Source organism: Microtus pennsylvanicus, chromosome 18 (genome assembly GCF_037038515.1).
Source record: "Microtus pennsylvanicus isolate mMicPen1 chromosome 18, mMicPen1.hap1, whole genome shotgun sequence".
Taxonomy (NCBI): domain Eukaryota; kingdom Metazoa; phylum Chordata; class Mammalia; order Rodentia; family Cricetidae; genus Microtus; species Microtus pennsylvanicus.
This window is the reverse complement of record NC_134596.1, coordinates 3478906-3615617: the sequence shown is the minus strand read 5'-3', so window position 1 is coordinate 3615617 and position 136712 is coordinate 3478906. Positions and strand designations below refer to the sequence as shown.

Sequence of the window (136712 nt, the reverse complement as noted above, 5' to 3'; positions counted from 1 at the left end):
ATGCTCCACTCTGGAGCTACATCCTCAGTCTCTGATTGGTGGATTCTAGATGCGCACTCACTCTGGAGCTGCATCCTAACACTCTGACTGGTGGGTTCTAGATGCGCGCTCACTCTGGAGCTGCATCCTAACACTCTGACTGGTGGATTCTAGACACATGCTCATTCTGGAGCTGCATCCTCAGGCCTCTTTACTCTTACTTTGAGATAAGAACTCACTCGTTACCCAGGCCTTTAACTAGCACCCTCTGGCTTCAGCCGTCCCAGTAGCTGGGATGCCAGGCTGCACCACTCTGCCAAGCTGGAATCAACATCTCTATGGAACAGCGGAGGCTCCTGGGATAGAGCAGAGGATTCTCCTGGAGAGTCTCAGGTGATGTCGGGAAAGGAATGAGGGCCTACCTACAGTCATATGCATTCAGGCTTAAGCCCGGTGCACTGTTCCCTAGCCTAAAGTATCTACAGGAGAGAAACATTCACTAATTACGGGCAACATTCTCAGAACATGCTAATTGTGCTGAAATTCTGAGACTGTGAAGCTTTGGACTCTGAAATGAGTGGACCCTTCCCCTTCCCATGTCCCTATAATATCCCTGATTTTGCTGGTATTTTTCTTTTTTTCATCTTGCCTCATTTGAACAGTTGACACACACTCTCCCTCCAAAGAGGACTTTATACTGGCTCACTCTGTATCCCAGCGGTGGAGCAGGGCCACACACACAGTTCTTGGCTAGCCTGAGCTATAGCACGAAATCGTGTCTCTAATAAACCAAAAAGAAAACCAGGATGCACACTGAGGCACAATCAAGGAGATAAACTGAATGAATGCCAAGTATTTATGCCCACAAGCACATCCTCCAGCTGCTCCCCAGCTAACCTGCCTGCTTTCCTTCCTGGCAGCCATGGTCAGCTCCCAGGTTCCTTTCTACTTTCCTCTGGCCCACTTCCTCATCTTTGTCTTCGTGACTTCCACCATCGTCCACCTCCAGCACAGAATTATGAAGATTCAGTCCCCACCAGAGAAGCCCGCAGGAGAGCCAGCAGCCACAACAGTGCCAGGGAGCAGCCAGCCGCAGGGCATGTTCACCATCAATGCCATAGGCCGCCTGGGGAACCAGATGGGCGAGTACGCCACCCTGTTCGCACTGGCCAGGATGAACGGAAAGCCCGCATTCATCCCTGCATCCATGCACAGCAGCCTGGCGCCCATCTTCAGGATCAGCCTCCCGGTGCTGCACAGCGACACCGACAAGAAGATCCCATGGCACAACTACCACCTCAACGACTGGATGGAGGAGCGGTACCGCCACATCCCAGGACGCTATGTGCGCCTCACAGGGTACCCGTGCTCCTGGACCTTCTACCACCACCTGCGCTCAGAGATCCTGCAGGAGTTCACCCTGCACGACCATGTGCGTGAGGAGGCCCAGGCCTTCCTGCGTGGCCTGCGGGTGAATGGGGTCCAGCCGAGTACGTTTGTGGGTGTCCATGTGCGCCGGGGGGACTATGTGCATGTCATGCCCAACGTTTGGAAGGGCGTGGTGGCTGACCGGGGTTACTTGGAACAGGCCCTGGACAGGTTCCGGGCACGCCATCGGTCTCCCATTTTTGTGGTCACCAGCAATGGCATGGCCTGGTGCAAGCAGAACATCGATGCCTCCCGAGGGGATGTGGTATTTGCTGGCAATGGTATTGAGGGTTCGCCAGCCAAGGACTTCGCACTCCTCACCCAGTGTAACCACACCATCATGACTATTGGGACCTTCGGGATTTGGGCTGCCTACCTGGCAGGTGGTGACACCATCTACCTAGCCAACTATACCCTTCCAGATTCTCCCTTCCTCAAAATTTTTAAGCCAGAGGCCGCCTTCCTACCTGAGTGGGTCGGCATCCCGGCAGACCTGTCCCCACTCCTTAAGCACTAACACAAGCCTGTCCTTGCTCCCGCTTCCATCTCTAGGCAGGAGGATCTACGTGTTATGCTCACAGGGGAAGAGCCTTCTCTCTGGAAGAAGCGTGTCTTGGGCTGCAAACAGAACTAATGTGTTCAGCAAACATGTTTTTATGTTGGGCACCACCAGTTCCAGCATCCATTGACTAAACAGCTCAGACCCATCGGCAGGGACTACAGTGCCCGCTAACCGCCAGCGGTGCCCACTAACCGCTAGCAGTGCCATTACTGTGTTTTAGCGCAGCTGTCTCAGGATGCAGGAAGGGTTGGCGCATGCAGACGACCACTTCTGGAGGCAGCAAGAGAAGGCCACTCCCTCACCTTGGGTTCCTTCTGACGTGAGACCAATCCACACTTGTCCACTTTTTGTTACTAATAATGAAGTACCCGAAGCTGGATTATTTATAAAGGTCCAGTGAGTAGCTCATGGCAGTGGCAGCTCCGTGGTGGGACAGCCCGCCACTGTCAACAGTCACGTGGGAAGCGTGAGCAAGGAGGAGGAGGGGGCTTGCTCTTCTTATAGCAACCCAAGAACTAACTGGAGTCTACTGCTCACCCCTTGAAGGGAGCCTTCAATGTCCTAAGGCCTTCCGGAGATCTGTTCAAATTGTATTTTTATTTCAGTTATGGGTATATGTGTGGGTGTGTGCGTGTGGGTGTGTGTGCGTGGGTGTGTGCGTGTGTGTGCACGTGGGTGTGTGCGCGTGGGTGTGTGCGCGTGAGTGCGGTGCCTTCAGAAGCTAGAACTGGGTGTCGGATCCCCTGGGGCTGGAGCTACAGGCAGCTGGACCAGATGCTGAGAACTTCTCTCTGAACCTCTCTCCACAGCCCTTAACTCTACCTCACAAAGGTCCCAGCATCACCACTGTGAGGACCAAAGTCAAGTCCAATGGAAACCACCTCTGTAAGCACTCCAGCAGCTAACTGCCTTGTCCCCTTGACAAGAATGGTGTCACTGTGCCCATGTGTCAAGGAGAAAGAGAATATGGGACTGGTTTAGCCTGGGATCCAAAGTCATGATCAGAAAGGAGAGGCTACCATAAGCCCACAGCATCCACCACGTTGCTTGTCCATTTGAGAACTCTGTGGGTGGGACTCAGCTGAGGCACACGCCCACTCTGTGGCCCTAGCTTCTGGGAGACCTGTGTGTGCTACCATCTTGTCACACTTCAGGTGTGCGCACACACCATGATGTCCGTCTGACAATTAAAGAACACAACCTATGTAGCTGCCATTGTGAAAACAGCCAGAGTGGTCTGGGGGAAGAGCGCTTGAAGCTTTTGGGGACAGCAGGAACCCCAAGGTGTCTCTCCAGACCCCTGCTAAACTGGTGCCGACATTGCGCATGGGAAGTGGCCTGGAGGATCTGAGGTTTGGAGGCCAGCCTGGTCTATTTTCTGAGGCCCTGTCTTCAAAAAGAAAATCCTCTATCTGAGCGTGGCGGTGCACACCTGTGACCCCAGTGTTAAGGAAGGTTACAGGAAGGTCAGGAGTTCAGAGCGTCAGCTGCATGGGGGCCCAGGCCAGAGACAATGAGAACCCGGCTGGGCAGAGGTGGCACACACTTTTAGTCACAGCGCTCAGGCAGAGGTAGGTGGATCTCTGAGTCTGAGGTCAGCCTGGGCTACACAGAGAAACCCTATCTCAAAAAAACAAAACAGAAAAAACTACAAAATCCAAAAGAAACAGAAATGTGCCTCCCCACAATCACATGGGGTTGTTGGTTGGCTGGTTTTGTTTTTGTTTTTGTTTTTTTGGTTTTTCGAGACAGGGTTTCTTTGTAGCTTTGGTGCCCGTCCCGGAACTAGCTCTTGTACAACCAGGCTGGCCTCGAACTCCCAGAGATCCGCCTGCCTCTGCCTCCCGAGTGCTGGGATTAAAGGCGTGCGCCACCACCGCCCGGCTTTTGTTTCTGTTTTTTGAGACAGGATCTCTATATAGCCCTGGCTGTCTTGGAACTCACAATGTAGATCAGGCAGGACTTGAGCTCCACTGTGACAGGCAGAGGCAGGCTATCATGCCCAGCTCATTTCACATTCCTGAAAGGGATGAAATGGGCTTGAGCCATCTCTCCAGCCAGATGGGTGGGACACAGGTAGAGCAACCTTTCATCCCAGGAAGCAGAAGCAAGCACGTGGACTTCTGTGAGTCCAGGCCAGCCGGGGCTAGGTAGAGACCCTGTCTCAAAATCAAAAGACAAACAGTGAAACAGAATGAACTACCACAGAGGTAGCGGAACTGTGCATGTGGAACGCAATCGGCTTGGTCCTATCCATGGGTGGACGGATCATTGGGGTGTGGATTCTACCTCCAAACAAGCAGCTCTCTGTCCAGTGGTTGACAGTCACATGGTTGTGTGACCAGAACCACATTTAAGATAAAAGGCTATGTGTGGTACATCTAATTTGAGCGCTCTGGAAGCTGAAGCCTCACAAGGTTCAGTTTGAGCACAGCCTGGGCTACACTGGGAGATGCTGTCTCCTGGGAAGGAGGGGGTGGAGGAGGAGGAGGAGGAGGAGGAGGAGAAGGAGGAGGAGGAGGAGGAGGAGGAGGAGGAGGAGGAAATGGAAGGAAACAAGATACCCTGTCCTCTAGGAAGATCAGGGACAGGGAGGCCCGGGGAGGGACTGAAGTAGGTGACACTGGGTCACAGTGATAAGGAGGGTTGATCTCAGCCAGGACCCACACTAATCCTGCCCTAGCCTTCCAAATCTCCACCTTCCAGAGAATTCTGTAGCCATCCAACCCCACCTTGCTTGGGGCTCTGCAGGGCTGCGCCATGCTCTCCACCCAAGGCTGACTGACTGAGGAGAGACGGTGACGGCGGGCAGGAGACAGGAGGGAGACTTGGTTGGAAATTGATGTCCTGGAGCCCAAGGCACCAGGGACAAGGGAATGGGTTACCCAGCAGACACAGGGTAGCTGTGGCTGGGGAAGGAAAGGTGGGCAGAAGGGGATGTTTCCTTTGCCACAGGGTGACTCGGAGTCAGAGAGGAAGACAGGTGGAGACTAAATGGGGGCGGAGGGCATGGTACAGAGAAGCACCTGAGTAGCCAGAGTCAGCGACAGGCTGGCATGGAAATGAGTGCTTCAGATGCTGTCTCACAAAGCAAGAGCAAGGAAGGGGTCTGGAGAGACCTGGAGAGATGGCTTGGCCCTTGCAGCTGCTGTTACAGTTCCTGGTACCCATAGCAGGTGGCCCACAACTCCAGCTTCAGGGGAGTGACAGGTTCCGCGGGCTTCCAAGAACCTGAGCGTGTTATAGTGTACATATACACAATAAAAATGTAAAAATACAGCCGGGCGGTGGTGGCGCACGCCTTTAATCCCAGCACTCGGGAGGCAGAGGCAGGTGGATCTCTGTGAGTTCGAGACCAGCCTGGTCTACAAGAGCTAGTTCCAGGACAGGCTCCAAAGCCACAGAGAAACCCTGTCTCGAAAAACCAAAAAAAAAAAAAAAAAAAAAAAAAAAAAATGTAAAAATACAAGGAACAAGAAGGAAAGCGTCTAGGGCCAGAAGAGGAAGCTCGTTACACCACCGTCTTGACCCTCCAGGGCTGGGAACTCAGCTGTCGGCTTTCAGCTTATCACAGGGCGCTCGAAGGCCAGCTCTGGCCATCTCCAGCCGGGGCCGGCCACAGACTTTCTCTTTACTCCCAGCACTCAACCTCACAGCAGCTTCTCCACACCTGGGCCCTTCACATCCCTCTTCCAGATGCTGTCTTCCAGGAAGTCCTCTTACTAGCGTTCCCTAACCCTTGGAGGTTCAGCTATTTTTCTGACCCCTATTCCACCACCCAGGAAACTGTGGTCAGTCACAACTCCATGATCCCACATGCCATAGCCACCAAAATGCCAGTCTGCTCTGGGAGTGCAATCACTGAGCTTTATGAAGTATAAAAAAAGCGCAGGCTCTCACTGCCAGGCCCAAAAGACAGGCAGTCATCCACGTCTGGTGTCTGGTGGTCTCAAGTGTTCAGCTCCCGTCTCTCTCTCTCTCTCTCTCTCTCTCTCTCTCTCTCTCTCTCTCTCTCTCTCTCTCTCTCTCTCTCTCCCCCTCCCTCCCTCCCTCCCTCTCTCTCTCTCTGACACAGGGTCTCATGTAGCCCAGCTGGTCTTGAACTCTCTCTAGTTGAACTTCTGATCTTGGACTTCTGCTTCTCCTGCCTCAGCTCTTCATGTCCCTGAGTGCTAACTCCTGAACTCCAAGCTGAACATTTGTTCTTGGAAGTTCTGGGCTGCCACACAGGAAGTCTAGAGGCCCAGTTGAGAGAGCATGTGGGGAAGAGCGCTGAGGCCTCGTGGAGAACAAGAAGGGTTCAGACATCTAGCTGGGCTCAGCCCTCTCCCCATCTCCACCACTGTGCCAACATGTCTGAATGAGCCATATTGAATGTCTTCACCCATCTGGGCATCAGGATGGCAACATTCCTCTCTAACCCCTTGTGGAGCTGAGTGACTGCCCCACAGAGCCCAGTGCACCATAGCCACCTGTTGTTAGGTTAGGGGTTGTTAATAAGCCCAAACACAGAAGCAAAGGCTCAGTCTCACCAGCCTCAACTCAAGGAGACCCGCAGTTTAATTCACCAGGCAGACGTCCTCAGGGCTGAGGTGAACCCGAGGTCACATTCTAGCTCCTCTTTGGCCATTCCTCTCCCCACCTGGCTCCTGGAAGCCCTTCAACAAACCACGAGAGCTGGGTATGGTGGCTCACATCTCTAATCTCAGGGGTCAGAAGGTTGAAGCAGGAGGATTGTCACAAGTTAGAGGCCAGTCTGTACTACCATAGCAAGACTTTCTCTCAAAAAACAAAAAAAAAAACAAGAAAGCTAGGTATAGTCACAACACTCATAGGTTCAAGGTCATAGGGAGTTCACAGTCACCTCCCACTAGGAGATTCTGATTCCCTCACCTCTATCTAGAACTCAGGGGTCTGTCTTCTTCTACTCCCCTGCCCCATGCTTTCCTGAACCCAAACAGCACAAACTTTCAGTTCCCCAGATGACAGGCAGCCACCAGCATCTGGAGGAAGTGGCACACACACCCTGCAGGGCTCTGAAGGAGGCAGGAAGCTTGTTTGCACTGGGCAGTAGCAAAGGAATTCCCACCCTTAACTGCACAGACAGGGGTGGGAGGGTGGGGTGTCACACAGAGGCCAGGTAGGCAGGTCCAGGCATTTGACAAATCAGCAGCAGTGGGCCAGGAGGGGATAAGGGCATTTTAAGTCTTGAGTGCTCTGTAGTTGGAGGGTCTTTGTGGGGGCAGATGACCTCTCCTGGGAAACCCCAAGGTCCTTCTCATGCATCTGGAAGCAGTTCCCAAAGACGGTTGCCACTGGGGTCATATAAGTCCGCAGAGAAGATGCTGGGCCCTGGAGGCCCAGAGTCCAGCGGTGGACCGCCACTCAAGGCCTCCAGCCAGTCCAAGGAATCTGTAAGTGCCTTTGGAGAAGGGGACAGGGAGCTTGTGGGGGATGGGAGTGAAGAAGAAAAAATGGAAGAGAAGCCATCCGAGTCCGGGGAGGGAGACAGCACGTCAAACGAGCCCGGGAAGTCCAAGGGGATGGGAGGCAGCAGGTCTGCAAGAGGAGGGTGAGTTTAGGCGGGCACTGTTCCCAGCCCTCCTCCCTTGGGCCCAGGAGTTCCCAAGTTCAGCTCCTCCCCTAAATTCGGGAACTCTGCTCCTACCATCTGGCTCCACTTGGTCTTCCAGGATGTCATCGATGTCCCGATTCGGAAGCAGCTGTGGATGAGCACACGCTCTGTGACCCTGGGTCCTGCTTAGGTACACAGCCCAGTCCCTGAGCACGCCCCAGCCTCGCATCCCCTTCCACCTGAGCCCTATGGATCGCTTCCTGCAGCTCCTCCTCCAGAGTCAGGCTGGCTGGAGAAGATGTTGGAAAGGGAGTTGGAAGAGCCGGAGCCGAAGCTGGAGCGGGAGCCTGAACCGGCGCGGGAGCCGGAGCTGGAGCAGCGCCCAGGGGATCCGCAACTTCAGAAAACGGCAGCCTACGAGTCGTTGCACTTGTCTTTACCTAGAACCAGGAAAGGTGGGAGTTACCTAAATCCGGTACATCGGGCGTGGCTCTGCCCCCCCCCCGCCCTAACACAATCAATCCTTCCTTAGTTTCACCCCAATACTTTGTATTTTTTTAACATTTTTATGTGTGTGTGCATGTATGTGTACAATCAGCGGGGACTTTCAGAGCTGATTCATAGCTCCCACCTTATGGGTCTCGGGGTTAGAATTCAAGAAGTCAAGCTTGGCAGCAAACACTCTTACTCCCTAAAGCGGCTTTCAGGCTCCGCTCCTACCCTTTCAGTGGCCTCTCTCCCTTAAACCACGCCCACCAGGTTATAACTACATCCTCCGAGCAACCAGTGGTTGGCCACGCTCCCAAACGTAGCAACTCGCTTGTTACGTTCCGTCCCCAGCCGCGAGGTGGTGGCACACACTCTCGGGGGCAGAGGCAGGTGGATCTCTGTGAGTTCGAGTGAGTTCCAGGACAGCCGGGGCTACATACATACATAGAGAAACCCTGTCTAGAAAAGCAAAAAACAAAAACAAAAACAAACAAAAAAAGACCCGCCCCCAAGTGTAAGTCACGCCTCCTTGCCAACACATCATTGGCTGCTCTTTTGCAAGGTCTCGCCCTATTCCTCTTTCTCTTCTCTTGATTGGTGCGCACACAGCCCCGCCCTCACCGTGCCGGGCCGCCGGGTACGTCCCAGAGCTTTAGGCCTAAGGCGCGGCCAGGGAGCCGCAGCCTCTTTGTCCTCACGCCGGGGCTTCTGCCGTTCTCTGGGCGGGGCGCCACCGCGCATGCGCTCCAGGAGCATCGACTTGGTCCCGGAGACTGGGAGTCCCCGTAGGCGCAGCTGCTGCCGAAGCTCTGAGACCTAAGGGGCGGGGACAGGGAGAGGAGGTGCTGGGCGGGCTCTGGGGTACAATTACTAGGAAACTAAGAGGAGCCAGAATCCTGACCGACTGCCCTACGGCACGGGCCATGGGTCTGTGAGGTCTGGGTCCAGCCCTGAGGAAGAGATGACACTGGGACCCTGGGACACTGCATACTAAACCCACCGTCAGCTCTTCCAATTTAAGGGTCTGAAGTTCCAGCTTGTGTGAAGGGGGTGAGGGCCTGGAGTTTCCTGGTGAGGAGGGCTTCATCCTAGCGACCGGCGTGAGAGGGTGAGGAAAGGTTAGGGCAGATGGAAAAATGTATTTAGGGACCTTAAAACCTGGGGCTTCGGAGGCTGCAGGAAAATGAGGAATTCTGGGTCTCCTGTGGAGCAAACACAGGGCTGGGTTTGTGGGTGTGGGAGCTGTGCACCGGGATGTCTCCAGAGCAGGGCTGGGAGCTTGCACAGCTGGGGGCTCAGGGGGAGAGGGTTTCAGGGCAGGCTCCTCTCCCTTGCACTCTGGGTTTGAGGGAGGAGGATGGGGTCTGAGTTTCTGAAAGTCCTACCGAGGGTGTGGCCTCTGTGAGTTTTTCTCCTCCCACAGTGATGGCCCTGGGGGTCCCAGGGTTGAGCCCTCTGCTTGGAGATCTTCCCTAGGCCCTTGTCTCCGTTCTGGAGGCATGTACAGGTGATATGTCAAATTCCCCCTGACCTTGGGCTCCTTCCAGTGTTGGGAGTTCTTGGAAGATTCCTGAAAGAGCAAGTCAGGCCAGGTTTGGTGGTTTGGTGGCCCACCATCCCTGTCATCCCAGCATCAGGAAGGCCGGGGAAGGATGAAGAGTTCAAAGCCAGTCATGGCATATAGTGAGCTTGTCCCAAAAACAAAGAGAAAAGCAGGGATGATGCTTCAGCTTGGTCCACCTTCCGGGCCCCTGAAATGTGTAGTGTCAGCTTGGCCACGCCCCAAAGACAGTGGCGTGCCTAGGAGAATCACGGCTAGACTGTCGTGGGCACTCGCCCTAGGAGAATCACAGCTACACTGTCGTGGGCACTCGCCCTAGGAGAATCACGGCTACACTGTCGTGGGCACTCACCCTCGGAGAATCACGGCTACACTGTCGTGGGCATTCACCCTAGGAGAATCATGGCTACACTGTCGTGTGCATTCACCCTCGGAGAATCACGGCTACACTGTCGTGTGCATTCACCCTAGGAGAATCACGGCTACACTGTCGTGTGCATTCACCCTAGGAGAATCACGGCTACACTGTCGTGTGCATTCACCCTAGGAGAATCACGGCTACACTGTCGTGTGCATTCACCCTCGGAGAATCACGGCTACACTGTCGTGTGCATTCACCCTAGGAGAATCACGGCTACACTGTCGTGGGCAGTCACCCTAGGAGAATCACGGCTACACTGTCGTGTGCACTCGCCTTAGGAGAATCACGGCTACACTGTCGTGTGCATTCACCCTAGGAGAATCACGGCTACGCTGTCTTGGGCACTCGCCCTAGGAGAATCACGGCTACACTGTCGTGGGCATTCACCCTAGGAGAATCACGGCTACACTGTCGTGTGCATTCACCCTAGGAGAATCACGGCTACACTGTCGTGGGCACTCGCCCTAGGAGAATCACGGCTACACTATCGTGTGCATTCACCCTAGGAGAATCATGGCTACACTGTCGTGTGCACTCGCCTTAGGAGAATCACGGCTACACTGTCGTGTGCATTCACCCTCGGAGAATCACGGCTACACTGTCGTGGGCATTCACCCTAGGAGAATCACGGCTACACTGTCGTGGGCATTCACCCTAGGAGAATCACGGCTACACTGTCGTGGGCATTCACCCTAGGAGAATCACGGCTACACTGTCATGGGCAGTCACCCTAGGAGAATCACGGCTACGCTGTCGTGGGCACTCGCCCTAGGAGAATCACGGCTACACTGTCGTGGGCATTCACCCTGGCTAGACTATCATGGGCACTCGCCCTCCACTGCCCAAACTCACCTTCTTTGGAGACCTCCAAGGACAATATGCTGGTTCAGGGGACAAGACGCCAGGGCTGACAAGGAAAGAAGCAGGAGCAGGGGGCAAAGCCGGAGCCAGAGCTGGGCCTGAGGCTGAGATCCATGGATCTGAATCAGAGGCTGAAAAGATAGTGGAGGACCCTGACTGGACCAGCAGACTGCAGGCCAGTTAGGATGGAGAGGGGCTACGGGAAAGGAGGGCCAGCCTAGAGCAAGAAGCCTAGCCCAAGTTGTCCAGCTGGGTTCCTGGACGCCTGAGGACCCAGATCTCCACATTTTCGAGAAGGGAAGAGAGTTTTGTCCTCAGCAGGAGGTCTGTTTGCTTTGGATCACAGCGATCTAGAAGTGTGTTCCTGGGACAGAACCAGGTGATGCCTGTACCCCGTGATTCCAGGGAAATAAACAAGCCAAAAAACTATGTTCAGATGATTGAGTGTGGGAGAGGCTGGGATACCTAACACCACCAAGAAAGATTAGGGCATCTGGGGTGGGAAAATTGGGGAGAACTCAAGGGGTGGGGTGGCCCAGCTGACTCCAGAGTTCTCAGAAAGTGACAGACTGGGATTTCAATGTTTGGGGGCAGGCATGGTCCTTGGGTACTGAGGCCACCATCCCTTCCCTTTGGGGGCCCCCACTTACTACAGTCTTGATTCCGTCTGTGGATCCGAAGCTGCAGGACTGTGTGGAAGGAAGCGAGAGGTGGGACAAGGAAGGCAGGAAGGGAGTGTCCAGAGCCTGGCTTGGCTGATGGGTGGGAGCTACAGTTGTTGGCGGACACACGTGCCCAGCCCCTTCACACTCTCAGGGCGGGTGGGCGGGCAGCCTGTTCCCTCTCCCTTCCCAGGGCCTCTTGCTTGCTCCTGCCAGCAAAGCATCTTGGGTCAGAGCCACTCCTGAGGCTGTAAGCCAGCCAGCCTGCAACCAGGAGGTAGCCATGCTCCTGGCTCCACCTGCCACTTCAGGAGTCTGTACCCACCCTGGTACAGTCGCCATCTTGCCAGGCTGACCCACCAACACCTCACTTCCTTTCATCCATGCACCCCTTTCTGTGTTGCCCTGGCATTCCACACGGCCAGCACCCCGCAAACCTACCCCCGAAACTCAAATCTCCCTGGACTCTAGCTTTGCACAGATGCTGCTTTCATGATTTTCCACCCTGGCTTCCTCTTCGCTGGCATGCATCCACATGAATGCTACTCACTCAAGCCTTGACCCTCTGTTTTGGAGCAAAGATTACCCAGTGCACATGTCTGCCCCTCTCTGAGTGTTCAGAGCTGTTTGGTTTGGCCACAGATCATGACTAATAACACTTTCAAGGCTTGATACTCTTGGTCCCCAGCCACGCATCCACGCCACTCGGGTCGGTTTAAGTCCTTTGCAGCACATGCAGCCTTGAGTGTCCCCACCTGCGGCTTAGCGGGCCATGTGCTCGCCCACTTTACTCCATAACATGCATAACCTTGTGAGCTTCATGGGTCCCTCCAGCCACCCAAGGGGAGTGTCGCCGGGACCCTGGGCCCTGGATTCAGGACCCCTCCCCACATGCTCTTAGACAAGCAACCTCTCACCAGAGCGGAACTTGGAACGGATGATTTGGGAGCGCTGGGAGGAGGCTGCCAGGGTCATTGCCAAAGCTGGGGTGGAAACCTGGACAAAGAGGAAGGCAGGGCCGCCGGACAGCAGGGTCAGAGTGGATGGCAGAAGGTTGCCGTTCGGGGGAAATTTGGGAGACAATAACTGATTCAAGACAGAAGTGAGTACTGAGCAAACTTCTGGGCAGGGTAGGGTCTTCCATACCCAGGTCTAGGAAAGGACAACTAGGCCCTGAGCCTCTGGAAGGAGGGCTGGGACCCAGACCCATGGTGTGAGAGACCAGGGCTAGGGTTTGGACCCCTAGGACAGAAGGTGGAGTACTAAGGCCCGGAGTTCTGGGCTTGAGGGAGTTCTTGCTCATGGACTACTGTGTCTGAAGAGGGGGCCTGGAGCCCTGAGTCTGAAGCAAGAGGGCTGGGGTCTCAGCTCCTGGACCTTGGTGGTAGAAGAAGGATGAGTCACGGACTCCTGCATCCTAAGGAGAGCATTGGAATCTGGACCTCTGGGTCTTTGAGAGTGCAGGAAGCAGTCGTCTGGACTCTGAATCCTGAAGGAAAAGGAGGTTAAGGACTAGAACTCCATGCTCTTAGGGACAAAATCCAAGATTCTGGGTCAACAGGGAATCAGAGAGGCTAACGGGTGTCTGGGCAATGCAGGGGTTCCTGCAACAGACACCTAAAACAGAATGGGTTCCATGTCATGCACCAGGCTCCGTGGAAAAGGTATTCGGAGCAGAAAGGGGAACCAAAACGGTGAATGAAGGGTAATAAGGAGGGTCCCTATCTCCACCCCAGGGGCTTCTCACCAGGTGGGCTCCGCTCAGCTACTCAGCTGTGCCTTGAAGCGGGTGGAGTCTCCCGGACGGGCCTGGAGACCTCAGGCTCCGCCCACCAGCCTAGGGCCGCCCTCGACTCCCCTTCTGGGGCAAGTGAGAGGGTGGGGAGCAGGCCTTGGATCAGAAACCCTGTCAGGACCCGGAGAAGGGGCGGACGCACACGCGGGGAGGACCAGGGCGGGCTCACATTCGAGGGTCCCCCTACTGTCTCCTCCCCCGTATCCCGGGCTGTTGGGTTGGGTGGGGCGGCCACAGGCGACAGACAGGAGCAGGTGCAGGGAGAGGGACCCGGCTGAGCAACAGCAGCAGGTGGTCGCGTTCAGACCCCGCAGGCAGGTGCCACCTGTTGGTTTTTTTTTTTCCTGACGCAGCAATAGGAATCAAATTCAGAGGAGGGGAAAGTTCAAACATGAGGCCCAGACCCCTGGTTCTAAGGAAGGAAAGGACAGGAGTCAGAGAGAAGGGCTGGGCCTTAGGTCCCTGGGTAAGGAGGAGGGCTGAGGTCTGCATTCTTGCATCTGATGGAAGAGGACCAGGACCCAAGGGTCTCTGAGGGTAAAGAGGTGCTGAGTGTGGGAATTCAGCGGTATGCACGGTAGGTAGACAGTTTGGGAAGGACTAGGGGAGAAGGCTAGAGTTGGATTGTGGGTAGGAGGGAGATGGCCTGTTCCGCCGGCAGTACACAGGGTCTGGTACTCGGCAGAGCACGGTCTGGGCTGCGTTCCGAGTTGTGTGGCAGGGTTCAGTGCTCTAGGGTCACATTTCGTGCTAGAGGGCAAGCTGAGGCCATTGCTAGAAATATCTCCCCAAACTCGGCTAACACCCAACGTTCCAAGCGCAGGCCCTGGCATCTTAAAAAAACATCTTCTCTAAAGCCCCCAAGTCTTGACAAGCAAGGTCAATACCACAGATACTTTTATTACTTCTTGGCATTCACATCCCAAACCCATCTTCCCACAGTCCCTTCGTCTACCAACCAGACAACTCAACCTCCCAGCGGTCTACGCGGGGAAAACTACAACTCCCAGAATGGTCTGCGCCCAGGCGGGCTCCCAAAAGAACCTATGCAGTTTCAAGCTTCGCGCGTTCCTTTGTCATTGGCTTTCAAGGCGACGCAGCCACCGGAGGTCCGTGGCGGTGATTGGCTGGCAGCTCCTGCTGCTCAAGATCCCAGAGGAGGCGACGGAGCCTGCGTAGTTCTCGGTGCAATGAGTCATCTGTTACCAGGCCCGTGAGACGCAGGCGCGAGCTGCCCAGGGGCAGGATGAGAGGAGGGTGCGAGGAAAAACTTTCAAAGATATCCCCTGTGAGGGCGAGGAAGACCGAGTTAGAGATTCAGCATGGATGTGAGGTGGCCTAGCTCCTGAAGGAAAAAAACAAACAAAACAAAACTCTGCAAATTCCAGCATCAAATGTGGTTCTCTGGGTCCCAAAGCATGATGGGAGTTGTAGTTAAGACTAGGAAAATAAAACAGGACCATTACCAGGCTGTGTAGTTGGGGCCCTGGAACCTTGAGGATGGGCGGGGAAATCTTGGAAGATTTCTTAGGTCAGAGGAGCCCAGTTGCTATGTAAGCTGGGTGGGGTTAGGTCTGTGGAGGGAAGGGGCTAGGGACTTAAGTCTTAAGTAAAAAATAATTAAATGCTTGAACTCTTAATGTACTGGGAATGGATCCTAGGGTAGTAAAGCCCCGCTGCTGTGTTATAAGCCCAGACCCTAGTCTTTAAATCTTGAGAAGGTTTCTGGATAGAACAATTCTGGGTTCTGGGAAATGAAAGGGGCTGGATTCTCATCCAGAATCCTGGGTGAGAAAGAGGCTGGGGGCATGGACTCTAGGCCCCAAGAGAAGAAGACATCTCCAAATTCGTTAGCCTATTTCTGCACACCTGTGTCCACAGCATCTCGCTCAGCAGGTGGTGGGTCCCAGGCTGGAGGTGCTCCACGGCCAGGACCTAACTGGTAGTGGCTAAGGAGATGGTGGAGTTGAGCAGGCGTCAGGGTGGGGTAGTCAGTCCGTAGGCTGCTCCAGGACGCCTAGGGGAAGACAGGTTAGAAGTGTATGGTCCCAGCTGGCCCGGAAGATCAGGCCTGACACCCCAGCTTCTTAGACCAAGGCAAGAGGAGTCAAAGTACAAGGCCAGTTTGGGCAACATAGTGAATCTATCTCTTAATTTTTTTAAAAATTTACTATGTATACAATATTCTATGTGTATGCCTGTAGGCCAGAAGAGGACACCAGACCTCATTACAGATGGTTGTGAGCCACCATGTGGTTGCCGGGAATTGAACTCAGGACCTTTGGAAGAGCAGGCAATGCCCTTAACCGCTGAGCCATCTCTCCAGCCCCTCTATCTCTAATTTTAAAAGAAAAAGAGGTCTGGAGATGTAGGTTATGGTAGAGTGTTTGTGTAGCACGTGCAATGTCCTGGGTTCAACCCCCATATTGTAATAAGATATAAAGAAGTGAAATTAAGGGACTGGGATGAAGGCTCAGCAGCTAAGAACACTGACTGCTCTTGCAGAGGACCCAGGTTCAATTCCCAGCACCCATGTGGTCTGTAACTCCAGTTCCAGAGGATCTATCTTCCTCTTCTGACATTCCAGGACATAGTACACATATATACATATAGGCAAACATTCATACACCTAAAGATAACTCTTTTAAAAAAAAAGTGAAGGCCCAGTGTGGCTGTGAACACCTTTAATCCCAGCACTCAGAGGACAGAGGCAGGGGAATCGCTGTAGGTCAGCCTGGTCTACAGAGTAAATTCCAGGTCAACCAGAGCCACATAATAAGATCTTTAAAAAAAAACAACAACAACAAAAACCCCCGAAGATTTTGTGATCTACCTGGTTAGCTTTCTCATCTACGAAAGTTGATCTAAAACCGTCATTTGATAGATGGATGTATGCCCTTACTTCGAATGGGGTGTTTGTTACTGCTGTTACCAGAGATTCTGCTATGCAGTTCATACTCAGTGAACACTTAACCATCATCTTCCTCGGGCTCAAACCAGATTTGACTCACCACATCCAAGAGAAGGACCATGGGGAACTCTTCCTAGCAAGCTCCACTAGCACTCAGACATTTTTGTCATTCTCGATTCTGACTTCTGTAGCCACCAGTGGTCCATCACAATGTCTAATCTAGGGCTGGCTAAGACTTGGGGTCCCTAAGAGACTGAACAGAGAGGATGGCTGAGCGGCGCTGAAGAATCAAAAGTCACTTAGATAGAGCCATTAAGAGTCACCTTGAGCAGGGAGGTGCGGGGCACACACAGCAGGTTCACAGCAATGGAGAGTTTCCGGAAGAACTCGGTGGCAATGTCACCCAGCCCAGCCCCCTGAAGCCAATCCAAAACGAGATCCAAGTTGGTTCTAATTTGGACGGCTCGAGACCATTGATAGAAAGGTCGGCCTTGACCTGTGTAGGAAGGAATGAGAGGCCATGAATGGACCTACTTCACAGGCAAAGTCTGACTGGAAACCAAGCTGCCGAGAGCTGAAGCTACACAAAGCTGTGCCTGGCTGCTCCCAGCCCAACCCTCACCTCGTTCCATCAGTGAGTTGAGAAGGGATGCATTGGAGAAAAAGAACAAGTAGCCAAAAGTCTGGGACACGAGGTCAGGGTGCAGCTCACACTGGCTGGTCAGTTCTAGAGCAGCCTGGAACACACCCAGGGTAGGCCTGAGTCCAGGCGGCATGGCCTCCAGCTCCGCACCAGGCCCTGGTAGCTCTGCCCCAGCGGTGAAAGGGTTACTGTCCAGGAGAGCTGGCAGTGTTGAATAAAGAGTCTGGGGAGACACAAAGGCAAAGAACTTCAGGGTGACAGTCAATGAAGACAATGGGAATGCCACCAAGGGCTTCTGGGAGTTGTAGTCCATTCTCCTTTCACCAGTCCCATGGGACTCCATGAACAAATCCCTACTTTGTAGATGGGTTTCTAGCAGGCGTAGGTCTCCTGGAACAATCTGTCCTGAGAAATGTTTTCAGGAAGTAGCTTAGATATTTTATGCGTATCTCTCATGCATTATGGGGTTTGTAGTTCTCACAGAGATAGCTCAGGCAGGATAGAACACTAAACAAAAAATGACCTTTTTTAGTCAAAGAAACATTTGATCAGAATTTCCACAAGAGATTAAAAGAATGGAGAACCCAGAAGTAGGAGCTGGGTGGCAGCTGGCCAGTGGAAAGTATGATCACACCAAGGACAGGAAATGAGGTCCGTGACAAAGAAGACCTAAGAGCAGACTTGGCAGAACATACAGGAAGTAAGCCTCAGAAGTAAGGGGTTCACAATCAAGACCACTGCAGCCTATGGATTGGACATTTTGGGAGATTCTTTCTTATTTTACAATAGGAACCAGGTATATCATGGTCAAAACTCTGATTAGTCCGATTAGCAATATTAAGGTCAAACGTTAGGGGAAATCAAGCCCCACAAGAATACTTCCATGGACAAAAAAAAAGGCCTATGCTCAGAAAAGGGACGTGAAGCCAGAGATGTAGGAAGTGATGTCAGCAAACACGCACACACGCACGCACGCCTGAAGAGTAAACTTCAAAAGCGAAGCTTGACAAAGTAGTGATTGATAGAGGAGACAAACTACTCAGCTGGACAAGCACAGGAAACGAACCAGAAAGGAAGTGATGTCAGCCCAAACAGGAAGTAGTATGTGACCAGAGCAAAGTGCTCCGGTAAGATGGAGTGACCCCCCAAGGAGAGAGGGGAGCAGTGTCAGAGCGGCACAATGTGAGTTCAACTGAGAGAACGCCCACCTTGGTGAGGTAGTAGACGGACTGCTGGAAGGTACACATGATGACCTCGTCCAGGAGGGCCAAGGCCTCGTCACACAGTTCCAAGTCATTGCAGAGCTGAGGGTCTGAGGACAGGCCTGGGGGCAAGAGCGGAACAGATGCTGGCTGCTGCAGCCTAGGGCTCCAGGCTCAGGGTACGACAGGCGGACAAAGTGGGGTGCCTGCGCTCACCCTCCTGGTCAGCCTCTTTCTCCATCTCCAGAACCTTCTCCTGAACGAAGCTCAGCAGCTCTGTCGTGTTGGCCATCCACAGTATGAGCGGCCGCAGCTCCACAGACACAGCCTCGGGAGTCAGGGGCTCCTCGGGAACGCCCTCTGGGTGGCTGCGGAAAGAGCAGGGATCCTGTGACTTGCTCAACCTTTAACATAAAGACCAAACTGCACAGCTTGGGTTTCCCGACTCGCAGGTGGCACAGAACTTGTACTAAGGCAGCCTGGAGAGCCGAGCGCTAGTCCCAACCCCGTGAGCCTCCAGGCCTGTGTACCCCAGCTTTCTCTTACTTCTCTGGCTGCCGGTCTCCAATTTCTTTAATTTTTTCCTGTAGAACGGTAAGATAAGAAGCAATGTAAGGGGCTGGACTGAGGAGATCGGGACTGTACAACTGGCTTGCCTAAAAGCACCTTTGTTGAGCTGTGCGTGCCGCGTAGCTTTGCTGGTGTTTGCATATGTGTGGGTGCCTGCGTCTGTGTGGAGGCCTGAACTCGTTCACGCTGCCTGTCTTCCTCTCTCACTCAGCACTGCGCTGAAGCAGGGGCTCTCCCTGAATCTGGACCCTGCTAATTCCAGCTAGTCTAGCTAGCCAGCTTGCTCTGGGGATGCCATCTCTGCCTTCTGGCTATTGGGATTAAAGGGGTCAACATGTCTGCCCAGTTTTTACATGGGGTCTGGGATCTGAACTCTGGACCTGAGCCATCTTCCCAGTTTCACACACATAAAGCTTTTTTTTTTTTTTAAGACAGGGTCTCTTCACGTAGCACTGACTGACCTCCAACACAGCGCAATCCTCCTGCCTCTGCCTACCCCAAGGGCTGGAATTACAAGGATGCACCACCACATGCAGCTTCAGGCCTTTTTACTTTTATTTCAAGACAGTGACTCACTAGGTTGCCCAGACACTGGTCTTAAAGGCTCTCTGTAACTCAGGCAGGCCTTGAACTTGCAATCCTCCTGCCTCAGCCTCTTCTGCAGAAGGAATGGACAGGTCTGTGTCACCGGGCATGGTTCTCTCATTCCAAGTCTAGAGTCACAGGTAACCTGTTCACTTCATTTCCCTTCTGTTCAAACGGGGCTTCTTCTAACCTCTGAGAAATTCCCTGACCCTCTAGACCCTCATGCAACGAGGCCTTCCCTACACCCTGGATTATTCCTTCCGGTCACTTCTGTGGTGCTGGTCCCGCTAAGGGATCTACCTAGTTTGTTGTTACTGTTGTTACTCCAGGCCCAAAGGGTTGGTCAAAGCAGTTCCCATACTTCTCATCCAATGGCACCTCCCCCACATCCCAGAATGCTGTTCTCCATGATTCCACAGCTCCACAGTGGAGACTGAGGCCGAAAGATCTCAAGTTCAAGGTCAGCCTGGGCAACTTAGTGAAACCTTTTCTCAAAATAAAAACTAAAATGAGGGCTAGGGATGTGGCTCAGCACTAGGGAGATGTCCCAGCCACAGACCACCTGCCTGGCAGGCTATAGCATTGGGGCTTCGATCCCAGCACTACTAGATGAATCTGAAATCAAAGGTAGTTACTTCTCGAACCACAGTGGATGAGCCCACGGTTTCCACTATCAGTGCCATTAGCTCAATCCATCTCAAAGCATCATGAGGAAAATAGTTTCTTCTTGCTCAAGGCCTGCACGGTGCTAGCTGGTTGAAGTAGGAGGAATACTATGGAAAACTTACGGAGGAAAGCAGGAATATGGCTGAAATGACCTGTGGAGCAGGTGGGTGGCTGCTGATGGACACAAAGGAGCAACAGAAAGACCTGTGGGACAAGAGGTCTGCTCACCCAAACGGCCTCTTTGATGAGCCGGGCCAGGCGGCCCAGCAGGCGAGGCAGATGGCCCAGCTCCAGCTCCCTCGCCGAATGCTGTACACACAGCGCCAGCAGAGTGGCAGGCCCGAGTGGGGGCAGGTCCCCTGCGCCCGAAGCTGCAGCGCGCACGATCTCGCCCAGCAGCGCCTCTTCCTCTCTTGGTCTGAACCGAAGCACCGGCTCACGGCCATCCAGGTAGGCGGCCAGCGCCTCTCCGCGCTCCTGCAGGCCACGGCCACACAGGCGACAGGAAAAAGCCCAGCCCGGTCCGGGTGGCGCGGCCCCGGGGCGCGCGGGCAGCCAAGGTGGCCGAGCGGGCCCTGAGCCCCCGGAGCGGGGGTCCTTGTACATAAACAGGAAATGCTCTCCCAGGCCCAATAGGTCTCCGGGATGCAGCTCGGCCTCGCGCAGCAGAAGGCAGCCGTTGTGCGTTACCGGGGCGCCCCGGGATGGGCGCACCATGGCCGGGGGCTCCGGGCCTGAGCGCACCGTGCAGTGTCGTGGCAGGATGTCTGGGGCATTGAGGAAGGTGTCCACATATGGAGCTGGGGACCCGCCGCGGGACGATGAGGGCCCACCTCGGCCAAACACGTGCTGCTCTCGGGTCATCACATACACCACGAAGTCCTAGAGGAAAGCAGTAAGTCCTGCTGTGAAGATGGGTGTGTCCAAACAGCATCCTTACCCACACTAGCTAGGCTCTCTCACTCCGCTGCACCTCCTCTAAGTGATGAAAACCTCAAGGGAGGGGCTGGAGAGATGGCTCAGTGGTTAAGAGCATTGCCTGCTCTTCCAAAGGTCCTGAGTTCAATTCCCGGCAACCACATGGTGGCTCACAACCATCTGTAATGGGGTCTGGTGCCCTCTTCTGGCCTGCAGGGATACGCACAGACAGAATATTGTATACATAATAAATAAATAAAAAAAAAAAAGAAAACCTCAAGGGAGATTTCCTGGATTTTCAAAGGATTCTTTTGAGCATCCCTTGCCCATGAATAACCTCTTCCGAAGATACTTTGTGGCTTCATCTTTTTTTGGGGGGGGGGAGATTTGGGGGGGGGCAGAGGCAGCGCCACAACATTCTTGTAGAGGTTAAAGGGTAACTTGTGAATCAATGTCCTTCCACCGTGTGGGTTCCAGGGGTTCCAGGGAGATAACCCAGGTCTTTAGGCTCGCCAGTGGGTGCTTTTACCTTTAGAGCTTTCTCTATCCTTAGCTCCACTCTTTAAAAACTACCCTTCAGGGCGGCGGTGGCGCAGGCTTTTAATCCCAGCACTCGGGAGACAGAGGCAGGTGGATCTCTGTGAGTTCGAGGCCAGCCTGGTCTACAAGAGCTAGTTCCAGGTCAGCTTCCAAAACTACAGAGAAACGCTGTCTCGAAAAACAAAACAAAACAAACAAAACAAAATTACCCTTCAACGGGCTGGGGTTGCACGTGCCTTTAATCCCAGCACTTGGGAGGCAGAGGCAGGCGGATGTCTGTGAGTTCGAGAACAGCCTGGTCTACAAGAGCTAGTTCCAGGACAGGCTCCAAAACCACAGAGAAACCCTGTCTGGAAAAACCAAAAAGAAAAAGAAGAAGAAGAAGAAGAAAAAAAGAACTAGTTCCAGGACAGCTAGGGTTGTTACACAGAGAAACAAACAAAAAAAACATAGATATCTAGATGGATGGATAGACAGCTAGATAAAAATGACAGGCTGGAGAGACAGCTCACCTGTTAAGAGCACTGGCTGCTCTTCCAGATTTCCAGATGACCTAGGTTCAACTCCCTGCCCCCACATGGCAGCTCACACCTGTCTGTAACCCGAGTTCAGAGGATCTGACCCTCACAGCAACACACATGAAATAATTCTACTGGCTCAAAGAGGCTTACAAAGAGACCCTTCTCCAGTAAATTGTCTTCTCAGCTCTTCTGAATGGACTGTGTTGTTCCCACAGTGGAGTCTTAGTACCGTCCAGCCGCATGAACTCAGGGGCTTCTAGAGCCATCCCACCCCGTTCCTAAAGTGGTCCCATCACCCTCGAAGAGCTGGCTTTCCAGGAGCTCGGCATCTCTCCTCCCAGAGTCCCACTTCTGCTTCCCTTTCTAACAGCTTCTCTCGAACTTGTCCCTAGCAAGCGGTAGATGTCTCTGTAGAAACACCCCATGACCAAGAGGACGCCACTACCTCTAGCCAAGGAAGGTGCACTTCCGAGAAGATCTCTCTTCACTGGGCTTTCATTTACTCCCATCCAGTGACGGACTCATTCCCAAGCAAACACATGTCTACCATGGACTCATCCGCGGCCCCTTTCTCAGGATGGAGTTCAAAGGTTCTCCCTGTCCACTAACAGAAGCTCTCAATAGTCCCCTCCCAATGTAGGTATCTCCAGAGGCCTCCACAGAGATGGTGGGAGAGGCTCCAAAGAGGGCTCCCTTCTTACAGTGTGTCTTATTTCATCCACCGAATGGAAAGATAAGTTGCAGAAGACCCTGCTCTTAAAGTGGACTCCCATCTCCATCTTTAGAAATGGATGTACCATTTGTCCTCCTTCTTAAAATAAACCTACCGCTCATGTTCTAGTGGCTGGCACTCAAATATGTAAGTCATAGAAACATGGTCTGATCTGGGCGGTAGGCACACGCCTTTAATCCCAGCACTCGGGAGACAGAGGCAGGCGGATCTCTGTGAGTTTGAGGCCAGCCTGGTCTATACAGCGAGTTCCAGGACAGTTAGGGCTGTTACACAGAGAAATCCTGTCTCGAAAACAAAACAAAAAAATAATAAAAGAAAGAAAGAACGTAACAACCATAGCCTGGATGGTGTGGGTGTCATGCCAACTACTCAGGGGGCTGAAACAGGGAGGGTCGTGAATTCCAGCTCCTGTCTCTAAGTTAAAGGCTGCAAGAATGGTTCAGCAGTATGCCACCTGCCTAGCACCAACCAGGGAAGGCTTGGGGACTTTGTTCAGAGATAGAACAAAGGCTCTATCTCTAGCAGGTGCAAGGTTCAATCCTCAATACTCCAAAAATAAAACTACACACAGGTTTCGGTGTCTATCAACAAGGGGCCGGACGGGGTCCATGTGAACCTTTATGAATAAATTAGCCTATTTCCCCCATCACAACCAAGACCAACCAAGACGCTAGGTAGCAAAGATTTCCCTGACGTAGGACACACTTTCCTTCAAGAAGCGGATGTTTGTGAGGGATGTCCTTTTGACAATAGACTGGCCTTTGACCAAGACCGTGTTTTCTTTCACTTCTGAATGAAGGGAAACATTCGCTCTACCCTTTGAACAGGATCTTTGTATCTGACCTCCACCTCAGCTCCTACCACGCTATTTCCTACCTGGAAACCTTGTGGGGTCTGTCATTATACCAGAGAGGGCCTCAACCCAATGCATTCTTAGTAGTGTGGTTTTGTTGGCCTGCCATGTCTGGTGTGGCTCCTGAGTGGGGGAGCCAGTGCTGACCTGAGCATCCTGGTAGCCCTGGAGCAGAAGGAAGTAGGGACGGTTGCTGGGTGCCTGAATGAGGCACTGAGTCAACTGATCCAAGTCTCCAGGGTCTGTTGGTACCATCTGGGTGTCAGCTGCCCCTGGAGCCATGCTAAGTGCCTGCTGTCTGCGTTCCTGCTGCCGTCGCCGCCGCCCCTGCAGACTCAGCTCAGACACACTGCGACGCAGGGACAGATTTTCAGATCGCTCTTTGCCTCCGGACCCAGTAGGGGTCCCGGATCCTGATCCTGGACCAGGACTGGCCAGAGCTGCCCCACCAGATGCAGCCCGAGAGCGATTCTTCTGTGTTCTCCAAGACGGGGCATTTGTGCCTACGGGGAAATGAAAAACAGGTTGGAGTGGTCAGCTTAGAAATTCATCCTTTTAACAAGCATTTAGGGAGCAACTACTGTGTGTCAGAGACTGGTCTAGGCACCAGCAGTGAACGCGGTCCTCAGGAAGCTGGGAACAACCACCTTCGTCTCCTAGGAGTTCCCTGTGGAAGGAGCTTAATGAACAGACATGTTTCCCGCTAAGCTGGTAAGAGCTGAGAAGTTGGAAACTTTGCTTGGGCATGGACACCAAAGACCAAAAACGTGTAGCTCACAATGCGTGCTCACTAAAGGTTTTCGGTTTTTTTTTTGTTTGGTTTGGTTTGGTTGCTGGAGAAGGGATGACAATAATTTCCATTCTTTTGAGTGGTTGCTGTTCTTTTTACTTCTCTAATCGTTATTAAGCATGTGCCAAGCCATTTATCTCATTATTACATTGAACCTTCACCTAGAACTTGAGATTAGAAATTAAAGAATGGATGGGCTAGGTCTGGTGGTGTATCTGTATAATTACATCACTTGGGGCTGGAAGACCAAGCGTTCAAAGACATCCTGGGCTACATGGCAAAACGCTACCTTGGTAAAAATAAAATAAACTGTGCTTCTCTATTTCCAAAAGGGAGAAAGAGAAAAGAGATCTCCTATAGTGAATGCCCTTGACCACGCCACTGCCCTCACAGACTCTGCCTGTAAGTCCGGCCCCAGAATAGCACCACCCTTCCTCCCAGTACTTCTTATTCCAGCCAGGCTAGTCCAGTCTCTCCCCCCTCCCACACCGCCTCCCGCACCTCCCAGAGGGACCCCTCCCCTGCCGTTTATTCTACAGGCCCCGCCTCCTTACCCTCAAGCCCCGCCCCCACACCCGCCCAGGGCCAAGTCTGTCTTTCTACTGGTCCTGCCTCCCCACTCGTGCCCCGCCCCGATCCCTCCCCCACCCCACGCGCCCGTCCTTGTCCCCGCTCACCGTCTGCGTCCGCCGCCCCGAAGGCCTCCTGCTCCAGCCGCCGCGCCTCCTCGCGGCCGCGCAACTCGAAGCGCCGCGCCCAGCCCGGCCGCGCGCGCCACAGGTCCTGCACCAGCAGGGGTCGCTCGGCATCGGCCAGCACGCGCAGGTGCTCCGCACGCCACTCGCCGCCGCCCACGCCCGCCGCGGGCCGGCCCAGCGCGTCGCAGAGCGCGTAGGCGTCCACGCAGCCGCCGTCGCCCGCTCCGCGGCCGCCCGCCAGCCCGTAGCGCTCCAGCGCCTCGGCCACCAGCTCGCGCGCTGTGGAACGCTCCGTGGCCAGCACACTCTTGTAGTTGGCACCCGACGCCAGCCCCGCAGCGAAGATCTTGAGCACGCCCGGGGGCACCGCGGCGCGCGTGGGCAACGGCGGCTCCGGGGCTACACCCGCCGCCAGTTCAGGCAGCTTCTTCTCGCTGGCCCAGCGCTGTGCACCACCGGGCGTTCCAGGGCCCCCGGCACCGCCTGCCCCCGAGCCCCGGAACAGCTGCGAGATGCGCTTGGCGCGGCTGCCGGAGGCGCCCCCCGCCGCCTTCACCGCGCCCACGCGCCGCAGCTCCACGTGCGGCGGCGGCGGCGGCAGGGGCTCGCTGCTGCGGCTCCCCGTGTCGGAGGACGAGGACCTGAGGAGGAAGAAGTGGGCAGGGAGGACACAGAAGAACGAGACAGAGGACAGCCAGAGTCCAGCCCAGAGCAAGTGACCCCGAGAGAGGGGCCGAAGACATAGAGAAACCGAGAAAGGGGGAGAGACAGAAACTCAGAGACAAAGACCCAAAGAGAAAGGGACACAAACAGGAGTGGGGGCCAAAATCCAAGATGGTGGGGTGGGAAGAATGGAGGTAGGAGAGATAAGTAATTAGTTAAAAAAGATATAATCCATGGTAGGAAATTCCAAGGCAAACAGAAGGAAGGGAAATGAATCAAATCCCTGTGCCCATCCGGCCTGGCCCCATGTCTTGGCCCAGCTCTGCCCTCCCTGCTCCTAGATATCACTGTGTTCCACTACCACCCCCCACTTGGCTTGTCTATTTAGGACAGGAACCATTTGCCCACCTTTGTAGGGTCCCTGGCATAGCTCAGTGCTTAACAGGGACAGAGGGCAAGCATGCCACAGAGGTTGGCCACTTACTTGACAGAGGCAGCGCTGGGCCAGCGCCGCCCCAGTTTGGCCAGCTGCTTCCTTGGGGAATTGATCCACAGGCCCACTGGGAGATGGAGTTTCCCAAAGCGGGGGCTTCCGCCCTCCTTTCGTTCACCAGATAGCATGGCCCTAAGGGAAGAGGGTAAGGCCCCAAGTCCTGAAGCCACAGCCATGGGAGGATGGGGAGGACCGGAAGAGAGAATGAGTTCTGGCCCCTGGATCCCAAGGAGGTTGAGGGGTAGAACAATAAACTCCTAGGTCCCTGGATGGGTCATTGCTGGGCTCTTACCCTGCTTCGGGTCCTGTAGCACCCGGAGGCCCTGGTGCCGTTGGCCTCCGTTAAGTTCCAATCCCTCTGAAAAGGGTTTCCTCTGCCCCAGCTCCCAGCACTGGGTGGGGGACAGGAAAAGGCAAGAGGAAACCCGGCAGGAAGAGCGGGGAGGGGGCGTCCTGTGAGGAGACCAGGCCTGGGGGAGGAGATGGGGCAGGGCTGGCCCTGGCCTATGCCTTGATTCTGGGCCCACCATTCTTGAGCTCCCTACAGAGAGAAGACCCATGTTCCAACTAATCCCCGCTCAGACAGGGGTGCATCCAGGCCAGAAGTCAGAACCAATCCCCAAGAGTAAGTCAGATACTGAGACAACAGGTCAAATCTTTATTGGCTTTCTGATTCCCCCTTTTCCTCTGTTTCCCCAGCGAAACTCTCAGCAAACTGTGATTCTACCGGTAGGGCCGACTCCAGCTGGAAAGAGGTCGGCTCCAACTCGGATGACTTGTAATCCGTTGGTAAGGACCTGATGTCCAAACTTGAGGCCTTCGATTTCGTTCTAGCTTTCCTAAAGTACAGTGTCCTGGGACAGGACATGGGTGCATAGAACCGCGTTAGCACATGGGTCGAGTGGAGTCACTATTCCCTAAGACCCCCACAAACCTAACCTAGCGCTTTATACAAGCCTTGTCGTCCTAAGTGAACCCCAAAGGAAGGTGCCCAGTAGCTTCCTGTCCTCGACCACCTCTGATTGTAGAAAGTCCCGCCCTCCACCCAAGCCCTGCCCCCTCCAGATCGCTCTACTCCATAAGGCCCTGTCCTTTCACTTAAGTCCCATCCATCCAAGCCCTTGTCCACACCCTGCTATTCAATCTCCTCTTCTTAGCCAAGACTACACACCTCTGCCCGAATCCTGTGTCTCCCTTCAAGTCCCACTAGTACCCCAACTCCTCTAAGCTATGCCCCCCTCCCAAAGCTCCTCTTGTCCCACCCTCCCACCCTCTCCCAGTTTCCCAATGGACAGCTCACGAGGCAATGACGCTGGCCACCAGAACCACGAAGCCAAGGACCAACAGTATTAAAAGTCTGTGTTTCAGATTTCTCTCTGGTTTCAGGTAATGCGTAATTATGGGCTCCGGGTTCTCTGCAGTCACCTGGCCAGGGGCCTCCACCTCCTGGGTTATGATGTTTGTTGCCGGTTTTTCCTCAAATGTCCTTTGAGGCAATACTGACAGAGGAGAGCCAAAGGGCAGTCCTGGCAGCAGCTGGTAAAGGCAAGCCCGCCCCATAACCCTAGCCCTCTTTAGAGGCTGGGTGCACCCCAGTAAATCCAATTAAGGTAAGGAAACCCCTCAGGTAGGAAGGAAGCCACATCTCCATCACCAGAAAACACACCCCCTAAGGGAAGCCTCACCCCTTAGGGCAGCCCCTGGATATAAGCAAAGCCTCCCAGGAGGCCAGGCCCATAAGAAATGAGGTCCTCGTGGTGAGGTGACACCTCCAGAGATTCTCCCATCTTGACTGTGACTTTTCCAACACCCCACACTGACCTATGACACGAAAATGGATAATAGTAGCAGGACCCGCATTGATGGTTCCCAGCTCACAGCGGTAGTAGCCGGCGTCCTCTGGGCCCACCATCGACTTGGTCAGGTAGGGATCTTTCCCCTTGGACAGCAAGGTCTCAGAATTGTTCCCCCAAACCTAGACCCAAGTTCAAGGGGTCACAGAGGCCTGGGGAACTGGGGGACGGGGGCAGTAGAGGGGTGAGAAGGTCCCGGGGCCTTGGTGCAGGGGAGGCAAGAATCGGGACTATTGATTTCCCTAATCCTGACAGGAGGCATCATAGACGCCCACACGTCCCTGGTGGCATGGGACAGGAAAGTCCCTGGTTAGGGCATGGGATCTCTCTGGGATCAGTAGAGGGACACCTCAAAGAGGCCATGAGGGTCAGGTTCAGGGCAGGGGACTGGCTCACACAAATCTAAAGACGTAGGGACAAGGGTCACAGGAGCTGGATGTCCCCACCTTGTAAAAACTGTAATCCGTAATTCCCTCAGAAGCATGATGCCAACTGAGCTGGCAGTCCAGGACCATGTCTTCCAAGCGATGCACCTCTATCCGGCGCTCTATGCAAAAAGAGAGGGCTGCAGCTACTTCTGGGGGAGTACTTCCGCGGCTTCCTCTCTGCTAGTCCCCATCCCTCTCACATGCTGGAGCTGGGTGATGAGCTCACCCCCACAATCCATGGATTTCCGACAAGTGTGGACCTGCTTCTCGCACCTATTACACCAGATCAGAGTCTGCAACATCGTGCCTGAAGGGCGAAGGTTAAAGTTGTAGTCTCCCACTAAGAGGTGGGGCTAAAAGGAGAATTTGGCAAGGTCAAGGGCTGGGGCGGTTGCAGGCAACAAGGGTCTAGGTTGTAAAGGCCACCTAACTCAGTCCCCACTGAGAAGCTCAGGAAAGAAAGCAACTAGAACTCCACCCACTACCTAAGAAATCCAAGCTGGAGAGCAAATCCTGGAGGTCCAGGGGTAGCTCAAAAGGAGGAGAGTCACAATCCCCCATCCTGGGGGCGGGGAGGGAGGGGCTCATTGGGCAAGAGAAACTGAGGGCGCAGATTGGACTCACCGCATTGGTTGGGACAATAAACTGCCTCCGAAGGGGGAAGGGAGGGAGGGAAAGAGAAAAACAAGCAGGTTTGTTGTGGTTTTCAGAACTGAGTCTCACATACCCCAAGGTGGTCTCAAACGTCATTTTATCTTTTTCCTCCACTCTTCAAATCCCGTGAGTACAGGCTCTTTCAATCTCAACACAGAGCCCAAGGCTGCCTCAAATATGGCTATCCACCTGCCTCAGCCTCCCCAGTGCTGGGATTTCAGGCTTTGCTACCAAGCCCCGGAGGATCATATTTCTTTCTAAATTAATGGGAGCGGATGCTGAAGAGAGGTCTGAGTTTTAGGAGCAGGTTTTCTCTGTAGTTTTGGAGCCTGTCCTGGAACTAGCTCTTATAGACCAGGCTGGCCTGGAACTCACAGAGATCCGCCTGCCTCTGCCTCCCGAGTGCTGGGATCAAAGGCATGCGCCACCACTGCCAGACTGGGGGGACGGCTCTTGAGGGCATGGATGGAGGAGAGGGTTGAGGAAGCTGATGGCTGGGGTCCTGGACTTTCATCTTCCTCACCTTCCTTTTGGAAACGCGTGGCAAGAGTGGCGAAGATGTCCTTTTGCAGACGGAGCATCCAAAATAATTCCTTTATAAAGAGCTCTCCTAGGAGGAAGCAGAGCCAGGAAAGGTGCTCCCCAAACTCAGGTGTGAGGTGCAGTAACGCATTCCACAGGGTACAGGTACTACAAGTGGCCTGACTCACTGCGTAGACAAGGGGTGACCTCGAGCACCTGATCTTCTGTCTCACCTTCAAGCTCGCACCAGCGCACCAGCGTACCCAACTTTCCACCTCTCATTGATCTCCCCTCTCTGAGTCGTAGTCCTGGCTGGCCTGGAACTTGCTGTGCAGACCAGGCTGGCCTCAAACTCAGAGATCTGACTGGCTCTGCCTCCCCAGCACTAGGATTAAAGGTGTGCACCACCACCGCCAGAGCCACCTCTCTTTCTTTTGCTTGACAGAATTTCACTATGTTGCCCAAGCTATTCTGGAACTCTGGGCTTAAACAATCCTCCTGCTTCAAGCTCCTGAGTTGCTTTGAGTCCGGGGATGCCCACCTGTCTTGGCATTCCACACTCTACCCTTCAGGGAAGGGCTGTAAGATCAAGCACCAAGCACAAGGCTGGGCCACTGGGTTAATCCTCACAGCCACTGAGAAAGGGGGAGACGACTATGATCTCCACATTAGGGCTAAGAAAGCTGTTCAGTCCTAGGCTCAAGGCCACGTGGCTAAGAAATGGCAGAGCCAGAATGGCACTCAAGAAGAGGTTTAATCCGAGGTTCTGCCCTCATCCTCTAGTGCATTTACCTTTTACATCACTGTCCGTGATACGTTTCAGATCCTTCAGAAAACTCCAGGATGCCTGTTCCAGTGTGTCCTCATCTGTGTGTGGAGGGCAGATATAGAACCCAGAGACCAGCTTTTCTGTCACATTGGCTTGTCACCACATAGAAACTACAATACCCATGAGGCCATTGGGCAAAGAGAGGTCTGGTTAAAGAGGTAACAGCTCGTTGCCTTCAGGGAGTTGTAGTTTTATCACACAAACTTGCCAGACCCAATATTTTGAGCTATGGAAAGGGACTCCATGATTCTGTATCCCAAGACTTTAACATTTCTTTCTTTCTTTCTTTCTTTCTTTCTTTCTTTCTTTCTTTCTCTCTGTCTCTCTCTCTCTCTCTTCCTTTTTGAGACAGGGTCTCACTATGTAGCTCTGGTTGTCCTGGAACTCACAACTCACAGAAGTAGACCAGGCTGGCCTTGAACTCATAGAGATCCACCTGCCTCTGCCTCCCAAGTGCTGGGATGAAGGCGTGAACCATTATGCCTAGTGATTTTCCATTCTTAAACTCAGGGGAGCAACTATGTCAGGACTTCTGGCCCAGCCCTTGCTCTCCCAGGACCCCGAGGTCTGCATCCTGGCCTGCCCGCCTTACCCACGGCCCCCACATAGGTAGCCTGATTCAAAGGCAGGTCCTTGAAGTCGTTCACTGCCTGCTCTACCCTCCTCATTACGTTTTCGTGATGCTCGGGTGCCAGGTGAGTAGGCAGGTAACTCTGCTCCAAAGTCTTTAGCGCAGCCACTACAAACGGGTCACACATGATGCAGGGCCTTGCCGGACACAGGCAGTCCGCCAGAGCCGCCAGCAAAAGTGTAAAACGCGGCCCCATGGAGGCCAGGGCACACAGCTCGCCAGTACCGCCAGAGGATCTTCTCACCCCAAAACGAGGGTGGGGGACGCTAAACAGAAGCCAAAATACAGTCTTAGAGGATTACAACGCTCAATGCGATGTTCTGTGGGAAATTCCCAAGTAAAACTGAGATATCATTCAAAAAGACCCAAAGTGTGTGTACTCGGACCCCCGCCCCAACCCAGGAGACCTCAGAATTTAGGGTCCTCGTTGCATTCTTGCAAACTATTAAACCAGATCCCAAATTCAGGACCATGCCCAAGCTCACCCCATTCAAACCTCAAACCCATGGACTCACTCGCCAACTCCCCCAAACACATATAATTCATAATTCTGAACTTGAGAATGGATCAACATCCAGGCCCTCAAGCACTGAAAATCCCGTGACACCGCAAACTAGAGACATTCAATAGTCAAAACCAGACAGACATCAGAAGCCGGGCTTTCGGCACTTGGAAGGCTGAGGCTGGTCAAGACCACCATGGCCTATTTGAGACTGTCTCTAAATTAATTATATATATATATATATATATATATATATAAAATCTGTCTAATAAATAACTAACTTGGAAACTACCAAACTAGGTCTTTAGAATAAAAAAATATTCTAAATCCTTGAACCTAAAGGTCCTTCAGAAACATCAGCATTCCTCCAAAGCCATCCTCCAGTTTCTGGGGGACCTGCTGAATCTCCCTCAAGACTGAGACCCCTTACTTTCAGGACTCACCCTTCTCAGACGCCCCAGTACCTTAAAAAACACTCTTTAACAGCGGTTTCCAACTTCGTGCCCTCAAGCGCTAAAGCTTCGCCCAGATACTTTCTCACGACTAAGATTGTTTTTCTTGGAAGACCGGGGAAAAGAATTTAAGGTTTCTCTACTGGCTCCGAGAGTTACCGGTCGCCATCCGTTCACAAAACACTCGGGCCACATCCCACGAGAGGGACCCTAATTCCCTTAGAAATATTTCTTAGGAATCTTTGGCCCCGCCCAGAAGCCTAAGTCTTAAGTTTGATTGGGCTGCAACAAAGCAGGCCCCGCCCGTCCCTCCATGACGTCACAGGGTGGCGGCCCTTTCGTAGAACTTTCTCGGCACCTACGGAATGGAAGTCGCTAACTGATTCTGGCCTCTTTGCTGGTCTTCCTGGCCCCTAAGTTTCCGGCAGGGCGCCCATTGGCTGACTAGAAATCTTGGCATCAAGAGAAGATGCGGGAAATGGCAAGTCTTCTAAACTGGGACTACAACTCCCAGAAGGCCCCGGAGAGGCTCTCTTTCCGTATAACTAGTCCCACAGCGTGGGAAACGTAGTTCAATAGTGATACTCTTCTCGCCTCACTGATAAGGAGAGGTCTGGATCCAAACATAGTGACCCACACGTGTGGTCGTAGCAATTGGAAGACTGAAGCAGGAAGTTTGCCACGAATTCCCGGCCAGCCTGGACCACCATAGTGCATTCTAGACCAGCCTGGGCTACAGAGAGCGTCTCAAAATAAGTCAAAACACAAGAAAGGTCTGGTGGACAATATCAATGTTTCCAGAGAAAGGTATTGAGGGAAACCGGACCAGCAAGGGTTGTCAGAGTTGAGTAGGTACAGTCCATGAGTCATGAATGTCCCCGGCAGACAGAAACACACTCACACATTGGGTTGCACACTCATCCATGCAGTGCAGTCAGTTACAAAAACTTCAGATACATGATTGCTGATGCGGCCCTTTAATTCCCAGCTCCCTCTTTCCAGCCTGTCCAGGCTGAGTTGGGAAAAGGTACCCAGAAAAATCCCTGAGAATATGCTTGGATTTAAATGTTATCTGAGGAAACTTCACTGAAAAAAGTATCAAGGACACCTGATGTCTCAGGGAAACGTCCATGCTCCGAGCCCGCACTCCTGCAGGGCCTTAAGCTGGTGCAGGGGTCTGGAATACCTCAGACCCTCCTCCCTGGACCTTCTCAAAGGCAGATTTAGTGGCTCTGTGAGCCCAAGGGCACACCCTTGTTTTCTGAGGGCCTGGTCACTTCCAGAAAACAGACTCTCGGTCCCCTGTAGCATCAGAGAAGGAACCTTCTTGATCCTAAATTCAGGGCTAATCTATTTCTTTAAAAGTTTTCAACTCTTCTTTAAAAAGTCCCTGGGACTTTTTTAGGAGACTCTGCTTCTGCAAGCCCAGCCTCTCAGGAGCACGGCCCCGCAGCGGTGGCCCCTTCTCCCCTCGCTCCCACATTTTAGCCCATTTCCTCTCTCCACCCTAAATAAAAGTCTGGAAGGTTTTTCTGTGGCCCAGGAGTTGGACAGAACTCAGATCTGCTGAAGTTGTTCTCATCTTTCTAAGCCGACACTAGCTCCTGGCAGGGCCTCCTGCATCACTCCATGTCTGTAGCAGCAGCAGCGGCGAGATACGGAGTTCTCACCTTCACTCAATTCTTCACTACCTAGAGCGCTGGCAGGGCCCTTGGAAGCAGCCACCATGCCCCCCGAGAATGGCTCCAAGAGCCCTGAAAGCCAGCTGTGTGTCAGGTGCTCCTTCACTCCCATAATCCAGAAGTTCTAAGAAGGTAAGCTGGGTGGTCAAGAAGAGGACTGTAGCTCACAGGGCCAACTCGGACTCCCCAGCCATCAGACAGTGAGGTTCTGTCGGAATATTTCTAAAACATTCCCACATTTCCAGAAAGTCCCACCAGCTCGTGGACTACCACAGACAAATTCCGAAGACACAGGCCTCTAGAGACATGATGGCTGACGCTAGGTGGTTCAGACCAATCTTAAAAGACCGTCTGACTTCCAAGGATCAATCTGAGCCTGCAGGGCTGACAGGTCTGCATTAATGCCCACCCACTCAGGCAGGAAGGCAGCCTTCGGCCTGAAGATCTTCAGAAACTCTGAGTCTGGCAGGGTGAAGTTCGCCAGGTAGACAGTGTCTCCACCAGCTAAGTAGGCCGCCCAGAAGCCGAAGGTCCCGATGGTCATGATCGTGTGGTTGCACTGTGTGAGCAGCGCGAAGTCTTTCCCCGGCGTGCTCTCCTGCCCATTGCCCGCGAAGACCACGTCACCACGGGATGTGTCAATATTCTCCAGACACCATTTCATGCCATTGCTCGTGACCACAAAGATGGGGTCTTTGTGTCGGGCGCGGAACCAGTCCATGGCTTGCTGGAGGTAAGCTCGGTCCCCCACCACACCCTTCCAGCGATCGGGCATCACCTGCAGATAGTCTCCACGACGCACATGTACACCCACAAAGGTGTGAGGGCGGATGCCCCGGGGGCCTAGGCGGAGCCCACTCAGCAGGTGCTGGGCACCTTCCCGAAGGTGGTCATGCAGGGTGAACTCCCTGCGGATCTGTTCCCGGAGATGGTGGAAGAAGGTCCAAGAGCAAGGGAATCCGGACAGCTTGAGAAAGGGGTCCTCCAGACGGGAGTACTCCTCTGACATCCAGTCATGTAGGACTAAATGCTGCCAAGGCGTCAGGCTGTCCACCTCAGGGTCCAGCACGGGCAGGGAGATGCGGAACACTGGGGCCAGGGTGGCATGCATCTCAGGCTGAATGAAAGCTTGGCGGCCATTGAGCTGGGCCAGGGCCAGCAATGTGGCATACTGCCCCATTTGGTTACCAAACCTGCCTCCTGGGGAAATGGTCCAAGTCCCAGGGAGTGAGGAGACTTGTCCGGGACAGGAAGGGGAGGCGTTGACTGTCTGCAATGGGTGCGGCAGGCATACCATGGCCACTGGGGACTTCAGCAGGTGGTAGTCCGGACACAGGAGAGAGAGAGTTAGCTCATTTCGAAAGAAGTTTCCTCCACGCAGGTGGAAAAAGAGGGAACCGGCAGAGAGCACACAGACCAGCAAGAAGGCCAGGCAGAGCTGCCTGCGGCTGGGGGTCCACATGGCTGTGGGGGGAAAAGTGGCTTAGAAGGCACACAGTGTGAACCCGAGGCTGGGACTCCTCTGCCTCCAGGAGCTACACGAGCAGCTCCTGGGTCAGAAGAGAAGCCAAATCCAGGCTTGTGAAACTTCGAATCTCCAGGGATGAGGTCGGGAGACATGCAAATGCGTGGGTGCAAGACACTGAGGTTCAGGGCCTGCTGGAACCTCACATCTCAGCTACTTTCCCGGGTGCACCTATATGTAAGGGCACATCTACCTCCACAGGCAGTAAGTGTTGGGGACCAGGGGAGCCCAGGGGAGGAGGAGGCGTTTAGAAGCGCAAAGGCAAGCCCCTGGATGCTGTATAACTTTCCCTGTGAGTAAGGAACAAACATCTGTGGATCCCACGTGAGGATCAGTTAACATACCAAACAAAGGGTTCAACCCAAGTCTGCCCTGCTGGGTGACTCCAAGGCAGCTACATAGCCAAAAAGCAAGCATCCCGGAGAAGCCTGTGAACCTTGGAACGTTCTGTGAACGGGTTTAGCTTCCTGGGTCAAGAGCCTTGCTGTGGCAGAAGGGAAGGGATTCTTGCGAGAAGAGGTTGGGATTGGATCCCAGGTTTTGAGGAAGACCGGGATGGGGTTAGAGTGGCCTACATACCCTCATCATCCCTGGGGTCTGACATGCCCAGTGCTGACTAACCTGAGCTCCTTGCTGGTGGTACAAACGGATTCTTTTAGTCTGAGCTTCCAGTCCCAAAATAGAGCCTTCATCGGCGACGCTTGATGGTCAGCAGCCCCGACTCCGTAGCCCTCCCCTCTAGGCTTCCTTCCTGCAACAGACTAAGGAGGCTGAGGGCTTGCAGACCCGGACAGAGAGAGGGAGAGATAGAGAGAGAAAGAGAGGCACGGTTCCAAGAAGCCTCCGCCCTTCAGGCCGCGCAGGTAGCAGGAGGCGGAGCCCCATCCTACCTGGTGCCTCACCCTGTCCTCCGCCCGTCTACATGGGCGCCGCGCCCCTTGTCCCTTCCTCTCGGATCACTGCCGCAACTGTAGGCAGCCCAGTTGGTCCCCAGAAAGTGCCGCATTCTCTGCACGGATCCGGGGACTAGCTCCCGACTGCAAGGCTGAACCCGGGAGCTCCGGTCTCACGCACGCACGCACGCACGTTTCCTTCTCCGGGCCCGTGATTTAGCGTCCTTACCTGGATGGGAGTAGCCACGCCCCAGTGGAGCGAGGTCTGGGCACCCGCTCCTTCCCACAACCCCGCCAGCTGCACCCTCCCAGGAGGATGGAGAACCTGTTTGCCAGCTGCCACAGCCCAGGCATGAGCCTCTGCCTGTAGCCGAGTACACATCGCACGGTCCTCGCCCCAAATCTCTCTTTGAAGCGATCCTAAAGTCGGGGGTCCAGCTGTTACTTTCTAGACTGGCAAATAGAGCAGATAACTTTTTCTGACCAGGAAGAGTTGTCTAGCGTTTTTTCTGGGAAGGCAGCTGGTGTGCCCGGGGACAAGGGCTTAGCTCTCCTTTTAATGTAGAACCCTTACCTGAGCGTCAACACCTTACAAAGACTCAGGAATTCCACTCGGCTGGCCAAAGATTAGATCATTTCTCCAGGCTATCAAGGCCCAGGCCCGCCTCAGAGCTAAAAGTCCATTACCCAGCCTCCTCCCTTAGACACTCCCTCAGTCCCAAGGGACCTTGCTCAGGCTTCAAACCCAGGAATTTGCCCCAGCATGCTTTTGACTGCAAGAAATCATCCAGCTCCCCCCCCCCCCACACACACACAGAGCCTGGCTTGGTGGGAAAGAGACTGCTCCTGCCCATCCCCCAGGGCATCTGGGGAGCACCAGTACAGGACAGTCTCTGGTGAAAGAAGCCCGAGGATTGCATCAGGGAGGACGGCAGATGAGCGCAGCATCTGAATCCTGACAGGGGTTGGTGAGGGTGACTGGCCTGTGGACAGCTGGGAGACTTCCACCTGCGGCCTCTTTCACACAGTGGATGCAGCTTTCCCGGTGGTTAAAGAGTCTCAAACCTTGAAGTTCAAATAGGGTGGACTATATGGAAAGTCTGAGGCCCAGGGCTCCTTCTTAAAACCCTGACCCAGAGTCTAGCTTCCTCCCTCAGACCCAGGAGTGCCGACCCCAATCCCCTCCTTCAGACCCAGGAGTGCAGACCCCAATCCCCTCCCTCAGACCCAGGAGTGCAGACCACAATCCCCTCCCTCAGATCCAGGAGTGCAGACCCCAATCCCCTCCCTCAGATCCAGGAGTGCAGACCCCAATCCCCTCCCTCAGACCCAGGAGTGCAGACCCCAATCCCCTCCCTCAGACCCAGGAGTGCAGACCCCAATCCCCTCCCTCAGACCCAGGAGTGCAGACCACAATCCCCTCCCTCAGACCCAGGAGTGCAGACCCCAATCCCCTCCCTCAGACCCAGGAGTGCAGACCCCAATCCCCTCCCTCAGACCCAGGAGTGCAGACCCCAATCCCCTCCCTCAGACCCAGGAGTGCAGACCCCAATCCCCTCCCTCAGACCCAGGAGTGCAGACCCCAATCCCCTCCCTCAGACCCAGGAGTGCAGACCCCAATCCCCTCCCTCAGACCCAGGAGTGCAGACCCCAATCCCCTCCCTCAGACCCAGGAGTGCAGACCCCAATCCCCTCCCTCAGACCCAGGAGTGCAGACCCCAATCCCCTCCTTCAGACCCAAGCGTGCAGACCCCAATCCCCTCCCTCAGATCCAGGAGTGCAGACCCCAATCCCCTCCCTCAGACCCAGGAGTGCAGACCCCAATCCCCTCCTTCAGACCCAGGAGTGCAGACCCCAATCTCCTCCCTCAGACCCAGGAGTGCAGACCCCAATCTCCTCCCTCAGACCCAGGAGTGCAGACCCCAATCCCCTCCTTCAGACCCAGGAGTGCAGACCCCAATCCCCTCCCTCAGATCCAGGAGTGCAGACCCCAATCCCCTCCCTCAGACCCAGGAGTGCAGACCCCAATCCCCTCCCTCAGACCCAGGAGTGCAGACCCCAATCCCCTCCCTCAGACCCAGGAGTGCAGACCCCAATCTCCTCCCTCAGACCCAGGAGTGCAGACCCCAATCCCCTCCCTCAGACCCAGGAGAGCAGACCCCAATCTCCTCCCTCAGACCCAGGAGTGCAGACCCCAATCCCCTCCCTCAGACCCCAGCTTCCTCCCTCAGACTCAGGAGTGCAGACCCCAGCCCTCTTCCCTCAGACCCCAGCCCTCCTGCCTCAGACCCCAGTCTCCTCCCTCAGACCCAGCGCCCATGCCCAGTCCTCCTCCCTCAGACCCTAGCCTCCTCCCTCAGATCCAGGAGTGCAGACCACAATCCCCTCCTTCAGACCCAGGAGTGAAGACCCCAGTCTCCTCCCTCAGACCCATGTTGGAAAGACCCCCCCCATTGCATCATCCGTCCAGGCAGCCCTGGCCACGGTGGAATTCAGGTTTCTGCCAAGTGTGTCAAATATCACGCGTCAGGAGTGAGGAGGGCACATGGGCGGGCCTGTCTGGGTATAAATTCTGGTACTTCTGCGTCCAGCAGACAGCCTTAGTGTCTTGTCAGCTGGAGAGTCAACAGGAGACACAGGCATTTGCTCTGCCTGAGCCCCGGTTTGAACTGGAATCTGCTGGGGCACCCAGTTCAGAAGCCAATTCCAGACAACCGTTCCTCGGCCGCCTGCTTGCCAGGGGCTCTCTCTAGAGGAGTGTGTTATTGATGGACTGGATGAAACCCGGAGTTGGGGTCCCGGGACCGTGGGTCCCTCTGCTGGCTGTCTTCCTGCTGGGGGTCTGCCAGGCACATCCCATCCCTGACTCCAGCCCCCTCCTCCAGTTTGGGGGTCAAGTCCGGCAGAGGCATCTCTACACAGATGACGACCAGGGCACTGAAGCCCACCTGGAGGTCAGGGAGGATGGCACAGTGGTAGGCGCCACACTCCGCAGCCCAGAAAGTGAGTATGGGGAGCAGACCAGGGTCTTGGGGTCTCCTAGGTCTAGACAGAGCCTGAGTGCCTTTGTTTTGCCCCACAGGTCTCCTGGAGCTCAAAGCCTTGAAGCCAGGGGTCATTCAAATACGGGGTGTCAAGGCCTCTAGGTTTCTTTGCCAACAGCCAGATGGAGCACTGTACGGATCGGTGAGTTCCTTCTGTGGTCCTCTCTTAGGGCCCATGCTTAAAGCCAGTGCATGGTCAGTGTGCTCTACCTTGGCCCCACCTGTTGTCTGTGCTGGCAAGAGGAGAAAACTGAGGCCCAGGCAGATCACCACTGGCTTCGAGTCCTGGTCTTGGAGAGGCCAGGTGTCAGAACTGTAACCCTGGACGCTCCCATAGGCTCTGCTGACAGTGGGACATTCTCGTGCCCATGACCAATAAGTGACATGACTGGAGGTGGTGGGCAGACCGCCAGCTAGACACAGAAAAGTTGAGGGAGGATGCTGGGCCTGAACCTGCTAGCCTGTGAATAGGGAGGGCTGGGTCTGGGGCCTCAGTGTGAGGGGGAGTTGGTCCAGGTCTGGACCCTGAGTCTGAGAGAGGAGACTGGGGCTGGACCCTGAGTCTGAAGGGGGAGTCAGGGGCTGGACCCTGAGTATGACAGAGGAGTCTGGGGCTGGACCCTGAGTCTGAAGGGGGAGTCAGGGGCTGGACCCTGAGTCTGAAGGGGGAGTCAGGGGCTGGACACCTTAGTCTGAAGGAGGAGTCTGGGGCTGGACCCTGAGTATAACAGAGGAGTCTGAGGCTGGACCCTGAGTATAACAGAGGAGTCTGGGGCTGGACCCTGAGTCTGAAGGGGGAGTCAGGGGCTGGACCTTGAGTCTGAAGGGGAAGTCTGGGGCTAGACCTTGAGTCTGAAGGAGTCTAGGGCTGGACCCTTGAGTCAGGGCTTGGCAAATGGAAATGTACCGTGGGTCTCTGACTTTTTCCTTTGTCCCCAGGTTCACTTCGATCCTGAGGCCTGCAGCTTCAGGGAGCTACTTCTGGAGGATGGATACAACGTCTACCAGTCTGAAGCCCATGGCCTGCCCCTGCGCCTGCCTAAGAGTGACTCCCCAAGCCAGGGCCTAGCAGCCTGGGGACCTGTGCGTTTTCTGCCTTTGCCAGGCCAGCTCCACCAACCACAGGAGCCCCCAGGGTTCCTGGCCCCAGAGCCCCCCGATGTGGGCTCTTCTGACCCCCTGAGCATGATGGGGCCTTTGCAGGGCCGAAGCCCCAGCTATGTTTCCTGAGACTTCCTGATTCTGGGGATGGATCTGTTTGGGGTTCTTCTATTTATTAGGGGTATTTATCTTATTTATTTATTTTAAATTTTTTTCTTACTTGGGGTAATAAATAGTTTGAGAGAAAACTATGTGTTTGGGAAGAACCGAAACATGTTTTCTGTGTTTCTTTGACTGTGAGACCCTTAAGGTGCCACCCCACACTGGGCACAACATTCTTGGCAGCGCAGCCTGTCTCAGAACTGTTCATCAAAACTGCCTAAGCATGAAGACTTTTGTTTTTGTTTTGTGGGCCACTGCCACCACACAATCTCATGAGAGAGGTAGCTTTTTTGATAATGCTCGACATTATACACTATTTTCACTTGTGTGTATGGGGGGCGGCGTGTGTGTTGTAGGGTAAAGGACAACTTTCAAGGTCAGTTCTCACCAGCTGCCAGGGATATGCACCACCACATCCAACTCCTGCTTCTAGGTAAAGCCACATCCATACTAGCTGAGGTTAGGAAATTAATGCATTTTTTGAAGGGACATGGCCCTTTTTTGTTTCCAGTACTGAAGATGGAATCATGAGCCTTGTTCCTGCTAGGCAAGTAATCAGTCACAGTATTACTTCCTCAGCCCCTCACTGGGGACTCTAGGCAGGGCTCTACCACTGAGCCACACCCCAGCCCCTCACTGGGGAACTCTAGGCAGGGCTCTACCACTGAGCCACACCCCAGCCCCTCACTGGGGAACTCTAGGCAGGGCTCTACCACTGAGCCACACCCCAGCCCCTCACTGGGGGATTCTAGGCAGGGCTCTACCACTGAGCCACACCCCAGCCCCTCACTGGGGGATTCTAGGCAGGGCTCTACCACTGAGCCACACCCCAGCCCCTCACTGGGGAACTCTAGGCAGGGCTCTACCACTGAGCCACACCCCAGCCCCTCACTGGGGAACTCTAGGCAGGGGATCTACTATTCTGTCACATTCAACTTTCCATTTTGTTTTTTATTCTCACTAAACTGCTCATTTGACCTTGAGTGTCTGATCCTCCTGCCTCGGGCTCTTGAGTAAGTGAACTAACAAACTGGTGCCGTGAGTCTTAGCTCTATAGCAGCAACAACCGAGCTCACACGACATCATAAAACAGTAGTGGTCAGCCAGCCATGTGGCACATAATGGCTGGTGCACCAAGGAGCAAAATTACACCTCACCCTCACCCAGTCTGCCCTGTTCTTTAGATCGTAGAACTATTAAACTCTATCCTGGCAAATGTTCTTGAAGTTGTGATTAAAAACACTTCACAAACCTGAGCACAGTGACACACACTTTAATCCCAGCACTCGAGAGGCAGGCGGATCTCTGTGAGTTTGAGACCAACCTGGTCTACAGAGTGAAAGATAGCCAGGGTTACACAGTGAGATAAGAAGGAAAGAAGGGAGGGAGGAAGAAAGAGGGAAAGAGGAAGAGAGAGAGAAAGGAAGGAAGACAGAAAGAAGAAAAAAAGAAAGGCCAAAATAGCAAAAACAAAAACAAAATAACACCACACAAAGCCCTGAGGTGCCAAGCCGGGCGGTGGTGGCGCATGCCTTTAATCCCAGGAGGCAGAGGCAGGTGGATCTCTGTGAGTTGAGACCAGCCTGGTCTACAAGAGCTAGTTCCAGGACAGGCTCCAAAATCACAGAGAAACCCTGTCTCGAAAAAACCAAAAAAAAAAAAAAAAACAACAACAACAACAACAACAAAAACCCCTGCGGTGCCCATAAGTGCACAGGTGAGTACGCGGGGAGTGAAAACACTCAGGAAGTGAGTAGATTCATTTGTTGTGTAATCTGACTCTGTTTGTTTTTAGAGAGGTTCCTAGTGTGTGGTTCAGACAGCCAGGAACTCACAATCCTCCTGTCTCAGCATCCTGAGAGCTGAGGCTACAGCCGTGAGCCCCCAAACACAGCCTGTATTCCATCTTCAGAACTTCTTCGCCTTTTTTTTTTATTTGCTTTTGTTGTTAGAGACAAAGTCTTATCAACTAGAGGAAGCTGGCCTTGAACTCACAGCAATCCTCCTGCCCCAGCCTCTAGCACTTTAGATTACAGACTCTGCTACCCTGAAGGCAGCAGGCTCCTCAGCCCCTTCCTGTAAATGCTGGGCCTGTTTGCCCAGCATCATTTGTTAGGAAGATTGTGCTGAAACTTTTTCACGTTGACCAGCACGTTGTGTGTAGACAGGAGAAGCCATGACTATTTGGGGTTTAGTTAATGATCAATTCATTTTTAAAGAATTAACTTTCCTGTCAACATTCCACCGCCGTGCTTCCACAACTAAAAATAGGAAGCCAAGAATTTCACAATTTTTATTTTCATCAAATATTTGAACATTGTAAGTATAAGCAAGGGACTTCTGGGCTGGAGATGCGGCTCATCTAGCCTGCCCTGAGTACCCTCACTTCTTAAACGTAGGCGTGGTGGCTTCTGGGAGGTGAGGGCAAGGCAAAAGGACCGGGAGTTCAAGGCCACCCTCAGCTGTGTAAACTCAGGGCCTGCCTGGGGAAGGGAGGGGTGTGTTGTTCCACAGTGACCAGGGAAAGGTCAGAGGACAACTTCCGGGGTCAGGTCTCTCCTTCTACCCTGCGTCCTGATGATCAAATTCAGGTTGTCAGGCTTGGTAGCAAGCACCTCTTTCCTCTGAGCCCTATCGCTAGCCCTGTGTGTCAGAGAAGGGCGTCAGGTCCGCTGACGACGGAGTGACTGCCCTCCCGTTCATGAACCACGTTTGTGCTGGCAGCTAGACTGGCACTCCCTGGCCAGAGCAGCACGCGCTGTTCACCACTCCGTTCCTCTGGTGCCACCTTTTTGTTGTTGTTGTTTTGTTTGTTTTTGCTAGAGTTGAACTTGCTAGATAGCTGAGGATGGCCTTAAATTCTGAGCCTCCCGTGCCCAGCTTGCAAATGCTGGGATTAATACAGTGTGCACCATGCCTTTCTGCAGAAAGAATTTAGTGCTTCAAGCGCCATAGCTGTAGCAACTGAGGCCTTTGGTCTTCAGGCCAAAGGAAGCTGCGCCTGACCTCCCACCGTGTGAGGACAGGATTTACCCCGCGCTAAGCCACCCTCACCACACTGATCCCTCAAAACTGGGAGGTCTGTGTGGCCTGGTGTCAGGGCCCCTGCTGGTCTGGGAGACCCCGGGTAATTAGGGGGTCCACACAGATTTGCCTTTCAGATATGCTGAGGTTGTTCACACAAGCATGCCTTCCGATAAAATGTTTCGCTCATAGAACTGCCTTGTGGCTAGTTTCTTAAGCGATCAGAGTAAGTTGTCTGGAGTCTGAGGCAGAAGGATCAGAAGTTGGAGGTCAGCCTGGCCAACCTACCAAGATCAAACCAGCAGGGAGAGAAGGAACCAGCCAGCTAGGGCAAGCCATGCACCATCTTGGTAAGCCAGAAGAAATCCTTTCTTTCTTGGGTTATTTTTGGTAAAGGTGCTTTATCACGGAAACAGAAAACGAATACAGATGTGTATCATACATATTCATATAGCGTATGTGTGCTGTAACAGGCTTGCTTTTTGGGCCACCGGCTAGCTCCTGAATCATGACACTGAGACTTATTTTTAGTTATGAATGTTCAGCCTTATCTTATGCATGCCCTGTTGTTCTTTTTTTAAAAATGCTGCAAGATCCCAGGTGGCAGCAGAAATGCTGTAGGTCCCAAATGGTGGTAGTGGGCCATGTGGTGGCAGGCAGTGGGCTCTGGGAGCAGCCAGTCCCAGGCAGAAATGGCTGCCAGTCCCAGAGTGGTGGCCTGGGCAGTGGTGGAGGGCCATGTGGCGACAGACAGCGGGCCCTGGGAGCAGCCAGTCCCAAGCAGAGATGGCTGCTGGTCTCAGAGCAGTGGTGGCGGGCCATGTGGCAGCAGGCAGTGGGCCCCAGGCAGAGACAGCTGCTGGTCCCCGAGCAATGGCTGGTTCCAGGCAGGGAGACACATGGCGGGCGGGCAGAAGACAGAAACATGGATAGACACGACATGCAGGGTGAGGTTGAATGTTTATTCAGGGAGTTATGGAGGAGGAAGGGTGAAGGGAGGACAGAGAGAGAGGGAGAGAGAGAGAGAGAGAGAGAGAGAAGAGGAGAAAGAAACAGAGAAGGTGGAAGCAGAGAAGTGGGGAGACAGGCAGAAGCGAAGCTGCCTCTCCAAGAGGAAGATGGAAAAGAGAACGAGCTCAGGCTAGAAGCTGAAGATCAGCCTGCCTCAGCGAATGGGGAGGGGAATGGGTGTGGTTTGTCTCTTAAAGGGACCAAAACCATAACATTCCCAGTCTCTGATAGGGCCCATCAGAGTCGTCCACATCACCCAGTTCCTGTTTACTCTTTCTATACATAATAATACATATATTTTAAACTGGTGAGAGGTTTTGCAAGGTGACCTCACCAAACAAATTTCAAACCAAATTTATCTCTTATGCTACAGTCATTATATGTCTAAAACTTCTGTTTTCACAAACCCAAGGAGTTCTTGTGAGTTCCAGGGAGCTGAATTAAAGAATCCACCTTAAACAGGTCAAATACATCTCCCTCAATTCCCTGGTCCTAATTTTTTTTCCCCTTAATTTAACTTTGTTCTTTGTTCTGCCAATACCTTAAACAGGATAAGAGATACGAGACATTTCCATGCCACAGACATCGGTCAGAAACAAAGAGACCAGCTATGCCAGGATGTGACCAGCACCCAGCCTTCTCTCGCGCCCCCCCCCCAAAGACAACGCCCACAATCAGCCGGAAGCAGTCTTGAGAGTTCACCGCCCCAGTTCCTTTGGGCTGTGGTGCCTGGTCTCGTGCTTTTTATTATAAGGAAGACCTGGGAATGTTATGGTTTTGGTCCCTTTAAGAGACAAACCACACCCATTCCCCTCCCCATCCGCTGAGGCAGGCTGATCTTGAGCTTCCAGCCTGAGCTCGTTCTCTTTTTCATCTTCCTCTTGGAGAGGCAGCTTCGCTTCTGCCTCTCTCCCCACTTCTCTGCTTCCACCTTCTCTGTTTCTTTCTCCTCTTCTCTCTCTCTCTCTCTCTCTCTCTCTCTCTCTCTCTCCCTCTCTGTCCCCCCCTTCACCCTTCCTCCTCCATAACTCCCTGAATAAACATTCAACCTCACCCTGCATGTCGTGTCTATCCATGTTTCTGTCTTCTGCCCGCCCGCCATGTGTCTCCCTGCCCGGAACCAGCCATTGCTCGGGGACCAGCAGCCGTCTCTGCCTGGGACCCACTGCCTGCTGCCACATGGCCCGCGACCACCATTTGGGACCTACAGCATTTCTGCTGCCTACTGCCACCAGGGATCTTGCAGCATTTTTTAAGAATAACATGCCCCACTATCTCTTATAATTTAAATTAACCTTTTTCCTTGAGTCTTTTTATCTTTCACTATGTTTTCTTGTTTGTTTGATTGGTTGGCTGGTTTTTTGTTTTGTTTTGTTTTGTTTTGTTTTGAGACAGGGTTTCTCTGTAGCTTTGAGCCTATCCTGGAATTCACTCTGTAGACCAGGCTGGCCTCAAACTCACAGAGATTCGCCTGACTCTGCCTCCTGAGTGCTGGGATTAAAGTTGTGCACCACCACCACAGTAGGGCCATATGTCTACATTGTATGGCGGCCAGACTGTCAGGCCATAATTTGCACCTGCCACACAGAAGGTGGTCACCTAGCCTCCCACACTGTTGCCATGCCTAACAAAGGGTCAGGATATGCTAATATTGTTCTGCTCCTTCTTTGTAATTCTGGAGATGGCCTGGGAAGAGACGTTAATCCAGGCTTAGTGACAGGGCAGCCATGGTTGCCCACCTGACTTCAGTCCCACTACCCTGGAAGCAGAATTAAAGAAGGGGCCAGGCAGTGTCTGTCTGTCTGGTGACTGCCTGGCTGACTGTCCTGGTATCTCCTTCTCTTTCTCCCTCATACCCCCAAGCCTAGATTCTCCCTCCAATTAATTCTTTCCTCCTGACAGCCCCGCATATCCTCCTACTGTCCAGCCACTGACTGGTCAGCTTTTTATTTTATTTTATTTTATTTTATTTTATTTTATTTTATTTTATTTTGGTTTTTCGAGACAGGGTTTCTCTGTGGTTTTGGAGCCTGTCCTGGAACTAGCTCTTGTAGACCAGGCTGGGCTCGAACTCACAGAGATCCGCCTGCCTCTACCTCCCAAGTGCTGGGATTAAAGGCGTGCGCCACCACCGCCCGGCCAGCTTTTTATTAGACCAATCAGGTGCCTTAGACAGGCAACATATCTTTACATTGTTAAACAAACGCAGCATAAACCAATGCGTCAGACCTCCACATAGCTAAAGTAATACTCCACATGTGTAGATTCCTTTCCCTAGTGCCTTGGCGTGTCCATGTAACGTCCAGACACACAGCCTCTGGAACTCTGGAACCCCTCACTCTGGTGTGAAGTGACGCAGGTCAGTAGACAGAAATCCAAATAAACCAAGATTTCACATGCTTTGTGTTGTACAGTTTCAAGGTATCTGGTGCTCAAGTCTCTTTTTTTCTTTTTGATTTTTTTTTTTTTTTTGGTTTTTCGAGACAGGGTTTCTCTGTGGCTTTGGAGCCTGTCCTGGAACTAGCTCTGTAGACCAGGCTGGTCTCGAACTCACAGAGATCCGCCTGCCTCTGCCTCCCGAGTGCTGGGATTAAAGGTGTGTGCCACCATTGCCCGGCCTTCTTTTTGATTTTTTGAGACAAAGGTTTCTCTGTGTAGCCCTGGCTGCCTTGGAACTCACTATGTAGATCAGGCTGGCCTTGAACTCACAGAGATTGCCTGCCTCTGCCTCCTGAGTACCGGGATTAAAGGTATGCACCACCATCCCGGTTCAAATTTCTATTATTTACAGAGGGAAAGAGTAACTTGGCAGCTGCCACCAAACCTTGTGACAAAATCAAATTTGGCTGAAAGGAATGAACACAGGAGTTTGCTGAGTCATAAGATAAGCAAACTGTCATGTTGGTGACTTTGTTGCCAAAGACTCTGGCTATGAGGGAACATCAAGATCACTCATACCTGGGGACAATACCAGGCTTTGATCTTCCTGGGTCAAGGTCCAGAGAGAAAAAAACAATGGTTGACATGCAAGGACAGAGTTGTCCTCCTTTGTCCTGACCTCACTCCCTAGCCCAGGCCAGAAGAGGCTGCTAATGAAATGTTTATGCTATGTTTTTATCTTTTCAAAACTGCAAAACAAGTGTGCTGGCACAGTGAGATGGTACAGCAGAGGGGAAATGTTTGCTGCAAATGTCTCACAGTTGGACTCCTGGTAGCCACGTAGTGGACAAAAGCTAACTGCTGTAGGGCCTCTGACTTCCTTATGTGCACTGTGACTGCATGCGGCCAACACACACACACACACACACACACACACGTAAGTTTTTTTTAAAAAAAGCTGGAGAAATTGTTCAATATTTAAAAATTCCATCTACAGGGTATCTGATGCCCTCTTCTGGCTTAAATAGACACTATACTTACATATATGCCTAACACACACACACACACACACACACACACACACACACTCTAAAAAAGAACTGGGCATGGTGGGATAGACCATTCCTAATCCTGCCACTTAAGCAGGCAACACATCTTTACGCTGAAAAATGGCCGTGAACCCGGCATGAGAAAAAGCACTTGTGAAGATCTGGGAGCCCTATTCCACTCCTTGGAACTCAGGTGGAAGACAAGAACTAACTTGGTAAATGCCTTCTGACCTCCACATTCCTGTCCACGTTTCTGTTTTTTGAGACAGAGTCTCACTTTGCTACAATCGCTGGTCTGGAATTTACTAGACAGACAGGCTGGCCTCTGACTGAGATCTGCTGGCTTCTCCCGCTTTGAGCGGAACTACAGGCATCCACCACCAAGCCCAGTCCTTGGATGGGCATTTTTACTGCACTCTGGAGGGCTGGCGACACCGCCCACAGTGTACATGCTATGCAGAGTTCCTCAACTCTTGCTTAGGGAAACAGTCTATATACTGAGTGCACATACAATTTAATTCCAACTTCTTTTAGAATTCAAAGGAAAGTTCTATGTAGAGCACTGTAAAGAGACCAGGGACCAGGGCAGTAACAAATATATACAATGTTTACATACCCCTATCCAAATATCTAGTGTTGTGAATAGCACTTTAACATGTAAAAATCTGTTACATTTGTTTATGTTGCAGAATATTACTTTAATGTTGTGAAGATGTGTTACATTTGTTTCTGCTGCATTTGTTTAACAATGCAAAGCTGTGTTGCTTTGCCTGCCTAAGGCACCTGATTGGTCTAATACAAAGCTTAGGCAGTAGAAGGATAGCGAGAGCTGGCAGGCAGAGAGAAGAAGTAGGAGAAGGAATCAAGGCTTGGAAGAAGAGAGAATGGAAGGAGAGAGAAGAGAATGAGGCAGAAAATGAGGGAGGTACCCACAACCAGACAGACAGACAGACATGGAGGGAGCAGGAAAGTAAGACGTACATACAGGATCAAAGAGGTAAAAAGCCCCAAGGCAGGCGCGGATGAAGAGAAACTGATGAAGTTAGAAGACCTAGAGCGACAAGCGTAATAAAAGGTCAAGCATTCATAACTAATAATGAGTCTCTGTGTTATGATCTGGTTGTCGCCAAAAAGAAAGCCTGCTGCATCTGCAATACAAGGGCCTGGGAAGTGGCTCACTGCCTAGGGGAGGGGCTGGGGAAGCAATCATTACTGCTTATACAAGTCTGAGGAAGCAATGAGCAGTGACTCTGGTCAGTTTCAAGTACTTCCTGAGACTTTTGAGGGTTTTTTTCTGAATGGAGGGAAGCCTCCCTCAAGTTCCTGAGTCTTACTATTTTTACTTTCAAGATGGATTTTTTTGTTGTTTTTCTTTTTCCTTCCTTCCTTTCTTCTTTCTTTCTTTCTTCTTCCTTTTTTGAGGCAGGGTTTCTCTGTGCAGCCCTGACTGTCCTGGAACTCACTCCACAGACCAGGTTGGGCTAAAACTCTGAAATCTGCCTGCCTCTGCCTCCCAAGTGCTGGGATTAAAGGCGTCTGCCACCACCACCTGGCTTCAAGATGGAATCTTTTAACTCAGTGGAAATTGCTACATAACTTTTAGGAGGATAATTTAGCATCCATCTATGGGGATGACATGTCCATCAGGTTAACTGAAGTGGGAACTAACACTGAAAGTGAGAAGCACCACTCCATGCCCAGGTCCTGACCCGGGTAAGAAGGAGAAGCTAGCTGAGGACGAGCGTCCACTGCTCTCTGGGCCTGACTGGATGTGACGTCATCAGCTGCTGCGTGACCTCTCTGCAACAGTGGATGGTACCCTTGAACCCGGGCGGAAGGAAATCCTTTCAGTTGCTTTTGTCACTGCAGCAGAAAAAGTACCCGATGCGCACAGCCTTCCGGGGCTCACTGCGCAGCTGAGAATGACTTAAACTTTTCACCTCGTCCACTCGCCAGTGCTGGGATTGCAGGCATATTTGATCACATCAGAATTAGTGGTGCTGGAGATGGAACCCAGGACTCCATGGCTGCTGGACAAGCTCTGTATAAACTGAGCCGCATTCCCAGACCCAAAGCATTGCTGTAGTCCAGGACCAGCTGGGCGAGAAGGCTCTGGAAGGATATCTTCAGGTAGTGTCCCATCGACTTCCGGAAGCTTACAGCACCACCAATTGTGAGACGCGTTCTTGAGGGCTTTTTGTAGGGGTAAAGCATTGTAAACACTTCCCAGCCTCTGGCTCCCACCCCCACCCCCAGCAGTGTCCCCACAGCTGTGAAACAGCAGGCTTGTCCTTTATGATGTGCGCAGTAGCAGAGGCTCAGTTCAACCTTTTCTTTTCCTTTTTTTTCTTTTTTTTTAAATTGATATTTATTGAGCTCTACATTTTTCTCTGCTCCCCTCCCTGCCTCTCCCCTCCCCCCTTCAATCCTCCCCCAAGGTCCCCATGCTCCCAATTTACTCAGGAGATCTTGTCTTTTTCTACTTTCTACTTCCCATATAGATTAGATCTATGTAAGTCTCTCATAGTGTCCGCATTGTTGTCTAAGTTCTCTAGGATTGTGGTTTGTAGTCTGGCTTTCTTTGCTTTATGTTTAAAAACCACCTATGAGTGAGTACATGTGATAATTGCCTTTCTTGGTCTGGGTTACCTCACTCAAAATAATGTTTTCTAGCTCTGTCCATTTTCCTGTAAAATTCAAGCTGTTGTTATTTTTTTTTCTGCTGTGTAGTACTCCATTGTGTAAATGTACCACATTTTCCTTATCCATTCTTCAATCGAGGGGCATTTAGGTTGTTTCCAGGTTCTGGCTATGACAAACAAAGCTTCTATAAACATAGTTGAGCACATGTCCTTGTGGCATGATTGAGCATCCTTTGGATATATGTCAGGAGCCATTTTCCCCAAAAAGATTGCAGGGACCACTGTCCTGGGTATGTTTGCAGAGAGCCCCACACCCCAACTGTATTGAGAACTATTTGTTAGCAGAGCCCACCCCACACCCAACTATCTTGAGAGTTACATGTTAGTAGAACCGCCCCACATTCCAACTATCTAGAGAATTGTGGTTGGAATCACAAAAGGAACGATTCCGCTTGCACAGAGAACACTAGGTGTGTCGACCCGTGACCAACTCGTGACTGAGTGACCATTGCTGCAAGATCCCTTCCTGCCCTTGCCATGCCCCTGCCCCCATCCCAAGCCAAATTCCTCATCCAAGGAATATATAAGCTGCTGCCATTACGCTAAATAAACGGAGGCCTTGACAACAGATCTTGCTTGGCCTCGTTCCTCTTTCCCGCCCGTGTCTTTTCAGATAGCGCCTCTTCGGGACCCTGGAATAACTGATCCGCCAGGCAGGTTACAATTCTGGAATAACTGACCAGCCAGGCGGGTTACAGATATGTACCCAAAAATGGTATTACTGGGTCTTGAGGAAGGTTGTTTCCTACTTTTCTGAGAAATCACCACACTACATCCAAAGGGGTTGTACCAGTTTGCATTCCTGAGGCTCAACCTTTAATGTCAACTTCAGTCCTGATGAAAAGAGGTAGGAGGAATCTTTGGATCATGGAAGTGTCTGTGTTTCTGTCACATTAAAAAATTTATTTGAGCCGGGCGATGGTGGTGCACGCCTTTAATCCCAGCACTCGGGAGGCAGAGGCATGCGGATCTCTGTGAGTTCGAGACCAGCCTGGTCTACAGAGCTAGTTCCAGGAGAGGCTCCAAAGCCACAGAGAAACCCTGTCTCGAAAAAGCAAAAAAAAAAAAAATTTATTTGACTGTGAGGAGGCTTCAGAGATGGCTCAGCTCTTCCAGAGGACCTGGGTTCAGTTCCCAGCATCCACACAGCAGCTCAAGACTGTCTGTAACTCTAGTTCCAGGGCCTCTGGCACCCTGGACATACATTACCAGCAAAACACCAGTGTACATAAAATAATAAATCTTTAAATGTGTTCATTTTTAAATAGCTGTGCGCATGGGGGTGGGGAAATTTGCACATACATCAGGTGCTGCAAGAGGCTGAGATGTCAGTGTGGAACTGCCTGGCATGGTGCTGAGAACTGATCTCAGTCCTCTACAAGGCAGTCTGCGCTCTTAGTTGCTAAGCTGTCTCTCCAGCGCCTTTTACTCTTTAAATGAGGACAGTGGTCAGAGGTCAGCTACTGAGAAGCAGACCTGAGCTGCGTCCCTGTGGGTGGCTCCTCAGTGATCTATCAGACCTGAGCTGCACCCCTTTGTGGGTAGCTCTTCTTCTTCTTCTTTTTTTTTTTTTTTTTTTGTTTTTTTTCGAGACAGGGTTTCTCTGTGGCTTTGGAGCCTGTCCTGGAACTAGCTCTGGAGACCAGTCTGGTCTCGAACTCCCAGAGATCCGCCTGTCTCTGCCTCCCGAGTGCTGGGATTAAAGGCGTGCGCCACCACTGCCTGGCTGTGGGTAACTCTTCAGCGGTCTGTTATCTCCTTCTTTAAATTTTCTTTTGTCAGCCAGGCAGTGGTGGTGCATACCTTAACCCCAGCACTCAGAAGGCAGAGGCAGGCGGACCTCTGTGAGTTTGAGGCCAGCCTGGTCTATAGAGTGAGTTCCAGGACAGAAAGGGCTACACTGAGAAAACCCATATCGAAAAACCAGGAAAAAAGAGGGGGGCAATCCCATAAAGTTAGCATGTTTCCCTCAGGTCCGATGGGGCGAGCATACATCCTGACATTTCCTATCCATGTGTTTCCCACCCACGTGTGTTCAAGCTCATCCGGTGGTGTTGGGTCAACAAATGTGTTGAAGGGAGGAAGAACACATGGCTTGTTTTCTCCCATAAACACCAACCTCCAGCGTTTCAGAACATGTCTGTCCTTGGGCAAGGGGCTCACAGGTTAGAGGGTTTTTTATTTCATGGATCTCTTAGGCACCATAATCAAAACTTGAGTTGAATCTGGGGTACCTATTTCTATGGGGATCTAATAACCATCATCTTAATGGTACCCAGAAAGGAATTATCATTTAATAACGATGCAATAGCTAATAGTAATCGGCAGAAACAGAGGGGTCAAACGCCCTGCAAGGGCTGACCTCAGAGTTACTATATAGGAGGAGCCTGGAAATGAGAATGGGATTTGTTGTTTATTTCATCCAAGGCCCCCCTTTTTTGTAATGCTTTTTTTTTTAGTGCGGCCAGATCATCTCTAATTAATTCAGAATGGTTTGCCATAGAAACAATAATAATAATCTTAAAGCTGTACGCAAACCTCCTTGTTCTACACAGAGCAGGTCGGGTGCCCTATCATACTGTAGAGTGACTTCAGCTAATGAATCCACCTGTGGATAGATCTGGTCTGTTTGGTTTTAACAGGTACCTTTCCTGGCATGCCAATTTAGCTATTTTGTCCCCAGGCCAGGAAGTTTCCTTTGAACTAACTCTCCAGCCTTTTGAGGAGGATACGGGGTGATGTGCTTTCTTCTGTAACTACTTCCTCTTGAAGTCAGGGCTGGGCAATAGGGCATTCATCAGGAACATCTAGTTCGCTGCCCCAGATGAGTTAGCGAGCAATCCCACCAGCTGGACTGGCCCACATTGCTTTCAGCCCATCTAGGCTCGCGGTAGGGCTCACAGTCGCTCGTAGCAGATTGTCGTCTACAGCTGCTCCCTGGATGGCGTTTGTAAGCTGCGTGGAAATCTGTTGAGAGAGATGTAGACAGAAGTTAAAGTTTAGGAACTTAAAGGAACATCTTAGATTTGGAACTTTCAGGTCCCTAGTCCTGGCAGTTGGGGGAGGGAGGAATTCAAAGACTTAGGGACCGGCATGTGGGGAAACATAGGCTGTACTTATCTCAAGTCCTTTTGACTGGTGAGAGATGGATCCAAGTCTTATGAATCCCCCAACTCCCTGAAGCTTACATGAATTTTCTTTTTTAGTTTACAAAAAGAGATAGAATTTTAGCTATATTAGCGTTACCATTGTTTGTAGTCTGTGCTGAGACCCACGCTGTAGACAAAGCAGCTAGCCTGAGTCTGTAAAACAGATGGTGTGGACAGTGCTTCTTCCAAGTCATAGCAAAAACTATGGTTTTGGATTAAAAAACAGAAACATTTTTTCCCTCTATCCAGAGTGCCTGAGATGTTGTAGCCTGATTGATAAGCACACTTAGAAGACAAAAAAAAAAGGAAATTTGAAATCCTGAGCTTGTGACTGATAATAGCAGTCAGCGGCTACCAGCTTATCAGAACCCCATTGATCAAAAACGCTGAAGTTTGAAATCTTAGTATAACCGCAGCATAGCAGGGGAGGAAGGGTTGGTGTTATGGAGAGATGGCTCATAGGCGTTAAAAGCTAGGCTTGCAGCCAAAATAGAAGAGGGGGGAAGAGTCTAAATGATCTTAATCAATAAAAACCCGGAACATCAAAGTACCAGGAGACCTGCCAGTTGCTCCTTCCTCTCCAGCTCCTCCATCTGAAAAGGCCAAGTGCCCGGCTCCACCCCACATTATCACTCCCTATTTTCTCCCCAGTGCTGGGATTAAAGGTGTGAACTGCCACTGCCCAGCTTCTAGGGTTAACCTGTGGCTAGTTCCATCCTTTGATCTCCAGGCAAGCTTTATTTGTCAGAACACAAACAGAACAGCATAAACACTCATACTTACAAGTCTTAAATCATTTTCTTTCTTAATTTCTTTCTTCTCTTCTTCTTTTTCTCCTCCTCTTCTTCTCCTCCTCTTCTTCTCCTCCTCCTCCTCCTCCTCCTCCTCCTCCTCCTCTTCTTCTTCTTCTTCTTCTTCTTCTTCTTCCTCTTCCCCTTCCCCCTCTCCTCCCCCTCCCCCCTCCCCCTCCCCCTCCCTCTCCTTCTCCTTCTTCTTCTTCTTGTGGTTTTTCAAGACAGGGTTTCTCTGTAGCTTTGGAACCAGTCCTGGAACTAGCTCCTGTAGACCAGACTGTCTTCAAACTCACAAGAGATCCACCTGCCTCTGCCTCCCAAGTGCTGGGGTTGAAGGCATGCGCCACCACCGCCCCTCTCTAAAATCACGTGATTAGACCCTCAGAACTTACTCAAGCCTTCCTATCCTTAGACCTGAAGGAGCCTAAGAACATTTCCTCTGCTCCTCAGAACCTATACAGACTTTAACCTGTTTTCTTTCCATCTAATCATGAGCCAGAGACAGTACTTATTACTGAGAACAGTCATTGCAAAGCTCATTCCTTTAATGAAAAGTTACATCTGAAACCGCTTATCCTTTAATATGAAGCCCGTTAGCCAGGCAAACCTGTCTGCCTTTCTCAGCCCATTTAGGAGCTCTAGAAAAAGCAAGGCCTGACTTTTCCATATGAAATGAGCTATAAATGGCTGGTTGCCTGCTGCCACTGACAGAGCTGCAGTTAGTCAGCGGTCTGAGGAGGATAAACGGAGCAGGAGGCAGATCCAAACGGCCTTTGTGTCAATTCAAATGGCCCAGGCTCCTGTGGTCTCCGTGGCTTCCCTTGGGGATGGAGGTACCATGGTATCATTAGTGTCTGGCCACCAGCCACAGGCGACCTGAGAAACCTTTCCTGTGGAGGAGGAAGTTGGGGGACTGACCCAACTGGGTCTAGGTGAAGTGGAGCAGTCAGCTCTCCAGGGTCCCGCTTATCCTCAGTTTGAGCAGGGTCCTGGCAGTTATGCCCTGTGGTTAGCGTTACCACGATCCAGGTGGAGTAGACGTCATGTCCCATCATCCTCTTGGAAACCACGGGGTCACTGTTAGGAGACCATGGGGTCACTGTTAGGAGACGGGTCTCATCATAGTAAGCCTTCTCCGTTCACATTTTAATGCCACATTCAGCAGGCCTCTGAAGAGTGTGAGGACCATAATCTTCTAAACTAAACAAACATTGCTTTTTAAAAATTTGATAGGAGGCTAAATAAGGCTTATCATTATAATTAATTACATGAGTAATTAGCAGGACTATACTTGCCCATCTGAATTACCTTTAAGAGTTTACAGTAAGTTAGTAGCTTTTCTAAGATTGGTACTTGCGGCTGTCTCTCTGTTAAGTTTGAGCCTTAAAAAAAACAACAATTTCTGAACTGAAGCCCTTTCAATATCAAAATCAAGCTTTGCCTTATAAATGTGGTTAAGAAGACGGACAGCTGTATTGTTGTAATATGAGTGGCGGGGCTGCATCCCCAGTACCCCGGCCGCTTGGCTAGCTTATACCCCGAAATAATTACACGGACACTGTATTCTTTTAAACACTGCTTGGCCCATTAGCTCTAGCCCTTACTGGCTAATTCTGATATCCTGATCAACCCATCTCTAATAAACTGTGTAGCACCGGTCTTACCCGGAAAGATTCAGCATGTCTGACCTGGAGGCTTGCTTCATCGCGTGTGTCTGCCCTGGAGAGGGGAGCATGGCGTCTCTGCTCCAGAGAGCAGAGCTGTCGAATCTGAGCTCACTTCCTTCCTCCCAGCATTCTGTTCTGTTTACTCCTCCCACCTATGTTTTAACCTATGAGGCCAAGCAGTTTCTTTATTACTTAACCAATGACCTTCCTCCATCATATTGCCTGCTCCCTTCATTGTTTTATATGACTCAGTTTATCAAAAGAGCTCAAGCTTAACAAAGTAGCAAGGACAAGGAGGCTAGATGTGCATTCTTCATCACAGACCTTCGGTAAGGAGAGACATTCTCAGAGGCGGTGTTTCCAGTTCCCCATGTTGTGGAGACGCCCTAATCGTAAAATCATTTCCATTGCTATTTCAGAAGTGCAAGGTTGTCACTGTTATGAATCACAATTTGAATCCAACGTGAGAATGGTCCTAAACTCCCTGTGAAAAGGACCTTTGACCCCCAAAGGGTGATGACCCGTAGGCTGAGAGTTGCTGCTCCAAGCTCTTTGCCAGACCGCTGAGGTCGTTCTGGCTGCATCACAAGATAGGAATAGCTCAGCTGCTGGTGTTTAGTGTTTGGTGCTTGTAGCTGTGGCCTTAACTCTTTCATTTATTTGTTTGTTTTAGATCACATATTAATAAAATACAAAACATTTTTTTAAATACAAAACATTTTTAATAAAACATTTTATAAACTTTAAATGCCTCCTATCCTTGCCGGGCAGTGGTGGTGCATGCCTTTAATTCCAGCGCTTGGAGGCAGACACAGGAGGATCTCTGAGTTCAAAGCCAGCCTGGTCAACAAAGCAAGTTCCAGGGTAGGCTCCATTGCTACTGAGAAACCCTGTCTCAAACAAAACAAAACAACAAAAAAAAAAAAAAAGAAAGAAAGAAAGAAAGAAAGAAAGAGAAAGAAAGAAAAAGGCCTCATATCCTTACAAATTGAAAAAATTTTAAAAGCTGTCCCTTTAAAAATATCTACTTTCTGGCTGGCAAGATGGCTCAGTGGTTAAGAGCACTGTCTGCTCTTCCAGAGATCCTGAGTTCAATTCCCAGCAACCACGTGGTGGCTCACAGCCACCTATAATGAGATCTGGTGCCCTCTTCTGGCCTGCAGGCAGGATATGGCATAAATAAATAAATACATCTTTTTTTAAAAAAAAATCTACTTTCTTAATTTAAATTTTTTATGAAATTCCAAAATTTCTTCTTAAAGAAGTTCAAAATCAATCAAGTATGTTCCTGTAGACTCAAAAAGTAAAGTACCTTTATATGGGGAAAACACAGGGCATAACCAAAGTCTGTACAAGACCAAGCTCCAACTGTGTGAACAGTTCAATGCTCTGTACCCGGGATTCATGCACAGTCTTCAGGACAATTCAGCACTCAATACAAGAGATTCATCCACAATCTTCTGGACTTTCCCCAGGAGCCTGGGTCCGTCCCTGTCCCCACCACAATGGCATCCCCAGCCTGTCTTCTAGGTCCCAGCCTGCTCCATTTCATTGCTGCCAGTGTTTCTTGTGACTATCACATGGCACCAGCATCTCTGAAACTACTAGGGTCCCCATTGCAACTGGACTCTTTAGTGTAAGTTTGTCCTGTCTCTTTAAGAGATAAGCCACGCCCACTCCCTCCCCTGTCACTGAGGCAGGCAGATCTTCCTTCCTGCTTGCAGCCTGAGTCTCTTCCATCTCTCTCGGAGAGGCAGCTTCCATCTCTCCTCTCTCTCTCTCTCTCCATCTCTCTCTCTCTCTCTTTCTCTCCTCTTTTTCCTCTGTCTGTCTGTCTCTCTCTTTGCTCTTCCCTCTTCTCCCTTCCCCCTCTGTAACCCACTAAATAAATGTCCATCCTCACTCTGCATGGTGTGCCTATCTGTCTGTCTTGCCTGCCACTGCCATATGGCTCACTGCCTGAGACCAGCCACCTACAGAAACCTGTGGCATGGTCTCGTGCACCATTCCTGCCTGGGGCTGGCTGCTCTCGGGATCCACTGTCCCCTGCCTGCCACCACATGGCCTGCTGCCTGCCATCGCTCGGGGATCCCACAGCATTTTTTATAAATTCATTTCATTTAGGAACTCCTGACTTAAACACATTCGCAAGTTCTCCCCACAACCCCTTCGTGTGTTTAAACCAATACCATCTGGGTGACTCTTTCCTTGTTTGTTTTTCAAGACAGGGTTTCTCTGTGTAGCTTTGGAGCCTGTGCTGGAACTCGCTTTGTAGACTGTTACGCCCAGATCAGAGGGGTTCCCCCCAAAACGAGCACAGAGTTCACACTTGTGTGTAAAAGCCAAGAGCCTTTATTCAGGCTTCAGCTTGGACTCCGTCTGTCCTACACAGCTGTTGAGAGCAGAGAGTGCCCAGCCCAGTTGGGGTAGGGATTTTATCATAGTAGAGGTTGGGGGAGGGGATTTCTGGTGTTCAGAACTCTGATTGGCTGGCATTTTTCTAGGGGTTTTGGCAAAAGGGGAATAGGTGAGTCCTGGCTCAGGGACGTCTAGTGATCTTATGTAATCGTGTCGTGGTTGGAACATCAGGTACTTCCCTTTAGGCTCTCCCTGGGTGGTATCTGTTTACAGCTTTTCCTGGGACCCAGTGCTGCCTGCCATGGTGGCTGTGTAGCCTGGGCCCCATTGTGTGACCAGGCTGTCTTGGATCCCACGTGATCAGGCTGGTCTCAAACTCACAGAGATCCACCTGCCTCTGCCTCCCGAGGGCTGGGACTAAAGGTGTGTGCCACCACCGCCCGGCAGTTATACAGATTTTTAACCACACCCAATAAACTTATAAATCTTGAGGTATAGAATGTTTACAAACCCCAATAGCTTTGCTCTCTTCTCTCTCATGGCATCAGGTGCACCCTTGACCGGGGACTCAGGGAGTGTAAAAGCATGCCTGAGTCTGAAAACGCTGTAACACAATTGCAGAGCCAGCTTTTCAATAAATCAGAGCAGCATAGAGCAATTTTAGTATTATTCATGCCCAAAAGATATTTGAATCTTTACTGAACTGAATCTATTTACCAAAGGATGCAGAAATTAATTCTAAGCCCAGTTCATAAAAACAGTCCTGGGCCGGGCAGTGGTGGCGCACGCCTTTAATCCCAGCACTTGGGAGGCAGAGGCAGGAGGATCTCTGTGAGTTCGAGACCAGCCTGGTCTACAATAGCTAGTTCCAGGACAGAAACCAAAACCACAGAGAAACCCTGTCTCGAAAAACCAAAAAAAAAAAAAAAAAAAAAAAAAAAAACAGTCCTGGTAGCTGTTATGGTTTATGTAAAATGCTGCAGCTCCCCAAGGGGTAACAAGGACCTCAAGGGGCAGCAAGTCCCAGGCAGGGAGCCACTCAACGGATGAGAGACAGAGAGGTGCCACGCAGAGAAAGTGGGTATTTATAGTGGGTTCTGGAGGGGAAAGGGGGGAAGGGAAGAAGGGAGGATGACGACGGAAGTCACAAAATAATCCCACACCCGTTTAGGATTATGAATAATAAAGGGTTATTTATTTAAGGGAAAACTTACAGATCGCTGTCCTAGATAACAGTCCTCTGCACAAAGAGGAACAGAGTCTTAGTGGCCGGAAGCCAGAGCTGAAAGGAAGAGAGAAAGAGCAGGGCTTCTGCTGCTTTTACAGTATCAGAGACCATGCCCAGGTGGGCTGGTATCTCAGAGGCTATTGGTTGAAGGAGTGCTCCTACAGCAGGAGAACAGAGAGAGAGAGAGAGAGAGAGAGAGAGAGAGAGAGAGAGAGAGAGAAAGGGGGGAGAAGGGAAAGAGACAGAAGCTGCCTCTTTGGGAGAGAGCCAGAAAGGAAGAAACTCAGGCTAGAAGCAGAAGGAAGATCAGCTTGCCTCGGTGGATAGGGAAGGAGTAGGCAGGGCTTGTCTCTTAAAGGTACAGGACCGACCATTACATTCCCATCTCTTTTATAATAAAAAGGTGGGAGGTTAGACACAACATTAAGTTACATGTACACACACACAGTGAACAGGAGTTGGGTGAAGTGGATGCTCTTGGTGGTCCCTAACAATGGCATGCCACTGCACAAAACACACGTAAGAGTCAGCAAGAAGAATTTAGAGACAAAAACATAAGTAAACCAGGAGACCAGGCAGGATATACTTCAGTAACGTTGGCAGGACTTGGTCACCGGACCTATCTATCGGTTAAGATGGCAGTGAAGTTACCTGACCTCAGTCAAAATGGTGGTGGTCACACGATGGAGGAAGGTCATTGGTTAATTAATAAAGAAACTGCTTGGCCCTGATAGGTTAGAACATAGGTGGGTGGAGTAAACAGAACAGAATGCTGGGAGGAAAAGGAAGTGAGTTCAGACCCGATAGCTCTCCTCTCTGGGGCAGACACGATGAAGCTCCGATCCAGGATGGACGTAGGCTAGAATCTTCCCGGTAAGCGCACCTTGGGGTGCTACACACATTATTAGAAATGGGCTAGTCCAGGTGCGAGAGTTAGCCGAGAAGAGGCTAGATATAATGGGCCAAACAGTGTTTAAAAGAATACAATTTGTGTGTTGTTATTTTGGGGCATAAGCTAGCCAGGCGGCCAGGAGCTGGGCTGTGGGAAGAGGCCTGCAGCTCCTACTACAGTCACATGTATTGAGTAGCCAAGTTTTTTGAGCCACAGGAGTTTTATATGCCTCCCTGTTGCCGAGCGGCCACACCACAAGCCATGGTGGGTAGCAAAGGCTGATATTGAAAACAGCTGGCTCGCAGATCTGACTAACCTTGTTGGTTTCCGCGGATCAGCAGTAGCAGTGGCAGGGATAGTTTGAGGAAAAGCGGAGCTGGCAGGACACTGGCAGAGCATTCAAAGGTGGGCAGCTGATAGTTTGAGGGTTTTTTATACCATAGGTGAAAACATAAAAACCCACAAAAATAGCGACAACACAGGGCCTGTAGGAGAACGTCTTCTCTATACAGGCGGGGTGTGGATGAAGCCTGACTGGCTCCGGGTCTGGGAGACTCAGAAGACAGAGGCTAGAGACCACTCAGAGTAGTCTCTCACGGTGGGGACAGCTTACAAGTGGCCCAAAAGAAAAGAAAAGAAAAAGGAGAAAGAAAAATCTGAGGAACCCGGGCCCCAAATCAAATACACCACACAGCGTGTGCAGTGCTAGCGTGGGAGGACAAACCTGCTTAGTCTGCTCACATTTTTAGCTATGGGAAGCAATCAGAAATGAAATGAATGTCATAGCCATGAAGGCTGTGGTTGGGGGCTGGAAGGAGAAAACCCACTACCGAAGCTGATGGTGTATATAGGGGTCAGCGTTCAGGCAGAGAGAATGCAGAGCTGTTGTAAGAAACCTGGTTCCGGAGCCCAGGGTTTTATGCATCCTCAGCTGGCCCACTTGCCAGCAGGAGGGACCATGGAGAGAGCCTAGCCGAGTCAGGGCACCAAATGTTATGGCTTAGACAAAATGTTGTGGTTCCCCAAGGAGTGCAGTGAGCAGCAGGCAGCAGGCCACCACAAGGGGCAGCGAGTCCCAGACAGGGAGCAGCTAGGCGGATAAGAGACAGAGATCGATAGGCCTGCCATGCAGAGAAAGTGGGTATTTATTTAGTGGGTTATAGAGAGAAAAGGGGAGAAGGGAGAAGAGGAGAGAGAGAGAAAGAGAGAGAGAGGAGAGGAGAGGAGAAGGCAGACGGGAGAAAGGCCAGCTGGAAGGGAAAGAACTCAGGCTGGAAGTGGAAGGAAGTCCCACCTGCCTCGGCAGATGGGGGAGGGTGTGGGCGGGGCTTGTCTGTCAAAGGGAGGGGACAGACAGTTACAGTAGCACTGGCAGTTGGCAGCCACAGACACAGCAAAACTATAACCAAGAACACAGAACACAGGAAAATCACAGAATCAAAGAAGAGCAGCCAGAAACTAAACATAGTGGGAATGGAGAGATGGCTCAGTGGTTAACGGCTCTTCTCGAGGACCTGGGTTCAAGTCCTGAAGCCACATGCAGCTCAGAACCATCTATAACTTCAAGATCTAACTCTCTCACATACCTGTGGGCAAAACATCAATGCAAGTAAATAAAGGTAAATAAATTAAAAAGAAAAAAAAAGTAGCCAGCCAGTGGTAGTGGACAACTTCAATCCCAGCACTCGGAAGGGAGAGGCAGGTGAATCTCTGTGAGCTGGAGGCCATCCTGGTCTACAGAGCGAGTTACAAGGCAGCCAAAGCTACACAGAGAAATCCTGTCTTGAAAGAAAAGGAAGGAAGGAAAAAAGGAAGGGAGGGAGGGAGGGAGGGAGGGAGGGAGGGAGGGAGGAAGGAAGGAAGGAAGGAAGGAAGGAAGGAAGGAAGGAAGGAAGGAAGGAAGGTAATAAGTCACATTTTGCAGAGCCTTGGAAAAGCAAACCCATAAGGCCATCGTATTCCTCATCAGGTCTCATCCGGGGAGTGCATATATCCTGACATACTTCCTGCCAGTGTAGCTCCCGCCTACATCCAATCAGGGACAAGCGTACATCCTGATGTACTTCCTGCCCACATACCTCCTGCCTACTTGTTATCAGGCAGGTCCAGTGCAGTTGGGTCAAGTGTTGAGGGGAGTGAGAACAGGTGGCTTGTTATCTCCCGTAAACAACAGCCCCCTGCCTTTCAGGAAGTATCTGTCCTGGGCAAGGGTTAGGGGCATTTTTGTATCGCAATCAAAACTTAAAGCATAAGTTTGGCTCTCACACCAGCCACATCCGACTTTTGAAACAAGGCCTTGCAGGGTGTCCAGACTGGCCTTGTTCACTTTGTAGCCCACGCCGCCTTGAACTTTTTCTGTGCAGGAATTTTCCCTGCACAGTCATGCAAGTAGATGAGATAAGAAATCCTGATAAAACAAACCAAAACCGTTTGATGCCTGTTTGGAATGTAAAACCCTATTCTAACAAAGCAGCTTCAGTGACAGCACACACTTCACTTGCTGTGTTTTGGAAACGCTTTTGTGTCTATTATAAACACTTTGTATTACGCTGACCTAGACTCTCAGCGGCTTATGCACAGCAGCGCAGGGGCCTCCACCAGTGGTCTAGAGATCAGTGAAGGGCTGGAGAGACAGCTGAGCAGCTAAGAGAACCTGAGTTCAGTGCCCAGTGTCCAGGTCTCCTTCTCACAACTGCCTGAAACTCCAAGGTCCAGGGGAACTGTCAGCCTCTTGAAGCTTCTGAAGTTACCTGCACATATGTGCATAGACACACAAACACACAACTAAAAATAAAATCCTTTTTTTTTTAAAAAAAAAAAAAGTCAAAGGGCCGGGTGGTGGTGGCGCACGCCTTTAATCCCAGCACTCGGGAGTCAGAGGCAGGCGGATCTCTGTGAGTTCGAGGCCAGCCTGGTCTACAAGAGTTAGTTCCAGGACAGGAACCAAAAAGCTACGGAGAAACCCTGTCTCGAAAAATCCAAAAAATAAAAAAATAAAAGATAAATAAAAAAAAGTCAATAAACATATTGGTCAGTGGTGGTGCACACCTTTAATCCCAGCACTGGAGAGGCAGAGGCAGGAGGATCTCTGTGAGTTTGAGGCCAGCCTGGTCTATGGAGTGAATTTGTGAACAGCGAGAGCTGCTACACAGAGAAACCCTGTCTCAGAAAAAAAAATAAAAATAAAAGCAAAAAACTAATAAACATAACATTAGGTCTCAGAAACCCAGAAAAAGGCCTAACTGAGGTGCTATTAACATGTCAAAGCCGGCGCTGGCCTGCCCTCCTAGCGCCACTCAACACTCATGGCTCCTCCCAGCACTGTTCACCCTGCACCAGCCCTAAACCTCTCTCCCAGGGGATGACCCTTCCATTTCCCTCACCCGACCTGAGTCCTGTGTAACTGAGCCATTTTGGCTATGCTGGTCTCTTGGCCTCTTGGCCATTGATGCCTCTCTTGCTCTCCCTCCCCACCTCTCCTCTCACAGTCTGGACTAGTCTGCCGGCCTCTTTAGCCTGGATGCTCCCCTCTGTCTGCCTTCTCCCTTATGTCTACAGTAAGAATCGTCTTCACACTGCAGGTACGGTCACTTCCACACTGCAGGCACGGTCACGTCCACACTGCAGGCATGGTCATGTCCACACTGCAGGCACGGTCACGTCCACACTGCAGGCACGGTCACGTCCATACTGCAGGCACGGTCACGTCCACACTGCAGGCATGGTCATGTCCATACTGCAGGCACGGTCATGTCCACACCGCAGGCACGGTCACGTCCATACTGCAGGCACGGTCACGTCCATACTGCAGGCACGGTCATGTCCATACTGCAGGCACGGTCATGTCCACACTGCAGGCACGGTCATGTCCACACTGCAGGCACGGTCATGTCCACACTGCAGGCATGGTCACGTCCACACTGCAGGCACGGTCACGTCCACACTGCAGGCACGGTCATGTCCACACTGAAGGCATGGTCATGTCCACACTGCAGGCACGGTTGTCTCCACACTACAGGCACGGTCACGTCCACACTGCAGGCACGGTCACGTCCACACTACAGGCATGTGTCCACACCGCAGGCACGGTCATGTCCGCAGACTTTGAGGCCAGCATCCTGGTGACATCTATGTTGGTGGCTTGGCAGGTAGAGGTCAGTTTCACACGTCAGCATGATCAGACTGTCCCCCACGTGATTCAGCTGACTTCAGGCTCCAGAACCCACAGTAGAGAGAGAGTTGAGTCCTGAAAGTTGCCCCCAATCTCCAGGCCCACGTAGTGAAACGTGTGTGCCCACCCTCACACATACCTACCATACATATACTCACATAAAAATTTAAAACTGTTTAATCTGGAAAAAAAGGTAAAAAAAAAAAACTACTCAGAAAGATACCCAACACTGACCTCTGACTTCCATATGAGAACACATATGTGCATATTCCACATACACAAAATCTAGACGGTAGAAAGAGAGCTGGGATGCAGCTCATCAATACAGCCCCTGTCTAGACTCCCCCAGTGATGGATTGGGGTGCGGCTCCATGGCTGAGCCCCTGCTAGAGCCCTCTGGTGAGGGGTCAGGGCGTGCTTTGGTGGAGGAGTGTTCAGGTAGCATGCTAGAAGCCCTGGGGTTCAATTCCCAGTACCTCACCATAAAAGTAAACAGGAATTGTGTGAGGATTAACTCTGATGGTCCGAGTCACTCAGGCAGAATCTCCGTGAGGAAGTCTGTGTGTCAGGTCGGTCTGCCGGGTACTGGTGTGGGGGGACCCAGCCCATGCCTCCTGAGTGCTGGAATTAAAGACGTGCACCACCACCACCCAGCTGAGTTATTCTTTTTATCAAAAGTTGAACTTCAAGGTCAACTCTACATATGATTTCCAGGCCAACCTAGACGACATGTGACTCTGTCCCAAAATGCACGCGCACACACACACACACACACACACACACACACACACACACACACACACGCATGCACACATGCACGCGCGCGCACACACAAATGTATGCATGCATACACACACAAGCATACACATACAAGCACACACACAAATAAAACAAAAGAGGATGGGGACTGTGGATAGAAAATTCCCCAGCATGAGTGGGGCACTCGGTTCGAGATCCAGTACCACAAACATTAAATACCATAGGTTTCTAAGGCGAGCCACAGAGACGCCGGCTCACCGGCCTGGGCTTCCTCAGTGCCTATCAGCAGCATCGCAGAGTTCTTATCTGTACACAGAGATGAAAGGGATGTCATGACACTGGTGTACTTAGTGCAACCACGGAGTCACCCCATTATCATCTCTGTCTAGTTCCCAAATATTGTAATCATCCCAAGGGCAATGAACCCAGCTCCGTGGTCACACCTATTGTCTCCCTGCCAGGCAAGCCAGCATCTGCATTATAAATTTACCTCCTCTGGACATTTCATGTAAACGATATACAGAGTACACACAATAGCCTCTGCGCCTGGCTACTTCCACTCAGTGTCGGCAAGGTTCCTGCTGCCGTACACGTCACGGCTTCTGCCGTACGCGTCACGGCTTCTGCCGTACGCGTCACGGCTTCGTTCCTTCTGGCAGAGGAGCACTGCTCCGCTGTGAGCTGGGCATGGTGGTGATATCAGTGCCCGTTGGCTAGAAACAGGATGGTCAGGAGTTCAAAGTCATCCCCTGCTACACACACTTTGGGGCAAGCCTGGAATATGTGAGACCCCAGAAACAAAAACAGGGGCTAGAGAGGTGCTCAGTGGGTAAGAGCACCTGGCAGTCAAGCGCAAGGACCCGAGTTAGAGCCCTGACACCCATGGGAAAAGCCCAGCATGGCTGCCCATAGCTGCAATTGTATGTCCCGTGAGAGACCTGTCCTTTTTTTCTTTTCTTTTTTCTGAGACAGGGTTTCTCTGTAGCTTTGGAGCCTGTCCTGGAACTAGCTCTTGTAGACCAGGCTGGCCTCGAACTCACAGAGATCCACCTGCCTCTGCCTCCTCAGTGCTGGAATTAAAGGCGTGCGCCACCACCACTGGGTGAGAGACCCTGTCTTAAGTAAACATGGTGGACAACGACAAAGGCAGACACCACATCTCCTGTTCTGGCCTCTGTATGACAAATGCACATAGCACCCTGACACTCCTACACAAGCACACTCCTGCAGGAATGCACACGACAGCACACACATGCTTGCTCATGTGCATGGAACACACACACACACATACACACACACACTAATCCTCCAAAAGCCCTCAAAATGAAGTCCATCACATTGTCACAAATGCCACATGCTCCGTTTCTGTGACACAAGATGTCCACATAGCCCTGACTGTGCTGGAACTCGCTCTGTAGCCCAGGCTGGCCACCTGCCTCTGCCTCCCGAGTGCTGGGGTTAACGGCGAATCTCACTACACCAGTCTATAGAACTTTTCTTGATTATTACACCTGCCATGGACGTTGGGCTGTTCACACACTTTCCCTGTAGCTGCTGTGTATCTCAACATACAACTCAACTTTTGGTCTGACACCTGTCTTTAATTCTTTCTGGTGTGCATTTGAGTGTGTGTGTGTGTGTGTGAGAGAGAGAGAGAGAGAGAGAGAGAGAGAGAGAGAGAGAGCACACATCAGTTCTTTCTTCTATCTTGTGGGTCCCAGGATCAAATTGAGGTCCTTAGCCTTGGCAGCCAGCAGCACCTGCTCTTTCTGATATTATTAATAAACATACACATAAACAAGAAAAATTAATAAGTTAACTTTAGAAGGAAGAAAGCTGTTCCTGCTTCCCACGCTCTGCCGTCAGTGGCCGACAGTGGAGCCTGGCTGACATCTCTTCCTTACCCTGTTCTGGTCGGGAAAGCCTTGTTCTGCTCCCGTGCCCTCCACGTCCAGGGCCCGGGATCACAGTCGTGGATTACATGTTAAAATGTCTTCTTCAAAAATCCTCCATGAGCCGGGCGATGGTGGCGCACGCCTTTAATCCCAGCACTCGGGAGGCAGAGGTAGGCGGATCTCTGTGAGTTCGAGACCAGCCTGGTCTACAGAGCTAGTTCCAGGACAGGCTCCAAAGCCACAGAGAAACCCTGTCTCGAAAAACCAAAAAAAAAAAAAATCCTCCATGAGGCCTGGCGGTGGTGGCGCACGCCTGTAATCCCAGCACTCGGGAGGCAGAGGCAGGCGGATCTCTGTGAGTTCGAGACCAACCTGGTCTACAAAGGGAGTTCCAGGACAGGCTCCAAAGCCACAGAGAAACCCTGTCTCGAAAAACCAAAAAAAAAAAAAAAAAAATCCTCCATGTGAGGCTCCAAAGCCACAGAGAACCCCTGTCTCAAAAAACCAAAAAAAAAAAAAAAAAAATCCTCCATGTGGTTGTTACCCAGATGTTTAACTACTGACACACAGACTGTTGTTTTTGGAAGCCCTTCTGCTAACTGCCCTGGCTTCATGACCTTCTTCCAGCAGACAGCGTGCCCCACACTGGCCTCCAGGGGGCACTGCAGCACCATGGGCTTTGTTGCTCGGATTTTCCCTTAAATCTTTGGTTTGTGGCCAGTGAGATGGTGGAGGGGCTGCTGCCAAGCTGACAACCTCAATTTGGTCTCCTGGAAGTTGTTATCTGATCCCCACAAACTCAGGTGCACACACAATTATTATATACATGTAACTTCTTTTTAAATTTTTTTTTATGATTTCTTTAACTTTATTTTATGTGAATTGTTGTGAAGGTGTCAGATCCCCTGGAACTGGATTTTCAGACAATTGTAAGCTGCCAGTGGTTGCTGGGAATTGAACCCAGGTCCTCTGGAAGAACAGTCAGAATTCTTAACCGCTGAACCATCTCTCCAGTCCTGTATGTAATTTCTTAAATTAAGTAAAATTCTTTCCTTTTCTTTCCATATATGTGTTTGCCTGCCTGTGTGTATGTATAGTCTAAATACATATATAATCTATCCACACATAATATAAATGTGTGTTTTCCTGCCTGTGCTTATGAATAATATAAACACACATATAATCCTTCTACACATACATACATATGTGTGTTGCACACATACACACACTTATTCAAGTATAAGGCCTGTCTGGACTACACAGCAAAGCCCTGGGCTAGAGAGATGGAGCAGTGGCTAACAGCACTGACCGCTTTCCCAGAGGACCGGGGTTCATTTCCGAGCAGTGACATGGCAGTTTGAAACCATCTGTAACTCCAGTCTATTCCAGAGACTCCAGTGTGTTCCTGGCCTTCCTAGACACCAGGCACAATGTAGTGTAGACATTCATGCCGGAAAAACAGTCATACACATAAAAAAAAAGAGTTTTTAAAAGCATTGAGGATCCTCAAGAATATTCCTTTGGAGTCGGGCGGTGGTGGCGCACGCCTTTAATCCCAGCACTCGGGAGGCAGAAGCAGGCGGATCTCTGTGAGTTTGAGGCTAACCTGGTCTACAAGAGCTAGTGCCAGGACAGGCTCCAAAGCTACAGAGAAACCCTGTCTCGAAAAGCTAAAAAAAAAAAAAAAGAATATTCCTTTGGGTGGAGTACACCTATGGATGCAAAAATGAAAAAAAAAAATAGCAGTTCATTTAAAAATGAATATTTAACCCATTGCACGCCATGTTTGATTGACCCTTGACAGAGTAAGTGACCTTCAAAACCCCAGCTGAAGGGCCAGTAGGTAGAGCTACTTCCCTTTTCTCGATCATTCCCCACAAGGACGTTGGCCCGGTTCCGTGAAAAGAATCAGTGAGCCCCCTTTGAGCTGGCTCTGACCTCAGGAGAAACAAAGAAGGCAAGTCAGACCGCAAGCGACCTGACAAAAATGGCTTCCGTGGGCTTTTAGTTTGGCTTTTAAAGCAAAGCAATCCAGAAATGAGGAAATATTTTATTTATTAGATGAACGAACATATCCCCACCCCTGAAACGTGCCGGGTGCACAGACAACCTTGGGAAAGAACCAGTGAAAGTCGCGAGGTGTTGATGGCGGAACTGACAAACCGGAAGCCAAGAGGGAGGAGAGGAGCGCTTAGCAAAGGCTTGCACCCAGCTGCTCTCAAAGACATGCTTCTGTCTTTCTTTTTCTACAGAGTTTCACCGTGTAGCCCTGGCTGTCCTGGAATTCACTCTGTGGATCTGGCCCGCCTCTGCCTCCCCAGTGTTGGCATTAAAGGCGTCACACCGCCGGCCAGAAACGGGAATTTTTATAGAGGGTTGAGGGACTTTTCAGGGCACTACCAGGTTTGGCATGAGTCAATTCCATATTATCAATAAGGGAAGGAGGAAGATAGTCTTTCTGGATGTTTCGATGGAGGGAAGAAAGCTTCCCAGGGGCCTGCAGATTTTCCCTTGGGTCCCCTTGACCCTTAACCTTTGCTTGAGCAATAATTGGCAAAAGGGAACAAGATGTGGCAATGGGTCAGTCTGGTGCCCTGAAACATTGGAATTCCAATCCCACGGCTGCCCAATGGTGCCGCAGACTCTCCTTTCTCTCCCGCAACTTTGATCAGCAATAAAAGGGCATGCCCAAAAACAAAATCAAAGCTAACCCCCAAAGAGTCCGGGTCTGTATTAAGCTCTGTCTGTAGAGGCTCCTGTGGTACTTATTATGTATATGTGTGAGGAGGCAAGGGTGGGGACCCAAGAATCACAAGAGCCAGAGTGGGAACAAAGGTGGGATCTTCTAACTCCTGCAGCAGTCGGAGAACCCGGGCCTCACTCCTCGCCTCCCGTCTGTTTGCTGCTCCACTCTCCTAGGAGCGGCAGCCCTGAGAGGCAGACATAGTCTGAATGTAAGTTGTGTTGCTGTGGGAGTGGGCGTTGAGGTTTCCTACTCTCAGGCTACTGCCCACTGACTCTCAGTCAACTTCCTGTGATGGAGGTGGATCTTGTATCTTATCTGTTGCTTTCATTGGTTAACTAATAAAGAAAACTGCTTGGCCTGATAGGACAGAAAATTAGGTAGGCGGAGTAAACCAATGCTGGGAGAAAGAAGCCGAGTCAGGCCGTCGCCATGATTCTCCCACTCCAGACAGACACAGATTAAGATCTTCCCTGGTAAGCCACCTCATGGGCTACACAGATTATTAGAAATGGGTTAGATCAATATGTAAGAGCTAGCCAATAAGAGGCTAGAGCTAATGGGCCAAGCAGTGTTTAAAAGAATACAGTTTCCGTGTAATTATTTTCTGGTATAAAGCTAGCTGTGCGGGCGGCCGGGTGCCAGGAACGTAGCCTGCTGCTCCTTATCACTACATTCCTGTTACCTGCAAGATGCAGGACTCTCAGCTGCTACTCCAGCACTGCATCTGCCTGCCTGCTGCTGCGCTCCCTGGCGTGAGGATAATGGACTGAACCTCTGAACTGTAAGCCACCACAGTTCGATGTTTTCCTTTGTAAGAGTTGCCATGGTCATGGTGTCTCTTCACAGCAAGACAGGTTGGTACCAGGGACTGGGGTGTTGCTGTGATGGTCCTGATGGTGCTTTTGTTGGGAGGAATATGGACTTTGGGAGTTTGGCTTAGGAAAGAGTGGAATGCTTTAAGCGCTGCATAGTGGGCCACCCTAGTAGGAGCATGGGAGACAGTGGTGCTGAGTGTGATCTGATGAGCTGGGGGAGGGTGCTCAAGAGGATTCAGAGGAGAATATTAATATGTGGCCTAGAGATCATTCTGGTAATATTTTGAAGAATGTGGCTGCCTTCTGCCCTTGTCTAAAGAATCTGCCTAGACTAAAGTGAGGAGTTGTGGATTAATTCCATTGCCAGAGGAGATCTTGAAACAGACTTACAGTGCAAAGCGGCGAGCTGAGCAGGATAAATTACAAAATGTGAAATTTAAGAAGAAAAGGAACACTGAAACGTGGAATAGAACAAAATCCTGTGTTCTAGGAGATAGACAGATTAAGAAGTGGAACAAAGGGAGTGGTGACCTCAGGGCAAGATCCCACCCAAGCTAAATTTCCAACTTGTGAAAAGGAACTAAAGAAAGTCTTAGAGCCCGCTCTGGTCGGCACACACCTTCAATCCCAGCACCCCGAAGGCAGAGGCTGGTGGATCTCTAAGTTTGAGGCCAGCCTGGTCTACGGAGCAAGTTTCAGGACGGCCAGGCTTAGGCAGTGGAAGACAGAAAGCTGGTGAAGATGGAATTGAATGAGGGGCCATGTTCCAGCCCCAGCAAGCAGAAGAACTTGGTGGTTTCAGCCACGTGGCTCTGGGCTTAGAGTTAAGGGGAGAAGAAAGGGGTTATGGAGCCCCTGAGGCCAGGCATGTGTCAGGGGTGTCCCTGAATGGACCTAGTAGAGAGGCCACTGTGTGAAGCTGTGAAGGGTTGCGTTGATGACCCCAAGATGTTAGAGATGCCAGCGTCCTGGGACACCTGCTGAAGAGAAGCTGCTTACAGGGAGTGAAACCAGTCCAAGAGAAAGAAATGGGTTGTGATCAACAAAGCTGAATGGAGTTGGAGATCTGGAGAGAGCTTTGACATCAGACACGGAGATGCAGAGTTTGGAGTTTGCCCAGCTGGTTTTTGGTTTTGCCTCAGTCCAGTATTTTCTCACTATGTTTTGGAACAATAACCCCAGCACTTGGGAGGAAGAGGCAGGCAGATCTCTGTGAGTTCAAGGCCAGCCTGGTCTGTCTACAAGAGCTAGTGCCAGGACAGGCTCCAAAGCTACAGAGAAACCCTGTCTCGAAAAACATAGATAGATAGATAGATAGATAGATAGATAGATAGATAGATAGATAGATAGATAGATAATAGAACCATGGAAAAATAATGCTTATCTTGTGCTATTATATGCTGAAAGTGTATGATCTGTTTTTGAATTATGATTTTATGGGGGATTATAGTTAAGAGAGTGCACAAGTCTCAAAAGAGACTTTGAACTTTAAAACATTGTTGAGACTGCGATAGAATATGGGGACTTTTGAAGTTGGACTAAATACATTTTGTATTATGATATAATTACAAACTTATGGGGGCCAAGGAGTGGAATGTGGGAGTTTTGAATATGATTGGTCCCATAACCTCATAGCGAATGGCACTTTAGGAGCTATGGCCTTGTTGGAGTGGGTAGTGTTTGGCTGGAACCAGCTCACTCCTGCTTGGTCCGAAAAACCCCATTTCTCTCTCTCTCTCTCTTTCCCTCTCTCTCTCTTTTTTTTTTTTTTTTTTTTTTGTTTTTCGAGACAGGGTTTCTCTGTGGCTTTGGAGCCTGTCCTGGAACTAGCTCTGTAGACCAGGCTGGTCTCGAACTCACAGAGATCCGCCTGCCTCTGCCTCCCGAGTGCTGGGATTAAAGGCGTGCGCCACCACCGCCCGGCTCCCTCTCTCTCTTTCTCTCTCTCTCTCCCCCCCTGAAGTTGCCTGCAGCACAAGACCCCGCCTAAAGCAATCAGTTTTTGATGTCCTTCGGCACAAACCCTGCTTTAGTTCAAGCGTGCTCTGCCCCGATCTCTAGGACTGGAGGACTCACCTGGGAGTTTGCTCAAATAAACCTGTTCTTTTACTTTTTCAGTTTGTTTGATCTGGCTTACTGCACTGGTGGGGAAACCATTATTGTGAACCCTATCAGGTGTGGCCTTGCTCTAGCAAGGGTGTCACTGTGGAGCAGGCTTTGGGGTGTCCTATGCACAGGCTACCCCCAAACTTGCAAGATGGAGCACTCTCAGCTGCCACTCCAGCACCATGTCTTCCCACAGGCCACCGTGCTCCCTGTGCCGCCTGCCATGTCTGCCTGCATGCCGCCGTACTCCCTGCCATGATGATAATGGACTAAACCTCTGTAAGCAATGTTTTACTTTATAAGAGTTGACGCGGTCACAGTGTCTCGTGTCTCCTCACAGCAATAGAAATGCATATGAGACAGGCACAATTACAGATACAGCTTTTGATGTCAGATGAGAGCAGATGAAGACCAGGAGGACAAAGAGGAAGCGAGGGCATAGAGACAGGCAGAGGACCAGGCCGGGAGTTCATGAAGAGACAGTGTCAAGGGCTCCAGGAACAGGGCTTGGTGTGGTAGCCCACATGTGACTCAGTTTCCATCTGGAGCCTTTACTGGCTTTAAAAAAGTCATTTGTGGAGCTGGAGAGATGGCTCAGTGGTTAAGAGCGCCATCTGCTCTTCCAGAGGTCCTGAGTTCAATTCCCAGCAACCACATGGTGGCTCCAAACCATCTGTAATGAGATCTGGCGCCCTCCTCTGGCGTTTGGGTATACATGGAGGCAGAAAGTTGTATACATAATAAATAAATATATCTTTAAAAAAAAAAGTCATTTGTGTCAAAGCCCACTCTGCCTTTTCCAGTAACCTTGAGGGCTGTGAGTAAAGTCTGTGTTAGCCCGCGGAAGGAGCATTTTGTCCGTGAGAAAGCACAGTATTCTGCTAAGATCTGGGCTGGTGTAATCACTCCTCCTTAGTGATTAGCAGCTGCTTGTTGCTAGCTGAATTCTTGTGTTGAGATAACGCACCCGCTTGAGCTTCCTCCCAGAGACAGTCAGCTGCTCTTTTCTTTTTCTTTATTTTTATTTTCAAGACAGGGCTTCACTGTAGCTTTTGGAGCCTGTCATGGAACTAGCTCTTGTAGACCAGACTGACCTCAAACTCACAGAGATCCGCCTGCCTCTGTCTCCTGAGAGTGCTGGGATTAAAGGTGTGCGCCACCGCCATTACTGCTCTTTGTTCTGCCTTTGACTGGAATTAGTATATCTACTGGCTGAAAATAAACTCAATCTGTCCTAGGTTTTCTGTCTCTATTCCTCTTAATCTGACATTTCTTCAGCCCCAGCGCCCATCCCAGACAGTTTGGGCACCCAATGTCCTACAAGAAGGGAAAAGATCCTAAGAGATCCCGTGAGACTACTATGAGGCTACACCCAAGACAGGAGTGCAGGGAGAATTCAGTAAGTGGGCTTCGATACTAAAGTACAGAAGGAACCCTCAGGTCAGAGACGCCTCCAAGCTGGGTCCCTGATGATGAAATGTGCTGAACCCCCAGGATCCCAGGGCGGCGCTTTGAACAGGACAATGTCTTGTTCTTTGGCATTTTATTTCAAAATTGCAGCACGTACAGAGAGGGAAAAATGCATCATGGAGAGCACGGGGGATCCGGCCTGAGAACGGAGATAGAGAATATGCCAAGGTCCCCCTTCGGAGCAGCTGGGGAGCTCAACCCTGAGACCCAACACTTGAGGCGGGCTTCAAATAGTCCGGGTCCCGCCCTTAAGGCTTTGGAGCACAGCGGCCACGTGAGGGCGCCAGAGACCCAGGTGTCCGGCCAGACCTTTATTGCACTGCTCATGAGTCTTTGGGAGGCGAGGACGCTGGATTGGATGCTACAGACCCGCGGATCCAACCCGTGAAGGCACAGCCGGCTGCGTCACACCGGAAACATCCAATCGTGGGCACTGGCTCCGTACTGCAGACAACCGAGTTGCTGCTTTCAGGCAGCTGCACTACAAACTCCCAGCACGTCCCGGAACGTCGCAACTCACAGCTCACGGAGCTGAGCCCCAGGGCCTTATGGGAAGTGTAGTCCTAGACCCGGAGGCCCGCCCACAAGTCCAGAAGGACAGCAAGGCAGGGAGTTGCACAGCCTTGAAGGCGCTTGGGAAAAGGCATTTTCAGCTCACTATGGAGTGTTAGGCGCCAACACGGGGCCAGGATACTCAGTCACCTCGGGTCCAGTTCATCGGGAAATGAGCCCAGAGGTCTTTTGGAAGCTCTCTTGGCTCACAAGAATGGGAATGCTCCAGAGACTTTTGGGAGGAAGGCTTATTACGCCAAAGGGGCAGCCCATGGCCCTAGGGAGTTGTGGGAGGCTCATTTTTGTGGCCAGTGGCCCCAAGGCTCATGAAAACAGAGGTTCTCTCTTCAGACGCAGAGCCACAGAGATTCGAGGAAAGGGGCCTAAGTCTCCTGAAGCACGGAAAATGCCCGTGCTTCTGGCCACAGGCATTGGAGGAGGGGGCAGGACCCATTATCAGCGTTGCCAATCCCAAGCTCACCTGAATAGCCTTCAACTCCTTCTGGAAGCGCAGGATGAGCTCCGGCCCGTTCTCCATGGTGGGAATGTGGAGTTGCTGAGGCAAAGAAGCCGTGAGGATGGGCACTCCCCCTTTCTCTCCCACCTACTCTGGCAGCTCCGGCTCACCTTGCCTTCGTACAGGATTTGATGCACTGGGCAGACCTGACAAGCGGTGCCTGAGCCAAAGACTTCCCGCACGCGGCCCTCCTCCAGCGCCCGCTTCAGTTCCTCCATGGTGACCTTGCGCTCTGCCACGCGGAACTCACCCTGCACAACAAGGGGGCAGAAACTCTCAGTCCCGGGAGTCCCGCCCTGCTGCAGACCAGCATCACTGCCCCCCTAAGGCTGCTGGGAAAGACAGGTCCACAGACGGACCCAGAGAAGAGGGGCAGGTGCCACACAGGCCTTACCCAGGTCCTAGCCAGGTCCAGCAGGCTTTGTCGAACCACTCCAGGCAGAATGATGCCATCCAGTGGGGGGGTTGCCAGCTCCAGTACTAAGTCAGGGATGACAGATGGGTGTCACTGCCTCCCACCCTTAAATGACCTTCTCTTTCTCTTAGAAGCAACCTGCTCAGGACCCTGCAACCTTGCAACCCAGTAGGAATTGGGCAGGACATCATACAGGGTGTGGGTTGGGTCATGGGTAGGCTCACCCCCGTCCTTGTGAGTCCAGTAGACGAAGATGTTCATGGTGCCCACCTCGGTGAGCTGGTGGTCCGGCCCGTACAGCCAGAGGACTTGCTCGCAGCCCTTCTTCTGGGCTTCTTGCTGCAGGGCCACAGTGGGCCCATAATTCCTAGAGGGCAGCCTGGTCAGACTGGGCAGAGACCCTCCATACTCCCCAAACACAGCCAAGGAGGAGTCTCCTTCCCAGCCCACAGCCCTCCCGGGAGGGTTCCCACATCCACAAGACAGAATTCTTAGCTAGCAGTTGGGGTCAAAATTAGGGCCCTGTGGGGCTGGTGTGCCCCCTTTCCTGCCTCTCAGTCTTTCCTCTCCCCACCAATAAGTCCTAAAACTACAGGCACGGTGATGCCGGTGGTTTGGCTCACTTTACTCTACTCTCCGTTTTTGGTTTTGTGTATTTTGATGCAGGGTTTCTCTGTGTATCCCTAGCTGTCCTGGAACTCACTCTGTAGCCCAGGCTGACTCTGCCTCTGCATTGCTGGGATTAAAGGCTGTCACCACACCCAGCTGGTCTGGGGCCAGGGTCTCTGGTAGCAGAAGTTGGTCTCCAAAGCACAATGAGCTGAAGTTAGTCTTGAGTTCCTGACCTCCCAGGTGCTGGGGTTACAGCTGTGCACCCCCACACTGGTTTCTGCCCTGTTTTGACCTGCAGTGTGTCACCCACCCCAGGCTTCACCTCTTACGTCACCCAGGGCTCCCACTGTCTCAGGACAGGAGCCCAAGCCACGTTCTGAGCCTTGTGCAAAAGCTGGTCTTGTCTGTCTCCCTTGTGCCAATCGTGATCCTGTCCCGCCAGCCCATTTATGAGGGCCCAGAGTTAGAAAGTGATAGGATAGCGGGGTTTGAACTCAGGACTGCCCGCATGCTAGGTAAATACTCTATTGCTGAACTCTCTCTCCAACCCCTCTCTGGGGGATACGAGGCAGGGGCTCTACTGCTGATCCTTGCCCGCTAGCTTCCTTGTATAGTCCTCCTGCCTCAGCCGACTGAGGTACGATGACTACATAGCATACATGGCCATATGCCACCATGCCTGGCTTCTCTTACTACCGCTATAGCCAAGAAACCACAAATGAAGTGTCACCTCTTACATGGAGCTTCCACAGGACTCTGTGAACCCTCACTAGAGTTCCCAGCAGCCCTCGGGGGGTGGGACTGGCTTGGCCTTATCTGTGTACCAGCTGCAGCCAACACAGGGCCTGACACCAGGAAGACCTCAGGAGGTTCTGAGAGGACCTGAGTACCCTGCCTGTGTGGCCACATTTCCTCATTCCAATATGCCAGTAGCCAGCACCTGACCTGACCTCAGGAGACTCAGCCACGTTTGCTGGCTTTCAGCAACACAGCACGGTGGGTCCAGAGGGTCATGACGCAAAGGGACTGAGGCCCCAGGAATGCAGGGAGCTATAAATGGAGATTCCACCCAGCACAGGTACCAGGGAACAGAAGGAAGAGCTAAGGAAATCTTGCTTTCTAGAGGTTTCGAGGGGCTCGACCTTCTGGCTGACCCTCCCATCTCTGAGCTCCTTTGCCGTGAGAATGCATCCCATGCTCCTTTCACGGTTAGTGTCAGACACAGGACACAAAGCCCAGGGCCCAACCACAGAGCCAGTGACAATGGCTCTCCAAGCCAGAACCAGGCCCGGCCCCAAACAAGAAGCATGTGGAGAACGATGGCTGCATGCGGGGTACAGCTCACCCTGCCACAGCACCCTTCCACAGCTACTTACGGATGTGGGGAACTACTTACCCCCCGACCTTGTAGTCACCGACCCCACCCATCCAGGCTCTGATGAACGTGGGGTCAGCCAGGAGGGAGACAGGGGTCATGGAGTCTCCAGGGAAGTAGGAGCTCACGGGGCAAAGAATGACATACAGGAGGGCTTGTGTGACCAGGCCGACACCCAGCGAGGGCTATGATGGGCATAGGGACAGCGTCAGACCAAGGGTCCACACTCCAGCCTCCTCCTCCCTTAGACTCGGAGCTCTAGGCCCACCCCCTTCCCTCAGAGCCTGGGGTGCAGGCTCAGCCTCTGCGTTCCCCTGATGCCAATGCTGATATGAAGGGCCCCACACCAGCAGCTCCCACGGCAATGCCCACCTCATTCCCGATCAGCACGGGCCGCACGTAGAGGCTGCTTCCATGGCTGTCGGGAACCCAGTCTTTGTCCACTTCAATGAGCCGGCGGATGCACTCCAACAGCTCCTGCTTGTCAAAGTCCTGGGTGGATCCCGTAGGAGTCAGGGCTCCAGATTCGCTCAGCCACCCTCTACCCTCTCTCCTTCCAGGGCAGACTGGACACTCACTGGCAAGCAGAGGCGCCTTGCAGAACGTAGCATCCTGTCCATGTTGAGCCACGGCCGGAAGAGGCGTACCTGCTGGTCTCTGCCTTTGTATGCTTTCAGGCCCTCAAAGAGCTGCAGGGACAGGCGGGGGAGAGGTGCTCAGGGCTGGGTCCCTCAGCATCCAGATAGCAAGAGACAAATGGAGACGGAGAAAGGCATGGAGACTTCAGAAAGCACAGGCAAGGCAGCCGTGGAGGTCAAGCCTTTTCACTCAACTACGCAGGAGGAGAACCGCAGGAGGAGCCTGGCCCATAGGGTGAGGTCCTGTCTCCTCACCCCATGCAAGGAAACAAAAGCTCATTTAATATACAAAGTTCTCCTGCATAGTTTTTAAAGTCTATCCTAGGGAGCTGGAACAATGTCCCAGTGGTTAGGAGCTCAGCAGCTCTTCCAGTGGAACCAGGTTCCATTTCTAGGCCCTCCATGGAGACTCACAATCACTAACTCCAGCTCCAAGGGATTGGGTGCCCTCTTCTGGCCTCTGCAGGGACTGCATGCACAGCAATACACAAAAACGCATACATATAAAATAAAAATAAATAGGCCGGGCAGTGGTGGCACACACCTTTAATTCCAGCACTTGGGAAGCAGAGACAGGTGGATCTCTGTGAGTTCGAGGCCAGCCTGGTCTACAAAGAAAGTTCCAGGACAGACTCCAAAGCTACACAGAGAAACCTGTTTGGAATACAAAAAAACAAACAAACAAAAAAGATCCTGCCTCAAAACCAGGATGGAGAACAATGGAGAAAGACACTATGTCAATCCCAGACTTCACACACAATCAGGGGGAAATCATTCTGAGAACTTAAAAAAGCTCTTCGGCGACTGGAAGAACTCGAGCAGTTTGGCAAGGCTTCTTTCTGAGGAACAGGCTGGGGCGGTGAGTGTGGAAACCGATACACGTTACAGAGAATAGTTTAGTAACACTGCTCAAAATGTCACACCTGCCCTTTGACTCACTAGGACTGGAAACTGGGCACACACACTTGCATTCAGAGAAAGCGATATTGGCTATTATTGCAGCATTCCTTATCATGTCTCAGGGATGAAAAGAAGCCAGATGTCCGACATCAGGGGACCATCTAAGGAGGCCTCTGTCAACAGAAACCGTGCTGCAGAAAGATGGGCAAGGCTCCGGAAGGAGCGCCACAGGAAGTCAGGTTGCTAGTCTTTCAACAACAGCTTAGGGTCTCATTCTATAGCCCTGGCTAGCCTCCTGCCTCAACCTCCTGAGTGCTGGAATTATATTACTTCCCACAGGGCCTGAGGCAGTCTTATTATATCCAGGCTCGGTCAGTCCCTGTTCAGACTCCTCCAAAGGTCCTCATCGCTGTGGCCCTGATGGCATCCTAGGCCTCCTGGGCCACACGGAGACTCCAGTGTCTGCCAACCGAGCCCCTCTGTCTGCAGGAGCTGTCCCTCCTCTTCTTTGCCAGGGGAATCCCACTTTCTTTCAGAGCACAGAGTTCCAACAAAGCCAAGATCTGCTCATCCCAGGAAGCGACTGTCACCTAGTCTAGGTCCCAGAGCACAGGTGATCTCAGGAAAAGATGACAGACCCACAAAGGACGGAGCATGCAAAGTCCCAGAGAGATGAAGTCGGGCAGGCACACGGCAGGGCAGAGAGGCAGCGGGGTGGCCGACAGGGGCAGCCGGTCCCACCTGCAGAGAGTAGTGCAGGGCCGAACAGGCCGGGTGCAGCGTGAGGTTCTGGAAGGGCTGGATCCTTGGCCGGCTCCAGCCTGTCTTCTTGGTCCACTCCACCATCAGCATGTGGTCTGTGAATGTCTTTCCAAACAGCAATGGCTGGCTGGGGCCTGGCTTCTTCTGTGGCTCCCTGGTCACCTGAACCTGGAGGTCTGCAGCCTGAGAGGAAGCAACAACCAGACAGCAGCTCAGCAGCCTGAAGTCCCCAGCCTGAGACGAGAGCTTCCACGGCCCCGGCCTCGGTCCCACAGAGGACCAAGCTCCACGAGCTTTCTGAGCGATGCGGCATTATCTCTTTACAACACCTGGGAGCAGACGACTAAGCCAGAGAGAGAGGAGACCTGGCCTCCCTCCAGAACAGTGGACAGACCCAGGCTTCCTCCCCTACACTCAGGGCCCCCTTTACCTTGAAGTTGGAAGACACACATCTTCTGGGCCCACACAGAAACCAGGAGACAGGGAGAAGTTTTGGGGCCTGGACCTGGGATGGCAAGAGAAGTAAATATGACCAAGGAAAGAGCCAGGAAGAGCAGGCAACCTGGCACCCAGCTGCCACCTCTGGCTGGGGAGGCCCATGAGGTTGGCTCTGTCACAGTCCCAGCGCATTCTAGACAGACCCTGTGCTCGGCCCACGTCCCCACTGGGATGACTATCCCCAGAAAGAGCAAAGTCAGCTCCCGCCCCTCCACCATGCAGGGCAAAGTCGACAGGGGCGTGCCTTCTGCTAGAGACCTTTGATCACAGCTTGTTACCAGCTTAGACAACGACCAGGGACAGTGAGCAGGTAAGGGGACACTCCTGGCTTGGGGGGTCCAAAATCTGATGAGAGTTAGAAAAGGATAGGTCCTCCTTAGAGCAGCCCAGACCCCAAACCTCCTCCCTCAGGCCTAGGTGTAAAGGCCATGCGCTTCTCCATTAAACCCAGAGCCCCAGACTCCTGCTCTCGTCCCTCAGACCCAGTGGTTCTCCTCCTTAATCTTCTTCCCTCAGGCCCACAGGTGCCAGATTCCAGCCCTCCTCCCTCCCGCGAGGGGTCCCAGTGCTTACTCTTTAGGAATGTGTCACTGGCTGGCACGGCTACAGCCCAGCCACACGGCTGGAACGCCCTTACATGGGCAGCCACGCCGTGCTTGTCACTGTCAATGGCTGAAGGGCACACATCCCTGCAGACCCTCACTGAAGCTGCATGGCCTACAGAACTAGTTGTGTAACAGGAGGCCCCTTCTTGTTGACTTCTGACCTCAAGCTTTTCTCTGCAGGCCACAGAGAAGCATCCGGGTCCTGGGTTTGAGGAAGACAGGAAGGATAATAGCCTGTTCCTGCTGGGAGAGCTGATGGTGGCCGGTAAGATGGGGGCATCCAGCAAAGGCCAGCGGTCAGTAGGTGAGTCTTGGATGTCATGTGGATGAGTCTGGGCCAGGAAGTACTTTTTTTTGTATTTTTTTTTGAGGGGAGGGGTCGAGACAGGGTCTCACTAAGGTGCCTACTGCCCTCAAACTCACTCTGTAGTCCAGACTTGAAGTCAGGATTTTCCTGCCTTAGACCCTGCACGAGCTGGGATGACAGGCGTGTGTGGTGACACCTGGCTCAGAGAAGATGACTGTGTGTGTGTGTGTGTGTGTGTGTGCGTGTGCGTGTGCGTGTGTGCATGCACGTGGTGCACCATGTGAGGGTGCATATGGACATCTGTGGACGTGCGTACGGAGGCTAAACTCAGATGTCATTCCTCAGGTGATGTCCAGCCTGGTTTTTGTTTGTTGTTTGTTTTTATGTGTCTGTGTGAGGGGATCAGATCCCATGGAACTGGCGTTACAGACAGCTATGAGCTGCCATGTGGGTGCTGGGAGTTGAACCTGGGTCCTCTGGAAGAGCAGGCAGTGTGCTTAGCCACTGCCATCTCTCCAGCCCCCCATTCTGCTTTTTGTTTGTTTGTTTGTTTGTTTTGAGACAAGGTCTTACTACCTAGTCCTGGCTGTTCTGAAACTCGCTGTTGACCAGGCTGGCCTTGAACTCTGAGATCCACCAGCCTCTGCCTCCTGAGTGCTGGGATCAAAGGTGTTTGCCACCCCACCCCACAACCCATCCTGTTTTTTTTGACAAGGAATATGATTGTGTTCTGGAGTTTACCAATTTGGCTCAGGGACCCTCCAGTCTCTGCCTTGCCAACAATGATATTTTAAGAGGGAGTCACTGCACTCCCCCCCTCCCACCGACCGGGTTCCATGGATTAAACTCAGGCTTTCATGATCAGGCAGCAAGTATTTACCAACTGTGCCCATAGCTCCAGCCCATAGTCACGGTGTGGCGACTGAGGGCTTCTGGGTGATCTGAGAGCGGCAAACCCTCCTGTGTCTCAGGATGGTGACATGAAGCTTGCCCAACACTGCCACCATGCACCAGACACTCATAGTATGGGGAAAGACAGCCACCCTGGGCAGGGCAGCCAGCATGGAGGCAACAAAAAAAATGTTTTTGTTTAATACAGTGAGCCGGAGAAGCTGAGCAATGCGGGAAAGAGATACAGAGATGAAGGGGAGAAAAAAATGGAGCTGGGGTTATTCGGTTGGTAGAATGCTTGCCTGGGATGCTGGAGCCCTTGAGGTTGGGGGTTATTCGGTTGGTAGATGCTTGCCTGGGATGCTGGAGCCCTTGAGGTTGGGGGTTATTCGGTTGGTAGAATGCTTGCCTGGGATGCTGGAGCCCTTGAGGTTGGGGGTTATTCGGTTGGTAGAATGCTTGCCTGGGATGCTGGAGCCCTTGGGGCTGGGGGTTATTCGGTTGGTAGAATGCTTGCCTGGGATGCTGGAGCCCTTGGGGCTGGGGCTATTCAGTTGGTAGAATGCTTGCCTGGGATGCTGGAGCCCTTGGGGCTGGGGCTATTCAGTTGGTAGAATGCTTGCCTAGGATGCTGGAGCCCTTGGGTTTATATCTCTGGCAGCACACATACCCTGCAATTCTAGCACCGGGGAGGTAGAGAAAGGAAGGTCAGCAATCCAAGGCCATCCTTGAATTTGTAGTAAGATTGAGGCCAGCCTGGTTTATATAAAACCCTATCTTTTTGTTTGTTTTTGTTTTGTGTTTTCAAGGCAGGGTTTCTCTGTGTAACAATCCTGGCTGTCCTGGAACTAGCTCCTGCAGACCAGGCTAGCCTTGAACTCACAGAGATCCACCTGCCTCTGCCTCCTGAGTGCTGGGATTAAAGGCATGCGCCACCACCATCTGGCCATAAGACTCTATTTTAATAATAATGAGATGGAATCGGATATGGTAGTGAACACCTTTACTCCCTGCACTGGAGAGACAAAGACATGCAGAGCTCTGAATTCAAAGCCAGCCTGGTCTACATAGAGAAACCCTGTTTCAAAAAAAAAAGAAAGAAAGAAAGAAAGAAAGAAAGAAAGAAAGAAAGAAAGAAAAGAAAAAGGAAAGAGAAAAGAAATGGAGGCACCACCTGTCCACAGCCTGAGGACCTGAGTTTAATACCTGGGACCCACTTGTAGCCAACTGAAGGACAGAACCAACCAACTCATTATCCTGACCGCCACACAGGCACCATGACCCCACACAGATTCACATACCAAATAAATAAAAACATAACGGGGCAGGTGAGCAACACTAGGGGAAGAGGGAGAAGCAGGGAGCCAGGCAAAAAAAAACCTCTAAGCTGTGTTTGATGGTGCACACCTATAGTCACAGGACTCTGGAGGCTGAGGCAGGAAGATCTAAGTTCGAGCCTGGACTGAGCTAAAGAGATCCAGGAAAAAGCAGATAGAGAAACATCACACAGCCTGGGACATGGTTCAGAGATCATGTCTGAACTGGCCACAGAGCCTTGGTGACAATGAAGTGCCACCTTCACCTTCCTGAGGCAATTCAAAGGCCAGCATTCTTCTCTTGGCTCAAAGAAAGCCCGCCCCTACCTACACTATGGGATTTAAGCCCGAAGGGGGCACTAAAATGGCAGGTGGGCTACAGGGATGAAGTGTAAACGGTTAAGCTGAGTTAAGAAATTGAAGGGGAGCCTGTGGTGGCGCATGCCTTTAATCCCAGCCCTCGGGAGGCAGAGGCAGGCAGATCTCTGAGTTTGGGGCCAGCCTGGTCTACGAGAGCTAGTTTCAGGACAGGCTCCAAAGCTATAGAGAAACCCTGTCTCGAAAAAAAGAAAGGAAGGAGGGAAGAAAGAAAGACAAAGCAAAGAAATTAAAGGGGAATATAGGGGAGTGTGCGGGGCAGGGTTCTGTGTGACATGGTGGTGTTCCCTTCATGTCCCAGAAAGCTCTGAACTGCTGAACCCAACACAGCCCAGGTGTCTGTCAAAGATCAGGGCTGGTCTTGGTCTTGTCACAGCTCCGTCCTCCCTCACAGGGCAGCGAAGGACTAGGATCACTGTACAGTGCTGTCCTGACTCAGGTAACTGTCCCTGCACTCTCTACCAAATCCCAGCACAGTCTTCTCGTAGCCCCGGGATGCTCTGAGTGCAGCCTGGACTTCCATCAGACTTGCACAAATCCAGTGCTCTCTGTATTACAACCTGTCACCTCAGGACTGTCCCTGTGCCACATGCTGTTCTAACATAGGGCTGTTTTCCCTCTACAGCCTAGGATTGTCCTTGGCAAGTCTCGGGGCTGTTTCTTTCAGACCCAAGAATTGCTCCAATGTCAATCTAGACTAACTAGTCCCTGCAAGATAGTCCTTGCCAGGCCCCAGCCAGTAATGTTTCCCTTATACTCCGGATTTCCCCATGTGGGCACTCACCACTGGGCACTCCTAGCTCTGAAAACTGCCTTCTTCCTCAGAACTCAGATCTGTCCCATTAGAACGGGGACTGGCCCAAGATGGCAAAGTTGTACCATCCAAGGCCACCACACGATCAAAACCTAGATTGCTATCCTGTCATAGCCCAAGACAGTGTCTGTCTACAACATGTCTGTCTCTAGAACCGGGAGATGTACAGGTCTGTTCAGGAATTCATAAGTCTGGACTGAGAGCATCAGAGAGTCAGGGCAGCTACCAGCAAACATTTCCCCGAAGTTATGTATGGCCCAACTGTTTACGTCCTCACTTGTAAATCATGTTTTCTTAAGATCTTGACTCCAAAACTCTGCTGCTTGGCACCTTCTGTAAGCACTGGGTACTGTTGTCTGGAGATCTATGTCATTTTGACATACAGATTACCAAACCACGTACAGAGCCTCAGACAGACACTACACACGTCTTTATGTGTTCTTTGTTCCAAGAAATAAGATCTTGGGTCCAGTTCCCAGCCAAGACTCTGGCTAGTTATACGCCAAGTCCCCGAGGTTCGGGGCCCCTCGTCTAATGAAACACAAGAGGACCGGCCCTGAAAACCCGCAGGCTGCACGCCCCAGCCAAAACTTCCTCACACCCAGTCCACCCTGTGCTTCTCCCATGCCCTCCTACATGCTCCTCACTTCCGACCTCCCGGTCCACGGATCCTCGCGTCAGGTACCTCCCGCACCCCACCCGTGTCTACCCGCGCTGCCGCCCGTTAAAGGCCGGTGCTGCTTTCCAAGGGGCCCCATCCGCCTCTGCGTCCCGCAGCGGAACCCGAGGCACAGAGGAAAGACGCCCAGTCGGAAAGGCTGCACACCGGTGGTCCATCCGGAAGTGTGCCCCCCATCGGGATCCCCAGAGGCCCCAGCGCTGGTCCGCCACGCACCCACCTGCCGTAGAACCGCTGCGGCCATGATCCGTGCAGACCGTAACTGTGCCCGCCTGGGGCGCGGCCTGGTAAAGGCATTCCGGCCCCGCCCTGCTCACTCCCCCTCCCGCACATGGCTGCTCTCTGCGGGCCTCACTTCAGCCAGGCCTTTCTGAGTATAGGACCTCGAGGACCCAGGTCTGCTGCAGAGAACATAGGCTGGAACAGTCCAGAACTGGCATGCACTCGCTCCCTCCTGGCCTCCATCCGGCCCTGCTCGGCCCCAGCCAGGCAAGCTTTGGCTCCGTTTGCTTTTGCAGTACTTGGGTACTAAACCCTTGGCCTCACGTATGTTAGGAAAGCGCTCTAACCACCCAAGTAACATCTCCTTTTTTTAAAAAAAAAATATATTGCTGGGTGTGATGGAGTACGCCTTTAACTCTACCACTTCGGAGGCACAGGCAGGAGGATTTCTGTGAGTTCAAGCCCGTCCTGGTCCAGACCAGTCAGGGCTATATATAGTGAGACAATGTCAAAAGAAAGAGGGCTCAGTCAGAAACACTGGCTGCTCTTCCGGAGCACTGGGTTTGGTTCCCAGCACCCACACAGTGGCTCACAACTGTAACTCCAGTTCCAAGGGATCTGTGGACCTCTTCTCAACTCCACAGACACGAGGCATGCACATGGTAAGCTTACATGCATGCAGGCAATATGCTCATACGCATAAAATAAAAACGTGAAAAGATTTTCTAGAAATAAAACAACAAAAACACGCATCTTCAGAGGATCTTTGTCGGCGAAGTCGCCGAGGCGGGGGTCAGCGTGCTCCTTCCGTCACCAGTACATGGATAACGAGGAAAAGCGCACTGTAAATGGCAGTGGGTGCAGAGAAAGGACATTTGAGAATGGGCCTGGTGGCCCCTACTTGCAATCCCAACACTCTGAAAGCTGAGGCAGGGGATTTGCTGCAAACATGAGAGCATCCTAAGTGAGAGAGCTAGTCTCTGGTTTCAAACAAATGAAACAAAAGAACAGGACCGTGTAGAAAGAGGATTGGGTGGGGGATAGCTTGTTCTTTGTAATTACAATACACACACACACACACACAATACATTTATACAGGATGTCACTCTGTGCTTCAGGCAGGCTTCAAGCTTGCCATTCTCTCAATTACACAAGTACAGGGATTACAGTGTTGTCCAGCCAGCTGTGGCAATGTCCTTCCATATTGTGCTTCTTGGTCACTTGACACAAGATTTTCCCATCAGAGGTCACACACACACACACACACACACACACACACACACACACACGCTAACTGTGTATAGTTAATCCTGTGTCTGTGTACTTCTGCAGCAGATTCTCAGACTACAGCTCCAGCTCTCTCAAATCCCAACACTGTTCTTCAGACTGCCCCAGGCTGCAGTAACCAAACCACACACCCGCTCCCTCAGACCTTGCCTATGCTACCCTTCCGCCTCCCCCATCCACCCCACCTCCCCCGCCCCTAATCTCCCGCTCTCTCCCGCTAAACCCTCCCTCCTCGCCTAAGATCTCCGAACTGCCCGGTGGCGGAACCCACGGCAGCAACCGCCCCTGCCACAGCCAATCAGTGATTGCCGCACACCCCTGCTTTGGCCAATCCACAGCAGCCTAGCAGTTCCACCCCCTTACCTGGGGTGTGGGGAAGCTGCTGCGCCCCGCGCCCAACCTGGGGAGTGTCCAGGGCCTGTTCTTTCCCCAGCGCACCCCCGCAGTGTCCTTCAGCCCCAAACCTAGCAATACAAGTCCCAGCCTCCTCCCTCTGACCCAAATGTCTCAACTCCTCGCCGCCTCAGCACTCAAGATCCTGTCTCCAAACCACTTCCCTATTGCGCTGGCAAAGAGTGCAAAACTCCTCTCCGGCAAGCGCCGAGAATAAAAGCAGCCGCTTTTGTGTCTCCTCCGTTATCTGTCAATTACGACTTAATTTTTCTTTTTTTTTTTTTTTGTGGTTTTTCGAGACAGGGTTTCTCTGTGTTTTTGGAGCCTGTCCTGGAACTAGCTCTTGTAGACCAGGCTGGTCTCGAACTCACAGAGATCCGCCTGCCTCTGCCTCCCGAGTGCTGGGATTAAAGGCATGCGCCACCACCGCCCGGCAATTACGACTTAATTTATCCTCCCCAGCGGGCCTTTTAATTAGCACCAGGTGAAGCAGAACCGAGCTCCCTGGCGACCACTCGCTTCTGCTGCCAGGTCTCTTTGGAGTCAGAAATACCCACGTGGCATAAAGGTAGCTGGGAAGGAGACAAAGCTAGTGTGGACAAACTTGTGGTAAAGAACAGGAAATAAATATGATGTTTCCTTTCTGGATACAAGTTTTCCTTATGACTCCAGGACGAACAGTCAGTGGATAGAGTCTAAGGTGTTGGGGTAAACCTGAAAGACCCGACCCCCCCCAGGAACTCACAAGAGACCATCCTTGCTGCAATCACACGAGGTTTATTGACACGACAGGAACCAATGCACTGGGCCAAAACTCATTTCCCACGCCGGGGTAGAGAGTTCGACCCTGAGTAGCTGGGAGAAGGGGTATTTAAGGAAAGAAACCACAACCCAGTAATCCAAAAGAGGTAAGGAGGGAGTCAGTGGTAGATCCCTTGCCTAGAACCCCCAGTGAGGTACCCCGGTGTCATTCAGTGATGGAGCTCTGTCTAGCACAAAAAAAGTCCTAGGTTTAATCTCCAGTACTACACAAAAAAAGAAAGGAAAGGGAAAGAGAGGTAGGTAGGACATAAGTCAGTGGGAATTAGGGTGGGAGACTAGGGGTTTCCACGAGGCTGCTCCTAGTAGACTTGCGCCCATACCCCAATTCTGCACCCCCTGTCACAAGAAGCTCAAGCCCTGTACAGAAGGTGGCTTCAGAGGCCAGGAACACAGCTGCAGCTCCCACCTCAGCTGGCTGGCCCATGCGGCCCAGGGGCTGGGGAGGGAAGGGAGGTAAAAAATTAGGAGTAGTCTTCCTTAGGCAGTTAGTTCACACCTGTCACCTCAGCAGAAGAGGCTTGCCTGAGCTAGAGTGAGACAGGCGCACAAGTGTGCCCGTGTGAACACATGAGGACCGGTATGTGTCTGTGACTCCAGCACTCAGGAAGGGGAAGCAGAAAGGATGCAGCTACACATCAAGGGCCAGGCTGGTCTGGATTACATGAAGCTCCAAGAGAGGAAGGAGGAGGAGAGAAAGACCCCGACTGCCCATCTGATCTCCCCAGTTACATCCATACCTCCCAGCTCTCACCTGCTCCTACCTGGGCCAAGGTGCCTTCTAGGATGGTGGCACTGGGGTTTGAGGTGGAGGCCGCCAGCTCTTCCCACAGTGGAGTCCAGATGTTCCCTGGGGAGATGCTGGAGAAGGGAGAGAGGAAGAAGAGAAGCTTGTGCTAACTCTGGCCTGGCATCCCCAGCTGCCCCGACTGTTTGATCAGCTCACCAGTTGACACGGACACCATATCTGCTCTCATCCAAGGCCAGAGCTTTCGTCATGGCTGTCACTGCCCCCTGCAGAAGCAGAGACCAAAAAGGGTTAAGTCTCTGTGGATGGAGTCCCTCCCGACCTCCTCTTCCACCAGGAGCCAGCAAGCTTTAGATTAGTCTCAGCCATCTTGCAGACATTCCCTGCACATGGGCTCTGTGCACGCCAGTTTGGACTGACTGAGGGAGGCAGTGTGGACATTCCTGGGTTTTGATACCATTGATCCCAGAACTTGGGAGGCTGAGACAGGTGGATTGCCATGAACTCAATACCAACCCAGGTTGCAGGGTGAGACTTTGGTTCAAACAGAATCAGGAAGGGCCTTTCAGGAGGGCTGAGTCTTAGAGGCACTTGCTGCCCAGTCTGACAATCTGAGTTTGATCCCTGGGACCCACATGGTGAAGGGAGAGAGCTAACTCCCTCTACGTCGTCCTCTGACCTACATGTGTGTGCTGTGACTTGCACACACACACACAGATCCACACAGATAAAGACACATACAATAAAGAAAAATGTAATTTAAAGCCAGGCGATGGTGACGCACGCCTTTAATCCCAGCACTCAGGAGGCAGAGGCAGAGGCAGGCGGATCTCTGTTAGTTGGAGGCCAGCCCGGTCTACAGAGCTAGTTCCAGGACGGGATCCAAAGCTCCAGAGAAACCCTGTCTCTGAAAAAAAAAATGCAATTTAAAAAATCAGAGCTGGAGAGATGACTCAGCAGTTAAGAGCACTGGCTGCTCTTGTAGGGAACCAGGTTCCATTCCCAGCACCACATGGTGGCCCAGTTCCAGGGGATCAGATTCCCTCTTCTAAAGTCAGTGTGAACCAGAAAGGCACCCAGTGCGTATACATACATACACACCCAGTGTGTGGCACCACCCCAGTGCGTATACACACCCAGTGTGTGGCACCACCCCAGTGCGTATACATACACACCCAGTGTGTGGCACCACCCCAGTGCGTATACACACCCAGTGTGTGGCACAACCCCAGTGCTCATACATACACACGCAGTGTGGGGCACAACCCCAGTGCGTATACACACACACCCAGTGTGGGGCACAACCCCAGTGTGTATACACACACACTCAATGTTGGGCACAACCACAAGGAAAGTAAGCTCATTAATTTCCCAGGGCCGGGGTAGAAAATGTGGCTCCTGTCCCTACCAGCTGGCGTGAGGTTAGGCTGTCAGGGAACCAAGGGGGGCAAGTCAGCCTCCAGAGCCCAGTATTGGAGGCCTAGCTGATATCTAACCGTTTAAACTTTGGCTTATGCGGTCAGAGAACGCTGTGGGTAGTTAGGAAAGCTGGGTCCAGGCCAAAAAGAAACTCTAAACAGGTACAGAATGCTTTAAAATGTGCTCAAATGTTGGAAGGAAGGAAGGAAGGAAGGAAGGAAGGAAGGAAGGAAGGAAGGAAGGAAAGAAGGAAGGAAGGAAGAAAGGAAGGAAGGAAGGAAGAGAAATGGGTATAAACAGTCATAGAAAGATATAGTTGAGGGGCTGAGAGATGGCTCAGAGGTTAAGAGCACTGACTGTTCTTCCAGAGGTCCTGAGTTCAATTTTCAGCAACCACATGGTGGCTCACAACCATCTATGATGAGATGTGGTGTCCTCTTCTGGCCTGCAGGGATACATGCAGGCTGATGCTGTATACATAATTAATAAATAAACCTTTAAAAAAGAATAATTTAAAAATAAAGTCTTGAAAGAATAATAATAAAAATAAGCCACATGAAGATGGGGAATGCACAGGGCATCTGGATCCTGTATGGTGTTTTGCTGACTTTGAATTTTTCGAATGCGAATGTAGGAAAACAACGTCTGCTGAGGAAGGGCCTGCTGAGTAAACCAGCCTATGGAAGCCGAGAAAAATGCTGCGCTGGGTGAGAGCTATGCCTTTGTTTCCACAGGACATGAAAAGCTATGGATTCCTTCAAAGTTAAATGAGATCAGATTTGAGCAGGGAGACCTCCTGAGGATCTCGGCTACCAACATGAGGGGAAAAGACAGAAAAGACTACAGGACAAGTGATGTGACGTATATGCTGATCCTTCTACTATGGGAACAGCCCTGAGACTGAATCTTGTTGGTACAGCGTGCTTATGACTTATCATTACATGCTGTTCTTTCCCATGGCATGGACAGAGGTTCAGCTATACAGTCCAAATGGACTTATAAAGTTGACAGATGCCTTTCACCTACTCAAACATAAAACAAAAAGTCTCTAGCTAACTGTGCACACTGCATATTCCATAGTTGTGTTAATGCAGGTATGTGTGTTACCTTTAAAAGTTTGTGCCTTCAGAAAAAAGGAGCAGACACGTAGCTTGTCTAAAGACAAGTAGCTCAGGTGATCCATGCTCTCAGAACACCTCTGCTGCAGTTTTCTCAGAGTTCTGCATCCAGGGCAACTTCAAAGCTGCTAACTGAGATGGTCCAGCCTCACAGACTACTCCAGCCAGTCTTCAGATAAGCCTTACATTTCCCCACCACACCTAGCTCTACCAGGACTTGACCACTAGCCCAATTTTCTTGGGATCCCCTAAAGATACCATTGCCCCCAGACAACAGGAAACAGCCTAGAGAACATGACACCCACATTCCTGAGAGGTCATTCAGTGGATAATGGATGTTTATCATCATGGGATAGGTACAAGTTGCTGTTGGTCATGGTTGCGGGAGCTCCTTCCGCTCCTTCAGCCAATAGCTGCTGAGATACCAGCCCATTGGGGCGTGGTCTCTCTCTCTTTAAAAAAGCAGCAACTTCCCTCCGCTAGCTCTCTGGCTTCCCACTCAGCTTCCAGCAACTAGGCTCCCTTCCTGATTGCTCAGAGGGCTGTTGTCTGGGACAGTGATCTGTAAGTTTTTCACCCTTAAATAAATAACCATTCTATTAATCATAATTCCAAACTGGTGTGGGATTGTTTGTGACTTACGCCTTCAGGTCATGGTCAGGAAAAAAGCTGAACAAAGGAGATTAGATTCAGAGATCCCTTTCTGAAGGGAAAAAGGGGGGGTTATATATAGAAATGATGGATAAAAGGGTGGGTTGCTGAGTCAACTTTTGAACAACCACTAGTCTCAAATATATTACATTGGTATGGATTTCTGTATATTGATACAAATTTAAGGTTATTTTTGTTACATGACATATATATTTCTACTCTTGTTTACAGTATTTTCCGATGTGGCTCATTTTAAAATGTAATGTAAAGTTATGGAACTCATTTTAAAAAGTATAGTTCTAGTCTGTAAAGACTATTATTAAAAACTATTTAAGATAAGAAATGCAAGTTAGTAGTCATCTATAATAAAACTTGTAGTCATATTAGATATATTCTTAAGGTTATACGATGATATGATTTACATAGATAGATGATCTTCAAACACTTCAGATTCTACAGAATGTGGCATTTAAAACATTTTAATTAAATAAGACTCTTCATGGTAGTGAGACACATCTGCTCCTGGCAGCACCAATCTTCAAAAAAGATGATGGGCATTGAAGAACCTCCATATAGAATTTGCTTTTGTTGTGGCAAACTTAGCCACTGGGCAAGAAACTGCCCTTGCCTTGACTGCTGAGAGTTTGCTGTCCAAACTGGACAATGAAGACACAAAAGAAAGTGACTGCTGAGCTTTGCCAAGACAAGGTAGGACAGTCCTTTAAAACTCCTGCTTCACAGAAAATCTGTAGACTGAAGATGGAAGCCCCAATGCAGCAGAGGAACACTGGGTGACTGTCCAGACAGCCAGCTGTCTCTGTCTGCACCACACTTCCTGTTTACTCAGGTAATAATATTATGCCCTTTTTGGGTCTCTGATGGGGACTGAAGACTCAATAGCATACAGTTTTCCTTGTTACCAAATTCAGAAAGAGATTTTTCTAAGATGTTATTTTTAGAGTGATGATAATACAGATTGAAAATGGTTTAGGTAGAAAACTCTGGCCTCACTAAGAGAGTTAACACAGCACTTTCTCTGAACTTGCCAAGTACATATGGACTAGACACTGTGAATGTAATTCTTGCTGATAACTGTTCCTGTTTTACATAGTTTTACTGAGTTAGAGCTAAAACCTTTCCTTTTTAGACAGCAGGGGGAAATGTTGTGGGATATTTGCACGCTGTGTGAAGGTATATTGCTGTGATTGGTTAGTAGTTAGGCAGGCAGCATAGGTAGGACTTCCGGGCAGAAAGAGAAGAAGTAGGAAAAGAATCTAGGCATGCAAGAGATGCCAGGAGACGAGAAAGAAGTGGTGGTGAGAGAAGATAGATTAATAGAAACGGGTTCATTTAAGTTATAAGAGCTAATTAAACCCAGGAGGTGGTAGCACACACCTTTAATCCCAGCACTTGGGAGGCAGAGGCAGGTGTATCTCTGTGAGTTAGAAGCCAGCCTGGCCTACAGAGTTCCAGAATAGTCAGGTTCCAACACTACACAGAGAAACCCCTCTGAGGGGAAAAACAACCAAAACAAGAAAGAAGAGAAGTTCCAGGCTCAAAGCCGAGGCCCAAGGAGCCAGGAAAAAGCCATGGAGGAGAGGAATGGCCTACCTTGGTGGCCACGTAGGTGACTGCCTGGGACTGGCCGATGGTCCCAACCAGGCTGGAGATGTTGATGATGTTGCCTCTGTGCTTCCGCAGGTGGGGGAGGGCAAGCTGTGGAGACAGACAGATCAGCCATCAGCACCCCAGGCATGGGACGAGACCATTTTCCCCTTGTTCTTGAGGCACAGCAATGGCCTTTCTAGTCTTCCCTAGTTCTCTCTCTCCCTCTCCTCACCCCTCTCTTTCAGGTGCTGTTCAATGTCCAGCCTTCATTAAGCTGGGAAACCTAAGCGCTGCTCAAAACCCTGCCTGTTTTGAGGAGAACATCTTCGGTTCCATTCAGAGACGGTGTGTGCGGGTTGACCAAAACTCTGTGGTCAGATTGTGACATGTGAACCTCAGGAGATGTGCCCCACTTTCTGTCACCGTCTCTGGCCACTCCTCTACAAACCTGATAAAGCCCGATAAGCTCAGTCTGTTCCTCTGATTGCCGTGGGCACTGGAGCTGAACAGGCACAGCCTGTTCTCACCACTAAACATGACTGAGCACACACCTGCACCCCGGAGCCACCTAGAACAGGAACCTACAAGGGTTCATGGCTAACCCCCACTCCACCAAATGCAGCCTGGATGCTGCGACCTCAGAGACTCTGGACTGCTCCCTCCTGAGAAAGCCATTCACACAGTGACCATCTCAGCTTGCCTAGGAATGAGAGGACCCTGGTGACTGTCCTGGGTTGTCACGTGCCCTCCGCTCCTGTAACTGGCATTGCAATATCACTTCCGTAATGAGACCATCCTGAGTATAAGGGCACCCTGACCACTAGGGCCCCTTCTCTCCTCTCAAATGGGCCAGTAATAGTAAGTGTGCCTGAAATAGTATTTGTGGGAGCAAAACCCTTCCCATGCCCCCTACCCCTCTTTATTGCTTGTTTGAGACAGGATCTCACTATGTATCCTGTTTATATTCACTGGCTGTCCTAGAGCTCACTCTGTAGACCAGGCTGGCCTCGAACTCACAGAGATCCACCTGCCTCTGCCTCCTGAGTACTGGGATTAAAGATGTGCATCACCACGCCCAGCTTCATGGCTCCTATTGCTCATAAAAACAAAACAGAGGGAGAGATTTCTGTCCTCATGGGGATGAACTTCTAGGGAGAGGCTTGTACTGCAGACTGATCAGTGAGTTTAGCATGGAACATTCTAGAATATGATTAGGGACCTCAACCATGCTCAACCATGCTCCATGGCTCCCTACTGCGTCTGAAATCAAGACTGGGCTCAGTAGTATGGCCTCGCACGTGTCTCCATCTAGGGCCTCTCCTTCCACCCAGAAGCAGCAGCAAGGCCCTCCCCCAGACCAGGAGCACCAGCCCTTTCCTTCCTAGTTTGTTTTTGGGGACAGAATCTCACGGTGCAGCCAAGACTAACCCTGAACTCCTGCTCCTCCTGCCTCTACCTCCTAAGTGTGAGCTCACAGGTCACACCACCACACTTGGTTTGCATGGTGCTGGGGATCCAAGCTAAGGCTGCGTCTTAGTCCTACTCCCTGGGCTCTTCACATCCTCTTGGCCACCTCCAAGCAGGCCTGGAGGCTCTGGAAGAGTCTGAGGAGGCTGTAGCTGCCCGGGGGGGGGGGGGGGGATCTGGGCCCATTTGTTTTCTACATAAAGCAGGGTCCTCTAGAGCAGCGGTTCTCAGAATTCCGAAGGCTGACCCCTTTAACACAGCTCCATGTTCTGCTGACCCCAAGCATAAAGTCTGTGGATATCTGTGTTTTCTGATGATCTTAGATGACCCCTGTGAAAGGGTTACCTGACCCCCAAAGGGGTTGCTACCCACAGGTTGGTAACCACTGTTCAATGTGCTCCCAATGAAATGAGACACGCCCATTGCAACTACACCTGCTTCACCTTGGTCAGGGTGTATGTCCCCAGTAGGTTCAGCTCCAGCAGCTGGCGAAAGTCCTGGGCAGAAGTCTCCTCAGGCCACTGTGCAGGTGGGTCTAAAGGGAAGAGAAGAGAGAGGGAGACAGGAGAGGGGAGAGGATCGGAGGAGAGGCAGAGAGCTAGGGAGCAAGGCAAAGAAGGAGGCCAAGGTGGTCTCTGCTGGCCCAGACCTGCCATTGCAGGGCTAAGTCACTGGGCCACGCCCCAGCTGGTATCTGCTCTCCCCACTGTGGAATGCGGGTTTCCCTGCACTCCCCACAATGGAATTTGGTTACATAGCCAGACTGAATAAGTGTGAGCCTAAGAAAAGAAGGACGCAGATAACAGGGACTCCCTGCAACTCTGAATGTTAGGGGAGCCCCGGGACTCTGGAGGGCCTGGAGCTCTCTGAGCCTTAGTTTCCATGGGGACACATTGTTAGGTTAATGGAAACCTTCCAGACTGCCACACCACATGGAGTCTGATAAAGTGTGCCTGGGTGTCCTTGTCACAGCCAGGGCCTGGGGTGTCCTTGTCACCAACCAGGGCCTGGGCCTTCAGCAAAGCAGGAACCACGCAGGCTCTTGGAATAACCTAAGGGGCAGTGTGACCTCGCTTGGAGACCACAGCACCCCCAATGAAAAAGGTGATGATTGATTGATTATGTATACAATATTCTGTCTGTGTGTATGCCTGCAGGCCAGAAGAGGACACCAGACCTCATTACAGATGGTTGTGAGCCACCATGTGGTTGCTGGGAATTGAACTCAGGACGTTTGGAAGAGCAGGCAATGCTCTTAACCTCTGAGCCATCTCTCCAGCCCAGATGATTCTTATTTCAAAGACGGAAACTGAGGCATGGAGATGGCACAGGCACACGCGCACACACACATGCATGCACATGCACACACGCGCGCACACACACATGCACGCACATGCACACACACGCGCACACACACATGCACGCACATGCACACACACGCACACACACATGCACGCACACGCGCACACACACACGCACACACATGCACGCACATGCACACACACGCGCACACACACTTGCACGCACATGCACACACACACGCGCAACACCTTTTAAGGGGAAGTATGGGACAACAGGATAGAAGCAGACATTGGGGGACAGTAGCCCCTAAGCCACACAACTTACGGTAGCCAGCATTGTTCACCACACAATCCAGGCGGCCAAACCGAGAGAGGGTCTCGGAAATCAGAGTCTGAGGAGAGAACAGACTGCAGTGAGTCAGGACAGGCTCAGTTGGGGTAGCAGGGCAGAGTGAGGTGGAGGGGAGAAGGGTCACAGGAGGTCAAGAAAGGAGAGAAGCAGGAAGCTGGGGGACCCAGACCAGACACTTGAGCACCTCAGCTGCCAGGGCATGGCCAGGGTTTTGACTGCTGTGACCAAAGCAACTGGGGAGGACAGGGTCACACTCCATCCCTGAGGGGAGTGGGGGGGTCACACTCCATCCCTGAGGGGAGTGGGGGGAGGGGGAGGGTCACACTCCATCACTGAGGGGAGTGGGGGGGTCACACTCCATCACTGAGGGGAGTGGGGGGGTCACACTCCATCCCTGAGGGGAGTGGGGGGTCACACTCCATCCCTGAGGGGAGTGGGGGGAGGGGGAGGGTCACACTCCATCACTGAGGGGAGTGGGGGGGGTCACACTCCATCACTGAGGGGAGTAGGGGGGTCACACTCCATCCCTGAGGGGAGTGGGGGGTCATACTCCATCCCTGAGGGGAGTGGGGGGAGGGGGAGGGTCACACTCCATCACTGAGGGGAGTGGGGGGGTCACACTCCATCACTGAGAGGAGTGGGGGGGTCACACTCCATCCCTGAGGGGAGTTGGGGGTCACACTCCATCACTGAGGGGAGTGGGGGGGTCACACTCCATCACTGAGGGGAGTGGGGGGGTCACACTCCATCCCTGAGGGGAGTGGGGGGAGTGGGGGGTCACACTCCATCCCTGAGGGGAGTGGGGGGAGGGGGAGGGTCAAACTCCATTCCTGAGGGGAGTGGGGGTCACACTCCATCACTGAGAGGAGTGGGGGGGTCACACTCCATCACTGAGGGGAGTGGGGGGTCACACTCCATCACTGAGGGGAGTAGGGGGTCACACTCCATTACTGAGGTGAGTGGGGGGAGTGGGGGGGTCACACTCCATCCCTGAGGGGAGTGGGGGATCACACTCCATCCCTGAGGGGAGTGGGGGGTCACACTCCATCACTGAGGGGAGTGGGGGGGTCACACTCCATCACTGAGGGGAGTGGGGGGTCACACTCCATCACTGAGGGGAGTGGGGGGAGTGGGGGGAGTGGGGGGAGTGGGGGGGTCACACTCCATCCCTGAGGGGAGTGGGGGGTCACACTCCATCCCTGAGGGGAGTGGGGGGTCACACTCCATCACTGAGGGGAGTGGGGGGGTCACACTCCATCACTGAGGGGAGTCGGGGTAGGGGCTCAGAGCAGAAGCCTGTAGGTCGGAGCTGAAGCAGAGCCCACGGAGGAACACTACCCATTGGCCTGCTCCCTAGGGTTTGTCAGCCCCCTGATCCAGGACCTCCAGCTTAGTGATAGTGTATCCCCAGGGGAGCTGGACACTCCCACAACAACTACTAATTAGAAAATGCCCCCAGGGGGCTGGAGAGATGGCTCAGAGGTTAAGAGACCTCTGCTCTTCCAGAGGTCCTGAGTTCAATTCCCAGCAACCACATGGTGGCTCACTACCATCTGTAATGAGATCTGGTGCCCTCTTCTGGTCTGCAGCATATATGTAGGGAAAACGCTGTATACATAATAAATAAATCTTTTTAAAAAAAAAAAAGAAAAAAGAAAAAGAAAATGCCCCCAGCCGGGCAGTTGTGGCACTCGGGAGGCAGACGCTGGTGAATCCCTGTGAGTTCAAGGCCAGCCTGGTCACAAGAGCTAGTTCAGGACAGCCAGGACTGTTACACAGGGAAATCCCGTATCGAGAAAAAAAAAAAGAAAAGAAAATGCCCCACAGGCTCGCCCACAAGCCGACTTCACTATTGATGCTCCCTCTTCCCACTTGACTCAAGTGGAGGACAGAACCCAGCGCGCCCCTGTAGAAGACGGCGAAAGCGGGAGCACCTGTGCGCACTGAGCTGGCAAAGAGGCAAGGAGAGGGGTGGGGTTACTAGAGACGGGGTGGGGGTAGGGATAGGCAATGCTCACCTGCAAATCTCCTTCATGAGTCACATCACAACGGACGAAGACAGTGCCCGAGAGTTCCTGCTCCAGAGCCCGGCCCCCCGCCTCTGTAAGAGAAAGACTCTGGGTCTGAGGGACAAGAGTTGAGGCTTAGACCCCAGAGACTAAGGGCAGAGGACATGGGTCCAGGCATGGGGGCTGAGGGAGGAGTGCTAGGCTTGGATGCGTGCGTCGATGGAGGGAAGGCAGGGCTGAGGACTGATCACTCACCGTCCTTGTCACAGAAAACCACTTGAGCTCCACTGTCCACTGCCAACAAAGAGAGGGAGAAAAGTTACGGGTCCTGCCGACTTGGGGCGCTGCCTCTGCTGCCCCCTTGTGGACAACCGGAGCACGGCTCTCCAGAGGCTCTCGTTTCTGTTCTCGCAAAGGGCAGAATCTTGAGACAAATTCCCTCCATCATCAAGCCTCTGCTGGACCGCCATCCTGGATTCTAGAAAAACCCCAAACCTACGAGGAATATATTCCTCAAAGCTATCGTCTGTAGGGATCCATCAGGGGAAAGCCTAAACCTAACCCCTAATCCTAACCCAGGACTCTTCCGGGTTTTCGAGACGGTTTCTCTGTGTAGCCCAGGCTTAGTAGAACTTGCTGTGTAGACCACACTGGCCTTGAACTCTGCCTGCCTAGTGCTGGGATCAAAGGCGTGTGACACTACCGCCCAGCCAAGGGAAGAACTCTTGCGGGCAGGCTTATCAGCACCCAACAGTCCAAACTGACTCAGGTAAAACTGAGGACTGGAGAGATTGCTGGAGAGATGGCCCAGTGGTTACGCCAAACTCAGCACTGGCTATGACTGCTCTTCCAGAGGACTCGGGTTCAATTCCCAGCACCCACATGGAGGCTCACAACCATCTGTAATGGGGTCTGGTGCCCTCTTCTGGCCTGAAGGCATAAACACAGACAGAATATTGTATACATAATAAATAAATATTTTTTTAAAAAAGAATAAATAAATCGGGGGCTGGAGAGATGGCTCAGTGGTTAAGAGCACTGACTGCTCTTCCAGAGGACTCGGGTTCAATTCCAGGCACCCACATGGCAGCTCACAACTGTCTGAAAATGCAGTTCCATGAGATCTGACACCTTCACACCAATGCACATAAAATAAAGTTAAATAAATCAAAATAAATAAATAAAAAAGAATAAGTAAATCATTTTTAAAGAAAAGGAAATGGAGTCTCTGAGCCATCCGTACAATCCAGGCAGGAAGACCCTTACTCACCAAAAGCTCTCACGATCCCAGCCCCGATGCCGCGAGCACCCCCAGTTACCACCACCACTTTCCCGGAGTATCGGGGTACAGCTGCCATTCCCAGTTGATTTGGCTCGTCTCCCACGCCCTTACAGCCTCTTTCCACCTCCACAGTCCGCAGAAGTAGTGGGACCAGATATACAAGCTGTGTCCTTAAAGGCTGCCCCTGGGAAAGGGTGTTCCCAGGAAGGCCACACGCCTGGGAGAACTGGGCAGGCTCTCCTACCTCAGACCTGGAGATTGGCTCCTAGCCCTTATTTCTCGGACCCAGGAATCCCCACCCTGACAATCCTCCTTCAGACTCAGGTCCCGCCCCCAGCCCTCCCCCATCAGATTGTCTCCAGACCCCTAAGGGCAGGCACTTCTTCCTCCGACCTAGGAAATCGGGCTCCAGCCGCTTCCCTCAGACCCAACATTTTAATAGCTGGCTCCCAACGTTCTCACCTTGTTAATCGCAAACATGGAAAACAAGACCACTACCACAATTTGGGCAAAATTTGAAGCAAGCTTGATTTTTATTGGGGTGTACCCAAGAGCTGGCCAGCAACTGCCTCCTAAGTTGAGTTAAAGAGAACAGCAGAGGGTTCGACTCCCGGTGTGGGAACCAAAAAAAAAAAAAAAAAAAAAGAGAACAGCAGAGAATCCAGCTCTTGGGTCCTTTTTAAGGAGTAATTTCCCAGAAGAGAGACGATGTGGCACTGAGGAAAAATAAAAAATCACCCGCCATGTAATTAGGGAGGGGCCAGGATTAGGAAGGGCTAGGGAGGGTCAGGGTATTCTCAAAAACAAATCAATGTCATGGGTTGGGGAAGGTTTCAGGAGTCAAGCAACTCAACTCTCACGGTAAAAAGAAACTCACACAGCATAAAGGCTTCTGCCTTCAAAATGGAGTCAGGTAGGCTCCCCATCCCCTCCCCTGGCTTATGTTTCCCTGTCAAATCTTTGACAGGAGGGTGTATCATAATATCGCTCAGCAGCAATGTTTCTAGAACTGTTTATATGACTGGTGATCGTGGGGCCCAGGCCTCACAGCTGCCTGGGCAGGCAGCACCGGGTTCCAGGAAACGCACTAAGCCTGCACCACACAGGGGTGGCCAGCATCTGAGGGAAGTACCTGACATCCAACCCTGGTAAGATGAGGTAAGACCACCAGACGGCCCTGAACCCAGGACTCACCTATTCCCTTTTCCCTTTACCAAGAGCCCTAGACAAAAGTCAGCCAATCAGGCCGGGCGGTGGTGGCGCACGCCTTTAATCCCAGCACTCGGGAGGCAGAGGCAGGCGGATCTCTGTGAGTTCGAGACCAGCCTGGTCTACAGAGCTAGTTCCAGGACAGGCTCCAAAACCACAGAGAAACCCCGTCTCGAAAAACAAAAAAAACAAACAAAAAAAAAAAGTCAGCCAATCAGGCCGGGCGATGGTGGCACACGCCTTTAATCCCAGCACTCGGGAGGAATAGGCAGGCGGATCTCTGTGAGTTCGAGACCAGCCTGGTCTACAGAGCTAGTTCCAGGACAGGCTCCAAAACCACAGAGAAACCCTGTCTCGAAAAACCAAAAAAAAAAAAAGGTCAGCCAATCAGGGTCCTGAACCCTGGAAATGCCCCCCCCCACCTCTACTATGATAAAATTCCTACCCTGACTGGGCTGGGCACTCTCTGCTCTCAACTGCCCTGTTGGACAGACGGAGTCCAAGCTGAACAAAGGCTCTTGGCTTTTACACACAGGACTCGGTCTCTTAGTCGGCTTGGGGGGCTCTGTGACCTGGGCATAAGTGATGGTTGGTCATGCATTGGAGTCACACACATGGGTTAGTCACTGATTATGATAATTGGTAGAAACCACATTAGAGGCCAGGGAAGGAGAGCCATTGGAGCCATGTTGGCCAGTCTAAATTTGTTTGAGAGATCTTGTCTATTTCTTTACGTAGATCACCAATTAGTTGTCAATAGTATGGGAGAAATCAGAGATGTCAAGACAACACACTCCAGTAAACTGCTGACGACCAAGATGGTTTAAGTTGGAGAACAGTGGCTCTCAGTTCTTCTACTTCTTTATTAGTTCCTGATAACGTTTCTGCTGTAGCTTCTGAAATGAGGCAGGCTATTTAGAGCCTCCCTCTGGAGTCCCCACAAGTCCTGGGACAGGTGACAGAAAGGCAGCGCCAGTGGGATCCAACAGCTGCAGGGAATCTTCGCAGTTCTCAGGAGGAGCTCCTGCAGACCCAGTACAGATTACAAAGGTTTGCCAGGCGGTGGTGGCACACGCCTTTAATCCCAGCACTCGGGAGGCAGAGGCAGCGGATCTCTGTGAGTTCTAGGCCAGCCTGGTCTATAAAGTGAGTTCTAGGACAGGCTCCAAAGCCACCGAGAAACCCTGTTTTGAAAAACCAAACCAAACCAAAAAAGAAATGTTCTGGCTAATTTCGCAGTCTCTGCCACCCGTCACTGTTGTGGCCACATTTACGGGCCTGACTTTAGAAATTTGTCACTGAGCTCTGGTTACTGAATTTGGGCTTTCAGGAATTCAAATAACTTTTTGGTATGAGAAAAAATGGGCCAGGCAGTGGTAGCACACACCTTTAATCCCAGCACTCTGGAGGCAGAGGCAGCGGATCTCTGTGAGTTCGAGGACAGCCTGGTCTACAAGAGCTAGTTCCAGGACAGGCTCCAAAGCCACAGAGAAAACCCTGTCTCGAAAAACCAAAATAAATAAATAAATGACTGCCACGTGATTTCACCGCCATCTTAATTAACGGTGACCACGTGGAGTGGGCCTAACAGATCTCCAAGATAGTTTGGGTTGGGATAGATTTGTGCATGGTGACTCATGTCCCATTCTAAAAACAAGGTTATATATATATGATTTTAAGTATTAAAGCTGCACCTCAATGTTTTATGCCGTTCTGCCAGCTAGACTTTGTTAATTAAGAGTCACCCAGGTGATAATGGTTATAAAGACATAAAGGGATCACAGGAAACAGCTGAGGTTTACAAATGTATGGCAGGACTAGAGCCCCAAAGAATGTGCAGTTGCAACAATGGACCTTAACAGTTTTAGAAATGCCAGTGCCAGGGGATCGTCACCAGAAGCACCAACTACAGTGAAGTGGAGCAGGCTGAGATCTAAAAGACAGGCTGTTTATACGCTGTCGAGGGTGGGACCAAAGAAGTACTTTATTTTTAATATTGCAGGAAGATATTTAAGAGATTTTAAGTTTCTGAATAAATTTATATGGCTGTGACACATCTGTGCTATAAGATGTTTTATATTGTTAGAGTTTATGCTATTTGGATAAACTGAGTCATAAATTTTTGTATTAATACTAAAAGGTTTGGACCTCCTTTTCTGGAGAAAGAACGTGTTTCTACCTTAGTTAATCACTCTAGGGTAATAAGACATCCAATGGCCTTGTTAATGATAGAGAACAGAACACTCACACAGAAGCTGGAGGAAAACGTGCTCAACTGGTCTCCACGGTTAGCAACCTTACTTCCAGCTCTAACAGGCCACTAATGATCTTGCTGCTTCTGCTTCTTCTTCTTCTTCTTCTTCTTCTTCTTCTTCTTCTTCTTCTTCTTCTTCTTCTTCTTCTTTTTATTATTTTTTTTAAATATTTATTTATTATGTATACAATATTCTGTCTGTGTGTATGACTGTAGGTCAGGAGAGGGCACCAGACCTCATTACAGATGGTTGTGAGCCACCATGTGGTTGCTGGGAATTGAACTCGGGACCTTTGGAAGAGCAGGCAGTGCTCTTAACCACTGAGCCATCTCTCCAGCCCCTTCTTCTTCTTCTTCTTCTTCTTCTTCTTCTTCTTCTTCTTCTTCTTCTTCTTCTTCTTCTTCTTCTTCTTCTTCTTCTTCTTCTTCTTCTTCTTCTTCTTCTTCTTCTTTGTGTGTGTGGGGGTGTTTCAAGACAAGGTTTCTCTGTGGCTTTGGAGCCTGTCCTGGAACTAGCTCTTGTAGACCAGGCTGTCCTTGAACTCACAGAGATCCACCTGCCTCTGCCTCCAGAGTGCTGGGATTAAAGGTGTGCGCCACCACCGCCCGGCTAGGACTCCCTTTCTTTCGTGGACATAAAGGTGAAAGGGCTTGGAGACACCAGGGAAAGTTAATATGGGAGCCTGTCCCAGGGCCTCTTAAAGCTCTTAAAGGCCTCTTTATGTTCCTCAGTCCATTCCAAACAATGGCCCTGGCCATAGCAGAGTAGAGGGCTTGTCAATTTCAGCAAACCCAGGCATCCAAAGACAGCAACATTCCCCAGCTCCAGACATTCCCTAACTTGTTCCCCCGTGGCTGGAGTTGGGATTGCAGTATGGCTGCTGCGCGGGAGAGCAGTCTTTTTCCCTTCCCGAGTGAGGGACCTGCGGTGAGCACATTTGAGCTTTCTTTTTAGAAACTCTGTAGCCTAACTGGGATGGAGTTTCCAAAAGGCTTCAGGTGGCTCCTATTGGAGTTCTCCTCATCCTTGGCAGCCAAAAAAAAAAAAAAAAAATCATCTACATACTGAAACAAGGTTACCTTAGGATACTTAGTACAAAAGAGCCTTACATCCTGGTCCGGTGCTTTGTTGAAGATGGTGGAGTTTCTAAATCCTTGAGGCAGTGTGGTCCAGGCTAGTTGTCCTGATATCCCCAGTTCGGGTTCTGCCCCTCCGAATGTGAAGAAAGGCTGACTGGACTTCAGCAGAGGGACGGGGAAGAAGGCATCTTTTAAATCCAATGAAATAGAGAGCAGACCTTCTGCTCTGGGGGTAATGACATGAGCAAGGCATAGGGATTCGGAGCAGTTGGATGGAGTCCACCCTCTTGTTCACCTCCCTCAAGTCCCGTACTGGTCCATAGCCTGGCTTTGGACAGACAACCAGCGGCTGTTCCAGGCTGACTGGAATAAGTATGAATAATAACGAATAAATATGCCTGCTTCAGGGAGGTGCCTGATATGAATCTTGGGCCCTTCCCTGCCTCCGAACTGATGGGATATGGCTTGATTTGAACGGTCACTGCCTGATATGTATCTTGGGCCCTTCCATGCCTCCGAACTGATGGGATATGGCTTGATTTGAACGGCCACTGCCTGATATGAATCTTGGGCCCTTCCCTGGCCTCCGAACTGATGGGATATGGCTTGATTTGAACGGCCACTGCCTGATATGAATCTTGGGCCCTTCCCTGGCCTCCGAACTGATGGGATATGGCTTGATTTGAACGGCCACTGCCTGATATGAATCTTGGGCCCTTCCCTGGCCTCCGAACTGATGGGATATGGCTTGATTTGAACGGCCACTGCCTGATATGAATCTTGGGCCCTTCCCTGGCCTCCGAACTGATGGGATATGGCTTGATTTGAACGGCCACTGCCTGATATGAATCTTGGGCCCTTCCCTGGCCTCCGAACTGATGGGATATGGCTTGATTTGAACGGCCACTGCCTGATATGAATCTTGGGCCCTTCCCTGGCCTCCGAACTGAAGGGATATGGCTTGATTTGAACGGCCACTGCCTGATATGAATCTTGGGCCCTTCCCTGCCTCCGAACTGATGGGATATGGCTTGATTTGAACGGCCACTGCCTGATATGAATCTTGGGCCCTTCCCTGCCTCCGAACTGATGGGATATGGCTTGATTTGAACGGCCACTGCCTGATATGAATCTTGGGCCCTTCCCTGGCCTCCGAACTGATGGGATATGGCTTGATTTGAACGGCCACTGCCTGATATGAATCTTGGGCCCTTCCCTGGCCTCCGAACTGATGGGATATGGCTTGATTTGAACGGCCACTGCCTGATATGAATCTTGGGCCCTTCCCTGGCCTCCGAACTGATGGGATATGGCTTGATTTGAACGGCCACTGTCTGATATGAATCTTGGGCCGTTCCCTGGCCTCAGAACTGATGGGATATGGCTTGATTTGAACGGCCACTGCCTGATATGAATCTTGGGCCCTTCCCTGGCCTCCAAACTGATGGGATATGGCTTGATTTGAACGGCCACTGCCTGATATGAATCTTGGGCCCTTCCCTGGCCTCCGGACTGATGGGATATGGCTTGATTTGAACGGCCACTGTCTGATATGAATCTTGGGCCCTTCCCTGGCCTCCGAACTGATGGGATATGGCTTGATTTGAACGGCCACTGCCTGATATGAATCTTGGGCCCTTCCCTGGCCTCCGAACTGATGGGATATGGCTTGATTTGAACGGCCACTGCCTGATATGAATCTTGGGCCCTTCCCTGGCCTCCGAACTGATGGGATATGGCTTGATTTGAACGGCCACTCCCTGATATGAATCTTGGGCCCTTCCCTGGCCTCCGAACTGATGGGATATGGCTTGATTTGAACGGTCACTGCCTGATATGTATCTTGGGCCCTTCCCTGGCCTCCGAACTGATGGGATATGGCTTGATTTGAACGGTCACTGCCTGATATGTATCTTGGGCCCTTCCCTGGCCTCCGAACTGATGGGATATGGCTTGATTTGAACGGTCACTGCCTGATATGTATCTTGGGCTCTTCCCTGGCCTCCGAACTGATGGGATATGGCTTGATTTGAACGGCCACTGCCTGATATGAATCTTGGGCCCTTCCCTGGCCTCCGAACTGATGGGATATGGCTTGATTTGAACGGCCACTGCCTGATATGAATCTTGGGCCCTTCCCTGCCTCCGAACTGATGGGATATGGCTTGATTTGAACGGTCACTGCCTGATATGAATCTTGGGCCCTTCCCTGGCCTCCGAACTGATGGGATATGGCTTGATTTGAACGGCCACTGCCTGATATGAATCTTGGGCCCTTCCCTGGCCTCCGAACTGATGGGATATGGCTTGATTTGAACGGCCACTGCCCCATGCGTTAGTTGCACTACGGTGGTGGCACATGCTTTGCCAAGTCAGGAGGATTGCTCTCTGCCCAAACTTTATGAATTTCCTGGATCTGTAACTTTCTCCATTCCCCTTCCAGGAAATGGGTTGGGTCTGGAGGCGCAGGTAGTCCTCACTGCAACCTGGGAGGCTCCTGAGAACAACGTTGTTGCCTGGAGCTTGCTCAAGAGCCCCCCCCCCCCAGTAAAGGGTAGGGACATTCAAGAATAATAATAAAAGAATGAGTCACAGTTCCTTGTCCTAAGTTAATAGTCCGGTAAGTGGTCCATTTGTGTTCTTTGACATCCCCTGTTGCCCCCCTGTACTACCATTGTTTGGTTGGTAAGGGGTCCCTGGGCTCCTGCAATACCGAATGAGTAGCCCCCGTGTCCTCCAGAAATTTTACAGTTGTCCCCCTATGGTGAAGGTAACCATAGGCTCCAGGGGCCTAGTTCAAAGGAGCTTCAGCCACCATAGTTAGGATTGGCCTGGGTTTGGGGTCTACCTGTTTCCAGTATGGGCATTCATTTTCCAATGGCCCATTTCTTTGCAGTAGGTACACTGGTCCTTTAGTAAAGGTCTTCTTTTATCATGGTATGCATGGGCAGAGTTGATGGCTGGGGCTTGTCATGTAGTCGTGGTAGCACACCCATCTCGTTTACCAGAAGATCTTTGCTGTTTCTATCATCAAACACCTTCTGGGATATCTCTAATAGCTCTGACCTGTTCTTTCCTGCAAACACATCCATCTTTTGTATCTTTGTGCGCATGTCAGGGGCCAATTGAGCAACAAAGGCCAGGTTAAGTGCTTTGAGATTTGGCAGGTCTTCTGGGTCTATAGGAGTGTGTAACAGATGGGCGTCCAGGAGTTGCTCCAGAAAGGCTGAAGGTGATTGATTCCTCTGAGCCCTCTTTCACGTCTGTTACCTTAGCTAGGTCAGTGGGCTTCTGGGAAGCCTGTTCCATCCCCTCTATCAGACCTGGTGGTCACTGAGTGACCTTCTACCTCTCCTCCTTGGCAGGGCATGGCCAGCTGCCTCTGCCCTCTGGTCATCAGCCATCAAAGCGAATCCAGGGAGTGCTTCAGTTGCTTTCACAAGAACCTGTTCTCTTTGTTTGGGAGCGAAGAGGAAATGGAGGAGAATCTGCCAACAGTCATCCCACATGGGGAGATGAATGAAAAAGAGAATCAATTCGAAAAGTTAAGGAACTGGGACTAGTGCTGAAAGGGGGTTCTGTTTCTTCCTGTTGTAGAGATCTCTGGTGGAGAAAGGGACATACAGGTAGCAATGGTCAGTAAACGGTGGTATGGGAGTGAGGACTGAAGGAGGTGCCACCCCAGAGCCAGAGAAGTTAGAAGGGTCATATAGGACTCCCTGGCGGGTGTCGGAAGGGGAAAAGTCAGGGGAGGCAGGGAAGACTAGATGGGGTGGGGGTAGGTACAGACGGGGGGGGCAGAGTGAGGTCTTGGTGGTTGGGACTGGGGTGGCTGAGGTGAAGAGGGGAGAGGAAGGTAAATATGGTTATATGGAGGGAAAGGGGTTCTTCCTCCTGTGAGTCCTGCAGAATTGTCTGTAGAGGAGGCTTGTTGGTCTCTGCTACAGGCCCTCAAAAGGTCCGTCTGCTGACACCCAGGGTTTAGCCCACTGCGGACCATCCAGACTGTCATTCAGGGGTGCAGGCCGAAGTAACTTCAGCCCAATCTGATCTGGATGGCCAGGCTTACCATGGGTGACGTTGACCTCTGTCCAGGCTATCTAAGAATTAGAAGTACCCTGGGAAGGCCAGGCAACCCTAAACGTGGGCCATTCATGGTCATAGAATGTTCGAAAGCAGTGCTTGGTGGTAGAATAATCATAATCCTCCTTATTATAGTGGGCAAAGTCTATCAAATCCTTTAGAACACAGTTTTCAAGAGTGGCTAGGCTTGAAAGTCTCTTGTTTTTTGTTTTGTTTTACTAGACAGGGTCTCTGTAGCTTTAGAGTCTGTCCTGGAATTCACTCTGTAGACCAGGCTGGCCTCGAACTCACAGAGATCTGCCCGCCTCTGCCTCTGCCTCTGCCTCCCGAGTGCTGGGATTAAAGGCGTGCACCACCACTGCCCGGCAGGCTTGCAAGTCTTAATACCCACACTGTCCACCTGTTCAGTCACCCCAAGTCCAAAATAATCCAATTCACACAGAAACTACAAAAGGCAGGAGGAGGATAGTAAAATGAAGCCAAAGACAAGACAAACTGGGCATAAAAACCAGACCAAGACCCTAGGTGGGCAGTGTGATGTCTCGCTTTTTTCCCTGAATAGCAAAATATTTGCGTCCTGTTAACCTGACACACATCCCAGATAGGGGTCCCACAAAACAGAACCAGCCTGTATCTCACCAGGAGGCCTCCATAGATGCCTGCTTGCTGCTTTTCTTCGCACAAAAAATTCACCCTGTTAGTCCCTGAGCTGAAGGCAGCCCAGAGCCTTGGAGCCTCTCAAGGCACGTGTCTCCCGAGTCAGCCCCCGAAGTTTTGAAGTGAGGTCCAGGTTTAGAATGTTGGTGTGTGGTCTGAATCTTACTGAAGCAGGTAAATGGAGATCTTGCCTTCACTTCCCAGCCATCCAGACCTGAATAATCACACAGAAACTTTGGTGTATTCCTAGCTAGCTCTTACATCTTAAATTAACCCATTTCTATTATTTTATATTTTACCACAAGGCTCGTGGTTTGTTACCTCACATCTTGTTTCTTGGGCGGCTACGTGGCATCTGCCTGACTCTGCCTTCTTTCTCCCTGCACTCAGTTTAGTTTTCCTGCCTGGCTATATTTTGCCCGGTTCTAGACCAAAGTAGCTTCTTTATTAACCAATGGAAATAAAACCTATTCATAGCATACAGAGAATCCCACATCAGGGGCCTCCAAAAAATGTCAATTCCAAATGGCAAGAATAAGACCACTACCACAATTTAAGCAAAATTTGAAGCAAACTTGATTTTTATTGGGGTTGGGGTGCCTGGAACAGCTGGCCAGCCACTGCCTCCTAAATTGGGTTAAAGAGAACAGCAGAGAATCCAAGTGGGCCCCTTTGAAGGGTCAAAGCATGAGTAGCTTGACAGAGTGGAGACAATGGGCCCAAAAGGAATTTTAAAAACCTTAAAGAAACATGCTATGGTTACCCTCCAAGGGGTCAAGGAGGGCCAGGGTATTCTCAAAACCAACTAACATCATGGGTTGGGGAAGGTCAGGTTCCAAGAAACAGAGAGCAATTCAACTCTCACAGTAAATAGAAACTTGTTTTTAAAAACACAGCATAACGGCTCCTGCCTTCAAAATGGTGTCAGGAAGGTTCCTCTATACCTGTGAGCCTAAGGCCCTGATCACAACGGCACAGTCTCCAAGAGAATAAAGATGTTTATTGACGAATAGCTTGGACAGTGTGGGGATAATCAGTCTGACCACTGTAGCTCCAGCCCTCCTAGAACACCTGTTGGAATACACTTCTCCCCTGTGGTCCCGACTGATCTTACACCTCAAGGCTGTGCATACTGCTTGTGTCACACAGGAGCGGTGTGCAAAGAGAAAGTCAAAAGCTGGACTGCAGCAGAGTGACTCTCAGGGGCCACGCCCCCTGATCCTGCAGTGGAGCAGCAGGGGTGTTCCCAGGGTCCCAGCTGGGTTCCCATTGGGCCAGGCCTCGCCTGCTCCCTGGGGCAGAGTTAGCCTTGGGAGACGCTGGTGACGAGGTGACCTGGTGTACTTCCTCACTGGGAGGTTGTGAGCCTGGTGGGAGACAGTCTCCCCTGGAGTCCGAATTTACCCCCGGAGAGCCTAAATGGAGAAGGAGAAGTGTTAACTCAGACCTCCAAGCTCCACATTTCCAGGCCTCCGCCCTTGACCCAGGGGTGCAGATCCTGGGCACCTCACCAGTCATCAGCCTGAGCCACTGGGAAGCCTCTGTAGCTAGGGCCTGGGAGAGACTGAGGACCCGCTCCCGGTGGCCTCTGGGTGTTGGCATGCAGGTTGTGGAGGGCCTGGAGCTACAGAAAATAAGCCACGGTGTCAGGTCAAACAAGCCCCAAAGGCCTGATGGGAGCTGTGTTTCTTAGCCTGTGTCCAGCGGACTCTGAGGCATTGCAGGCAGACCAGCAGTAAGGTCGCCATTACTGGATGAAGCAGGCCTTTGGAGCTCTGCAGTCCCTGACCAGGTGGGGGCTTCCTGGCTTTGTTGTAGATGCCATAGGAACTCAGGGTCTCTGGAGCTGTGTTTGGGGCACAGGGGACTGTGCTAATGCCATTGCTGCCCTGTCTGTGTCCAGACCACCCCTCATCTCCACTCACCACTGGGTTCCATACCTACTCCAGGATCCAGAACTCCTGAGCCATTGTGCAGCTCCTACAACAGGCTGGAAGGAATTGGGTGGTTAGAATCTTGCCTTGGAGAATGGTCAGGAGTTCAAGACCAGCCTGGTCAGAGTACTCATGAGATTATGTCCAAATGGAAACAAAAGGAGAGTGTGGTGGGGGAGAAAAGAGAGGAACGAAAAGGAAAGGGGAAGTAAGGAAGGAAGGAAAGGTAGAATTCTTGCATTGAAGCCCTGTTTTCTCTGCCTCCTTCCCCAGCCTCTCCCTCTCTTTCTCCTCTCTTCTCCTCAGCCCTCTCTCCCTCCCAATCTACGCACAGCTGCTTAGGAAGGCCAAAAGATGACCTTGGGTGTCCCTTCTCTGATCCTCCACCTTGGTTTGAGACAAGATCTCTCATTGGCCTAGAATCTCAGCAAGTTGCCAGACTAACTTGTGGAATAATCTTTTTGTACACTTTGAATATATGTCTCCGATTGGTTTAATAAAAAGTTGAACGGCCAACAGCTTGGCAGGATTTGGGGGGCAGAGAGGATGCTGGGAAGAAAGGAGTTGTCAGAGGGACTCAGAGGAAGCAAGACAAGCAGGATGAGAGGTAGAAGCCATGAGCCGTGCGGCACCACACAGATGCATAGGAACGGGTTAGTTAAAGTATAAGACCTAATCAGAAAGAAACCGAGGCTGTCAGTGTTCACCATTAATGGTCTCCACGTCATTGTTTGTGAGATGGGGGCCAAAGAAAGGCCTGACTACAAACGGCACCCGACGTCCAGGCACCTAATTCCATAAAAACCTGAGAAAGCTTTACAAAAGGTTCCAAACACACAAAAATGTGGTCAAACGTGGCTTGCTAGTCCCACAGTCTCTCATGCAGTCCAAGGTACAGAGAGGTCTCCTGGCCGCAGCCTGAGGGCTTGAGCTGCCAGCCCTCGGTGAGCTAAGCTGCTTGGCAGTTTAAAGTTTTGCTCATGCAGACAGGAAAGGTTACAGATACGCAGTAAAGCAGGTTCAGACAGAACAGCCTCCAAACAGGTTACTGTGTGTTTAACAACCGTGTAGGCTTAAGAAAAAAAGAAAAGGGATATAGACAGTCAAAAATAGTTTAAAAATAATAAAGTCTTTTTTGCTTTGTTTTGTTTTTCGAGACAGGGTTTCTCTGTAGCCTTGGAGCCTGTTCTGTAACTAGCTTTTGTAGACCAGGCTGGCCTTGAACTCATAGAGATCCACCTGCCTCTGCTTCCTGAGTGCTGGGATTAAAGGCATGAGCCACCACTGCCTGGCCCAAAAATAATAAAGTCTTTAAAGGAAGTAAAGTAATAAAGAAAAGAATAAGCCATGCAGAGACGGGGAACACCAGGGGCCTGGATCCTGTGTGTTGTGTTATCATGTTGTGTATTTCCCAGGGGCCTGGGGCCTGTGTGTCATTGTGTTGTGTATTCCCCAGGGGCCTGGGTCCTGTGTGTTACCGTGTTGTGTATTCCCCAGGGGCCTGGGTCCTGTGTGTTACTGTGTTGTGTATTCCCCAGGGGCCTGGGTCCTGTGTGTCATTGTGTTGTGTATTCCCCAGGGGCCTGGGTCCTGTGTGTCATTGTGTTCTCCCTCAATGTCTGGTTGCTGATGCACGAACAACAGCTGCTGAGAGACCCTGGATTTTCATAAAAACTTCTGAATTAAACCAACCTATATTTATTTTTTTTAAATGTCTTAACTTCCAAATGTAAGTCAAAAATATGTTACATTGTAGAAGAGGCAGATCTCTGTGAGTTCGAGGCCAGCCTGGTCTACACAGTGAGTTCCAGGACAGGCTCCAAAGCTACAGAGAAATCCTGTCTTGAAAAAAAAGAAAGAAAGAAGAAAGAAAAGAAGATAAAAGAAGAAAGGCCTGCCAGATATTGTAGGCCTGTAGGCTGAAGACTGGATGCTCCCGTGTTGCAGAGAGATGTCCGCACTTCCTGTTTACCAAGGTAATATTGCACGCTCCTGATGGAGTGGGACACTAGGTAGCTATGGTTGCAGTTTTCCTTAGTTAGGACAGAAGATACTAGTACAGAGTGTTGGGCTCGTCGGATAGAACGGTAATGGAGTGTTTTCTCCAAATGCCAAACACTAAGGGGCCAGACACTGCAGTGTAACTCCTACCTGGTAACTGTTCTGATTGTATAAGTTTTGCTGCGCTAGAGTTAAAACCTCTCCTTCTTATTTAGACAAAAGGGGGAAAATGTGGAATCATACTTTTGTACACTGTGAATATGTGTCACTTTGATTGGTTTGATAGAACAGCTGACCAGCCACTAGCTTGGCAGGATTTCAGGACAGAGAGGACTCTGGGAAGAAGGGAATGGCCGGCAGGATGCAGGGGAAGCAAGCCAAGCAGGATGAGAGGTAAAGCCAGGGCCCCGTACAGAAGAAGAATAATGGCTTGATGTAAGTTACAAGAGGTAGACAGAAATAAGAGCTACCGGCCGAGCTTTCATAATTATTAATGAATCTCTGTGCCGTGATTTGGGCGCTGGCTGGCAGGACAGAGAGACTCCCTGTACTAGCTGATCCATGGGATTCCAGGGAGCTAAGCATCCCACCTCCCATCTCCACACCATGGGGATTACAGACATCCACTGCTGGCCCAGGCTCTATACATGGGTTCTGAAGCTCCAACGCCATCTCCCCAGGTCCCCCCACACTTTTCTCACTGAGCCATCTCCCCAGATCCCCCCATATTTTTCGGCCAGGTTCTTTTGTAGCTCAGAGTGCCCTCCAACTCATGTAGATGAAGATGACCTTGATCCTCCTACCTCCTTGTCCTCAGTGTTGGGGTGCGAGCTGTGCATCAGCTTCACTGGGGGCACTTTTTATGGTGATGTTAGGTGGGGGGCTCAGAGACACACTATTTGAATTCACCTGTGCTCTTGGAGAAGATCAAGGTTACGAAGCCCTGGCCACACCTGCAGCAGGTCTAATCCTTCCCTGCAAAAGCTCCTCTGATTCAGATATAAATATCCCCAGAGGCTCATGTGTCAGGCTTGGTCCCAAGCCTGTGTGCTGTTGAGATGTGATTGGACAATGAGAATGCTCATCTGACCAATGAATCATCCACAGAAGAGTGACAGGAAAGAGTCTCGTGCTTTCAGGCCTGACTCCACAGCCCGCATCAGGCCGTGGCTCCCTGACATTCACAATCAAGGGTCATTGCTGTGACTGGACAGCTTATATCCGTGGCACCTGATCCTCCATGATGCCTGCCACATGCACTATGCTGAACTAAATCACATGATCCAGAACTTCCTAAACGTCAGACCTATGCTTTGTTGGAGAAAGTCTGAGATTCCTCAGGACCTGCTCGGGGACATGCAGTGACAGCTTCTCTCTGCAGAGGCTCCTCTGGCCTCCCATCCTCCCGCCATGCCTCTGGGGTGCCTCTCTCTTCCTAGCTCTTTAATTTGCATTTATTTTTTATTATTTTATGTGTATTGGTGTTTTGTCTGCATTTATGACTAGGACATACACTATGAGCTGGATTACAGGCAGCTGCGAGCTGCCACCTGGGTCCTCTGCCACCTGGGTCCTCTGGAAGAGCCATTTCTCTCTTCCCATAAAGTTAGGGCTCCATAGTTTTCAGTGCTCCCCTTTCCAGCTCACAGCCAACCATGGCCGTGAGGCTCTCTCACTAGAATCTTCATTGACTACATTATAAGTCAGCTTCCTTCAGGACCAGGCTGCCCTCTCTCCTCGCCGTGACCTCAGCAGTTCACAGCTAACTGTGCTATTAGAAAGCTGGGCCTCGCTGGAGAGGGTGTGTGGTTAGGAAAGGTATCCACCCTCTGTCTCTCTCTCCCCACCCCTCTTTCCCTTAGGTCATGTGACTTCGTTTGGCATAGCATGTGCCACAGGGAGCATGGAAGAGAGAGTTACAGGAAGGCATAGCCTCTCTCATGTCACATGGCAACTAGGAGAGCCCGAGTCCAGCATGAAAACTGAAGAGAGATACCTGTTTCCTCTGAATTGGAATGGAGAACCCTGAGACGGAGAAGATGAGCAAATTTCACGACTGTACTAAGGAAGCAGCAAACACAGCTGGAAGAGGAGACTGGCGAGTCTGGCTACAGAGAGTTCACTCAGAACTGCTGAGCTGCCTGCAGATTCTGCAGCCAGGGCCCTCATTGCAGCTTTCGTCAGCTGTCACTCATGGGGGAAGGCTTTTTGGCAATGCAGCTATTTTTAGGCTACCCCTGCCACAGCAGGTAACCCCTGACACATACTCCTGTTAGTAACCCCGTAAAACCTCATTGGCTCACCAAACTGGAACTTGGTGCAGTCTACTGTGGTCTGTAGAGTTCCCGTTCTGGACTGAGTGAACCTGTGTACACGGCTTCTCCCCAGAAAAGACTCTCCCACACCACCTCCACAAGTACAGGGCAGGATGACTTAGTTAGCAACAAGGAAATGGGAAAAGCAGCAGAGCTGAAAATGGCTGACCAGTAGAATTGCTTGCCTTCCAGGCACTACCCCCAGTACTGCTTAAACGGGCATGGTGACACATGCTTGTAATCACACACAGGAGTGGTAGAGGCAGAAGGCCTGAGTTCAAGGCCAGCCTTAGCTAAGTAGCTAGCGTGTTCAAAGCTAGCCTGGGATACACGACACCCTGTCTCAAAAAAAAAAAAAAGAAACATTCGATTTCGGAGCAGATGCTCTCCAATCCAAGGTCCTACTCTCCTCACCCTCTGCTCCAAATCAAGCTGGCGTCCAGCTGGTGACAGTGCCCTCCCCAGGGTCAGCAGTCTCGGAGAGGCCGGACGAGGAAAAGGAAGCCCATAGGCTTGGTTTCTGCGCATGCGCTCCAGCTGCTCCTGTGCACTCATGCGAGGCCGCGCCACGGGGACCTGCAGAGAGACAGACCAAGACTCTAACCTTTGGTTTCCTCAATCTTTTTGTCCCAGGAACTCCCCATCAATAGTCAGGCACTTCACAGACCATTAGAGCTTAGGGGACCCCTGGACACCAGAGGCTGCTGCGCCCCCTCCCTGACCTGCAGCTAAGAACAAAGGCTTCCCATTCCCTGTGCAGCCTGACTCCTACCACATCTTCGACCTCCTTCCATCACCTGCTCTGTCTTACGACAAGGAAGCATCATGCTCCTGGGCATGTCAGCTTCTCCCAATAACTTAATACTAAGTGGAAAATGCTGGCCCTTTTAGCCAGAGAAGTGCTGCAGAATGAACCCAAGGCTTCCTTCTCTGTGGCTTCCTCTGCTTTGCTCTGAACCACGCCCCTAGCCCCTCACTGGGGAACTCTAGGCAGGGCTCTACCACTGAGCCACACCCCAGCCCCTCACTGGGGGATTCTAGGCAGGGCTCTACCACTGAGCCAAGCCCTGTTTATTTTAAATCTCATGTCATTGTGCTAAGTGAGGCTATTAGTGCCATTCCAAAGATGACAAGTACAGAGGCTCAGAGGGGCTTAGTAACTACCCCAAATCACACAGCTACTAATATTTGAAATACTAATCCTGTCCGCTCTGGTTATGGTCTTCGACCTGGCCTCTCCTAGTGCTGGGAGGTCAGAGGTGATCGAGCACAGACATGAGGCAGATTTAAGGTGCTACCTTAGTGTTCAGGGATGAAGGTTGACGACCTTCAGGACTGGATGCTCGGGAGACCCTGGGAGACTCAACACCTTAAAGCAGAAGGGGAATTAGTCAGAACAAGATCACAGAAAGATTCCCACCGTACCAGGGTGCTCACCTGAGCGAGGGCTGAGGAGGGCTCTGTCACCTCCTGGGGGTCGACCCCAGTCCACCTCAGGGGACTGAGGGGGGCTAAGCTCCAGTGACTCCGGAAGGCTCTGGAAGGAAAAAGTGGGGGTCAAATATTGTCTGTCATTCTTCTTATTACTACTACCACAGATTTTCAAGTATTTGCCAGTTGGGGCACATCACGGAAAAGATTAAGATGACAAACCCAGAGCTAGATACACTGACTTTAAACCCCATCTCTGCCACTTACTGGCTGTGTGACTTAGAACAAGCTGCTCAACATCAAAAGTAGCGCCCCTTTTGACATGTGAAGAGTCGGAGCCGCTGTGAACACGGACACACATGTGAGGTTTCCCAGGAGCGCACAGGGCGCCATGCTATGGTGTTGACCTGGGTGATATGGTGGTGTTTGGGGGGGGGGGGGGCTTCCCAGGGGAGCAACTGCCTTTGAGTCTAAGTAACACATGCACGCTCCTGTAAGTACCCTAAAAACTCGGCGGGTCACCAAAGCGCACTTGATGTCGTCTTTGGTGCAGATGCCCTCAGTGGCTGGGGTGGACAGAAAAGTCAGGAGTCGGACGGAGCAGTGTGGGAGTAACCTAGCCGCCACTGTGGCAGGGAAGACCTGAGTGGAGGGGTGGCTTCCTGAGAGTGCTTTGATCGTGAAGAATCACCATGGAAAGCAGCGCGGGTTTGTTTTTTTTCTGAAAGGGACATTGGGGACTTTGCGTGACCTTGGCCACAAATGCTTTCGGTGCACCTGAAGCTCTCGGATTATTGGGAACTGCAGTTGGTCACAAAGGGACTGAAGTAGCCAGGGTGTGATACCTTCCTCTAGAGAAATATATGAACTAGAATAGGGACTTGGGAATGAGGAACTTGTTTATCCAAAAAAGAACTTTGTGTAATAATCAATAAATGTGCCGTTGTGTGACTGTTCAGTTCCGGTCACCAGAGACTGGGCCTTCCTGCTGCCACACAGCCCCCTTGCACAACACAGAGCACCAAACAGAATAATAAATAACAATATATTACTGGGCAGTAGTATAGCTTTGAATATCATCAGTCTGGAGGCAGAGGCACATGGATCTCTGTGAGTTCGAGACCAGCCTGGTCTATAGAACAAGTTCCAGGACAGCCAGGGCTACACAGAGAAACCCTGTCTCAAAAACAAAAACACCTCCCCAAAGAAAAATAGCAATATATACACTAAATAAGGGGCTGGTGCGTTCTCTCAGCAAATAGGGTGCTGGCCACCATGTCTGACGATTTAAGTCTCATCCCCAAGTGGAAGGCGAGAACTGATTCCCATGAACTGTCCCTGACCTCACAACGTTGTGATGTGAGTGTACAACACACACAAAAGTGCACACACTGTGCCCTGAGGGGATGTCTCCATCAGCTTGGGCTGCGGGCGTGTCTGTAGGGGCTGTCTCATTGCTAAGGGAAGACCCAGCCTGATAGGGGATAGTACCATTGCCTGGGGCTGTGTCCTGGGAGCAAATAGAAGAGGATGGGATTGAAGAGGTGGCCCAGTGGTTAGAGCACTTGCTCTCACACAGGACCCAGGTTCAAGTCCTGGCATTTACATGATGGCTGCCAACCATTCTAACCAGTCCCAGGGATTCCATGCCCTCCCTCCCCACCCCCACAGTCGTGGAACTGGGTGGGTGATCAAGGGAAAGGGAAAGAGGTGGGTGGGGGCTCAATGGGTTAGGACAGGCGAGACAGGAACCTGGGAAGGAGCTGGAAATCTCACCTCCCGCTCTGAGGACTCCTCTCCTTGTGGTGCAGGGGATGGAGACTTGGGCTCAGTATGTGGGGGTTGTTTCTGGGGGCCACCTAGGCCTGCCAGTGTGTCCTCCACCATCCATAGCTGCTGCTGGGCAGCTGCTCGGTCCTGGAAGGAAAGGGTTTGTTCAAGAGGAAGACATGCAAGGGTGGCACCAGCAGATGGGCCCACCCAGAAGGCTCTAATGTCAGCTGTGGAGGTTGCCGTGACCGTTTCCGGCCTTTACAAACTCCATGTGCCACGCATGGTCCCTGTATGTGTGTAGGTTAAAAGGCTTGTGAAAATTCTTTTTTTTCTTCCAATGTGTGGGTCCCTGGGATTGAACTTCGGCCATCAGTCTTGACAAATGCCTTTACCTACTAAGCTATCTTACTAGCCCAAACATTTTTTTTTTTTTGATTTTTCGAGACAGGGTTTCTCTGTAGCTTTTGGTTCCTGTCCTGGAACTAGCTCTTGTAGACCAGGCTGGCCTCGAACTCACAGAGATCCGCCTGCCTCTGCCTCCCGAGTGCTGGGATTAAAGGCGTGCGCCACCACCGCCCGGCTAGCCCAAACATTTTTAAAGATTTATTTATTTTTATTCATGTGTGTGGATGTGTCTCCCTGTGTGCATGCTAATGTGTGAAGGGACATCAGATCCCTTGGTGGTGGAGCTGCAGGAGTTTGTGAGCCATCTCATGTGGGTGTGGAATCTGAGCTCCAGTCCTCTCAGGGAGCAGTTAGTGCTTGGAACCACCGAGCCATGTCTGCTGCCCGCAGCATGCTCTCAAATGTATACAAGATCTGCGCGCTGCCACTGGGGACACCAGTTTGGAGAGCCCAGATCTCACACTGCTGCCTCTCCTGCCTGTGTTCTGGCACACCTCTGCTTCATACAGCTGTTGAGACACAGTGTGCCCAGGTCTTTTACCTGTCGTCCCCCCACACACACACACTGGTGTTTGGCCTGCATGTCTGTCTGTGTGAGGGTGTCAGATCCCCTGGAACTGTAATTGCAGACAGGTGTGAGCTGCCATGTTGGGTGCTGGGAATTGAATCCCAAGTTCCCTGGAAGAACAGCCCTCTGTCCAGCCCGTTTTATACAGCTTTAGAGATAACTGGAGGTGTCTGTGGCTTTCAGTGAGGTCTGGCCTACCCTTCGCTAGGTCTAACTCATTTCATTATAAAGCCCATCGCTCTTGTTGGTTTTGCTTTTGAAACAGTGTCCTGTTATCTGTTTATTTATTTTTGGTTTTTTCAAGCCAGGGTTTCTCTATGTAACAGACCTAGCTGTCCTGAAACTCGCTCTGTGGCAGGCTGGCCTCTGCCTCCCAAGTCCTGGGGTTAAAGGAGTGTGCCACACTGTCCGACTTGAGCCAATGTCCTGCTATAGCAAATGTCCAGCAAAACTTTAATTAATTATTTTTTATTTTGATATGTCCTGTTCATAATACTTATTTTTTTTACTTAAAAATAAATTATGGGGGGCTGGAGAGATGGCTCAATGGTTGGAAGCACTGACTGCTCTTCCAGAGGACCCGGGTTCAATTCCCAGCACCCACATGGCAGCTCACACCTGTCTATAATTCCAGTTCCAGGGAATCTGACACCTTCACGCCAATGCACATAAAATAAAATTGTTTATAAATAAATAAATAAATTATGGCCAGGTGGTGGTGGAATTTTGAGTCATCTTGCCTCAGTCCCCTGATTGTTTGGATTACAGGGGTGCACCCCCTACAGACAAAATGTGGATTTCTGTAGAAACAAGTGAGCAGCCAGGCATACAGGTGCACACGATAGGCTGATTACAGCAGGCTTAAAGCAGGTTGGATGAGATGAGCAATTGAGGGACAGAGGCAGGAGGATCACCATATTTTCTAGCCAAATTAGTTCAAGGCCAGCCAAGGCTACAACACCAGGCCTTGTCTCAAAAAACAGCAGAGAAAAGTCAGGCATGGTGGCAAATGCCTTTTTTTCTTAGCACTAACTGGGAAGGAAGAGGCAGGCGGATTTCTGTGAGTTCTAGGCTAGCCTGGTCTATAGAGCCAGTTCCAGGACAGCCAGGGCCACACAGAGAAACCCTGGCTTATACCACGCCCCTCCGCCCCACCACCAACAAACAACAGCAAAAACAGAGAGCTAGAGAAATGGTTCTGCCGGTTCTGCCTGCAAGGGGCTTGCAGTGCAGGCTTGAGGACCCGAGTTCAATACCAGAAACTCAGATAAAGTCAGACGTACAGGCACAAGCTTGTCCTCTCGGCACTGGGGAGGCAGAGATGGGCAGATCTCTGGGGCTCACTAGCCTAAAGACCCGGTCCGAGGAACAAGGTGCGCGGTGCCCAAGGATGTTGTTCCCCCGGCTTCCACAGGCACACCTGCACACACTTACACACAAACTACACAGGCACACGCACCTGCACACACTTACACACAAAATGTAAGGGGAAAGAAGAGAGAAAAGCTGGGAGAGGAGAGAGAGGGAGCCAACACACAGAAAACCCCCAGAATAAACTTAACAGCAACTGGCTGGAGATGGGCGCTAGACATCAACTTTTGAGGTGGGGGGAGCCAGGCTTAGCTGTGGCATTTAACAGCGCAAGCAGGGCTCCACGTGAGAGGAGCCATTTAGAACCAGCCAGAAGCGGCTTTCGGAACCTAGGTCTTTAGGACAGTAGGGGACTTAGAAAGCGAGGAAGAGGAGGCTGGGACACTGTCTGATGGCTAGGCTGCGTCTAAGAATATTTCCAGAGATGGTTAGCTGAGAGAGGAAGACCATACGAACCTAAGTCACAGCGTCCCACGGGCTGGGACCCCAGAATGAATCAAAGAGACAGAAGAGAAAACCAAAGGAAGGTGGATCTCTAGGAGTTCAAGGGCAGCCTGGTCTACACAGCTAGTTCTAGGACATCCACTACTATGTGAATGTAACAGAGAAATCTTGTCTGGGGCGAGGGTTAAGAGCACCTGCTGCTCTTCCAGAGGACTTAAGTTTGGTTCTCAGCAGCCACATAACTGATTGTAACTCCAGTTCTAGGGACTCCAACATCCTATTCTGGATTTCAAGGGCACACACATACACAAGTTTAAAATAAATATATATATATGTATGTATGTATATACACACACATATATGTATACACACACACTTAAATAAAAAATAATAAATCTTAAAATCTAAAAACAGAAGCAGAGCATTCAAGACTTGTTTAAAGAGTGAGTGAGCTAGAGCCACTCTAGCCAGCATTTCCTGACTCTGCTGTTTTTCATGTTTATTTTGATGATTTTATTATTTTTTTTAAATTTTATTTATTCTTTTTTTTAAAATATTTATTTATTTATTACGTATACAATATTCTGTCTGTGTGTATGTCTGCAGGCCAGAAGAGGGCACCAGACCCCATTACAGATGGTTGTGAGCCATCATGTGGTTGCTGGGAATTGAACTCAGAACCTTTGGAAGAGCAGGCAATGCTCTTAACCACTGAGCCATCTCTCCAGCCCTATTTTGATGATTTTAAATAGGAGTAGATGGCCGGGCGGTGGTGGCGCACACCTTTAATCCTAGCACTCGGGAGGCAGAGGCAGGCGGATCTCTGTGAGTTCGAGTCCAGCCTAGTCTACAAGAGCTAGTGCCAGGACAGGCTCCAAAACCACAGAGAAACCCTGTCTCGAAAAACTAAAATAAATAAATAAATAGGAGTAGATGTGTTTCTGTATGTGAGGATGTGCGTGTGAGTGCGGTGCGTGTGGACAGCCACTGTGTGGGTGCTGGGAACTGGACCATGGTCCTCTCCAAGAGTAGCAGGTGCTCTTGAGCTGAGCCATCTCTGCAGCCCTGACTCTTGCAACTTGATCCAGTGAGATCGAAGAAGTCCCAGCCCCTATTCCTGCCACCATGAGCTCCGTCTTACCTTCCCCACAGTGAAGAACCATATACTCATCCCACAAACCAAATAAAACCTATCATAACACATTTCCCCTAATTGCTTCTTGTCAAATATCACCAATCCAGGGGGTGGGACTCGGCTCCTGGACAGGGCTGGCATGGCCACAGTTCCCAGGTGGTACTTGAAGTACTGAGAGCCTGTGGCTCAGATGCTGTGGGCAGGGAGGAAAGGGTGAGGGTGTACCTGGGGAGACCCGAGGTGCAGAAGGTATTCGAGGGTCTCCCTTAAGGTGCCCAGGTCCTGCTCCAGGCCACTGTAGGTGTCCCAAACCTGCTCTCGTTCCTAGAATCCCAAAAAAAGGGAAGATACAAGGTTAGTCCCTCAAACCACCAGATCCTGCCCCAGTGGAGGAGGGATGCTTCCTCTGGGTAGTCTCCTGCCCCAGCTGAGGGGGAGACTTCCTCTGGGTAGTCTCATTCCAGAAGGACTTCAACTCCATGACTTTGCCTGAACTACTGGGAACCCCAGGCACATGCTTCAGTGATCCCCGTGAACATGGACTGATCCTAAGCCATGCAGCCTAGCAGCCTACAGATAAAATCGGAAGTATCTATTCACATCTGTGTTTTAACATGATCCTTACAAGGATCATATGAAGTAGATACGATGTCTTCTTTTAGATGTATTTACAGGCATGAGTGTTTTCCCTGTATGTTTGTGTGTGTATCCTGTACACGGAGGCCAGAGAGGGTGTCGGATTCCCTGGAACTGGAGTTACAGATGGCTATGAGCCAACATGTGGGTGCTGGGAATTGAACCCATGTTCTCTAGGACAGCAAAAGTGCTCTTAAATCATCGAGCAAGCTCTCCTATTCATTTTTTTTTTTTTTGAGACAGTCTATGTAACTCTAGCTGTCCTGGAATTCACTATGTCCATCAGGCAGGCTGACCTCAAACTCACAGGCATCCCCTGCCTCTGCCCCTTCAAATACTAGTTTTCTTTTCTTTTTTTTTACATCCCCCATACTACTTTTCTTCTCTAGAGAAATGACCCAAGTGTTCAAATAACATTTTTAAGACCATTGTAACATTGAGGGAGAGCCCATTCAAAGCCAGAAAGTTCATGTCAAAATCACCTAAGGAGAGCGAGTGAGGAGGCCAACAGGAGAAGGCGTTTGGCAGCCACCCTGAAGGCCCAGTCCATCCCAGAAACTGCACAGCGCAGGGGAGAGCCAGCTCCTGGAAGATGCTCTCTGGCCAGCACCAGCACTCTGGCACACGTACACACAATTCACTTGAATCATTTATTTCGTGTGTGCAAATGCTCATGAATGGTTGGAAGTGAGCAGAAAGGACGGCTTATGGTTGGCTCTCTTTATCGAACACGTGGGTTCCAAGAATCATGTGCTGAGGCCAGGGGCTGGTGCTCTTCCCTGCTGAGACCTCTCATCAAGCCAACACACAGAATACATAACAACTACAGTAATAGGGCTGTCCTTTGTTTCCCTGTGCAGGGCATGGTGGCACACACCTTTATTTGAATACACTGTGAGACTATTTTTTTTTTTTTTGGTTTTTCGAGACAGGGTTTCTCTGTAGCTTTGGAGCCTGTCCTGGAACTCCCTTTGTAGACCAGGCTGGCCTTGAACTCACAGAGAACTCCTCCTGCCTCTGCCTCCCAAGTGCTGGGATTAAAGGCATGCGCCACCACCGCCCGGCGACTGTGAGACTATTTAAAAAAATAAGGTAAAATCAAATCAGATCATTTTAGGATTGAGGGCCTGGTTCACACGTATGTGTGTATGTGTAGGGGGAAGAATGGAGCAGAGTCGCTGTATCTAGGGAAACAGAATAAAATAGCAGAACGAAACAACTGCTTGTTGGAGGCGTTTAGAGCTTGAAGAAGTCGCTATAGAAAAGAGTGGTTGTGTTCTGTTATCTGCAGGGTTGTTTGTCTGAAGGGGCTCTACAGCCTCTGCATGACCCTGGACACAGAGGGTCCTAGCACACCTGGAGCATCTGGCGTTATTGTGTGCTGTGTGCACACAACCAGGACTAAAGTGGCAAGCGTGCGATGTTTTCCTTCATGAAACACAGAGATTAGATCTTTGGTAAGAGGAATTTGTTTTGCCCAAAAAACGACTTTTGTGTAATAATAAGTAACTACGCTCCTGCAGGGCTTCTCGGGGTTCAGTTCATAGAAACTGTTCTTCCTGCTGCCACAGAGCCTGAATTACCTCTGCAGTGACCTTCTTCCTTCGACTGAGTCACACAACACCCAACATATGTGTTCACATGTGTGCACATACATGTTTGTATGCACATAACGTATGTATAATAGAAAATAGTAAATACATTGTAAAAATCATTCTCTTGGCCAGGTGTGGTGGCACGCACCCTTAATCCCAGCACTCAGAGGCAGAGACAGGTGAATCTCTGGGAGTTTGAAGCCAGTTTGGTCTACATAGTGAGCTCCAGGACAGCCAGGGCTGAAGAAACCCTGTCTCAATGAAGCCACCACCACCATCATCATCATCACCATCTCAAGCGACTAAGTTCAGTTTTGTCGCTGCTTGGCTGCGTGCCCCATACCTTCTATAATAATCAAGGTTATGGGTCTCAGGGGCTAGAAGGCCAGGAAGATGGCTCAGTTGGTAAAGACAACTTCAAGCTGTCCTCTGACGCTCACAGGGTTGCCATGGGAGACACTGGTGCACACACATAATAAGAACACATGTTTAAGAGGTTATATATTTAAGCCGGGCGGTGGTGGCGCACGCCTTTAATCCCAGCACTCGGTAGGCAGAGGCAGGAGGATCTCTGTGAGTTTGAGGTCAGCCTGGGCTACAAGAGCTAGTTCCAGGGCAGGCTCCAAAGCTACAGAGAAATCCTGTCTTGAAAAAACAAAAAAACAAAACAAAAAGAGGTTATAGATTTAAAATTGTTACTGGGTTGACTGATGGCTCAGGAATGACCTCTAAGCCCGTACAGCCTCCAACGCAGCCTGAGAGTCCTTCTCACCTGAGCCAGGTGACAAAGAGTGGCTCTCACGTTCACCAGCCGGTCCTGCAGAAGGCGCTGGCGACCCCAGGCCTTCCCAGAAGCTGCAGCCTCCCTGGTAGCTTGGCCCAGTTGCTGCCGGGTCAGCTCTAAGGCTGCCTCTAGCTGCTCCTGCACAGAAAACAGAGGTCAGACTTCTGAAGCCACTTCCAACCCAAGAAGACAAGGCAGCTAGACTCCCACACCAGGGGATCACTCAAGGACGGGAGGGCTAAGACCCTCCCCTTCTGCACCTTCTCCTCCTGCCTCTTGTCTAGATCCTCCTGAATCCTCCTCAGGAGCCGGTCCTGCCCACACAGCTTGGTCAACAAGGTCTGGGGGAAGTGGAGAAGGAAATGTTTATGGACCTCAGCTGACTTTTCCCCTCCCAGCTCCATCTAGAGCAGTGGTTCTCAACCTTCCTAAAGCTGTGGCCCTTTAATACACTTCCACATGCTGTGGTGACCCCCCCCAAACATAAAATTACTTTGTTGCTACTTCATAACTGCAGTTTTGCTACTGTTATGAATTGTAATGTAAATGTCTGATATATAACCCAAAGGGGTCGCTGTTATGATTGTCGTCACTTTAAGAGACAAGCCACGCCCACTCCCATGCTCCCAGAGCCCGCTGCCTATCTACTGCCACCAGGGATCTTGCAGTATTTTTAAAAAATCATAACAGTCACAACCCACAGGTTGAGAACCACTGGCTAAACCTTTTCTTTTTAACTCGGAGAGTTTGACAGGGATTGGGTCTGAGAGAACTTACATCTGTCTCCAAACTCTGGTGAAAAGTTGAGTCCGCTGGGGGAGGACCTGGCTAAGGAGAAAATTCGAGGGTCAAAGGGTTTTGATGTCCGTTTTATTAGGCCCTTCCTTTAACCCCATTGGCACAGCATACTTCTTGGCTTTAAGGCCAAATTCAAATTTGAATTAAGTCTTTTTTTAAAATATTTATTTATTTATTATGTATACAATATTCTGTCTGTGCGTATGTCTGCAGGCCAGAAGAGAGCACCAGATCTCATTACAGATGGTTGTGAGCAACCATGTGGTTGCTGGGAATTGAACTCAGGACCTTTGGAAGAGCAGGCAACGCTCTTAACCACTGAGCCATCTCTTTAGCCCCCTTGAATTAAGTCTTAATCTTTGGTCTTCCCCAGTGATTTGAAAACCACAGCAAGGCACATGCCTTTAATCCCAGCACTCGGGAGGCAGAGGCAGGTGGATCTTCGTGAGTTCGAGGCCAGTCTGGTCTATAGAGTGTGTTCCAGGACAACCAGGGCACACATAAAAATCCTCTCTTGAAAAAACAAAAAAGAAAAGAAAACCACAGCAAGAACACTGTGGAAAGAACTCCAAGTGATACTTGTTAAGTCTCAAAGAAACCAGAGACAAAAGGCCAACCAAGGTGCCTATTTATATCAAAGAGGACACTGGCCACCCCTCTCACTTCTGGTTCCTAAGTACCCTGCCCTACCCTGAACCTCTCCAGTCCTGGAGCTTCTTCCCTTGCCTCCCCTCCCCTCCCCTCCCCTCCCCTTCCCTTCCCCCCAACTTCTCTGATTCCTACATAACCTCAGCCATTTGAGTACACAGTTTCTTGGTCTCTGGGTCCTCTGCTCCTCTCTTTGCTCTGTTTCCCCACCCCTTTCTCTCCTCCCATGGCCCTGTTTAGTCGCACTCTTCCAGATGCCTCCGGCTGTTCTCTCCCTCCTGTATAAAATAAACCTCCTCAACCATACCCAGGAGTGGCCAAGTCCTCATATTTTCATTCAGTGGCTTGTTTCATCAGCCACGGGGAAATAAGAGAACTTACACAGGGAACCTGGATGCTCCCCTTTCAAGGCTCCTTGGCCAAGAGACAATCACCCTGGGGAGTGGGGTGGTCAAGCAAGAGAGGACTCTAGTGGATTCCTAGTGCTGCAGGAAACTTACCAGCAAAATCATGGAGGCCCGGGTCCCAGGGGGTCGCGGAGGCAGCTGCAGATAGGTGGAAGAACCAGAGGAGGCCTGGGTAGACTGAAATAAAAATGCTTAGAAAGGTCTTATTAGGGGGCTGGAGAGATGGCTCAGTGGTTAAGAGCATTATCTGCTCTTCCAAAGGTCCTGGGTGAACCATATGGTGGCTCACAACCATCTGTAATAAGGTCTGGTGCCCACTGCCCTACCTACAACTTGACTGGGCTCAAGATCAGAACTGAGGCCACCAAAAGATCACAGTATTGGGCTGAAGAGATGGCTCAGAGGTTAAGAGCATTGCCTGCTCTTCCAAAGGTCCTGAGTTCAATTCCCAGCAACCACATGGTGGCTTACAACCATCTGAAATGAGGTCTGGTGCCCTCTTCTGGCCTTCAGGCATACACGCAGAAAGAATATTGTATACATAATAAATAAATAAATATTTTAAAATAAAAAAAAATTAGGCCTAATGTCATAGGCCCTCATCTCAGGTACTCTGGAGGCCTAAGTTACAGAGTGAGTTCAAGGCCAGCCTGGGCAACTTAGGGAAACCATGTCTCAAAATAAGTTAAAAAGAGGACTGGGGAGTAGATTAGTGGTAGAGTGCTTGCCTAGAATGGCCAGGCTGTGGGTTCAGAGCACACACACACACACACACACACACACACACACACACATACCCTCAACTCTAGTGGCCCCACACACACGTTATTACTCAATGGCCAAGCCTGGCAAAACCGTTAGAGGCTGTAGGAAGTTAGCTGCAGATATTCTAGGGTATAAATCCATGACTTTTAGAGAAATTATCAAGCAGCCAGCATTATCTTGAAACAATAACTGGAAACCAAACTATGCCTCCATCTAATGTAGAGTATTATTAACTACAATACCCACAATACATAGGAGCAATGTCACAAAAATAATCCTGAGGCCTGATGAGGCATGAAACCCATTTGCCTTTGATTTGGAGGGCTGGGAAAACCAGTTGCATTGTGAACTATAATCCCCATAATGCCAGAGTGATTCGATCACTGGCCTGGAAAGAGAGCTCTGAAGCCTTATGGGAAATGTAGTCCGCTCTGTCCGGGCACCTGTGTTCTAGGCTCTTGTCTCCAGGGCTGGGGACTCCTGGGTGGCCGCCCTCCGCCAGCTTCGGAGGAGGGTCCGCGGCGTGGAGTGGGTGGTCGAGAAAGGGTCTGTCTTTGGGGTCCCCAATCCAGAGGAGGTCGGACATCGATGCGACTCAAGGGAGTGTGAGGTCGGGCAGGAAACGGTATCTCTCCTGCTGAGAGAGGGGGTCGCCGCGCGGGAGCAGAACGAGGACGGGGAAGGCTCAGAGGGGAAGGCGGGCGGGAGAGGGATGAGAACAGCCTATGGAGAAGAAAGAATCAGGGAACTGAGGTAGTCTGAGCCTCTGCTTCCATCCACCTCAGTACCCAACAAGGATGTCTGGCTTCCCAGGTTGCACTGCCCCTCTCTGCTGGACAGACTGTGGGTGAGTTCCCTTTGGGAACATCTGCGTCCACTTTTGCGAAGGGTCAAGCCACCACCAAGGTCCCTCCAGGCCTTATCTTTCCCTTAAGCCACGCCTCCAACCGGCTCGCTCCTTCCTTAGACCACCAACCATCCCTTACTGGTCCAACTACTTCTTTAACTCCCACTTACTTCCCTTATGCCACGCCCTGATAACAACAGGGCTCCGCCCTAAGTCCCCAAAGTGTTCCTACTTACTCTGGGCTCCTGGTCCTCCTACTCCCCGTGCCAAGCTGCAGTTCAGCTGTGGGGCTAGACCTGTACGTTCCATGGCTGCCACGACCTCTGGAGAGCCTTGCTACCTCTGGTGATTCCGAGATGCGCCCCTCTTCCCTTCTGCTCCCCTCTGGAGGCCCCCCGGGACCCCCGGGGCCTTCTCCCGGCTGGGGACGTGCAGGTGACCTAGGTAGTCCACTAGCAAATGGGCACAGAAAAGGACATCACTCTTGCTCCTAAAAGGTCACTGGGTCTACTGGCACAGGACCCAGGGTCCTGAGGCTAGGAACTGGGCAAGCTGGGAAAGTCCCTGAGACAGTCGACATTTAAGGGGGGAAATGGCGGTTGAGGTGATATTGTTTTGACCTGGGTTGTTCTTTTTTTTTTTTTATAAACATTTGGCCATCATGGATGGGTATAAATGGAACCATTGCCCGGAAAAAAAATAATAATAATAAATCAGCCCTGGGGAGGAGGAAGAGGCAGGTGGTTCCAGGCCAACCAGACTTATACAGTGAGACCTGGTCTCAAAATCCAAAACTAAACAAACAACAAACAGCTAGGCATGGCTCTGCATGCCAATACCCATGGAAACTGAAGAGCTGAGACGGTTAGACCCTGAGAGCTTATGGGTCACCCAGCCTAACTAAGGCAAGCTTCCAGCTCAGTGAGACCCTGTTTCCAAGGCAATAAGATAGAACAGTAACAGAAAAGTATACCTGGCTGGAGAGATGGCTCAGAGGGTAAGAGCACTGGCTGCTCTTCCAGAGGTCCTGAGTTCAATTCCCAGCAACCACATGGTGACTCACAACCATCTGCAATGAGATCTGGTGCCCTCTTCTGGCGTGCACACAAACATTCAGACAGAATACTATAGCTATAATAAATAAATACATCTTAAAGAAAAATACTGTCCTGCTCTGGCCTCCACGCAGACACACACACTTTTAGGGCTGGAGAGGTCACTCGATGCTAGACAGCTTGCTTAAAGTATGAAATCCTGGCTTCACCTCCCAGTAAATAGCAGGAGCTGGAGAGGTAGCCTAACAGTTAAAAGTGTTTTCTCCTCCTTCAGAGACCCGAGTTCAGCTCTTCGTGATCACCTGTAACTAGTTCCAGAGGGACCCAACACCTCTAGCCTCCACTAGCACCCACACAGACATACAACCAAACAAAAACTCACACAAGGCTGGGGTATGGCCCAGTCAATAGTGTCTGCCTAGTGGTATACAAGAATCCCCGAGGACAAGTCCCCACAGCGCAGAGTGAGGAATCTGGAATCCTAGCACTTGCAATGTGGCCGTGGTGTGATCAGCTATTCTGGACTATTCGACCTTGTTCAAAAACAAAACCCGTGTGGTTGTACAGGCCTGCTTTTAATCCCGGGGCAAAGGCAAACCTGGTCTACAAAGAGAGTTTTCAGAACAACCTGGTCTACATAAAAAGTAATAAGTAAATTTTACAAGCTTTTGTTTTGTTTTGTTTGTCAAGACAGGGTTTCTCTGTGTAACCAACCTGGCTGCCTTGGAACTCACTTTGTAGACCAGGCTGGCCTCAGACTCTATGAGACCCACCTACTGCTGCCTCTCAAGTGCTGGGATTAAAGGCATATGCCACCACTGCCAGGCTTTTTACATTTTAAAATGTGGCCTGGCCTTGTAGCTGGAGAGACAACTCAGGTTAAGAGCACTTTTTGCTCTTCCAGAAGACCTGGCCTCAATTTAGCACCCTCAAGACAGTTCACAACTGTAATTCCAGTTCCAGGGGATCTGACACCCTCTTCTGGCCGCTGAGGGTACCATGCACATATGTGGTTCATGCTAGTAAACACTCATATACATGAAATAAAAAGAAACAAGTCTTTTTAAAAATGTGACATGGGCCAGTGGTGGTGGAGGCAGAGGCAGGTGGATCTCTGTGAGTTTGAGGCCAGCCCGGTCTACGAGAGCCAGTTCAGGACAGGCTCCAGAATACCTTGACTAGAGGGTCAGTTAGAAGTCAGTGGACAAGAAGGTGGGCAGATCTTAAAAGAGAAAACCTTTTTGCTATTGCAGAAAGTTCCTTGGGGGGAGGGGTCTTTGATGGTAGGGTCCACTTCTGTGACAGCTACGAATTGCATATTTAAATGGCTGCCCTACAAAGGGAGGAGCTTGCCTGGTGGTCACTCACCAGTCCTCCCCTTCTGCACGAGAGGCCCTCCCCAGAGCTCGCAGCCAGCCTCTTAGGTCCTCCAGTGTGTCAGCTGCAAGGACATAGGTCCTCATGCCTGGGTGCTCTGCCTGCGAGGGACAGAGGTTTGGAACCAGAACTCAGAGGAAGTGTGGTAAGACTTCTTTGAGCGTGGAAACCCCAAGGTGTGGTCACCTCAAGTTCCCACCTACCACCTAACAAGAACCCACCAACATACTCACTGTGAAGGTGAATCGCCGGCCCCGTGGGGCTCCTGGCCCATCCGGCCTGACGCTGTAGCTGGGTAAGAGTACACTGCCCAGGACACTCTCCTCTCTGCTGTCTGCAGAGGGCAGTTGGGGTCAGAGGTCAGGAAGGTGTCAGGGCAACTGGAAGCCTGGGAGAGGAACTGGTGGGAAAGGGCCAGCCGGGACACTGACCCTTGTAGTAGAAGAGGCAATGTCCTGAGAGGACGAACCAACGGTGTTTCCACAGCCGGAGGCCTGAGCTGTCCTAGGGAGAGAGATAAGAAAGGGCCTCAGCAGAGAGCAGAGAAGAGAAAGTAGACGGAGAAAGTGGCCCGGGGGACAGAGGGACAGAGACTAGGTGGAGGGAAAGACAGAGACAGAGGGACAAAGGTCCAGAGAGACCTGAGGAAAGAGAGATGGGGGCAGAGACCCAGAGAGAGGCAGGCAAAGAGAGAAAGGGAAGGAGGGAGGGAGTAAGGAAGGGAGGGAAGGAGAGAGGGAGGGAAGGAGGCAAGGAGGGAGGGGGAGAAGGAGAGCCTAAAGGGACTGGGGTGGCCAATGGGTATGTGTTGGTACGATGGATAAGTGAAAGCTGGGTGCCTGACTGAGTGATAGCACATTTGGTTCTAAGCTTGGTCACTTTTTCTCTCTGTGTTGTCCTGGCTGCCCTGGAATGTAGACCAGGCTTGCCCACAGAGATGTGTGCCTCTGCCTCAGGAGTTCTGGGATCAAATGCATGTGCCACCATGCTCTGTGCTCCACCTTGATCTTAGATGCTCAGATACCTGTTCCTCTCACGTGCACATAACCTGTGTCCTGGGGCCAGGAACAGGAAATAGTCCAAACACAGACAGAGAAGGAATGGCTAAGGTTTGGAGGAAAGAGTAAGAGGTTGAGGGTCAGGCGGCAGAGGGATGTCATATCCATCGTGTCGGGAATAAGGAAGGAAACTCAACAGCAAGTTTCAGCACCCAGGGACACAGCTTTCCCGCCATCCTTACCTGCTTGTGCAGCCAGCCACGTATGTGCACGGGCAGGTTGGGGTCTCGCCGAAGCGCATTGTTCCTTTTCCCAAAGGCATGGACCCTGTGTACCGCACGGGTAGGCTTCTAGTTGTGAGAACAGAAGTGAATAGCCAGCCCGGGGTGGCGCACACCTTTAATCCCAGCACTCGGGATACAGAGGCAGGAGGATCTCTGTGTGTTTGAGGCCAACCTTGTCTACAGAGAGAGTTCCAGGACATCCAAGAGTGTTACACAGAAAAACCCTGCCTTTCTCTCCTGGGACTGGCTGTGCAGTGACCTCTCTCTCTTAGAGGTCAGGCCAGGAGGCTGAGCACAGTAGCACTGCCTACGGAACCAGCCTTTGGGATGTGGATGACGGAGGATCAGGATTCAAGGGAGTTCCAGGACAGGCTGTGCTGTCTGAGACCAAGTCTCAAAACAAGCAAACAAAACCAATGACAAGGGATTGAGTTAGCTCTGTTTACACGGTGCTTCCTCATTGTACATGAAGCACAAGTTCAAGTCCTAGAGTTGTTCACACTTGCAATTCCATCCCGCTGGAGACAGCAGCAGAATCAGAAGTTCAAGGTGGGTGGGTGGTGGCCATTCCTTTAAACCTAAGACACAGGAGGCAAAGGCAGGCAGATTTCTGAGTTTGAGACCAGCCTGGTCTACAGAGGGAGCTCCAGGACAGCTAGGGCTACGCAGAGAAACCCTGTCTCTCAACAACAGCAACAGTAACAAGTTCAGGTCATTTTTTGACTACCTAGGAAGTCAAGCAGTCTGGGCTCCATGAGACCCTGTAGAGATGCCCCTGGCAAGAACACACTCTTGCCTGCCACAGCCAGAAATGCCAAAAAAAAAAAAAAAAACCTTTGCAATCCCCACAGGGCATATGGGCTGGGAGTTCCCCACAGAAGTCCTGGGAAGTGAAAGGAGAGAAGGTCGTCGTTTGATGCTGGGCAGAGACTTCCTCAGCAAGCGAGTTCAAGGTGGAGATGGGGCTTCTCACCCTTCCTTTCTCTCAGAGGGGCACCTGTCGACACACAGACTGCACAGACCTCCATGTCCAAGCTGCCTTGGACTCCTCCTTGGGAGTCGGATGACCAAGACTGGAATCAAATCTCTGGGTTCTGAATTTAAGGGAGTAAGGTGAACTTTGTCCTAGGTGATATTTATATAGCCCAAGCTATCCTCAAATCACTAGGTAACCAAGGATGACCTTGAATTTCTGATCCTCCTGCCTCTACTTCTTGAATGTTGAAATTTGAGGTGTGTACCACCATACCTGGCTTCTTCTCTCGTGTTTTGTTTTGTTGTTGTTTTTCAAGAAAGAGTCTCACTATGTAGCTATGGCTGTTCTAGAACTCACTACGTAAACCAGGCTGGCCTCAAACTCACCAAGATCCACCTGCCTTTGCTCCCCAGTGCTGGAATTAAAGGCATGTGCCACTACACCTGGCTTTGGTTTGGGATTTTTTTCGCATGAGGCAGCGTCTCACCTAGGCCAATCTATATCTCTGCCTTCATCTCCCCTATACTGAATTACAGTTGTAAACCACCATGCCTGGTTGTTAGTGGGTGGGTTCCCCTGTTGTAGACTGGAGAGGAAGTCCCCTAAGCCAGTCAGGAGCAGCCACCTCCTTTCAGTCTAGGTTTGTGGAAGACTGAGAGGGTGGGGACAGAGCTGGGAATGTCTCCAAGTTCCAACTGCAGCTGATGCTCAACTAGGGGCCAGTCTGGCAGACCCAGTCACTAAGGAACCTTGTCCTTGACAACTGGAGCCCCGTGGTGACACAGAACCACAGCTAGGAAATGGGTCAGGGTCACCCTTCGCTCCCTCCTCCCTATCCCCCTGCGAACGCTAAGAACCTTGGTGCTCGGGCTGCTCAGAGAGGATGCAGTGGAAGCGCTGCTGGCCAGGCTCAGGCTGCTCCGGGGTCGGTCCTGCTCCATCGAGAGCTCTGGGAGAAAGAAAAGGGGGCTGTGTCTCTCCACTGACGGGGGCTGAGGACAGAGTTGGGGTCAGGGCTTGGAGGTCAGAGAATGCTGCGGGAGAAAGAAACTGTTGTTTGGGGACTGGGGGACTGGGGAGGTCATGGCCAGGGATCACATACCAAGAGCAGTGCCAAGAGAGGTGGGCGGCCCTGGCAGCTGTGGGGAGGGGGCAGCTGTCTGCAGTCAGGCCTTAAGAATAGGGGCTCCTTTATTCCTGCCCACTGAACTCTGGCTAGGAATGTGACCCCCTCTATGCGCAGGGATTCTACTCCCTGCCTCCTTCAGGGTGCCCTGGGCTACCTGTCCCTGTTTTCTCTCATGAACCCCCAAAGTATCTTTGTCAACTACCCAAGACAAGTCCTGAGACACTAGGAATGAGCATCCAGGCAAGTCCCTCCCAGCCCAGCCAGGGACTTACCCAGCTCTGGTGTCCCACAGGATCTGCCACCTCACACACTGCCTCTCAGGGCTGTCTCTCCACACCTGATGTCTGCTTCTGTGTGTGTGTCTGTCTGTCTGTCTCTCTCTCCTTCTCTCTTCCTCTCTCTCTCTCTCTCCTTCTCTCTTCCTCTCTCTCTCTCTCTCCTTCTCTCCCTCTTTCTCCCTCTCTTTCTCTCTCTCCCTCTCTTCTATGTCACCTTCCCTCTCCTCACCTTACTGCTCCTGTGTAACTCCCCACCCCTCCAGTCTTATCTCCCTCCTCTAGTCCCTCTCTCCGCGCTCAGTCTCTCTTTCTCCCTAGCCAGACACATCTGTTTCCTTTCTTCTCTTTCAAGTGCTCTTCCTCACTTTCTCTCTTCCTCCCTCTCCCAGTTTCTCTTTCCTCTCTGCTGGGCTTTCCCTGTCTCTGGCAGCCGCCCACGCTGCTGCCTCCCCTCCCAATCCTGGCTGTCTCCGCCTCTTCTGGCCTCCCCACTGCAGCCTGACCCCTGGCTCAGCTGTCCCCACAACTAAGGGGAGGGATTGGGCTCCCCAACTCCTGGCTCCCCTAAACTGTTGCTGGGACTCCTCAATGTTTGGAGCAGAGACTTGAACCCCAGTACAAGTTTGTTGTTACTTCGGGTTCTGAGCTCCAGGCACCTCCTAGAGAGCTGTCCTGGGTCTTTTGAAGAATGGGGTATCCAACTCCTGAAACTTTGGAAAATTGGGATACTTGCTAGTGGGTGCCTGGGAAGGGCTGAGCCAGAAGTCAGGACTCACAGACTGTGCATCCATGATCAGCACTGGTCCTGGGGGGGGAGTTGGTCCCAGAGAACTAGGTTCTGGCAAGGACAGAGTTAAGCGGCAGTTTGAAATTTCTCCCTCAGATGAGACTGATAACCCTTTAGGAGGGAGGTATAGTGCATTCTGAG

The 136712-nt window shown here is 51.2% G+C and overlaps 9 protein-coding genes across 18 annotated transcripts in view; 2 read left to right on the top strand and 7 right to left on the bottom strand.

The window, feature by feature from the left end:
* The window catches only part of Fut2 (fucosyltransferase 2 (H blood group)), an 8964-nt gene extending 5656 nt beyond the window's left edge, over positions 1 to 3308 (top strand). Inside the window, exons 2-4 of the mRNA XM_075952882.1 lie at positions 900 to 2025; positions 2068 to 2360; positions 2779 to 3308. Of these exons, the coding sequence (XP_075808997.1) occupies positions 902 to 1924 (1023 nt within the window). The 5' untranslated portion in view covers positions 900 to 901 and the 3' untranslated portion in view covers positions 1925 to 2025; positions 2068 to 2360; positions 2779 to 3308. The remainder of the gene's footprint in view (positions 1 to 899; positions 2026 to 2067; positions 2361 to 2778) is intronic.
* Positions 3309 to 6508: 3200 nt separating this feature from the next.
* Mamstr (MEF2 activating motif and SAP domain containing transcriptional regulator) lies at positions 6509 to 14103 on the bottom strand. Its single transcript, XM_075952231.1, has 10 exons — positions 12916 to 14103; positions 12456 to 12534; positions 11527 to 11565; positions 10868 to 11007; positions 9419 to 9603; positions 9034 to 9121; positions 8655 to 8849; positions 7784 to 7984; positions 7638 to 7692; positions 6509 to 7528 (listed from the first exon to the last, which is right to left on the bottom strand). Exons 1-10 carry the CDS (start codon positions 12952 to 12954, stop codon positions 7248 to 7250), a joined length of 1302 nt encoding a protein of 433 aa, XP_075808346.1. The 5' UTR covers positions 12955 to 14103; the 3' UTR covers positions 6509 to 7247.
* Positions 14104 to 14392: 289 nt separating this feature from the next.
* Positions 14393 to 26508, bottom strand: Rasip1 (Ras interacting protein 1). 2 transcript variants are annotated; one of them, XM_075952229.1, is made up of 12 exons: positions 26412 to 26508; positions 26111 to 26251; positions 24943 to 25604; positions 23623 to 23978; positions 20139 to 20792; positions 18636 to 18673; positions 18306 to 18457; positions 18096 to 18211; positions 16867 to 17110; positions 16568 to 16740; positions 15203 to 15350; positions 14393 to 14619 (listed from the first exon to the last, which is right to left on the bottom strand). In XM_075952229.1, the coding sequence occupies exons 2-12, from the start codon at positions 26245 to 26247 to the stop codon at positions 14420 to 14422; spliced, it is 2880 nt and encodes a 959-aa protein (XP_075808344.1). In that variant the 5' UTR covers positions 26248 to 26251; positions 26412 to 26508; the 3' UTR covers positions 14393 to 14419. The 2 variants fall into 2 exon arrangements, with proteins under 2 accessions (XP_075808344.1, XP_075808345.1); XM_075952230.1 differs by having other exon boundaries at positions 26111 to 26279; positions 26412 to 26482.
* A 143-nt stretch (positions 26509 to 26651) lies between these two features.
* On the bottom strand, positions 26652 to 32627 carry Izumo1 (izumo sperm-oocyte fusion 1). Of its 3 annotated transcripts, none has more exons than XM_075952501.1 (10): positions 31982 to 32627; positions 30998 to 31302; positions 30369 to 30443; positions 29578 to 29664; positions 29025 to 29045; positions 28627 to 28707; positions 28419 to 28519; positions 27941 to 28094; positions 27420 to 27618; positions 26652 to 26973 (listed from the first exon to the last, which is right to left on the bottom strand). In XM_075952501.1, exons 2-10 carry the CDS (start codon positions 31230 to 31232, stop codon positions 26778 to 26780), a joined length of 1149 nt encoding a protein of 382 aa, XP_075808616.1. In that variant the 5' UTR covers positions 31233 to 31302; positions 31982 to 32627; the 3' UTR covers positions 26652 to 26777. The 3 variants fall into 3 exon arrangements, with proteins under 3 accessions (XP_075808616.1, XP_075808615.1, XP_075808617.1); XM_075952500.1 differs by having other exon boundaries at positions 32003 to 32627; XM_075952502.1 differs by lacking the exon at positions 28627 to 28707 and having other exon boundaries at positions 32003 to 32627.
* A 137-nt stretch (positions 32628 to 32764) lies between these two features.
* Positions 32765 to 36735, bottom strand: Fut1 (fucosyltransferase 1 (H blood group)). Of its 3 annotated transcripts, none has more exons than XM_075952504.1 (3): positions 36088 to 36735; positions 35819 to 35948; positions 32765 to 35136 (listed from the first exon to the last, which is right to left on the bottom strand). In XM_075952504.1, exon 3 carries the CDS (start codon positions 35132 to 35134, stop codon positions 34001 to 34003), a length of 1134 nt encoding a protein of 377 aa, XP_075808619.1. In that variant the 5' UTR covers positions 35135 to 35136; positions 35819 to 35948; positions 36088 to 36735; the 3' UTR covers positions 32765 to 34000. The 3 variants fall into 3 exon arrangements, with proteins under 3 accessions (XP_075808619.1, XP_075808620.1, XP_075808618.1); XM_075952505.1 differs by having other exon boundaries at positions 36320 to 36735; XM_075952503.1 differs by having other exon boundaries at positions 35819 to 36734.
* Positions 36736 to 38703: 1968 nt separating this feature from the next.
* Fgf21 (fibroblast growth factor 21) lies at positions 38704 to 40443 on the top strand. Its single transcript, XM_075952963.1, has 3 exons — positions 38704 to 39093; positions 39173 to 39276; positions 40074 to 40443. Exons 1-3 carry the CDS (start codon positions 38859 to 38861, stop codon positions 40362 to 40364), a joined length of 630 nt encoding a protein of 209 aa, XP_075809078.1. The 5' UTR covers positions 38704 to 38858; the 3' UTR covers positions 40365 to 40443.
* A 34227-nt stretch (positions 40444 to 74670) lies between these two features.
* On the bottom strand, positions 74671 to 86352 carry Bcat2 (branched chain amino acid transaminase 2). Its single transcript, XM_075952356.1, has 11 exons — positions 86092 to 86352; positions 80814 to 80888; positions 80363 to 80566; positions 78662 to 78772; positions 78456 to 78575; positions 78105 to 78268; positions 76321 to 76463; positions 76076 to 76161; positions 75792 to 75932; positions 75646 to 75720; positions 74671 to 75056 (listed from the first exon to the last, which is right to left on the bottom strand). The coding sequence occupies exons 1-11, from the start codon at positions 86113 to 86115 to the stop codon at positions 75018 to 75020; spliced, it is 1182 nt and encodes a 393-aa protein (XP_075808471.1). The 5' UTR covers positions 86116 to 86352; the 3' UTR covers positions 74671 to 75017.
* Positions 86353 to 88724: 2372 nt separating this feature from the next.
* Hsd17b14 (hydroxysteroid 17-beta dehydrogenase 14) lies at positions 88725 to 100623 on the bottom strand. Its single transcript, XM_075953207.1, has 9 exons — positions 100536 to 100623; positions 99521 to 99571; positions 99275 to 99357; positions 97230 to 97296; positions 96047 to 96138; positions 94140 to 94244; positions 89539 to 89606; positions 89357 to 89453; positions 88725 to 89031 (listed from the first exon to the last, which is right to left on the bottom strand). Exons 1-9 carry the CDS (start codon positions 100621 to 100623, stop codon positions 88858 to 88860), a joined length of 825 nt encoding a protein of 274 aa, XP_075809322.1. The 3' UTR covers positions 88725 to 88857.
* A 10187-nt stretch (positions 100624 to 110810) lies between these two features.
* Positions 110811 to 136212, bottom strand: Plekha4 (pleckstrin homology domain containing A4). Of its 5 annotated transcripts, none has more exons than XM_075952670.1 (20): positions 135779 to 136209; positions 135235 to 135326; positions 133360 to 133467; positions 132551 to 132623; positions 132353 to 132453; positions 132111 to 132220; positions 129924 to 130139; positions 129284 to 129563; positions 128169 to 128252; positions 127000 to 127050; positions 126483 to 126563; positions 126211 to 126360; positions 123433 to 123531; positions 119288 to 119428; positions 117548 to 117617; positions 117379 to 117449; positions 116495 to 116656; positions 111771 to 111820; positions 111342 to 111454; positions 110811 to 111245 (listed from the first exon to the last, which is right to left on the bottom strand). In XM_075952670.1, exons 2-20 carry the CDS (start codon positions 135316 to 135318, stop codon positions 111001 to 111003), a joined length of 2289 nt encoding a protein of 762 aa, XP_075808785.1. In that variant the 5' UTR covers positions 135319 to 135326; positions 135779 to 136209; the 3' UTR covers positions 110811 to 111000. The 5 variants fall into 5 exon arrangements, with proteins under 5 accessions (XP_075808785.1, XP_075808782.1, XP_075808783.1 ...); XM_075952667.1 differs by having other exon boundaries at positions 117518 to 117617; positions 135779 to 136188; XM_075952668.1 differs by lacking the exon at positions 135779 to 136209 and adding an exon at positions 135480 to 135511 and having other exon boundaries at positions 117518 to 117617.
* Positions 136213 to 136712: the final 500 nt, after the last annotated feature.

What these genes read in the sequence shown, in the direction of transcription:
- Mamstr (XM_075952231.1), bottom strand. Translation starts at nt 12,954, where the DNA reads ATGCAGGAGTCCGTGACTCATCCTTCTTCTACCACCAAG. An exon ending in ATCCTTCTTCTACCACCAAG is followed by an intron (nt 12,535 to 12,915) that starts GTCCAGGAGCTG and finishes CTCTTTGTCCAG; the next exon opens with GTTTCCACCCCAGCTTTGGC. An exon ending in GTACCCGGCGGCCCGGCACG is followed by an intron (nt 7,985 to 8,654) that starts GTGAGGGCGGGG and finishes TCCTGGTTCTAG; the next exon opens with GTAAAGACAAGTGCAACGAC.
- Rasip1 (XM_075952229.1), bottom strand. Translation starts at nt 26,247, where the DNA reads ATGCTATCTGGTGAACGAAAGGAGGGCGGAAGCCCCCGCTTTGGGAAA. An exon ending in CCCAGCGCTGCCTCTGTCAA is followed by an intron (nt 25,605 to 26,110) that starts GTAAGTGGCCAA and finishes CTTCCTCCTCAG; the next exon opens with GTCCTCGTCCTCCGACACGG. An exon ending in GGAGACCGGCAGCCAGAGAA is followed by an intron (nt 18,458 to 18,635) that starts GTAAGAGAAAGC and finishes CTCTTTCCGCAG; the next exon opens with CCACCCAGAGGGCGTTCCCG.
- Izumo1 (XM_075952501.1), bottom strand. Translation starts at nt 31,232, where the DNA reads ATGGGGCCGCGTTTTACACTTTTGCTGGCGGCTCTGGCGGACTGCCTG. An exon ending in CACGGACAGTGATGTAAAAG is followed by an intron (nt 29,665 to 30,368) that starts GTAAATGCACTA and finishes GCTTCCTCCTAG; the next exon opens with GAGAGCTCTTTATAAAGGAA. An exon ending in GTGGCCAGCGTCATTGCCTC is followed by an intron (nt 26,974 to 27,419) that starts GTGAGCTGTCCA and finishes GTCCTGTCCCAG; the next exon opens with GACACTGTACTTTAGGAAAG.
- Fut1 (XM_075952504.1), bottom strand. Translation starts at nt 35,134, where the DNA reads ATGTGGACCCCCAGCCGCAGGCAGCTCTGCCTGGCCTTCTTGCTGGTC.
- Fgf21 (XM_075952963.1), top strand. Translation starts at nt 38,859, where the DNA reads ATGGACTGGATGAAACCCGGAGTTGGGGTCCCGGGACCGTGGGTCCCT. An exon ending in CACACTCCGCAGCCCAGAAA is followed by an intron (nt 39,094 to 39,172) that starts GTGAGTATGGGG and finishes TTTGCCCCACAG; the next exon opens with GTCTCCTGGAGCTCAAAGCC. An exon ending in ATGGAGCACTGTACGGATCG is followed by an intron (nt 39,277 to 40,073) that starts GTGAGTTCCTTC and finishes CTTTGTCCCCAG; the next exon opens with GTTCACTTCGATCCTGAGGC.
- Bcat2 (XM_075952356.1), bottom strand. Translation starts at nt 86,115, where the DNA reads ATGGCCGCAGCGGTTCTACGGCAG. An exon ending in TGGACCTGGCTAGGACCTGG is followed by an intron (nt 75,933 to 76,075) that starts GTAAGGCCTGTG and finishes CTTGTTGTGCAG; the next exon opens with GGTGAGTTCCGCGTGGCAGA. An exon ending in AAATCCTGTACGAAGGCAAG is followed by an intron (nt 75,721 to 75,791) that starts GTGAGCCGGAGC and finishes TCTTTGCCTCAG; the next exon opens with CAACTCCACATTCCCACCAT.
- Hsd17b14 (XM_075953207.1), bottom strand. Translation starts at nt 100,623, where the DNA reads ATGGCAGCTGTACCCCGATACTCCGGGAAAGTGGTGGTGGTAACTGGG. An exon ending in TGGGATCGTGAGAGCTTTTG is followed by an intron (nt 99,572 to 100,535) that starts GTGAGTAAGGGT and finishes TTTTCTCCCTCT; the next exon opens with CTTTGTTGGCAGTGGACAGT. An exon ending in TAGAAGGCACCTTGGCCCAG is followed by an intron (nt 89,032 to 89,356) that starts GTAGGAGCAGGT and finishes TTCCCTCCCCAG; the next exon opens with CCCCTGGGCCGCATGGGCCA.
- Plekha4 (XM_075952667.1), bottom strand. Translation starts at nt 135,318, where the DNA reads ATGGAGCAGGACCGACCCCGGAGCAGCCTGAGCCTGGCCAGCAGCGCT. An exon ending in GTGGCTGGCTGCACAAGCAG is followed by an intron (nt 132,624 to 133,359) that starts GTAAGGATGGCG and finishes CTCTCTCCCTAG; the next exon opens with GACAGCTCAGGCCTCCGGCT. An exon ending in AGGAGTCCTCAGAGCGGGAG is followed by an intron (nt 117,618 to 119,287) that starts GTGAGATTTCCA and finishes TTTTCCTTCCAG; the next exon opens with AGCCTTCCGGAGTCACTGGA.